A 104,368-nucleotide genomic window follows, 5' to 3' on the forward strand; every position below is an offset into this window, starting at 1 on the left:
TCCCTGTGTCATGCCGAATCCATGGATACCGATATCTGTCAGGATCGGACGAACCATCGGTCCGCCATTTTGAAATTTGCTATACATTGCAATATCTTTTAAACAATTTGACAAAAATCAACACAACATTTAGTAGGGATCATTGGCATTATGTCCTGAAGGTACCTGAGAAGTTTGAACACAGCGCCACCTAGTGTTCTAGAGATATGTTTTTTTGCTAAACATTTTATTACATTTGAAAACATTGTCCAAATATAGTTTTCTGTGTCATTACATTGGTTGGTTTGCCGCTTCCAACAATTTTGCCAATCTCATTTGTCATTTTCCATCATTTTGTTTGTTGAAGTCAATGAAAAACAGGTTTTTTTTTTGTTACTTCTCCAACATATTTTGTCAAATTTTGTCCAAAATCAGCTCAGATGATCTGCGGACTGAGCTGTACAGAAATGACTGAACGGATTCATATTTTTTAATAACCTTACTTTTATAAGTTTTCATTGATGAATAAAAAGTTAAAAAAGAAAAGCATTTATTTAAAATAGAAATCTTTAGTAACAATAGTATACACTTCCATTCAAAAGTATGGGGTCAGTAATTTTTTTATTTTTTTAAAAAGAAATAATACTTTTATACAGCAAGGATGCATTCATTTGAAAAAAAAAAGGTGATAGTAAAGACTTAATTGCCAAAAGTATTGGGATACTCCTCCAAATCACTGAATTCAGGTGTTCCAGACACTTCCATGGCCACAGGGGTATAAATCAAGCACTAGGCCTGCAGACGCTTCTACAAACATTTGTGAAAGAATGGGCCGCATGAAAGTCCATGTGTGAAATTTCCTCACTGCTAAATATTCCACGGTCAACTGTTAGTGGTATTATAACAAAGTGGAAGCAATTGGGAACAACAGCAACTCAGCCACAAAGTGGTAGACCACGTAAAATCACAGAGCGGGGTCAGCGCATGCTGAGGGTCACAGTGAGCAGAAGTCTCCAACTTTCTGCAGAGTCAATATATAGCTACAGACCTCCAAATTTTGTGTGGCCTTCATATTAGCTCAAGAACAGTGTGTAGAGCTTCGTGGAATGGGTTTCCATGGCGGAGCAGCTCATTCAAGCCGCACATCACCAAGTGTAAAGTGTGGGATGCAGTGGGGTAAAGCACGCCGCCACTGGACTCTAGAGCAGAGGAGACACGTTCTCTGGAGAAACTAATCACGCTTCTCTGTCTGGCAATCTGATGGACGAGTCTGGGTTTGGTGGTTGCCAGGAGAACGGGACTTGCCTGACTGCATTGTGCCAAGTGTAAAGTTTGGTGGCGGGGGGATTATGGTGTGGGGTTGCTTTTCAGGGGCTGTGCTTGGCCCCTTAGTTCCAGTGAAAGGAACTCTTAATGCTTCAGCACACCAAGACATTTTGGACAATTTCATGCTCCCAACTTTGTGGGAACAGTTTGGGGACGGCCCCTTCCTGTTCCAGCATGACTGCACACCAGTGCACAAAGCAAGGCCCATAAAGACATGGATGAGCAAGTTCAAGCCAGGCCTTCTTGTCCAACATCAGTGCCTGACCTCACAAATGCGCTTCTAGAAGAATGGTCAAATATTCCCATAAACACACTCCTAATCCTTGTGGAAAGCCTTCCCAGAAGAGCTGAAGCTGTTAGAGCTGCAAAGGGTGGGCCAACTCCATATCAAACCCTACGGATTAAGAATGGGATGTCATTAAAGTTCATGTGCATGTAAATGCAGGCGTCCCAAAACATTTGGCAATATAGTGTATATTGTTAGAAGATTTCTATTTTTTAACTTTTTATTCATCAATGAATCGTGAAAATAGGATCATAGGCTGCAAAAATATATGTTTCCAACATTGATAATAAATCAGGATCATGTGACACTGAAGACTGGAGTAATGGCTGATGAAAATCACAGGAATAAATTATATTTTAAAGTATATTAAAATAGAAAAACATTATTTTAAATTGTAATAATACTTCACAATATTACAGTTTTTTTTCTGTATTGATCAAATAAATGCAGGCTTGATGAGCATAAGAGACTTCTTTCAAAAACATTTCCAAACTTTTGACCGGTTCTGTATGTATGTATGTATGTGTCATCACAAGAATAAATAGCATTTTAAGATTTAAGAATACCATAGCCAATTTTGTTATACTGTCCCAAATGTATGAATAATTTTTATTTAAAATGAGCAAGTTGGGATTGTTAAAAATAAGTTGTCAACATTCAAACATTCTGTGAAAGACAACCAAACCCCACCATTACTAACAGAACAGCAGGGGAATGTTTCTGGTTTCGTTTTGACCGAGAAATGCATGACTGTTGCCAGAAGTGTCAGGCATCCAAGAACAGAGTGAGGAAGAGAGAAAGGAAGAACAGAATGTCACACAGTTGTCAATTTTCTGAAGCGTACCGCTGAACTGTGAGTTCAGAAATATATTGCGATGTAGTGAAATGTATTAAGGCAATCCAGTAAAGACACACGACAGATGAAGTGCTGCAGTTTCTAATGTTTATTTTGATAGTAAAATCAATAATAGTATTAGACTATCATGGTTACAAGCAGAATTGTGGTACCAACTCCGGGCTGATACGATGCAGTGACATAATTAAGGATAATACAAAAAAATCGAAATCAAATAATAAGAGGCACAATAACACAAACAGACACATTTTGAAGATCAATCACGACTGCTTTTAAGCCTACTTCACATCTGTACACTAACAAGGCTCGATAAACCAAGCTGTTCTCCAACTAGTTGTGCCGAAAGAAAAAAACGGAAAAAAGAAAGAAAAAGTCAAAACCCAGCACAACACTGAAACATAAATAGAACAACTGTCAAGATATTGAATTTGAACAGGCATATATGTGAACTACAAATATAGACATTGCTAATAGGATCAAGTAACTGTTAGTTTCAGTAGGATACACTTCTGCAAAGTTTTGCTTAAGAATATCACCAAGAGATCTATGACAGAGCACTTAGCAATGAAATACAGCCTTCCTACTGCGACTAGAACAAACAAAACAAAACAAACAAACAAAAAAATAAAATAAGAGAGAGATTTTACATTGGGGAGTACACACACAATACTAGCTACTTAAAGATCCCATGCTAAATTATCAAGTAGAATACCATACAACATTAGAAGCACAAGTTCACGTTATTGTGTTTTTTTTTCTCGTTCTTTCTCTAAGAGCTGACACTTCATGTCAGTCACTGTTAAATTGAATGTTGTATGGATTTTCAGAACTAAAGAAACGAAAGCAATCGAGAAAATAAAGATTTTTGCTGGCCCTGGTTAAAGGTTTTCGCAAACCCGCTTCCAATGTTGAAGGTCAATTTAGTAGCTCGATGCAAATTTGGCAAAGGGAATGTAGATCGTTGCAGCTTAATCGAATGCGGGCGTTCGTCGTCGACCTTTTTGGTAACGTTGGTTTTAGAGTCCATTAGTGATTCGGCGAACGAGATCTGGGCCCAACAGTCCAAGTGACCCTACTAGCTCTCCATGTCTTCCTCGACAGGGAAAAAACAGACAAACAAACAAACAAACAATCAAAATATGCTATCGCCGCTACATTAACACGGCCCTTGTCCCGCCCCGACCACTGGTTGGGTCCAAGTCCAATTTGAGCGCCCGTTGTGGGGTCAGGTCTTGGCACAGGTGTTGCAGTGGCTTGAGCAGATGTCCTAAGAGCAACTTGATTTCAGAACGGTTTCTAGCGTAAGATCGGGGAAGGGGGAAGAGTTCACCGACCTGACCACACATGCCAAGTCATAGCTCTTGAGGGGTGTTCAAGTACATATTTTGAAATTTAGCACCATGGGCGGTGAGACAGGACTCCTACCCAATGTCCAATGTCCATACGTTTTTGTTTTTTTTAACCCAATAAAACGAAGAGCTTCTTTCCCCCTTTTGCCACGAAGGGAGCCGTGCAGCGGAAACCACCAGAAGAAGACTCAACTTTTCTCTGAGGGAGTGACTGAGTGCAAGGAAAGCGTCCGAACGCAGAAGACTTCCCGCCCTCCACGACTTCGAATTCTAGGCCGAGCATTGCGCACCTCTGCTTGTGTCGTGGAAAACCTTGATTCTGTTCAATGGAGAACAACTGCTGAAGGCCATTTCTGTTGGGTTGGTGAATGACTCTGCTCCAGGTCACAGCCGGCCATCTGAGGAGCAGAAGATCCAGAAGAATCGGGAGGCACAATAATCTTGAGCATTGGTGAGGGGACACAACGATAAGGTTTGACATTGTCTTTGCAAAGCGTCTCTTCCGCTCCGAGGGCCTCCACCACTACGTGCGTCGAACGTATAAAAGTTACAATGTATCACGTACGACTGGATTAACCTGCTTCTACCAAATCAAGACGAGGTGAAAAACAAAGGCAGAGACCATTCAAACTTGCAACAGAACCTAAACAGAAGAAATCTCACATGGTGTGTGTGTATATATATATATATAATCGATGATATAAACAGTAAAAACAAAAAAACAACGAGTCTATGATTGCAGCACTCTTTGGATAGTCTCTCAACCAAGACATACGGGACAAAGTCTTTACGTTTCATCATATTGGACTCCACTAAAGGAAGACTACATTCATCTTTCAATGAAAACTGTAAGAGGGCAAAGCAGCAACAGTTCTCATCTGAAGCAAGCTCACTGCTCGACACAGCAGGAAAACAAACAAAAGAGAAATTTCAGAGGATTTCATTCTTGGCATAATGGGCAAAATCTCGTTGTTGGTTTTTTGTCTTTTTTTTTCTTCCGTACAAAAATGTCAATAGATCAAGTTTGGACTTTCATGTCTGAATAAGGCACCTGATTTTGCAGGCATCATTTTCGAAACAAACAAAAGAACATCGTAAATTCTGTAAAACCAAGTGCAATGTGGGTCTTTTTCGGCGCGTGGTGAGCGATGGAGGTGATCAAAGTGTCAAAGTTTCCCCATTTGTGCTCATCGGTTTGAACAAAGACCGTCTGTTGCGAAAGCTCCGTCAATATCGATTTAGCGAGGTTAGCATGCGCGGACAAACATACCCATGGTTTCAAACATCATATGTAAAGGGATCATACAATAGATTTGTTAAATGGAACATTTACGAGCAGCCGGAGTCATGATATGTAGGAATGCATGCTCGAGTTCTGCTGCTAAAATCAGTCTACTTTCAAAGTTGAACACAAGATACAGAGTAACAAAATGCACAGAATGGTAAAACGATTCATCAAGGTCCATTGAACAACAGCACAAAAGGAAAGCAAAAAAAGCAAAAACAAAACTACAACATTCAATAGGTTAAATACATTGGAAAGAGCATGTTTATTTAGCAACAATAAGACAGGCCGCCTTCCGTGAATTGCTATTTCTCAACTTAGTCACCATGTTGTTTACCATCGATAACTACTTTTACAATACCCATAAATCAGGTACAATTGTTTAAAAAAATACAAGTGCTGTAAACGAAAGCAACATCCTGTCTTTCTACAGAGGAAAACCTGCATAGTGCACCAATAGGAGTAATCTTTCGTTTCTATATATATAGCGAACGCATCTACACGAACCACTGAAAAGGAAAGGTGTAGATGCTTGTTTGAATGCTCTTGAGTATATACTGTAGCCATTTTAGAAGAGTTACCCAACTGCGCTCGATGAATCCGCGGTATAAAGATAGTGGCGTAGGATCCATCTCTTGATAAATAATTGTTTATCGTATAAAACTCATTGCTCGTAGCTTGAATGTAACAGGGAATGATCTTTGATTCTCTATACAATTTTACAACATGATTTAGCAGCTTTGCGTCCCAAATTATTGAATCATCAACAATGTGCAGACAATGAAAACAATCAATCAATCAAGCTATCAAATTGAAATAGCTAGCTTAGTCTCTTTTTTTCAGGATACATTAGCATATCACGGTACGAATGATTCATAATAAGATTGCGCCAAAAAAAACTAAAAAAGAAGCAAGCAAACCACGCAAATCGTTCAGAAACAGAAAGCTACATTAGTTCCCTTTGAAAAAAAGAAGAATATGATGCTAAATGTCGAACATGTTAAACTGCGAAACACATTAAATGCTGTATAAATAGTCAATTATATTTACTTTTTGTGAACTGTTTTTTTTTGTTGTTTTTTTTGTTTTTTAATGTATTCAATGCATATATCTGTGTTTTTGAAGGCAAATTTCCCCAAGATTACAAAATAAACATAATTAATTCTTATTATGAATGTTAATCACGCTATGAAACAAAACAAACACACATATACAAATGTGTGCGTGTATATGTGTATGTGTTCTTTAAATATCTTTCTTTATATAAAAAGCTCATCAGCCAAAAAAAACGAAAGAAAGAAAGATCAAATACTGGCTTTAAATAGCAACCTTTTCCTTAACTGTTTGAATGCCACAGAGTCCCCTGGTTCAAACACTAAACGGCACAGCTCGCGACATCATGTTGAACGCGAGAACTACGATAACCACCAAACGCTCTCAATACAGCAGGCCGTCGACAGAAGGACAACATGCATTTCCATCTCCATATGCTCATTGTCACTTGCCATCAAGCTTATTACACACAGGAGAATCGTTATCATTTCGAGCGGACGAATTTCCTGTAGATGGCACAAGAAAGGCCAGTTTTAGTCACCATAACAAACGGCTTCGCTGTTTTTTTGAGAATAGATGGGTCCTTAAAGACAACAAAAAAAACTCAAATGAAATAAAGACTAGTCCAATTGATTCCCCATGGCAAATGGAACTGCCTTACAGTACTGTGATTTATAGATTTATATTTATTTAACTGTAAAAAGTGATCAGTTGACTTAACTTAAAAAAGTTGTTAACTTAAAATTATTAAGTAAATAAACGTCACGCGTAACTAAATTTTTTCAATTACGCATAAAGTTTATCACTTAATCATTTTAAGGCTCTCTCACTTTCTCAAGTTGTCAACTGATCACTTTTTACAGTGATTGATATTATATATATATATATATATTGGTTTTTTTTATTTTTCTCTGAGCTACTTTCTCAAATACCTCAGATTTCCCTCAGTAAGTAAAAAACTACTTTAAAAAAATCAATGACAACAATACCCATCTCTGGCCAGAGAGAATGTGTCAACACTGTACATCGACCTGAAGAAAAATCCAAAGCAGAATTTGTATTTTTCCATAGGAAATGTCTACTGAAGGCAAATTAATATTGTGACGTCAGAGACCTCACTACTCAATGAGACGCATCCGAATGTCTGTCTCCACTTAAGACCTCTCTGTCACACTGCTCTGGTCAAGATGGCAAAAGTCAAGTACGCACCGCAGCATTCAAACGAGGTCGGTTTAGCAGCAAATGGGAGGGGGAAAGCTTCTTTTTTTTTGTCGTGGTTTTTTCGTTTTGTCTAGACAAAGTGCTTTTGCTTTCTTACATGTAATATAGAACTTATTATACATTTATAGATTTATAGATATATAATATAATATATATATATTCCACATTTAGAATAAATCTAAATTCCTTTCTATGTACAAAAAAAGGGGAAAACAAAGTTACAACACATTATGGACGGTATATAGATTCTTTACTATGCTACCAAAAGTAAATACAGAAAAATAGCTTTACAAAACTCTTTCTACTAGTTAAGATTTTAAAGGAAAAAATATTCTCCCTTCTTTGATCAAAACGATATTTGAGCAACACCCTTCGCCACAAGCTTCAGCATCAAGAATAAAGTCACTTTTAAAAGGCCTTTGGAAGAGTTTTTTTTCTTCTTCAGAATGGACAAATTTGCAGCAGCTTGAGATTAGAATTGACTTTAATAATTCAAATTTCATTCAAAGTAATTCTCATTTACTTAAGTTGTCGTGTTAACTTCTTGTAGTGAAGTAGTGAAGTTTTTCTTCTTCGATACTGGGACTTTTTATTATGAGATTCAGCCGGCAAAGTATATAATTGCGTTAAATACAATGTAAGTTGAAACAATTTGCTAAGGATCATCTGATTTTCCTTAGCAAGATAAGTGCTTTCAAAGAGGAAAGATAAAGGCAATCTCTACAAAAATATACGCAAGTGAATTTTTCTTTCAATATTTCAACAATAAGAGTAAGAAGACACAAGCATAGAAATGTTTCATGCTGAGAAACGTATCAATTCAGAAGGTGGTGCGCATGGTATACAAAAACTATGAACAACACAAGGACTTCATGTATTATTTTCGTGGACGCACTCTTCTCTACAACTATAGGAAGAATACTAGTAAACCTTTTGGTTTTGTGATCATGTCTTCTCGTGGGCAAGATAGAAACATCTCGGTTGGCTTTACAGCTCATCTTTTAAATACGCAACAAAACTTTGTGGAGGGAAACCAAACTGTGGTACAAACATTTCAAAAGAAGAGAGCAAAAAAAGAACAAGTACAAAATTCGATGAGGATGCAAATGAACGCTTCTTTCTGCAGAGAATTGGACCCAAGCAAATTTCACAGTTCATTAGAAATCCCTGACCCTACCATTTTCCTATACATTCAATACGGTGTCAGGAAAGCTGTGCAAAACCTTACTTAGACTGGCTAGTTGCCATTTTAAGTTGCATGTGTCTTTGGTACAAAAAACAAAACAATCAAAATATAGTGTGCAAACATCATTTTTGTATTTTATACGTGAATATTTCTTATAGTACGACACCGCCCACCCCCCGTCCCCTCTTAAACGAAGTACCGAAAAAAGACATTTGCCAGAGCCATCTTTTGATACAAAGCACAGACTCTGTGGCATATATATTTTCCATGTTCCTATGTACATTCAGAGTATCTTTAAAGAGCTGAATTACATCGCAAACCTTCCCCCTCGACTACTTGCTTTCTGCAAAATGGTCCATTTGCGCTCTCCATTGAGTTCTCTTTTTCCTCAACTCCGCGATTACAAGGCACAATGAATCTCACTTATATAAAGTACAAATATAAACAAAACCCAATCTGGGAATCAACTTTTTAAGCCCCTTTCGCTGAGAATTCGCAAAACAACATCAAGGGTGATTTGACGTGAGGGCACTTCAACCAAAGTGTAGAAAGGAAAAGGTTTCACCAGTGGATAATAATAATAATAATAATCATTCCGCCTATTTACAATAAGGGATTTAACTGACCATCTGCTCAGGTCAAAGAAAGAGGAAGAAAAATAAAAACCACCACACACACTCTCTTTCTCTTTCTCTCCAACCTGAGACGATCGCAAGTGTGTGGAAATGGACGTCTGAGGCCCGTTTCCTCGCCTCCTACTAACTTGACGCATCCCTATATCCTATATAAATACACCCAACTTCAGTAACGTTGAACTACTCTTGGTTGAACGGCAGTATCGGCGCTCTTCCGCACTTCATTGTTGTAGTTGGTGTATAAAGGTGTATCATCTCGAAGGCGAAATCGTACATGTCGCGCTCGAAAGCTCGGAAAGTCTGCATTTACACCATTTTGACGGCTAAATCAAAGGAGATAATGCCTTCGTAGCTTCTCTGCAGAGTTCGTCTCCGCTTTTCAAAAATCTTTATGGGCATTTGACACGATTTAGCTGGATGCAAGAGGAAAATGGCTACAGCAAAGACTGGTGCTCATTGTTTAGCTTTTTTTCTCTCTTTTTCTCATTTGTAGGAGGTATCTCATATATTGGCTTTTAATATTTGCAACATGGCGGCCTGTTGATTGATACCAGCCACATGCACACATGGTAGGAAACAGACTACTGAGTGCAAAGGTTAACTACTATAGTTTCATTTCCGTTGGTGCGCAAGAGGTGAATATATACATACGTATGCACAGACAGGCGGGTACCGTATGCATGTATTCACTTTAAATGTGAGGATGCGTCTCCAAGTGAAATGGACATGCAGAGTGTTGGGCCGATACAGTGTGGGACAAGAATGGAGCGGATGGCTTCATGTGTGCTCCGAGGTTTACACTTTCGATGTGGGCACACGCAACCCCACCAGCCCTCCGGTGGGATCTCCTTTCCCAGTGTTCTCCAGGATCTGATTCACGAAGTCTGAAGTCTGGCTGGCCACTGGTGGCTGCACTGCATGGACAAAGAGAAGCTATTACTTTTCCTCCCCAATAAGAGTTTGTAAACATATCATCTACTACTGAACTGTTAGGTAAGAATTTCCATTAAAACGAGCGCACAGAAATATTGCCACCTTAGTGATGAGTCTACATCTTCAAACCAGGATTTAAAAGTTGCGTTCACATTTACCGTTTTTCAGCAATTTTTCATGGGTGAAATCCAGCCATTTCAATAGGAATCCACGTGAAATCCATCGGAATGTCACGTGAGGGCGGAAGATTTCCCCACACAGATTTCGGTCAAGTTGGTCACGCGAATTTGCCACGTTGATAAACAGAAAGATGCTTGGTTTGAAAGTGGCTTGTATGTGAGCTGTGCTTCATACATCGCTACGCTAGTAATGGACAATTGACCTTTTCTGCCACGGGAAATTTCAATTTAATGGAAATGACAAGATTACCATTACTAAAAACTTTTCCAACGTTGCCGAAGACTTGGGCGACTAGTTCAAGAGCTTCCACCCTGTTTTGTTGTTCAGTTTGGCCCAGTTAAGAGAAACTATTTCAGTGATAATGACAAGAAGAGGCTTAAAAAACTGCTACAACAGTCAATTTTGTGGTGTTGTGATGTGCTCACTGTCCCAAACAAAAAGCGAACAGAGCAAAGCAAAGTGGAGGCTCTTAAAAGTCTTGAAGGCACAAGGAGCTGTTTGAGGGGATGCAGCTTGATCACGCTTGTAAAGCATGCAGATTTTTTAAAACTCAACTTGTACGATGCATCTAGTTGTTACTAGTGTGCTTGAGGAAAAACTCAAAAGGCGGATTGTGCAAGATCACACATAATTAGCATTTGCGAAGTTAATGCTAAATGCATGTTTACATGAATGCAATTCAGCACATTTTCTTACCTAGGGTATCATCAATGAGTTTATCCAACTTCTCCGTCATGCTTGTTTCTTTGTCATTTGAGATATCCTGAACTCTGTTGACTATCTCTTCTTTGATTGCATTGATCACAAACAGCAAACGATCTAAAAAAGAAGATTATCATATCTTTGTTTCATTCTTGGCATACATGGATGTATTTGCTTGCATGTAAGAATGCACAAAACAACTTAACAGCCCTATTTCAAAGGTAGGCAAGGTGGTTACACTCAATCTGGGGTGTGTTTCCCGTACAACAAGATAACTTGCTGCTTAACTACCATAGTACAGTGCAATGTTGAAGAAATCAACTAGCTAGTCACGTCGGTTTCTTGAAACCGTATCGTCGCAAATTTGTCGTTCAACCACGTTGGTTAATGATGTCACGCAGGCGGTGGTGTCATGACTTCTTTTAATCTGTTTGAGATTAATGCCAGTTTTTTCCAGTAACTCACGGACATGGCATCCGAGTGTTCCCTTTGCTAGTTTGTTTCCATTGTAATTCATTGAGTTTGGACGTGTTCCTTAGTTATTTTAATGATCAACTGTCTATATACGCCCTGAATTCTCTCTAGTTCTTCGTCCTGTTTCATCAGTGTTAGTTTGGTTGTTTTCTCCTGAGTTTCCTTTCGGATTAATCATTAAAGACTGTATATTCCTCTGAATATCCTGCGTCTTGCGATCTATACAGCCAACCCGTGACAGAATACAGGACCTTTATATTGAGTATATTTAAAATTTAAAACATGGACTTACCAGCAATGAACCTCCTCCTCCGCCCAGAACAATTGCAGTTGATGGAGTATTTGGGCTGGATGCTCCAGCACGGAGGGGTTTTGTTTAGAGCCGTTACCCAGAGAACAGCCAGCCACTATCCTGCAGCATGGAGCGTATGCCAGAGCCTGCCATGGCGGAAATTATTAAAACATTGCCCCGGAAGTTGAGCCTAAACGAACATCTGACCAGGTGTATGAGTCTGCAACACTCTGCGTCACCGTGGGAAAACTCATCAAGTTTGTGGGAATAGACAGGAGCCCCATCCACAGTCCCACCACAGAGGGTAAGCTGCTGGTGGACTCTGTGTTTTGTTGGTTTGAAAAGGATGTTTCTCTGTTTCTCCCACCCAGCCCTGAGTCTCCTGTTTCTCCACTGGTTCAGCCAAGCCCCATGTCGCCTGTGCTCTCGATGATCCCTCTCAGCTTCCCTCTTCAATCCAGTTCCTCTGTCAAGTCGCCGCGGTCTCCTGTCAGCTCTTGTTTTCTCCTCTTCTACCGCCCCTCTGTGGTGTGGATCCATGTCAGGCCTTACGACCCTGGACGAAGGGATCTTCCAGCTCTCTTCTCGCTCAGCCGCTGATCCAGTCACTCCACGTCGGCCTGTCTTCAAGACTCCTCCACCTTGGCTCCTCCCTCCCTCTGCACCAACTGGGCTCCATCTGGCTCTCTCAACCCTCCGGCTCCACCTCGGTCGGATGTCGCCTCACCTGCGCACCACAGACTTGCGAGCCGTCCACTGTGCTCCGTCTCTCCACCCCTACGGCTCCGTCTGGCTCCGCCCTCCTTCCCACAACACCTCAGTCCTAAGTTCCCCCCGCCCCACAGTCGCCCGACCATCTTCCGGTACGCTGGTTCCACCTGGGGGGTCTCTGAAGCCTGCAGTATTGCTCTGGTCCATCAGCTCTTCGCCTGCGCTCTGGGCTCCCTTCCCATCGGCTCCATCTCCATACATCGTCCCCATGGCATTGGGTTCTCCACCATGGCACCTCCCTCCTTCGGCTCCGCTGTAGGGCATCATCCTGCCTGGCCTCTGGTTCATCATCTGGCTCCTCCTGCTCCAGTCTCTGCCATGGATGCCACCATCTTCGCTACCCTGGTCTCATCCTCATCCTTCGTCCCTGGTTTCCTTTCCTCTGTCTGCTCTGCGCCCTCCTCCAGAGCCCACACCCTCCCTCCTCAGTTGGACCTTTTTACGGCACGAGGTCACGCCGTTCTGGGGGGGGGAGGGTGTAATGTTACATGTAGTTCTGTTTTGGTTTTGTTTTCTCTGTGGTCTGTTCCTATTTTGCCTGTGTTCCCTTTACTAGTTTGTTTCCATGGTAATTCATTGAGTTTGCACATGTTCCTAAGTTATGTCTATATAAGCGCTTGGTTCGCTCTAAGTTCTATGTCCTGTATCGTCAATGTTAGTCTGGTTGTTTTCTCCAGAGTTTCCCTTCGGATCTTCAAAAACGGCACTTTAAACCTCTTGACAAATTGAAAGTATTGTATATATTCTAAATAAAAGATACCGGATTGTACTGAACGTCAGCTTGCTTATTTTACTCAAGATAAGGATTTATTTATTTATTTGTTATGCAAACAAGAAACTATGGTTCAAATCACAGGTCAAGAGCTGTCGTTCAGGCCACACAACTTTGCGAATGTTCGTTGGAACTATGGTTTTGGGAAACTTTTTTCAGGAAGCTTTTGGGAAACGCACCCCTGGTTAACAGTATCTAGAGACATTCTATGATAAACAATGTCACACACGTCCTTTAATATTTGATTACCATATTCAGTTCCAAGTCCCCATAGCTTGACTTTGTTGGCTTCATATTGAGCTTTTTTCTTCAGCCTGCAGGCCCTGGTGGAAGAAACAACCAAAAAGAAGAATCAAGAAGTGCCGTTTCATCTGCATACTTATACAATATTTCCACAATACAATTTTAACAGTCTATCTATGCGATATTGAGTTGCATAAGAATAAATTCAAGAGAAATCATTGGGGTGTTGGCTTGAGAAGTGAAAGCAGTAGTAGTAGTTCAAATAGCAAGGCCTTACCTGGACGCAAGCTTGTTCTTCTCCTTACGAGACCGAGACCGAGCAGTTAGTGGTAATTCACTAACGGGCGTCAGGTCACTAATAACTTTATTGAGCTTCCGGAGTTCATTGCCAATCTGAAGCAGCTTTCGTGGGTTTGGAGTAAGATCTTCCACATCCGTACGCCGTGATTTCTTCAATGCGTATTTTCCTAAACAAGTCAGTCAAGCATTGGTAATTAATATATCAGGCTTGATGGGAGATATTGTAATATGTTCAAAATAATTGCTAGTACTTCCTACATTTTGTAGTACAAATGCTGCGATTATAATCTCTAGCATAAACGGAATAGCCACTTTTTTGTACAAAAATGTAAATAGCTCACCATGGTGCAGGCCATTCTTTTGGTACATGTTGCTGGGAAGGGTGTCTCTGTCCCATTCCGAGGGTTTCAGCATGCGCTCCTGTTTGGATGGGATGAGCTGTTCACTATACTCCCAAAAGTATCGACGCTTTCCCCTCTTCCTCGAAATCCCAGCTGTCAGGCCTTTGACATCATCAACCATATCAATGTCACATCCTGTTTAAAAGAGAGGATGGTAATGAGAGGAAGAAAGAAACAAACAATGACCTTTTCCTAACATGCATTTATAGAATCACTAAATCATTTTAATCTAGCAAAAGCATAATTCTCAATTTTTACGAAAAAATATGAGCACTGATACTTCTGGTACTTGCTGTTACGCATACCAGTATTTCAGCAAGGCTACAATTCTCGAATACAGTCCAGGGAGACTGATGATTTATATTTTCATTAAATATCAACTTCAACAGCAAATACAGGAGACTACAGTATCATTACGCAATAGGTGAAATTATCATGTTTACAAACAAAATGTTTGCAACACTTCCGTGTTGTTGAGAGCAACCTGGAAAGAAGCTTTTTTTAAATTCACACTTCATTTAATTTGAAGTGACAAGCTAACAAAACATTGGAAAATAGGTCCAGTGAGTGGCGTTTCAAATGATTTTTTCTGACAGGTGGAAATTTGGGTCTCTTCAGTTTCCAACAGGCTGGGTGGATGCGGACACATTTAGGATTTGACACAAATTATGATACGCCAACGATCCCTATCTGAAAGACTTCAGGCCTCTTAGCTAGTGTCACTATGTTTCGCCAAGGCATCATCCATCCCCTAAAATTGCAAACTGATGTAATTAATCATAGAACTTGGTCAAAAGTGAGCAGTGTTTATATGTGAATGAAAGCCTAAATTAAATCTGTTCATCATAAGGCGATCATATTCCTTCAGAAGACTTGCAATAAACCAATCAATTCAGATGGATTACTTTTGCAATTTTTTTATGAACAAAAGGTCCTATGGGTTTGGAACATCATGTGGGTGAATAAACGGAGGACAGAATTTTCCTTTTCGGGTGAACTATCCCTTTAAGTAGGTACACAGACACAGACACACACATTATTACAAAATGCTTAAATTATTAGCTCCATAATGTCGCTCAAAAAGAAAAATCACAAAAAGATTTGTGCCTGTAAGAACCTTTACGTGCATATGCGTGACACCAAGGTCATGGGTTCGATCCCCAGGGAAAGCAAGAACTGATCAAGTGTGTACCTTGAATGCAACGCAAGTCACTTTGAAAAGCATCTGTCCAAATGCATACATGTATTGGGTAAGATCAACTGTTACTTTCACTTCCCTTGGGTAATCTTCACACAGCTTTACAATGCACTTTCCAAGAAGCTAAGTCCTAAAATGAACTTCCCAATTCTAGTTGAGGGCGAAGACATTCTAGGAGAACTAACGCGGTACAGACTTAGACGTTAGACGCCATACAAAATTTAATGAAAACAAGGCTGTGAGGGATAGACTTACAGTCTTTACAATGACAAGCACTGTAAAAAAAAACACCTAGATGACTTCCTTTTCACAACTAACACCTTTCAAAATGGTTTTAGGGAGTTTTGTCTATTGAATTTGTTTTTGCTGTTAAACAACAGTACAATCCATTGAACGCACTGTATTTCTACCTCACAGCCTCGTTTTCATTCCTGTCAAAACTTAAATATGACACTACCCTGATTAAGGTCCCTTTTCCTGCTCACTTAGTTGTAGGTCTATGTATGCTGAATGTACTGTGTACTCGCTTGGCGGCCCTGAATATTGTACCTCTTGAAGTATGATGCTAAGGCCCAATCCCATTTCTACCCCTTCCCTTTCCCCTACCCGTTCGTTTTGCGCGTTCACGTGAAGGGGTAGGGGTGTCTCAATTCTCTTTTGGCTGGAGTGGAAGGGGTAAGGGGAAGGGCCAGATAGCCCTTCAAACGAAGATTTTTCGGGACCACACTTCGAATGAGGAATGAGTCATACAACAACTACTGTGCTGCTACAATGTGTGGTGATGTTGCAACTCGGGATCGATCACTTGTCTGGCTTCGAGTTTCTCCATAGCTTGCTAAACACGCTATTTGAGTGATGTGAACAAATTTATAATACAGTTAAAAGAAACTTCTGGTCATCCTTCATAACGCAGTTGCGGTTTACATCATGTATCGTCTGTAAACTCCAAGGCAACAACTTACTTGTTTGCATTACATTGAAAAGAGCTCCGTTATCGCAGCACCACAGTAGCAAACATCTTTTCTTAAGTCCAAATACAGCGCAAAACAACGTTGGGGGGTGAGAAATCTGTTAAACGTGCTTGGCACCTGATTTCTGTTAGATATGTGCACTTCACTGCTGTTCATACTGGTTAAATGTTGGGATTGGGCCTTAGTGTTCAGAATGTACAGGACATTGTATGTACAGAACATAAGCAACAGCATCAGATCTGTATCAATACCAGTAAGCAGTTTTTATGTTTTTATGCATTTGGCTATAACAGCATCAAGAAAAACATGTAGTTTCGCACCTTGCTCTGAGAATGCATCACTAACGTAGTCATCTTTGTCGCCTTCATAGTCCTCATCCTCCTCCTCCTCCTCTTCCTCTTCGTTCTCTGAGAGCTCGTGTTCACTGCCGAACCCTTCATCATGGTCTTCATCATCTAGGTCAATTCCCTCTGCCTCTTCCTCCTCCTCCTCCTCTTCACCTTCGCCTTCGGCTTCCTCCTCCTCCTCCTCTTCCTCCTCTTCTTCTTCCATGTCAGCAGTGGCCTTTCCTGCCAGTCTGGCCCTGGTTAAGAATAACGAGTAGTTGTGCTCTTCCTCCTTCTTTTTGTCAGCGGCGGAAGTGTCAGATCCAAGGGCACTGGTTTCACTGCTGGAAGCTGCAGGGAAGTGGAGTTTGTTTGGCACCGCCCTCAGGGTCGCGGCTTCTGGACCAGGAACGCTCGGTACCTCTCGTTTAGGAGTCTCAACACTCTTTTCACAGATAATGGAGGATGCCATGTTAGCGGCAATGGCTGTATCCTCGCAGACCATCGAAGCTGTCGACTCTTGCTCCTCGATATGAGGAGAGGCAGGAAGACTAACCTGCTGGGTAGAGCTCTCTACTAAAGGCTTGCGTGGTACGCTGATGCGCACCTTGGCTTTGCGAACGTAATCCATGTTGTCCAGAGTCCCAGGTGGGGCTTTGCTAGGGCCCTGAAACAGGGCCTTGGCCATTGCGTCAGTGCTGGTGGCAACAGGCCAGGTAGCTTTCTGGGATCCCTCTGCGAAGTCCGCCAGAGAGTTGCGACTCATTGAGGCGCTGGTTGCAGAGTTGCTGAGTCTGTTGGTGTTCTTTACCATGGCGGGTGGTGGAAACAAAAGCTGCTTTTGACCCACCAACAAGTCTGGATGGTAAAGAGTGTCGCAAACTGGCTGTGAGTCCTCACTGTTGAGCTGGGCAAGGGTAGGTGTCTGACCTATCACTTCCTCATCCTGGTAAGGGCTGGAAAAGTCATCAAGGCCCAAGAAATCTACTTCCTTGGTGCCCCAGATATCACAACTGGTGAGGCGGGTGTACTTGGTCAAGTCCTCCCAGTACGTGTCCCACTGCTCAAAGTTTGAGTTGTAAGCAGGGTCGTTGTCTGCCAGATCAGGTAGATGATCCATGCTGTCTGAGTCCTTGCAGTCCCCTACAGTGAAAATGTCTCCTCTAGGGCTCTGGCGGCAAGTCATGTCCCGATCCTGCGAACATTTAAAAATGTCACTTCTTTTATACGGCAGACTAAAGAAACTGGCGGGCTTTTTACACGTGAAATTAATAACCCAGTGTCATCATTTACATAACCCTTGGAAATCTTGTTGCATGTCAAAACTTTACCTTGGGTTTGTAATTAATGCAGGGCTGTCAGGTTTCAACATTTCACACTGTTCTTTTGTAAGCCCTGGGTTAACATTCTTGTTTGTATATTTACGAGATTAGGAACTTTTACTGCACAAGAACACGATGCAACCTGGTTTAATAACTGCTTGTCCATTTGTGGAAATGTCACTACTACTTCGGGCAGTTTTCTGAAACTCCATACAAAAATAATGCAGTCAATTTGTCACTCAATGTTCATGAATTCATGATTTCCATTGCATGACTTGTATTACCTTAAAGCTGTATATTACAGCCATATGGACATTACTTTTTGCCAGAGAATGAGCTCCCCCTGATGATTTTAGAGCCTCTCAAGGTATTTCTCCCATACCTATTTATTTTTTATTTTTGACACGGCCACCTCTGGCTTGTTGACTGTAATATTTGAAACAGGCTGGTTTGAAATTATTTGTATTGAGAAAAGCGCTATACAAATAAATGTGAATTGAAAAATGTAACTAAACAATGTTATCAAATCTACACAGTGCACAGGGCCAATTATAGAGTGGTGCAAGTATGACGTCACTTTGTAGGCCAATCAGCAGTTAGCATCACACTGGTTCCCTCAACAAAAACCCAATAGGATTTTTCCATAGTCTTTTGGATTATCGCAAAGAACAAGCTTACATCGCAATACTTACACGCATTGTCCATCAAGATAATTATCACAGTTAAACTTTGAAGCCTAAATGCAGTCGCCAGAAGTAAAAAGCTAAAGGTAAGCTATAAACGAACTACACCATGGACCTGGGTCCCACAACTTCAACGTCACCCTCACTAAGGGTCCCCACAACTCTTTCAGTCTTTGTCTAAAACATTTTCCCAGAAAGTTTGAGTTAGAATAGTCTATAAGAGCACAATTACAAGAATAACGAGGCTGTGAAAGCGGCCGGAGCTTACCTGTTCACCGTGATGACGTTAAATGTCCCCCGACAGCCTCTTGTAGTCCCATTTAGCCACTTTTTCAAGACATGTAAAAGCTTAAAAAAAAGTGTGGGGTAAAACTGATGTATTTTAGCTTGTTGAGCTTGTGTTCACCAGACCTTATTTCAGCCATTTAACCAAAATCCCATTCAAAAATCCCACTGACTTTGGGACAATGTAACCGGAAGTGCTAATGCTAATGTTTCCGCGTTTTGGCCTACAAAGTGATGTAACAGCACCACCCTATAGAGGACCTTGGCAATCTTCCAATGTCACAATATCTTTTTTTCTTGTTTTCCCACCCCTGCATGTCATGTGCAGGGACTATAATGTGAAAAGCTTTTAGGTATAAATAAAAACCGTGGGTACTGTGGGTTACTCACCAGTTCATACATGAAATCTGGGTCAGAACTGTTAGCCAACAGGTCTGTACTGGTCAGTGCCTGGTCAGCAAAAGAGCAGTTTTGAAATGCATCCCCAAAGGGAGGATCCATACCGCTAATGCTGGGCTATAGGATGAAAGCAAGAAGCAGAAACATACAATGAGACCTATTTCAAAACATCTCCATTTTAATTTTAATTTTGATACCATATTTGAACAACCTATACCTGAGGCATTGCCGAGCACAGATCTTCAGTTCCTTGATGGAAACTTTTCTGCCACCTCCCCCGTCTCAATCTCCCTATCTTTTCGTCAATCTCTGGAGGAAATGTGATTTTAAGCATAAAACAGGTTCTTGTTTTGAATATGGAGGCTTTAGCAGCACATTTAAGTATGGCTGGGTAGTCCTCCTCAGTTGACGGTTGTCTGTGGAAAGAAAACAGAACAGGAGAGAGATTAGCTAGCGTAAATGTTAGAATAATACGCATTATCTACACCAAAACACCACAAAACAGGACACTAAGCCTGCGAAGTCTGGTAAAGCGAGTCTATAAACAAAATGTCACTTACAAGCTGCAAACTGGCGCAGACTATGAAACACTGAGAGGAAAGAGCTGTCAGAAACAACTGTGTGCTGACATTAGGACAGCAACAGACAGGTATGTCTTTTGCATCAGCAAACATTTGCAGAAACGTTGGGGTTTTCTATGGTAAAGGTCTAAAAAGTTAGGGAGGTTGCCTGAGATCCGTGGAGGAAGAGGGGAGCCCTATATCGTATCAGTTTGGTGGGCAGCAATAGTGCAAGAGCATCGAACACCAGGGCTATTTTTAAAACAACATCTGCGGCACCCTTTCCCCTAGACTCACAGACAGCCATAGGCGGTGAGACCCGAAACGCTGGACACTCTTTGCATAACAAATCAACAGAAATATGTCGGAGCATGTGAGGCTTGTGCTGGCCAGCTTCAGCGCTGAGCAAAACAATCCTGTCTCTCTTGTGCTTGATGACATCATTTCCTCCTGGTGCACCGAGCAAGTCAAATAAGCGTCTTATCACCCTTTGGTTTTGTGCAGGGTTTGCATACAGCCACAGAAGCAGAGTGAGAAAGAAGAAAAAAAATGTCCCTTTAGCACTTCCACTATTCTACTGCTTATGCACTGTCACTGATTTACACTTTACGAAGAAAATGTGGTGCAAAACTTGCTTCCCTGATGCTAGCATGTTTTGACTGATTGCTAGTGTGTTCTGGTTGTATTTTTAGCACGTTGCTATGAGGTTGCTAGGGTGTACTGGGTGGTTTCTAGGGCATTGCTAGAATAGTTACGTACAACAAGCCACACAATTTGAGGTATCATTCCTTTTGTTAGCCCAAAAGCCGTATTTACAATGGCAGTGATCTGCAGCAACAAAGCGACCTGCAATCATTCATGTTCGATGAAAGCTATTCAATGACATGAGGGACTGTAACCACTGACAACACGATGTGGGAATTTACCTTTTAAATTTAACTTCATGCAAACAAATAGAAACTACCAAATGAAGTCAGTAGAGCTCAGATGCCCTTGTCTCCAACAAGATATTGTATTTGAAGTTCATTTTACTGTGATTACAATGTTTGTGCTTAAAAAATTAAGCACGAAAACACGTATAAAGTTTGAATCAACCATTGATAATTGTTCATCTTGTTCATGATATGAGATTAAGTACTGTTGTAATTTCAATATAAAAGTGTTTCTTTGCTGTCCCTCCATCCGAAAATGCCTGCTTCCGAAATATATAGTAAGCAAAAACAGTACATGAACGTAGTAGTATGTCCGAGTTCATAAGGGTGTGTTTGAATCATGTCAGAAAGATTGTATATAGTATATTGTATATTTCCAAAGTATTGCATAACGTGAGGATGAACCTCATTGGTTCTTGCTGAAGCTCAAACTTGCTGAGTCACACGAGAATGAACCTCATTGGTTCTTGCTGAAGCTCGAACGTGCTGCGTAAAAAAAGAATGAACCTCATTGGTTCTTGAGAAGCTCAAACTTGCTGAGTCACACGAGAATGAATCTCATTGGTTCTTGCTGAAGCTCAAACTTGCTGAGTCACACGAGAATGAATCTCATTGGTTCTTGCTGAAGCTCAAACTTGCTGAGTCACACGAGAATGAACCTCATTGGTTCTTGCTGAAGCTCAAACGTGCTGCGTAATAAGAGAATGAACCTCATTGGTTCTTGCTGAAGCTCAAACGTGCTGCGTAATAAGAGAATGAACCTCATTGGTTCTTGAGAAGCTCAAACTTGCTGAGTCACACGAGAATGAATCTCATTGGTTCTTGCTGAAGCTCAAACTTGCTGATTCACACGAGAATTAATCTCATTGGTTCTTGCTGAAGCTCAAACGTGCTGCGTAAAAAAAGAATTAACCTCATTGGTTCTTGCTGAAGCTCAAACTTGCTGAGTCACACGAGAATGAACCTCATTGGTTCTTGAGAAGCTCAAACGTGCTGCGTAAAAAAAGAATGAACCTCATTGGTTCTTGAGAAGCTCAAACTTGCTGAGTCACACGAGAATGAATCTCATTGGTTCTTGCTGAAGCTCAAACTTGCTGAGTCACACGAGAATGAACCTCATTGGTTCTTGCTGGAGCTCAAACGTGCTGCGTAACACAAGAATGAACCTCATTGGTTCTTGAGAAGCTCAAACTTGCTGAGTCACACTAGAATGAACCTCATTGGTTCTTGCTGAAGCTCAAACATGCTGCGTAAAAAAAGAATGAACCTCATTGGTTCTTGCTGAAGCTCAAACTTGCTGAGTCACATGAGAATGAACCTCATTGGTTCTTGCTGAAGCTCGAACGTGCTGAGTCACACGAGAATGAACCTCATTGGTTCTTGCTGAAGCTCAAACGCATTGCGTAACGTGAGGATGAACCTCATTGGTGACAGATTCAATAAAGAAACTTTACATTGCACAAAAGGTTCTTTAGATTTTTAAAATATTCTGTAACACTTTACTTGAAGCCTTTATTTATAATGCATTATAAAGGTATTCATAATGTATGTTATATGCATTATATATTTTTAAATAAATAATTGTAACCAAAGTTAAAATGCATTATAATATTTTCAGATAATTGGTTGTTTGTCATGGATTACTTTCTAAGGGTGTAACATAAGTATTATAATGTATTATAACTGAGGTTACACTTATTCATGAGACCATACGATGCATGAAGGTGCATTAATTAATTAATTAAAACTACTTTTTATAATGTATTATATATAAATGCTAAGTTGCTAACAAATGTAAAGAGCTAAGTCAAATTGTTAACAAATGTACTTGAAACATTTTTTTATTTTAAGAACTGTTCACTGAATGTTTTTTTTTCGGGGAGCCAATGGCATCAATGTGCAAACACCCATTTTGGAACCTTAATTGAGTGATAATAATAGTGATTTGCATTGAGCTCACCACAACAACCAACACATCTGTCAAAACTAGGGCTGGGCTGTTAATGAACATTATGGGGCACTTCAGTCTGGAAGAGTGATCAGACACCTGCCTTACGAAACTGAAACGAGGAAGAGACACTGCTCTCTGTATGAGCAATTCTGCCACAATATATCCACCTGTGGCTATACAACTCATCTCTGCACGATCACTATAAGTAAGGCAAAGTAGACTAACATCAAAAGTACAGTATCACTAAAGAAATCAACCTTCAAGTTATTAACCAAAAGTAATTTTGACTGCCAAGCCTCAAAGACTAATAGGACAGATGAAAAGACAGCAGCTGATAATCATTATCTTGTGTAGTGAACAAGCATTGTTCTCATGAAATCAGGTCTCTGAGCGGCTTTTTGCCTTTGCGTTTTACAGTCGGCAAGGTTGTCAAAACAATCCCTGTAGGATCCGCGAAAACGACTAAACGCTGTATTTTGGTGTCAGGCCAGTAGATGGCGATGTGACTTTGTAAATTAAAACTATGCGCCTTATAGACTGAACACGTAACACACATGCGCATGTCATTTTTTGTAGTTTACACGGAGACAATACTTTTCACTTTCAGTTTATGTTTTCAGGTCCCCAAAATTGCCATTGTCTTGTAAATGAACGGCAGTTTTTAGTTGAAAATGGTGTGTTATCGGCCCCTCATTTGGAAGAACATTTGACTACCCAAATCAAAGCAATGCCAACTTTTTTATTTTTATTTTACAAAATGCACCTGTAAATAAAACCATAATGGATCACTTTTGAGCCAGTGGAAGCATTTGTGGTACCACTAGATATAAAATCAACCATTTGGATGGACTATTTGCACTGAGCTTAATGACATACTTCCAATTTAAAATAATATGGGCCAAGTGTGTTTACAATCCGTAGTTGCCTAGTTCCAGAAAACCCAAACACAGTGGCTCGTAAACATACACTTCAAAGTGTAGGATGCATCACTGAAGGCCCTATTACCTGTGAAAACTACACTTCAAATACAACAATGCTCCAATGTGTGGACATCAAGTGGCGACCCAACATACTAAATCATCTTTAAAATGAAATACTGAAATGTATTAGTAATTAATTCACTGCACAAAGCGCACTGTGGTCAGCACAAACCATGTAAAACCTGTTTTCAATGCAGTCTGGTTTGTCCTTATGATAAAGGCTATGTCGATTAGCATTGAAGTATAAATATACTTTTTTATCATGAAAATACCAGAGGGCTTGAAAAACTCTGATAAACCATATATTATCGTAGTCGTGTGTTTATTAGTCAAATCAATCAAATAATTTCAATCTTCTGTTTATTCAGCTACAGCGATAGTATGATGCCCATAGGGATTTCCTAGAACAACGTGCATTATTGTACTTATGTGGGGCATATTTCTGCACGAGAGCGCCCTCTGGCTTTCAGATGGAGCAGCATTTACAACTGATCACAGAGCCGTGCTTCACTAAGAAGCTGCGTATAAAATAATCACAGCCTTTGCCAAATCTCATGCAGTTTAATTTCGATTAATCGTGCAGCCCTATTTCAAACCCGCAAATGATGATACTAATGATCCCTCATAATTTTTGTCCATTCATTGAAAGTCTATGTATTCCACATTTTCAAGCTTCAAAAAAATTCATGAAGACATCAAAATAACGAATCCATATGAATCAATTGGTTTAATCCATTTATTCAGAACAGACATGATCACTTTATAAGATGAACAATATCTGCAATATTCAAACTTTGCCTGGTTTTGGACTATTGTCTCTAAAGCGGTTACGCTCACCTGACATTGCTGTGCTATGCAGTCACAAAAGCCTATTGTTTGAATGAGAATCAGAATCAGAAAGAGCTTTATTGCCAAGAATGCTTACACATACAATACATTTGTCTTGGTGACAGAAGCTTCCAGTGTCCCAGAAAGAATTCAATAAGTTATTAAAAATAAATATATAAAAAATACACACTATACAAAATAGACAATATGTGTACAGGTATGTTATATAATGTTAATAAGACGTATGGTATGCTAAATAAATATACTTGTTCAGTGGGTGCATTGAATTGTTCATGAGGTAGATGGCCTGAGGAAAGAAACTTTTCTTGTGCCTGGCTGTTCTGTTGCGCCGACCAGACGGCAACAGTTCAAAGAGGAAGAGGCCTGGATGTTAGGGGTCCAGAGTGATTTTGCCAGCCTTTTTACTCACTCTGGATGAGTACAGTTCTTGGAGAATGGGAAGGGGTGTACAGATGATCCTCTCAGCAGTCCGGACAAGCCGCTGCAGTCAATCTGATTTGGTAGCCGAGGTAGGACTTCCTCAGCTGGCGAAGGCTGGGCCTTTTTAACAATAGAGGCTATGTAGGTGTCCTATTTCAGGTCCTGAGAGAAACCTGAATGACTCCGCTGATGCCTGTTCATTATGGTGAGTGCTGGGGTGTTCCTCCTGAAGTCCACAATCATCTCCACTGTTTTGAGTGTGTTCAGCTCCAGGTTGTTATGACTGCACCAGACAGCCAGCTCTTTAACCTCCTTTCTGTAAGCAAACTCTGAGGCCAATTAGTGTAGTGTAGTCCGCAAACAAAAAGCTTGACATCTTTTGCAGTGCAGTCGTTGGTGTCCAAGAAGAACAGAGGGGTGAGAACACACGCCAATGTTGATGGTGCAGGTGTTGGATGTGAATGTTCCCAGCCTCACTAGCTGCTCCATGTCTGTCAGAAACTTGATGTGTTGAAACCCAAGCTGAAGTCCAGAAAGAGGATCCTCAGGTAAGTCCCAGGTCTGTTGAGATGTTGCAGGATGTAGTGCAATCCCACGTTGAATGCATTATCCACAGACGTGTTTACCCGATAAGCAAACTGCAGGGAGTCCAGCAAGGTCCTTCAGGTGGGCCAGTACCAGTATTTGTTCGAATGACTTCATGACCACAGACGTTAAAAGTAACAGGTCTGTAAATATCTCGTAAAGGTAGGGGCCAGCTAGTCAGCACAGGTTTTTAGACAGGCTGATGAAAAGGCATCTGGGTCTGGTGCTTTCCTTGTTTAATGTTTCCAGAAGTCCTGGCACACGTCCTCTTCACAGATTGTAAGTGCAGGAGGGAGAGGGGGTGGCTGGAGGTGTTAATGAATGCATGGAGAGAAGGTCAGAACGGATGTGGGGCGTGAGACCGGGTTCTTCAATTCTGCAATAAAACTCATTCAGGTCATCGGCCAGTAGTTGATTCGATTGGTGTCTTGTCATTGGTGATGCAGCTTCAAAAACACTCCAATCAGTGCACTCAAAACAGGCTTTGCTACAGGTTTAGATGATACTGCCTGTAGGTCGGTATAAGATGAACCAGACAGTGATCAGAGAGCTCCAAAGCTGCACGTAGGACTGAGTGATATACATCCTTTATTGTGGTATAGCAGTGGTACAGTATATTCTGGTGGGACATACAACATGCCGTCTGTATTTTGGCAGTTCACAGGAGCCCCGACAATAATTATAACAGAGTCCGGGTGTTGTTGCTCCGTGATCTGATCATCCAGCTTTTGCAGTGCTGCGTTCACTGTACACTCACTTGCGAGAATCAATGAGGAAAACTGCGGCGAGTAGAAAGGCTTTCAGTTGATAAAGAGGGCTTCTCGATCAGTACAGCACATCTTCTTTCTGCATCGCGTCCGCTCTGAATAGCCGCACAAACAAACCAAAACACAACATAAAGTCCAGGCCTGGTCCTCACTCTCTCTTTTATCCTTCCGGAGCTCCTCCGTGAGACTCGAGACCGATGTGGCGCGCAGGTGGCGCTCATTAGCACGAGTGCTAATGAGGGTCACCTGCACGCCCCAGGGGTCTCGCATCATTCCCAAGGCTCTCAGCCCCGCCTTGCTTGCCACATACCACCACCACCCCTCGCAGGCCAGGGGGGTACGCTCGAGACTACGCTCTACTCCCCCTGTCACGGCGGCCGCAGCACCTGGGGGTAAGGACAGATGAGGCGAGAGAAAAGGAGACGGAAGGATGAGGAGGGATGAAAGAGGGGAGAGAGGGAAAACAATTCTGGTTCCCAAAAGGCACTGCCGCTCGGTCACCAACCACCCAGGAGAATTGCTTTGCGATGCCTCGCGTTGGCACTTGTTGTCCCAGGTGGACGGCCTTATTCTCCCCGTCCTCTGATTGCCGTTTGCCATTCCTGTGGTTCCTGCTCCTCCACATTGGCTGGTGGCTGAATTCAGGCCCAGACATCGGCAAACGGCACCGCTTTTGACCCCAAGGCCGCCGTCCCTCCATGCTTTGGTGGACAGAGGCGAGCATAACCGTCCTTTCTCCGAGCTGTCCAGCTCCACCACCTTGAGCATCCTTGCCGGCAGATTCTGCTCAATCCAACTCATGGCACCGCAACTTCCCCACAGCTGTGACAGTGCGACCCTCCTTCCTCCCGTGTCTTCGCACCAATGTAACAATGTTCAAAGTTCAGGGAAGAAGGAGGCGGGAACCGTTGAACATTCAACAAACTTGCATTAAGAAATAAACAAACAGCAAAATGGAAGTAAAGTGGCAGCTTCTCATAGACGACTGCCGCTTAAACTGATACAAAATATACAACATAAAGTCCAGGCCTGGTCCTCTCTTTTCTTGTCACTCCTTTTATCCTTCCGGAGTTCCGCCTTGAGACTTGAGATGGTTTGGCGCGCAGGTAACGCTGATTAGCACTCACGCCACCGGCCCCGCCCTGCTTTCCACAGTCCGACTACTCGAAAACTGGTGAAAGATTCTGGCGATGTGTACTGCCGAATGTTCAGTTCGTCCCTGGGTAAACTGATTGTAGATGGATAACTAAAGACAGGACAGACTAACAAAAACAGTATTACAACTGCTCCACACCGAGACGGCCAACCGCGACGCCATCATGATATAGGGCCCTATAATTTCCACAATCACGGAATTGCGGAATTGACCGTTCGCAAAGACCCGCCCCCTTTAGTTACTGTTACTATGTCCGACAAGCCATGGCGTTCTCACACCACACACACGTTCTCACGTAGAGAAAATACATTGCGGAGCAAAGAGGACACTGACAACACGCCGACAGACAGGACAGAGCAAGTTACTTTTGATATAAAAAAGTCTCACCTTTGAAATTGTCATTTTTTAAAGAAATGTAAACAATAAATAGCGTTTTGAGGCAGAGTCCTGCACAGGTCCGATTTTGTAAACCCGCACCCGCAGTGCTTAAAAACGGAACCGACCCGTTTTCCGACAACAGCACTAAATAAAATCCGCACCCGACCCGCTTAAAATAGAACCGACACCCGACCCGCACCCGCAATACAATCAGTTTAGCATATTACATTATAGACACACTTACAAAAATGTTTATTGCCAGCATACATAAGTTATTACACGACCATTAACTTAAGGACAACTTCGGGACATTCTAAAACGCTTAACGTGGCTTAATGTAGGTAAAACACTGTTATTAAGAGACCAAACTCAGTAAACATAATACTAATAACGTATACTATGTAAAAAAAATCAGATGAGCCCAAAATTTGAACGCAACGCGTTTAATTACACGTTAAGCGTTTTCCTCCCATAGAAAACCATTATAAGAAAACACTTAACGTGGCTTAATGTAGGCTACTAAGACAGTGTTATTAAGAGACTAAACTCAGGAACCATAACAAAAATACTGTTCGATTGAACTGCGTGTGCTTGGTTTTGTTACCACAGTTAGCTGCGTACTTCCTCAGCGATGAACTTCCACATTTGCGGCTATCTTTTCTTCAACTCCTCATGATCCATCTCGACGAGTGCAGGCAAAGCGCGCACGCGGTTGTGATTCTCCTGGGAGGGCGCGCGCCGCGCGGCCACAAATAAACTGATATGGATTTGAAATTATTTTATCAACTTGAAATACAGGCAAGGCATATTTTTGTATATGCATATTTTTAGGAACACATCTACAATATACATGCATATATTTTTAGGCCTATATTCGTTTGCACGTGACTGTTTAAAACCCGTGTTTAGACCCGTGTTCTCCCTTGTCCGACCCGACCCGCACCCGACACAGTAGGATGTTTTTCACCCGTTTCAGCAATATTCGCGGGTCACCCGTCTTTTTGTGGCTCTTTAATGTGTCGTGATCGCTGTAGCGCCTCAGTTAAAGCAGCTCGTGAACCGATTATCTCTTCCTTCTAGTTCATTGATAAGCATGACATAAATATGAATTAATACTAAAAGAAATGTTGTTTCCGTGGAAAGACGTCGTCAGTACACACCGTTTTTCAAGTTCAAGTCCACTGACGTTAATCTACTTAATCTCCTGACAGCTTTGTCGGACAAAACGGCAGATTCGGCGATGTGATTGGTCAGATCGCCTGTCAATCAAACTTGCGGCGAAGGATGAATTGGCATATTAACGTGGAATCTAGTGTTAACGCAGAATTTCCCGGAATTTTACATATTTGGAATGAAATGCTGTTTTGTGTGGGAGAAGAACGTGTGTCTGGGGAAAATGCAGACATTTATTATAATGGGTTTGTGTAAAGATTGTTTTAAGTTCACTTAAATTAAAAGTTGTTATTTTTTAAAGCCTAATAATAATAGCTTTCCTTTATACGGTAATGTAACGTCATTAATGTTTCATAGAGACATTAGTATCAGTGTATACTGGCCATCATTCATAAAAACATGCCATTACAACACATATTTAAAATTTGCTGTCTTTAAATTGTTTCTTCATTAATTTGGAGAGTAACTGAAATTACTACAAAATTATTACAATATCAAAATATTAAACTCCAATGTTTTTTAATTGCAATTAATCATGATTAATTACAGAAAAACGCCATTAATTTTAACTCTTTTTACGACTAAAATAACAGTTAAGGGTAAAAAAAACTGAATTCCCAAAAATTAAAGCGGAAAAAAATAAATTAGCAAAAATTTAAACGGAAAAAACGGAAATTGGGAAAATATTTCATGGAAATTGGGGGGAAAAAAAACGGAATTTGGGACAAAATAAAACGGAATTTACAGGGCCCTAATGATACATGCGTTTTTAAGTACTTCAGTTTAAAAAAAAAGTGTTTTTTAACACTTTTGTAACAAGTGTTTTTTAAACCGTTGAAGTGCAGTAAGCAGCGAAAGACAACTCATTTCACTATATGCGCGTGCTGTCAGAGACGCGCACATGAAGCGAGTGCTTTTTTTGTTGCCTAATTGGGCTTGAATGGTTAAATACACATACTTATGTGTCAACGTGACCATGTCTTTGCAAGTAAACAAATGTTTTTATGTCTTAAGTGGACATAAACAGTTGAGAAAGAAAATGCACAAGTATATTGGATTAATGCAGCCGGTCTTAAAGTGACAGCACCCAAATTAACCTGTGGTTGTTATCAATGTTACTCAAACAACAAAAAAGAGAAAATCTCAGACTGTTCTTGACTGAATCACTTTTGTAACTTTAATAAGAATGTATATTTAATTTACGCAATGAAGACTAGGCATTGTTTTCATATACATTTGATTAATTAATGTATTATTTTTAGAGCTTGTTTTTCAGGTTGGTCTATTTCATTTGTGTCTTTGTTCTATTGTAGTTTGTTTTCCTTTATGCTTGTAATTTCCTTCTTTATCCCTGTCCTTCTTTATCACTGTTTACTTTTCCTCAGTAAGCTTGTTAGTATTTTTTTTTTGTGAGTCTGAAAGTGGTGACAAGAATTATGACATTTCAATGGTTTGAAAAAAATTATATATCATAAAACCCTAATTTAAATAAAAAATATGTCACTTTGCTAGTTTTTTGCAGTGTGCACTTGCAGGTTGACGCTTTGTTGAAGAATCTCATGCGTAGGCGTGCTGTGATCAAGCTGGTGGCCTTTGCGCTAAAGCTACAGACACACTGTGGCTAATACACAGGAAGTATGACAGGAGACATTCTAGTGCTTATAAAAACTTGTTTGACGTTTAGTCATGTCTAATTAGCCCCAATGTCTGTCTGCACCTTAAAAGGACAGTCTGAGCTAATTACAAACAAGCTTGTATTTTGCAGTCCAGGCTTCAAATGCACAGACTACTCTGCAAATGTCAGAGGTCTCCGCTCGCTGAGACGGCAACAGCACACTCCTTACAGAGGCAAATGTCTGCTTCTCAGTTTTGCACTCAAGGACAACTGAAGCGCTCCGAAAGACATTAGGCTGTGGATTATCGCTTTAACTTTTTAACTGACTATTCATATTTTTAAAAATCATTTACTCCATCACATTCATACTAAACACGTATAAAATGTCATGTGAAATGAAACAGGAGAATTTTTGAATAATAGACATGATGCACCTAAATTATTTTTTTTAAATTAATGTTTATTTAACAGTCAACATAACATTTAAATTGCATATAATGCAACATGGCTCGACATTAAGCCTTTTACATGTGATCGGTAAATTCGTAAGTAAATCGGTCATTCACTTGTCCGAAAAAAAAAAATTGCTTGTCCAGAAAAAACTTTCTATTTAATCTTATAATTTATTATGAAGCATGTGTTCAGTCAGCTTTGACATATTTAAATCTGCATATTTATGATATTTTTTTACCTTTATAAAAAGGTATAATAAAAATAAATTAAATATAAAAATATATATTTTTGAAATATATACTTTATCTTTCATTTTAAATTCTTAAATGTGATCATTACATGTAATTAGAATAATAAGACACTATAGGGCTGTTACCAATCAAATTAAATAACTTACACTGAAAAATTACAACTGCATTAAAAAAGAACATTTTTTTTAGGGCTGTGCGATATTGAAGAAAATGCAATAAGCGATTTCCTTGTTAAATAATGCGATACTATATTGTTTTAAGTGTGTAAAATCTATTTCTTTCCCCAACTGATATCTTTCACTTAAAGCATAACCGACTGTGTTTGCATGAATACTCAAGACAGCCATTTTGACATAACTGTGTGTGTATTTGACAGTTCGAGTGTGTAACGACACGAAAAAAAGAACGGCTTGTGCGCACGTTTCAGTGTGCGTGTCAGACAGCGCGAGACTGCAAGTTGTTGTTTTTCGCAAGTTATTGCATTTAATTAGGGCTGCTCGATTATGGAAAAAATCATAATCACGATTATTTTAGTCAATATTGAAATCACGATTATGTAACACAATTATTTCACATGACTTTGGGAATGTGTTGTATTTATTAAAAATACACCTTTCAACAATTCAATTGAAATTGTAACATTTGTTGTACTTTTTGAACTATTAAAATAAATAATATAACATATATTCGAATCAAAGTATAAAAGTATTCACGTAAAAATGATAACCACAAATAAATAAGATCAACAATATGGTTCGGCTATGCTTTTCATGTACGTCTAACATTAGTTTTCAGGTACAGAAATGTATCAAATGTAAAATAACATTGCATATTTGAGTGCATAAATTAAAGATTAATCCTATTAAACTTACAAAAGCTATTCAATCAAGAGCGGTGAGTGATGCCCTTGTCTTTTGTTGTTTGACATTAAACAGACAGCAGTAAAGGCTACTGCCCCTTTAAGACCTCGCGTCTTCTTTATCGACTGTATAAAGTTCACTTAAGGCATATACAGACTATGTCTGCTAAGATACTCATCAAGATGGACATGTTGACATACGTTTTGTGTGAGTTTGTCCGTTTAAGAGCAAGACTTGAAAGAGAACTCAATATTTGCGCGCTGAGAGACGTGTGCGCGCTCTCGGATGACACAGAGACACATTTTCTCACAGCGCGCGCGGCTTCTCATTCTAAACCTAAACCCTAAAGCACTAAACCCGGGTGATGACGGTGAAAACGACTGGTCATATTCGAAAATATGGCAGCACTCGCAATCTCGCATGCATTGAACAAAGTTTACAAAGAGAGAATTATTTGAAAAATATGAAGGAAAAAAAGGACGTTTACACGGCACCCCTGCTCTCGTCAGTTTTTGTTTCTTTATTAGATTGTCATAGGTCACTCTGTGTTTAATTTTCAAGTGGTTAAACTAATTCGTGATGTTCGCTTGCATTACAGCCACTACCATGTAGCAAATCTTAGCATGTTTCTGCTCGTCGTCTGATTCCTCGAAGCCAAACTGTTCCCAGACAACGGAGTTGGTTTTGCCTTTTTTGCTCACCAAACGCTGCTGTAACTGCCCTCCTTCTGCCATCTTTACTCGCGCCGAGTTTTTAAATTCCAGCGGATGATATGCACACGAGTCACTAGACTGAGCTAAGACGACCTGAGAGAGATTTGTGGGTTCGGGAGGGGCGGATGTGCGCGTGCGCGTTTCATTCAGAACGCAAGGCAAAATAATCGTTTTTTCTCGATTGTACTATTTTGGTGATCGTTGGGAGGCAAAATCGAAATCGAAATCGAAATTCGATTAATTGCACAGCCCTACATTTAATAACTCTTTTTAACGTCAAGCAGTTAATTAACAGTCGTGTGCTCAGTCTATTCTCTGCTATATGCGTCGACCTAAAACGTACACTTTTCACAATGTTGAAGTAGCCTATTAAAATCATTCAGATATTGCGTGCCATTGCGATATGCATATTGCGATATGTACATTTGCGATATTTCGATATATTGCGCAGCCCTCATTTTTTTTATGAATATTTTTTGAATATACAAATAGGAAATGTTGGAAAGAACAGATACTTTTAAGCATGAAACTAAACCGCCAGTAGGTGATAGCAGGTGACCGTCTTAATGAGTGAGTCGTTCATTCAAACGATGAAATAAAATCCGTTTCACATGTTCAATAGTGATGGTATTCAGCACTCTTGGTCGTGTGATGTTGCTTAACTGTATCATATGTTATAAATATAAAAACGCCACATTTTGTATATTAACTGAGCTTCTTTGAGCTGCGCTCATTTGTTTTGATTTCTCCTCGAGAGGCTCCGTCAATACATTATATATTATATTATTATTCAATATCGATCGCCACTTACACTAATTGAATGCAGAATCATTCTCGCGTTTTGGTGATTCCCTGGTTATTTTTTGTTATTGACGGTTGGGCAACCAAAATTCTCTTTCACTTGCCCCTTCAAAAAATCCACCAATCCGGACCAGCGAACAAGCGTTAATGTCGAGCCCTGATGCAGTTTTTATATCATATGTTATTATAATGATACCCAAGTTTTTACTCCATTTCAAGTGGAATTTGAATAAAAACTGTTTAATGTTAGCCTGACAAGCCACATCAAGATGTTGGGTTTGGAACATAGACCGTAAAAAAATATGGACGACGCGACTTCATTGACTTCCGCTGACCAAAAGTTGAAGCTTTCATAGGCCCGCTCACGGCGCTGACATCTTGGGACCGAGTCTGCGCAGTAGCGATCTCGGGACCGGAGTTGCGCAGTAGAGAACAGGAAGTAGGGGCGCGATTATCAAAAGCCCGCCCACACTCTCGCAGATGCAGAACAATTCATTATGTTGGTGTGAAATAAACAGTTATGGAAGTGTAGAAATTAAAGCTAAAGCTACAATCTCCTCCCAAAAATCCAGAAAAAAGTCCGTTAGTGCCTCAGTGACAAGTTCACTCAGAGAAGCCGTCAATCATGACGTCACACCCCCCGTTTTTATAGCATCAAATAACTCACTAAAACTAAACTTATTTAAAAAACGAACATTTGAAATGAAATTATTGTAATAAAAACTGCCTAAAATGACAGTAACCATCTTTAGGAAACAATTATTTGAAGTGTAATTAAATTGTTTAGTGTGTCTCGCGCCCATTCAAATACATGGAGAGGCGGGGTTTAGGAGCTATACTGGGACCGGCCACCGGGGGGCGATCGAGGCGCGAAAGCTTCAATTTCTGACTGGAGCACTACAGGCTTGGTTTGGAAACTCACCATTGGCAGGGCTCAATCCGAGGGGCGGGATAAACGGTTGTCTTTCAAATTCCCTCTGCACGCAAAAGGATAGCGCTACAACCAACCAGAGCAACGAAGAAGGTGAAGCGGAGCTAGTTGATAGATTAAACTTTCGCTGTATCCGGTCGCCAAAACTTTGAACACATCTTCTTTTCTTAAGAATGACTTCAGTGCCGTTCTTTGTTCTTTCCTCAAAGAAAAGCTTAACTCCAAGTCTTCCAGAGTCGCGGCCAAAGCCGATTCGAAAGACTGCTGTTCGCCAGCTTCTTTGTTTACGAGTAGCGCAACTCTACCGTCTTTATGTTAAGCCCGCCCACCGACTCTATACACGATGTGATTGGCCTAGAGTTTGTTTTTTCCATCTCGCAAGCCAACTGAGAGTGGCTAGACGCCCTAGCTGCAAATTACATTTTCTGCCGCTAGGATGCGTCTAGATTTCTAGGCTAGTTTTATGCTGCTAAGCGGACCAACATCCATGTACACGCTTCAATTTGTCAGGATTCATACTCAAAATTATAATGGACAGGACAAAAATGTGTCAAACTAGAGCGAGATAATTCATTATAATTTACAAAATTGAGTTGGGTAAAGCTTACTGTACATTAATAATAATCTCACAACAGAGATATTCCCCTCAGGTTTATAGGTCTTATGTTTCGTGTCATGATTTTATTCACCTTGAATGGTCAAAATGATTCCGTCGCATGCTTTTCTAAATGAATGTGTGCAACAAGCAAAGACTTTTCTCTGCAAACCCTACCGGATGCCTTCAGAAAACCTTTGACGATATGCATGGGATAATTTTATGACATAAAAGATTGAAGGTCACAATTCACTGCCATTAAATGGACAAGTTGCAAGTGTTTTCTTGTTGAAATTTCTTTTGTGATTTGAAAAAATAGGGTCATACAGATTTAGAATAACATCAGGCTGACTAATTATTCTGAATTTGGCTTCACCATCCCTTAGACAAGTTGTGAAGGGGTAAATAAACTACAAAATATGAGAGAGAGAGAGAGAGAGAGAGAGAGAGAGAGAGAGAGAGAGAGAGAGAGAGAGAGAGAGAGAGAGAGAGAGAGAGAGAGAGAGAGAGAGAGAGAGAGAGAGAGAGAGAGAGAGAGAGAGAGAGAGAGAGAGAGAGAGAGAGAGAGAGAGAGAGAGAGAGAGCAAAATAAGGCTTACAAAGGAAAAAGAAAAAAGTTGAGGCCCCATACCTGGAATATGTCCACCCCTGCATAAATAATACATTTGTTTTGAATTCATTTTGAACTGAAATAATCTAATGATTTGAGAAATTGAAACCTTAGGTTGGGTAAAAAACGTATACATGTTGACTTATTCAAACTAGGACGAGCACAGACTTTAGAGGACATAGCTCAATTCCATAACTTTTAGCACTTTAATATTTCATGGCATAGAAAAGTCAAAAGCCAGATTTATTGTAGCCGTTCATCAGGCTAACACAAGTGTCTGTAATTATAAACCTGAACACATAGCAAGATAAAAGCAATGCTGATGTAATGCCATCCCTCCCATAGGTGACCACCTCTGCAGTGTTTACATGAAGACAGAATGTCCTACTAAACTGCTCACATTATACACTTCTGAGATTAAACACATCCGCAGAAACTGCATTAGACCAAAGGAATTCTGCTTTTAACGATTTGCGTAATTCGCACATTGTGGGCGAGTCCCTACTTTATTCTGACCTAGTAACACTGAACTCAACATGGCACCTTTACGAAAACAAATAGCGTCAACCTAACCCGCTGCGACACTGCGCCAACGCCCACGCTTTGGCGTTGTCTGATTGGCTGCTTGGAGCCTCAAAACCCGCCTCCGCGTAGAAGCGATTGGACCAATTCGCAGTCAATCAAGACCCGCCCCATAAAGCTCGGTTGAGCGGTCGAGCAACAAACAATATCGCAGGCCTACACACGTTACGTAAACAGATGGAATGCAAAGCATTATTTCCGCAAACTTTTACTTCACAGACAAGCGCTTCATTTCAAAGCCATTACAAGACAGCTGGCAAATGAACTTGAGATTAAACGACTCGTTCCAACTGACCACAAATTGCATTTTAAAGCGATTTTTTTTTGGTTGGTGCACCATTCAAACGCATTCAAATCAGTTCTGATAGTTACCAATGTCCCAAAGGTATTCAAGCAACCGTCGTGTTGTCTCATTTCACTTTGCATCGTGCAGATGGGGGGCGTGTACCCTTACATACTTCACATATGAATACAAAAAAGACCCCAAAAATCACTGAATAACTATATCAAATCAAGTTTTTTGATCAATACATGGCTAGACTCAGACAAGTGGGTTTATAAAACTAACAAAAAAACAGCCTAATCGTTAATAAATGTCAATTTCACCCAAAAATATCGATCCTGCAGTAGTTCTCAAGCTTTATTTAATGCGTCTAATGCATATTAGCAGCGTATTAGTCGAGATCTGGACTGGGTTGGTCCACTCCTGCAGGACCAGGCTCGAGTAGAAATGTTCTAGAAGTTCTTGTGTAACTGAAAGCGAGCGACCAATGTCTCCTGCCCTTACTCAGCAGCAATAACTGGCCAGCGGGGGGGATATTGATCTGAAAGGACACCTCAAGCTGCGACACTACAGAAAACATCGGCCTGGCAAGTGAGATAAACACACGAGAACGGGTTAGGGTTTAAAGCGGAACCAGAGCGCTCTTGCACACTATGGCCTCCGCGTCCCTCCCCTCTGCTAGCGCGACTGTTAGCCTCAGAGCTAACTACAAGACACAATGTTTTTATCACCCTTAAACGGCTATCCTTGCACACTTCACCGCGCTGGCATAGTAAAAGAAGATGACTCACCTTTAAGCAACCCATTTACAAGTAAAAATGGTTGTAGCTCCAAATTTTATTCGTCTTTAGGAAAACTTAATGTCATTTCTTCTCAATCCACGCCGTCTTCCTCTCTCTGGTTTGTTTTGTTTATCTTCTTCCTGACGGGTTCCCGGAAAGCGCGTGACTCCCTCGTCACGTGGTTCTCCACCGACCAATCAAGACGAGCGCTCGCTCCGGCCCTAAAACAAGATATTTACATATTTTAGCCTGAGTTTTCATATCTTTATATGATATGATATAGGATATGATGTGATATTAATTATTTTATTATTATATAATATAATACTAGTAAAAGATTGTATTATATTCATTATTTTATTATTATATAATATAATACTAGTAAAATATTATATTGTATTCATTATTTTATTATATCATATTATTATATAACGCTAGAACTATATTCATTTTAAAATGTTTAAAATGTAAAAATGTTTTATTATATTGTATTATATTATATTATGTTATTATTATTATATAATGCTAGAACTATATTAATTGTACTATTATATAATACTAGTAAAAAAGTTTTATAATATTATTTTATAATACTAGTAAAAAATGTTTAATTTTCTTATTTTACTTTATATTATATTATATTATATTATTATACTATATTATATTATACTATATTATATTATAATATATTACATTATGTTATAGTAAATAGTTTATTATTGTATACTAGTAAAAAAAAAAATATATATATATATATATATATATATATATATATATTATATTATGCTATAACTATATTAATTTTATCATTATATTATTTATTTTATTATTATATAATGCTATAACTATATTAATTGCATTATTATTTAATATAATACTAGTAAAATATTATATTATTTTCATTATTTTATTATTATATAATATAATACTAGTAAAATATTATATTATATTGTATTATATTATATTATGTTGTTATGTTATGTTATGTTATATTAGATTAGATTAGCGCTAGAACTATATACATTTTTATTATTATATAATATACTACTAGTCAAATGTTTTATTATATTGTATTATATTATATTATGATATTATTATATAATGCTAGAACTATATTAATTGTACTATTATAAAATATAATACTAGTAAAAAAGTTTTATAATATTATTTTATAATAAGTAAAACAATGTTTTATTATGTTACTTTATATTATATTATACTATATGATATGATATTATAATATAATACATTATGTTATAGTGATTATTTTATTATTGTATACTAGTAAAAAAATATTATATTATATAATGCTATAACTATATTCATTTGATCATTATATTATTTATTTTATTATTATATAATGCTTTAACTATATTCATTGTATTATTATATAATATAATACTAGTAAAAAAGTTGTATTATATTATTTTATAATACAAGCAAAAATGTTTTATTATATTACTTTATATATTATAATACTGTATTATATTATAATATATTACATTATGTTATATAATAATAAAATAATGAATATAATACTAGTAAAAAAATGTACTAATATAATTATATAGGCGATATTAATTATATTATTATATTATATGATCATATTATCCAACAAATGTTTGGTAACACTTTAGTTTAGGGTCCAGTTCTCACTATTAACTAGTTGCTTATTATCATGCATATTACTAGGATATTGGCTGTTTATTAGTACTTATAAAGCACATATTAATGCCTTATTCTGCACGACCATATTCTACATACCCTAATCCTACCCAATACCTCAACTTAACAACGAGGCAAAAGGCACAGTTAAGTTAGTAGTGAGAAATGGATCCTAAACTAAAGTGTGACCAAATGTGATATAATACAATATAATGTATAATATTAAATAATATTATTAGTTTTGATGGCTTTGTTGTGCCATTGTATGAATTTCTTTACCTTTTTTGACCTGACTGTGAAGGAAAAGCAGCCAGCAAGTGCTCAGCACACGTGGGAACTCCTTCAGGAATGTTGGAGCAGTGTCTCAGGATGTGTCTCACGTTGTTTGAGTGAATGCCCAGAGTGTTTAGAATAGGAATCTAGGTTAGAAGTGACTGTTTTTGTGATCCAATTTTTATTCGGTTTTAAATGTATACACATCAACCTTGGTATGCAGCATACAAGTAATAGTAACATTATGCATATAATACATACACAAATATAATCACAAAAGTGGAGTGTGAAGGCCTGTTTGCCAGGTGATTTGCAAAATATGCAAAAACATATGGTTTCAAACGTTCACCAATATACCCAAGCCTATGAAGGCTTATGCTTTATGGGTCACAGCAGTCTCTCTATGTGGTACGGCAAAATACAAATGAGTTCCCATATTTCATAAATACATTTACTGGTACTTTTATATGTTTTATGTATTGTTGAGCTGTACAATATAGAGACCAAATGAGGCAATAAAAGTCCTCTGCACAGGTTTTGCCAGTATTATGGCCTCCTCCCCACCATATGCTGGCTTGATGTATCCCAATCTTCAAGCAGAAGGAGCTGCATGAAATATTCTGAATGATATCAATCCACAATCTGACTTGTGATGCAGCCTGGAATCATAATCACATAACATTGTGTTCATTCGTTGGCCAGAGGAGAACCGGCCCCCCAACTGAGCCTGTTTTTTTGGGAGCCTTGCCACCGTTGCCTCTGACTTGCTTAGTTAGTGACACTTAATATTCTGCAATATTATTGATTTGACTGTACTGAGACTATTGGATGAGAGCTGAACTGATCTGGACTGATACATACTGCTCAGAGACTTGGGTTGAAGATCCAAATGCAGCTTTATTGGGATAATCCAGAATCGTAATCCATATAACAGGCAGAAGTTAAAACACACAGGGAAACAATCCATGTATACAACAACACAGGCAAACAGGGTAATCCACAATAACAGGCAGAGAATCAAAAACCAATACACAGGAAACCAGGATATCGCTCAGAATTTAACACAAAATCAAGATTTATGCATGACTGAAAACACTGGGTTTATATACAGGGTTAAGTGTACAATTAAATCCCAAGACTTTCAAGGACTTTTCAAGCACTACTTTTTTGGTTTTCAAGGACTACAATCAGAGATCTCACTTATTAAACAATATCTGTATTATCTTTCAAATCTAAAAAAAGTTAGATAATCAAAAATAAACTAACAAATAAAAAAACGAATGAACTTTTACTATTGAAATATACTATGACAAAGATTTTTTTCTCATGAATATATGATTGACCTGAAGAATGAAAGCTGTATCATATACATATGTCTTTCTTAATTTATGAACTTTTCAAGTACCTTTTCATGAATATGGCTGTTTTTAGGGGTTTTCCAGGACTTACATTTCCAAAAGTCTTCCACCACTTTAAGCTCCTTGTACGAACCCTGTATATAGTTATGCTGCGTTCCAGGCAGGTTTTTGAGCCCGTAAATTACAACTTCAAACCATGACTCACGACTTTGTAGTGTTCCAGGCAAAGTCACGCCAAACTGCCTGAGCGCAAGGAATTGTGTGGTAGTTTGATGTAAACAAAGCATGGCGGACCGTATGGGGTGTATGCTCATTTACAATCATTTCTATCGCCAAAGGTGCTTACTCCTTGCTTATTTGAGGGAAACGGAGGAGAAAAACGGCGCAGATGGCAAGAAAAGCTGTTATACCTTTTATTTTACGTTATTTGTATATTTGTTTCATAAACACTGCATCCGTAGGGGGCTGCCATTGTTGCTTCGCGGGCTATGTGACGTCAAAACTCGTAACTGGGAGTACATCCATCTAGTACGAGTTCACGGGTGGGAAGTCACGGGTTTGGCTGCCGTTCCAGTCCACTTTCACGGGTAGAAGGTTGGAAAAACACGGGTTACGGGTTGCCTGGAACGCGGCATTAGAGCTAACCAGATAATGACATACAGCTGAATGTAATCACACATAAAGAGAACAAGCAATGGATACTGGGAAGTGGAGTTCATGATGAGAAAGCACAGGAGACGAAGGTGTGCCCTCTGGTGGTGTTCATGGGCCATCTTCTCTGCTATGGGGATCTTCAGTCCTGTCTGCTCTTCTATGGATCCCCAAGGCTGAGCAGAAGACCACCAAAGCAGAGCAGACAAGACTAAAGATCCCCAAGGCGGAGCTGAAGACAGGACAGGCAGGTAGTTGACAGATGGCCACTGAAGTAGAGAGTTCATCAGTGGTCTCCTTGACCATATCAGGACAAAGAACAGTAGCCGCCGCCTCAGATAAAACTGGGTCAGGTGCCACTGCCTCGGGAGAAACCGAAGAACCGCACGTGGCCCTGACACACAGAATGACCATCACCATAACTGGGAGTGTAATCGACAGTGAGAACCTCTGTGACCCGACTCCATACCACCGGATTCGGATGCATTGGACTCAAAGACGATATCAAGACCACGGAGATGCCAAAACGTCTTAAACGCCTAAGGACCGCCTTTGTAGCTTCAGGTGCAGCGGCCATGGTGGCTGGAGACTCTGGCGTGGCGGCCATGATGGCTGGTTTGGGTATGGACAGGAGTGAACCCAGCTCCATGGCCATTGGAGCTAGTGGTGAGTAGCCCCCCACCAAAATATCTAGCGGGGATTTACCTGGCCCTCTACCTCTCATACTGTGAAAGAGGAGCCACTAGTCCACACAGTAATAATAATAAGAATTTTCTAGGCACTCAAAGCGCTTTACATAGAAGGAGGGAATCTCCCCAACCACCACCAATGTGCAGCACCATCTGGATGATGCGACGGCAGCCATATTGCGCCAGAACACCCACCACACACCAGCTGATTGGTGGAGAGGAGACTGAGGGATGATACCAATCGTATATATATGTGGGGGTGATTAGGAGGCCATGATGGACAGGGGCCAATGGGCAAATTTGGCCAGGATGCCGGGGTTACACCCCAACTCTTTATCGAAGGACATTCTGGGATTTTTAATGACCACAGAGTGTCAGGACCTTGGTTTAACGTCTCATCTGAAGGACAGTGCTTGTTACAGTATAGTGTCCCCATCAGCACCCCCTGCTGGCCTCACTAACACCTCTCCCAGCAGCAACCTAGTTTTCCCAGTTGGTCTCCCATCCAGGTATAAACAAGGCTCAGCCCTGCTTAGCTTCAGTAGGAAACCAGTCTTGGGCTACAGGGTGATATGGCTGCTGGTTATAAGTAGTCCATATAGTTACAGACTAAAATGAATCTCCCCTCCAGGGAGCCATGATTTAATGGTTTCAATGAGTCCATAATGGAAAATGTCTTTCAGCTCAATTTCATCAAAAGGCACTCGATATGACAATTTACAGAATTGGTGTAAATATTCCTCGATTTACAGGTTTTTCTGATGAAGAGCAGACGGGACTGTGTAACTGATCGACTGGGTCTATAATAGGTCTGGGTCTCATTCGGCTACTGGATCTGATCCATCAGAGAGGACAAGAGAGGACATCGCCCCAGAGCCTGAGCCCCTAACAGTGTCTGGCCAGGTGCGCAAGCCGGCAACACTGCGGATCGTCGATGGAGTTTTAGAGAAACTCGAAGGAGAAACTTTTGGAGGATAGACCCGCCCACACTCCCGCCGCTGTGGGTGAGTACGAGTTGGCCTCTGGAAGTTACTTTGAGGAGTTGAAAGACATTGATGAAGATGATTTAAGTTACTTTTGTGGAGGAATTATTCCCAGTCCCCCTGTATCTCCAGCATCCCCGGGATCTCCAGTCCGGCCATACAGCTCCACCGGGCTCCCTCGTCCCTCCGGATCCGCCTTGTGTCAGACATCGTCCTGCCTGCGCCTTCAGTTCTGTCTGGCTCCGCCCACCTGATGGCTCTGCCTTCGTCCTCTGTCCCACCGTCTCCACCTCTGTCCTCTGGTTATTCGGCTCCACCTCGGATGCTAGTTGCCTCGGCTCCAATTCGGTCTCCAGTACCATGAGTACTCCACCAGTGTCTCCATCTTCGGTCGTCCCCAGGGTGTTTCCCATCAAGTCATCTCCACCCTGGCTCCTCCCTCCTTTGACTCTATCCTGGCTGGTCCCTGGCTCTACATCCGGCTCCTCCTGCTCCTGGCTTCCCTTTGGCTCCTCCCACCATCCACCTTGGACTAAGTTGTTTTTCCTGGACTTTGCCCTCCCTCCTCAGTTGGACTGTTTATGGCACAAGTATACGCCTTCCTGGGAGACATGTATATCTTGTTTTGCCCTGTTAGTTCTGCCCTGTGACCTAGTTTTCCCCAGTCGGTTTAATTAGTCATGTCATTCATTGTCCTATTAATTATCTTATCAAGCTCTTTTGTTTGCTCCATGTATTTAGTCCCTTTGTTCTCCCTCAGTCTTCGTCCAATCTTGTCAATGTAAATGTGTTTTTCCCCTGCATTAATCCTGTTTCACGTTACGTGACATCAGTATAATATGTTTGAGATTTCAGTGAATCCAAGTGGAACGAGCACAGGATTCCATGAGAGGGAAGGGCCGGTTTGCTTGTGCATAGCCTTGGGTTCAACAGCAGGAACCTTCCCAAGGCACTGGGCAGCACGCCAAACCTTTTAGTAAATAACAGCATCTATTACTCCCAAGAAGGAAACAAAACTTAAACTTACAAGACGATGAAAGAGGCTTTGTGTTGCCTGTGCTTGCTGCCAGTGTAACCTATCGGTTAAAAGAAACAGGACGTTCTATGGGCCATACACGGTTTAAAACTTACAGGACAAATTTGACGTCACCTGACCTCGAAATGTTCTGAAGAGTGCGGATGCTGTATTTAATATCTTAGCAAGGTGGTTTTGCACTTCTAGAACTACAGGTACATAATGGTGCCATTGCTCTGTGCCGGTCCAAATAAGGGGATCAGCTGGGCCAGCTGTGAAAGAACAAGAACAGTGATGTCAGAATAAATCAAAAAGCTCTTTTTTTTGTGCCAAACTCTGCATTCTTTAGGATTCTCAGAGAGTGAATGGTCCACTTCGCCATGGTAACATATTGTACACAAACAAAAATGAAAGTACAAGATGTACAATGTGATTAGTATTGAGTTTCAATGCATAAACAAAAAGCAATTCCTCTGGGAATTTTAGACATTCACAGAGAAAGCACATATTTCTAAATAATACATTTAAAAAAAAAATCAGGTGTAAACTGCAAATAAACTGAAATAACTTGTGGAAAGTTTCAAATATATCTATTTTGGAAGATCACCACAGTACTGACACACTCTAAACCCTGTTTATGTTCAGAATGTGTTATTTAACCCCATAGTGCACTCCAAAATATCGAAAAGAACCATTTATAGTTTTTACATTGTGACATTATTTCCTTAGTGTCAGCTGTCAGTACAATAATGCATTTGGACATGATTTTGTGATTCCTTCTCCTTCCGTACAATATTTTTTTAATCAAATCAGCAGTACATAAAACTATAAATGTGTGTGTATATTAGTGGTGGGCATAGATTAATTTTTAAAATCTAGATTAATCTCACTGTAATCTTGGAATTAATCTAGATTAAAATGGCTCATTTGAATTCTGCCGAAGGCATTCAGAATATGTGTGCTCGTAAGTGATCGTTTGTCTTTTTGTAGTTTGAATAATAAATAACTTCTGTCCCTTTAAGACCTGACGCACACATGGATCCCAAACACTGTTCCTGTGAGCTGGTTAAGACCGAGATTAAACTCACCAAGATGGGCATTGAGACATTTTGGAGTGTATTTGACCATTAATAAGATGGAAAAAGGAGCTAATTTTTGCACTTGTATGTCAGAGCTTTATTACGGTATGTGTGTGTGCACTTCAGATGCGAGCGCAAAATCTGCGGGAACTAGTAGAATTAACGTTATGTGCAACCCCGCACGAAATTCAGACTGGTCACACCAATACTAACACGCTGTCATGAGGAAAAATCCAGCAGAACAAGCGTTCGCAATGTTCAGAGGGTTAACCGGACTGAATGAGGGGAGGCGGGTGCGTGTCAACTCGCTGTCGGAGGAGAGCGCAGCTGATATCCATACTGTAGAAAATGAGTATCGTATCGTTTCAGATATTTCAGTATCGATAGCGAAATATGGATATTTTTGACAACACTAGTAGGCCTACACAGGTTCGAAGACTCGTTCTCTCGCCCCTACAGTGCAATTCGGCTAGGTATACATTCGCGCTAAAATATCAAGGTGAAAGTCATCATAGCTTGCGTAGTATAGACCCAGCTCCCAACCTTACTTTGAGAATAGATTAACGGCGATATTTTTTTTATCGCCCGATAAGAGTTTCACGTTAACGCAGCACATTAACGCCGATAATGGCCCACCACTAATATATATATATAGAGCATATTTTACAGATTTTTTTATTTCAGGTTTTTTATGTTTCAAAAAAGTCCCTCATTTACACACACACACACACACACACACACACACACACACACACACACACACACACACACACACACACACACACACACACACACACACACACACACACACACACACACACACACACACACACACACACAAATGTTGGATTTTCATGTTTTATGGGGGCTTTCCATAAGCGTAATGGTTTTTATACCATACAAACCGTATTTTCTATCCCCTTACACTGCCCCTGCCCTAAACCTACCCATCACAGGAGACATTCTGCATTTTTACATTGTCAAAAAACATCACTTAGTCTGATTTATAAGATGTTTTCCTCATGGGGACCAAAAAATGTCCCCACAAGGATGAGGATTTTGGATATTGCCATCTTTGTGGGGACATTTTGTCCCCATAACGTAGGGATTACCAGTCCCCACACACACACACACACACACACACACACACACACACACACACACACACACACACACACACACACACACACACACACACACACACACACACACACACACACACACACACACACACACACACACACACACACACACACACACACACCTTTTATGGGAACTTTCCATACACATAATGATTTTAATACTGTACTAACTGTATATTCTCTCCCATTACACTAACCCTACCCCTAAACCTACTCATCAAAAAAACATCACTTAGTCTGATTTATAAGCCGTTTTCCTCATGATGACTAAAAATGTCCCCACAAGGATTTCGGATATTGCCATCTTTGTGGGGACATTTTGTTCCCATAATGTAGGGTTTACCTGAACACCACACACACACACACACACACACACACACACACACACACACACACACACACACACACACACACACACACACACACACACACACACACACACACACACACACACACACACACACACACACACGCACGCTTAGCTATCTAAATGGAGACATTGCATAGACTATCACTAAACCTACCAGAACACACATAAAAATATATTTATATTAAATAATACTATATAACTACATTATGTGACCCTGGACCACAAAACCAGTCATTAGGGTCAGTTTTTGGAAATTGAGATGTATACATCATCTGAAAGCTGAATAAATAAGCTTTCCATTGGTGTATGGTTTTTTAGGATTGGACCGAATATTTGTCTGAGATACAACTATTTGAAAATCTGGAATCTGAGGGTGCAACAAAAAAAATCTAAATATTGAGAAAATGGCCTTTAAAGCTGTCCAAATGAAGTCCTTAGCAACGCATATTACTACTAATAATACTTTTTTGATATATTTACAGTAGGAAATGTACAAAATATCTTCATGGAACATGATCTTAATATCCTAATGATTTTTGGCATAAAAGAAAAATCGATCATTTTGACCCATACAATGATTTGTTGGCAATTGCCACAAATATACCCGTGCGACTCATGACTGGTTTTGTGCTCCAGGGTCACATATACATAGACTATTTATAGGATAGATTTGTCTCCTGCGAGCATAAGCATCATTCCTCTGTCTTCATGGCCTTTAGTCCATCAGAGACCTGAATGTACACGGCTTTGGGTTTCAGACGGTGTGGCTTGCGGCTCTGTGGACACAATAGCACAGTGACACGCAGATATGGTTTTGCAATGAGCTCAATATTCATGAGCGGGTTACTATGTAAATAGATTCAGCAAACTATTGAAGAGGAAAGAAGGGTTTAGTGTTTGTCCGTGCCGTTTCCTGGATGCTCTTGTGCTAGATGGACTGTTCTCTGATCAGTTCAGCTGTTTGGAGTTGGCAAGATGATGTGACTTTGATGCATGGGTATGTCCAATATTACAGTAGGAATTCTGCCACCATGACAGTGTGCATGTATTCTACAACACCAAATTAGGTTATTAACATCATAAACCCCTTTCCTTTACTAATCTAGCCACTCCAAATTTTCCTTTTAACTTTCCCCTAAAAAACACAAGCACTGTGTGGCATCCAAACGGAGGCATTGCTCAATGTCTTTCTTAAAATCCCCACATCGGCAGACAAAGCTTAAATTGTTACTGCTGCTGAGAATCACTGTAGTTTCTGACACACACTAGGCCTTTTTGTTTTCCACAAGCTTACAGCGGAGACTCTATTATATCTATTATATAAATATTCACTTCTTGAAACAGCGCCCTCTTCTGTCAGTTCTGATATTAAACAGTAATTATTAAACAGATATTAAACAGAGGAAATATATTGTCGTAAAAAAAAAAAAAAAAAAGAAATGTTAGTTTCCTGATTATAATTACTAATCTGTAGCAGATGTATGAACATTTAATTCATTTTGAGACTCAATTTTTTGGTTTGTTTGTTTTTTCAGCAAAGACGGGTTACATTTTATGTTTAAACTGAATATTCATCAAATAATACTGAAAAAAACTTGATGTGACCCCTAAAATTCAGCTTCAGCCATCACAGAAATTAATTATATTTTAAAACATAATAGAAAAAATGGTTAGAGTCTGGCAACCTTTCATAGATTACTTTAAGGACATTAATTCTTCTGGTGATAGTTAGATTTGATCCCATAAATGCAAATAAACAATCTAAGAATAGGGATAAATTAATGCTGGAGGCATCTTTTAGTCCAATGTATCCCCCAATTTATTTATATTTTTTATTATTATTATTATAATACATTTTTTCCTCCCCTTCAGATACACAATGTATTATTTGGGTGTACTGTAATATCTGGTCTCAACAAGTGATAGTGAATGTTTAAAATGATTGAATCTGCAACGTTACACTTTTTCTGTTAAATTTTGGAATATACAGACCACACAGAAAGGAAGAATATAAACAGTTTCTGTTTAATATATATTTTCAGTATATTTTTTTCAGTATATATATATATACACTTTTTTTTCAGTATTTTTCAGTATATATATATACTTTTTTTCAGTATTTTTCAGTATATATATATACTTTTTTTCAGTATTTTTCAGTATATATATATATAGAAAAAGAGACATTGAAAATTATTTGAACAAGGAGGACCTATTTTATTATTTATTTATTTTTAATTATTATTATTTAAGTATGTATGTGCAATTGTTAGTTGTAGTTGAATTATATGTGTTGTGTGGTTTTGATGTGTCTAACAAAAATCCAATAAATAAAGTATGAAAAAAAAAAAAAAATGGTTTGAAATCGCAATAATATTTCAAAATATTGCGCTTTTTACTATATTTTTAAATAAACGCAGTCTTGGTGAACGGAAGACTTTTTTGAAAAACATAAATCGTTGTGATTTAATAAAATTATAATATGAAAGCAAGTCTAAAATGTTTGCAATTGTAAGGACATTCTACCAGATGTATAAATAAAAAAAACATTACAAGACCGGTTATGCACCTGTGATGTCCGTTTAGTTTAGTTTATGTTTTCACGCCTTTTATTTAGTAAAATTTTCATATAGTCATGTTTCCTGTTTGTCATGCGTATCCCTTGCCCTCATGTGATCATGTCATGTGCTTTCCTTTGCCCTGCCCCAAATGGCCCACTTCGGCTGGATCCCAAATAACCCCATAAACCCTAACGGTTTTCCTCTGAGTCGGCACTTTCGTGACGTAATGCCGCTTTGACTGTTGGGTAAAGTCCTCTGTGTAGCTCGCAAACTTGCGGGCTCAGCTGAAGTGCACATCGAGGGCGCATGACGGCCTCAAAGGGAACCCTTCTGAAAGCTAAAATGAAGAATGGCACACCCTACAGTCTCGTGGACTTAACGGACACGTGTACGCGGCAGCCATTTTAAGTCCACAAGACCAAAAGTGCATAGAAGTGTGCCATTTGGGATCCAGCCTTCATGTGCACTGTCGGTCTTGTGGACTTAAAATGGCTGCCGCGTACGCGTGTCCGTTAAGTCCACGAGACTGCAGGGTGTCCAATTTGTCATTTTTAGCTTTAAAACGGGAGTTCGCAATCGCAAGCACACCCTTTGTGGTCGATTATGCGCCCTCGATGCAGACTCTTGCCGAGCCTGTACTGATGTGAGCTCCACATTACACTTCTTCCTCACAGTCAAATTGCCGTTATGAAAGTGTGAACTCGTAGGAAGACCGCGAGGGTTTAGGGTGCCATTTGGGACAGGGCCCTTGTCTATGGCAGTGTCTGAAATCACATACTCTCTTGAGTAGCTACTTATTTTCAATAAGTAATTACTTCACGACTGCTAAAAAGTATATTCTATATAGTATCAGTATGTGTGTAGTATGAATGTATTCTGGGCGTACTACAGTCGCCATGTTGTCATTATCATGTGACCTACCAGCCTCAGTTGCGTCACTTCACTGTCATTCATAAATCCTAAAAACCCTAACAAAAAATTCCTTAAACCCTATTCGCACGGGATTAGTTTTATCTGGGGACCTCGTGTGATTTCGAAATGACTCCCCCACATCTGAATTTTGCGTGGCGCATTCGCACGGGATAAGCAAGCCTGTGATTTTACTCGAATTTACTGACTTATCTCCCGGATATGATGTCAAGACTTGTAAATATTTTTTAGATATAGCTGTATGAAATTATAAACAGTCGTATCGATATCCTTTTGATTGTTTTATAGTAATAAAATAATTTAGTTCAGTTGGAGAACAGACGCTACAATTAAAAACTTAACCGAGCAATCAACGGTGGAAGATTCAGTTTCAAAGCTAAATGTAAAAGCGCCCATTTAAGCGAGTTTGTCATTGTACTGTTCTGTTTTTGTGTTTTTCATTATAATATTAAACACACCATTCAAGCAATTTACTCCCAAATTGCTCATTCTAAAGTGAAAGTAATCCGCGCGGCCGCATGGTGCGCATTATATGCAGCCTAGCGCCATTCTTCGTGAAAGATAAAGATAAAAATACGCAAATTTGCAAAAATTATATATGATCCGCCTAATCCCAGAGATGCCGATTCGCACGGGACTAATATTATCACAGGACCTCGATGTTCGACGAAATATGGAAGGTAATTAGCGGGGTAATTTTTACTTTACAAATTACAGACATGGCCGATTCGCACGGGATTAAGATCACAGACATTCTCTGCAATTACTACAAATCACCAGAGGTCCTCAGATAATACTAATCCCGTGCAAATAGGGCTATAGTCGGGTACTTTTTGCCTCTTTTATGAGTATTGTGAAATCAGACATACTTCCTTTGTCACGTGCTGTTTTTCGCCTACTATATAGGGAAGTATGTGATTTTGAAGTGTCATGTTCTGATTGGTTGCTTTGGTCATGTGTTTGGTCATTGGTTCATTGTGTTCAGGTGGTTCTTGTAAGTCTTTGTGTATCATGTTCCCATTGTCTTTTGTTTATCTTTGTTGGCGAGTTTTTTTAAGTAAGGTCTATGTTCAAGTCTCAGGCCTCGTCCACAAGGAGACGTGTTTAGCTGTATACATAAAAATATTGTAGCATTTCGGCGTTTCGTCCAGACCGGTGTTTTGGGTGCCTGAAACTGCTAGTCTTTGAAACCCAGAGTGGATAAATATGAAAATGACACCCTTGCATCTTCGTGCGTACAGTCATTATACACATTTGTGTCCTGATATTGTGTCCTGGTACATCACCCCATGACTCGACCATAGACTGTAAAAAAAAAGTATGGGCGTAGTGTCCGTGACGTCACCCATAGGATTCTGAAGAGCAGTTTTGAAGCAGTAAAGTCAGCCTTTGCCATCTTGGCAGCGCGTCATCATGCGTCACTCCCGGATAACAGAAAATGGGCGGGATGTGGGCGGAGCTGAGGTGACGACTAACAGACAGCAGACAAACGGCTATCCACCTGTCACTCAAAGTGCCCATGCTCTTAATTATGCATAGCTTTAAGGCTTTAATGTAAATGAAAAAAATTCAGCCCCCTCACAGTTGGGCAATGTTTTTATCTGCTGTAAAGTTGGGCATTTTGAAGGGTTACTTCACCGATTAGCATTAACCTTTGTATTAGTATAAACCCGGTAGTATATTCGAATGATCGTGCTTTCCCCACCTCATATCCCCCTGAGATTGGAGAATTAAGTATTAAGTATTTTTTGTCTGGAAAAAAAACAGCAAAAATCGTCATTTAGCGTCATCGGAGGATTTTTTTGGCCAGAGGCTAAAGACTACAGCCACTAGGAGGAGCTAGTTCAGCATGTTTTCGATCTCACTCACATAATGTAAATAAGCACGGACGCTCTGGCATTCATAACGGAGCGCTGCGGAGCAATGCGAGTGTTTTCAATGAATTCAATGAAAGTTAAGCTTCCATAGGCATGAACTGAAAACACGCCAGACTGGACACGCGCTGTGAATGAATGAAGGACAATGCGGCCATGAATGACTGAGACTGTGAATGAATGCCGTGCTCAGCTCTGCTCAGCTCTTCGGTCTCGTGATGAATGAGATCTGACTCCTGCTGCGTTTGTGCTGCGACTCTCGTTCGGCTTGTCCTGTATTGAGCAGACATGCTCAGTTTTTAATTGTAGTGTCTGTTCTCTAACTGAACTAAATTATTTTATTACTATGAATATCAAAACGACAGTGGGGCGGTGCCGCGGTGGGCAAGAGATGTAACCGGTGGGAGTGGCCTTGTAGGGCAGCGAAGCAAGTGCATTCTGGGAGTTGTTGTCTTTCATCCACTTGAGCCAAAAATACAGTTTCTGGCTTTTCTCAGTCTAGAAGGCACCAACTTTTAAAATAATTTCACATTTCTACTACATAAATGACCCAGTTTAAATACACATTCATCTTTCCAGAGGTGAAGTGCCCCTTTAACATGAGGCTCAATGAGATTCTGCTCCTTCTGGAGTCTGTCTCTAGTGGCCAGTCGATGAATTGCAGCTCAAGTCACTTCCATATTGGCTTCAAGAAAAAACTGGGGAAGGTTACCGATTGGTCTCGACCATAGACTGTAAAAAAATATGGACGTAGTGTCCGTGATTTCACCCATAGGATTCTGAAGAGCAGTTTTGAAGCGCAAAGTAGGGACGAGCTGGCCGTCGCCATCTTGGCAGCGCGTCACTCCCGGATAACAGAACATGGGCAAAAAGGCGGGACGTGGGCGGAGCTGAGGTGATGCGATGACTAACAGACAGCAGATAAATGGCAATCCACCTGTCACTCAAAGTGGCCACGCCCCTAATTATGCAGAACTTTAAGGCTTTATATACTGTAAACGAATGAGTTATAAAAAAAAAATTACCCCCTCACAGTTGAAGGGCAAAATTAGCCGTATAGACCAAAAGCACAATTTGTCCCAGACTGTAAACATGTGTTATTCTGCTATAAAGTTGGGCATTTTAACATGCGGCTCAATGAGATTCTGCTCCTTCTGGAGACTGTCTCTAGCGGCCAGTCGATGAATTGCAGTTTAAGTCACTTCCGTATTGGCTTCAAGAGAAACTGCGGGAGGTTGCCACTTGGTCTCGACGCATGCTCCAACTCTTCTCCTCAGTTTTTAGTGTATTTCTGTGGCAGAATTACAGCGCCACATACTGGTCTGGCATGTATACTACATCGTTTTGAGTCGGTTTCGTGTGTGCAGATATTTCTAGAAAAGAGGAAAAAAAAAAAAAAAGATAGGGAAAGCTCTGGCTTCGTGTGGATGTGGCCTAAGTCAAGTGCTTTAGTTCATGTCATGGTTTAGTTTAGTATTCTGTTTTAATAAACCACACATGGGTTCACATTCAACTCGCCTTCAGCACCATGGATGTACGCAACGCAGAATCCTTTTTCACATGGGATGACCATAAGCCATCGTTTATTGAAATTAGAAAGCCAAGCTATCATTATAAATCGTTTTTAAAGACTTTTCCTAGCCCAGTGACATTACACATACATAGCATGTAAAGCACAAAATAAGACTTCTTCAGCCAACTTTAAAAAAAAAAAAAAATCACATTAGCTGATGAAAAGTGAGCTAGCAGAGCCCGTAATGCAGACGTCCCACACATTAAAGATCAAGCGTTTAGCCTGCGACTGCACTGCTGTTCGCGTTCGCCAAACATCCGGCAGGCTAGCAGACATGCAACCGTGTTTGCATCAAAAAGACATCAGCCGTGCTGTGTGGAATCGAAAACAGGCTCCCTCTTATATTCCATAGTGTCCTTATAAATGTGGAATAGGTCACAATTCTGTCTTCACTTTGTGCATGAGGTCTTTCTGGTCGATCATTTCCAGTTGCCTATTCCAGCGGTGGTAGGCCAGCAGTGCGATATTCTTAGCTGCCACCGAGCTCATTTCCATCGCACTCCCAGCCCATTCGATTCCATTGAGGAAGTACAGGTTGTCGTGCAGCACCACCGGTGGCAAAGCCTGGGTGCTTCCGTAATGAGGGTACGCCAACCAATCTGTGACCTGCACCGAATAGTAGGACTTAAAAAGTGTCTTCAGCTCATTCTTCCCCAGAGGTTGTGGGGAAAAGACCTTGTAAACGCCGGCCTCCTGAGGCTGTTTTCGGCGGAAGCCGGAGGTTATGTTGACGGGACAGACGCTGGCGGCGCTGTTGAAGAAGAGTCCGGGAGTGTCTGTTGTAAGGATGCTTGAAAACGGGAAGAGCTTTGGGTCGGGGAAGCCGAAGTAGGTGCAATTTAGGTAGCCGTGGATGATGGAGGCTACAGTTTGGTGGTAGGAGCCCGCCATTTCTGGGAGCTGTGGCTCAAAGCCCTGGAATGAGATTCCGGAGTTGACGTTTTGTTGGAGAGGCGTCGCTATTACTACGATATCATAGAGCTCCGATGTCTTTTCATTTTGGGAGTCGTAGGTGAGCTCATACTGGTGGTCGTCTCCTGAGGACAAATAAAAAACGGGAGTTTAATTTATTATTCGATTATTCATATTTTGAAGTTGTTCAGATGTTCAATGACAAAGCAGCACAAAGTCTAACTCTTTTCCCGCTGGCTTTTACTAAACAAAGTTGCCAGTCAGAGCAAACATTTTTGATCATAATGTGCGTTCACGCCATGTCGTAATTACCGCAATTACGCGAATTTAACTTGTAAAAAGTGATCATGTCTTTGAAGAGCTCGTAATTACAGCAGTTTTCGGAGAGCTCCTACTTTGTAGATTGATTTAGGGCAGTGGTCGGGAACCTATGGCTCGTGAGCCACACCTGGCTCTTTGACAAAAATAAATGTGGCTCGGGTCTCGCACCCTTTACCAACAAATGATCGATAAAAAAAATTTGACACATCAACAGAGCTCTCCACTCTCTGCAGACAATTACAATTCCCTTGTTGTACAGCCTACCGAAGTTAATGAAACGTATGATAATAACTAAGCACGTTCAGTGCTGTTCACGAGAGTCGCGACAGCAATCAATACCCACTTACGCTTCTGTGGCAACAGCTTCTGCTCTGGGATTCAAGCAGCTGTGGCTTGTTAAAGGTAACTGATAACCGTTTTTAGAACAGCAGCGAAAATGTTAAAGTAGGCTATATAAACATTAATATATCCTTTTATTGAAACTGGTGGTCTGCTGTGGAAAGAGACATTTCGAAACATTTCACCCGCGGGTACTTTCGCTTTTGCCGCAGAGACCCTTGTGATAAATAAATGTGTATTTATGATAATCCATGCAGATTTCAGTTGACGAAAATTATGTTGTGATAAGTGCGATAAGTCGCGAAAGACAATTGAATTACTGACAGGATGCTGTGCCCGTACAAGCACAGCTTTGTCCTCGGCTGCACGTCAAATTAATAGGCTACAGAAATATATCAAAATGCCAAGTCGAGTATTCACGTTAACACAAACATGAAGAGGATTTATAACTCAACCTCACAAAGCCCTGCACAATTAATTCCATATTGCAACTTATTTATTGTTTGCTGCATATGTGTTTGTTTTTAGTTATGGACCTAATTATTACTATTGTTGACATTTTATTGGAAAAAAAGCATGTTTTTTAATAATAATTTAATATTATTTTTTCTGTGGCTCTTTTGGAAAAATACATTAACCAAAAATGAAAAAATGGCTCTTTGGTCAAAAAAGGTTCCAGACCCCTGATTTAGGCGCTGATAGTGGTGCTATAGACCTTTTACGAAGTCTTGATTTTATTTTTGGGGTGTACTACAGGTCCGGAATGGCCATCGGGAGAACCGTGTGAATTCCTGGTGGCCTGGCAACTGATTTGGCCACTTTTTTTTATAAATTATTTTAATTATAGCATTATTGCCCAATTATATATGATTGCCCCAATGCACTAAAGTGATTCGGCATTCGAAAAATAAATCAATAATAAATAGGGCTGGGCAAATTAACGCGTTAACGCGGGCGATTAATTTTTTCAGCTTAACGCATTAAAAATATTTAACGCAAATAACGCAGCGTCCGTTTTTATATCCATTTTTGCTTAGCGTTACATGATCATCACGCTCCTATTCATGTAAATGCTTCCAAGCGTGACAAGACACAAGCGAACGCGCTGTATGCCAATGTCCTGTGTGTGTGTGTGTGTGTCAGTGTCCTGTCTGTGTGGATGCGTCTCATGTCAGCTAATCAAGGGACACACACACACACTCGACGCATAGATAGACTCGCGTCAGTTTCCTGCTCACAACGAGTTCTCTTTTGCTCTTGAACAAACAATAACACAGAGGATTTTGAGTATTCTCATATTAGGAGTCATAAATTAGTTAAATAACGTCTTAAATGAACTTAAAGAGTTGTGAGGAAATGAGATGCGCGGGACAGCGAGTGAGATCCGCGGCTGTTCTTAAAGTGACAGGAGCACTGATGATGCCTGTCATTAATGTTCATCAAAGAACAACGGGAACAGAGAAAATGTTTGCTTTAATGAGGATTCATCTATATTTAATTTATTATTTATGCAGTTAAGAAAGATAACTATTACATTTCTGTATATGTATAACAGGGAAGGCCATGGGTAAATATAACATTTATTATTTTGGGTTTATGTAAAGATTGTTTTAAGTTCACTTAAATTAAAAGTTGTTTTTTTTAAAGCCTAATAAATGTTGAAATTGGGAGCTTTCAGTTATACTGTAACGTCATTAATGTTTCATAGACACTTTAGTATCAGTGATACTGGCCTTCATTCATAAAAAGATGACAATACAACACATATTTAAAATATGCTGTCTTTAAATTGTTTATACATTCATTTGGAGAGTAACTGAAATTATTACAATATCAAAATATTAAAAACGTAAAATATTAAAAACTTGCGATTAATCGCGATTAATTACACAAAAAAAGTGCAATTAATTAGTTACTTTTTTTTAATCGATGCCCAGCACTAATAATAAATCATGAACAAGGTTAGTCTTGACTGACAACTCTACGACTCCGCTCACGTGAGCTCTGCGTGTCCGCCAAACCACTTCGAACAGAGTAATAATAATCAGTGCGACGGACTCGAGGAAGCGGCAGCATTGAGGGAAAGCTCTCAAAGAAGAAGGAGCGAAATAAAGCAAAATTACTGACCTCAGGGCTTCAAATGCAGGTCAGTTTCACCTGTAAAAGGCTACTGTGGTTTTGTCTTCTTTAGCGTAGCTAAGAATTCAATTGCTAGCAAATGTTAGCAGTAGCACCCCATTACTATCGTCATTCCACAAACTGTATGCTAAATTACATCATTAATATCTATTGTGAAGTTACAGTAGTGATTTAGCAGACAGATATTCACATAGATTTATACGATTTATACATGCAATAACATGTTCAGTATTGTGATTTTTCTATAAAGATATTGTCATGATGTATTTATTATTGTACTAATTTTGCCATTTAAGCTATTTAGAATTTTATATTTTTTATATATATATATATATATTATATTATATTATATTATATTATATTATATTATATTATATTATATTATATATATATATATATATATATATATATATATATATATATATATATATATATTGCATTAAATAATTTTGTTAAATGTTGGATATTTAAGACATCTTAAGATAAAACAACAGCACATTGTCCTAATGTGATACTTTGAATTTACCTAAAATAAATATTTATTCTGTGCAAACAAATTAAGGTTGTTTTTTTTTTTGCAACGTCTTCCTTACAGTAGACCTGCTGAAGAAGAAGTGACAGGTACAAGAAAAGTAGAAAAAAAAGAAAACACGGGAGAGATTCGAGACAGAGATATCAGGGTCATGAAAAGGAAAAGGGAAGTGGAAGGTGCAGTTCAAGAGATAATCTTTAATAATTTTTGCACAGCCTCAGTTTAAGGATTTAAACCATTTTTATGTGATGAAAATAGGGTTCTCCATGGTTCCAAAAAATTGTTGTGGGTGTATGGGATGGCCTGGATGGGTGTGACATTTCCCGGCCTGAAATTTTGTCCCAGTCCGGGCCTGGTGTGCTAGAATATGTTATTCATGCGTAAAAGGTGCAACAGGTGATCTGGGAAATGCTAACTTTAGCCTGCTAGCATTCTCTCTGGCTGCACAGCGTATGTGAACGCACTGGTGACATATGATGTCTACGTGAACAGGCTGCGCAGTGTTCACGTAGACGTAGTGAACACTTAACAATTATCTCTTAAAGGGTTAGTTCACCCAAAAATGAAAATTATGTCATTAATTACTCACCCTCATGTCTTTCGACACCCGTAAGACCTCCGTTCATATTCGGAACACAAATGAAGATATTTTAGTGTAAAGCTGATGGCTGAGAAAGGCTTCAGATAGGCCTCCATTGGCATTCAGTACATTTACACTCACAAGACCCATAAAAGGCACTTAAAACGTCGTTACAAAGTCCATCTCACCACAGTGACTCTACAATAATTGTACGATGCGACGACAATAGTTTTTGTGCGCAAAAAAAAAATCAAAATAACACCTTTATCCAACTTGTTCTTGTCTTCCGTGTGTGCCTCCACGACGCATGCGCGAGAATATGACGCAGATCCGGCGTTCGGACACATGACCCAGAAGCTATTTGTTTACAAGCAGAGGAAGACGCGCGTATCTAAGCTGTTGAATTCTACATTGATCGTGCTTTAGGTCTCTGCGTAGTGCTCAAAATGGGGCTAAAGTGTGCATTCCATGGATTCCCGAACCCCGGCGCTACGTCATATTCTCGCGCATGCGTCGTGGAGGCACACACGGAAGACAAGAACAAGTTGGATAAAGGTGTTATTTAGATTTTTTTTGCGCACAAACTATTGTCATCGCATCGTAAAATTATTGTAGAGTCACTGTGGTGAGATGGACTTTGTAACAACGTTTTAAGTGCCTTTCATGGGTCTTGGGAGTGTAAATGTACTGAATGCCAATGGAGGCCTATCTGAAGCCTTTCTCAGCATCAGCTTTACACTAAAATATCTTCATTTGTGTTCCGAATATGAACGGAGGTCTGACGGGTGTCGAACGACATGAGGGTGAGTAATTAATGACAGAATTTTCATTTTTGGGTGAAATAACCCTTAACATTAAGGTGCAGTGCCTCCGTTATTTCTTTGTAACTGGTACCATTTAGATGCTTTGTTATAAGGCACTGAGGCAGAGTAACATTACCTCTCCATGTAGTTTCAAAGGCTGAATCCGAAATCGCCCCCTATACCCTTAAATAGGGCAGTATTTGAGGGGACAGCCATTTGTAGTGGTGTCCGAAACCATAGTGGACGTTATTGAGTGCACTCATTCTATCCCATTTTGCACCGCAATAACAAGTGTACAGCCGATGAACACACAGCGCCTGTCCGAATTCGCCAGCCCTAATGGAAACGCACCTAATTCGCATTTGTATATAAACCTTTTTTGCTTCAGGTTTGGATGGAAACACAGCTAGTATGAACACACCTCTAGGAATACGACCATAGGTTTTCAGATTTGTTTTTAAATTGACTGTTGAGTGGAATACCTGTTGATTGGAGGCTAATGGTTGTAACTGGACTCTGGATGAGATTAGCTTTTGCTAGTTTAAGCAGTCCCGAGCAAACCAGCTTGTTTCCTCCCTCCACAGCCCAGAGATTGGCCTGAGCTCCAGCGAGAGACACGGCACCTGTACAGAGAAGCGCACACATCAGAACAGACCTGAAACCAGGTGGCAAGGAGACGGCTAACATGGCCTGATGATTTTATGACCAATATTGCTCTTCTGCTGTTGATATGACACAAAAAGTCATGAAAACTTTGATGTAAAACAGTCTGACCATATACACTTACAGAACTCTGTCCAAAACCTATGCATTTAAACAGATTAGCCGGGACATTTCTTAATATAACTCTGATTGTATTCGTCTGAAAGAAGAATGTCATATACACCTAGGATGACTTGAGGGTGAGTAAATCATGGGGTCATATTCATTTTGGGGTGAACTAACCCTTTAACTCTAAAACCACCAATCTCGGGTCAGACCTTCAGACTGTTCTGACTTCATGTGCAATATCTTTTCTAAATGATCTGACTTATGGTTGATAAAAATTCATATTTAATATCATAAAATTCCATAGACTTAGAGGCTGGCAGGCTCTGTAAGAACATACCTCGCAATGGGGAATAAGTGGTACCCCTGGGTCGTGCCCAAATTTGCCCCATAGACATACTATATGAAACGCATACACATTTTACCTACTATGGTAACTTGCATAGGGATTTTGTATTGAACATAACTCTGGATTACAATGTCATAGAGACATGGGGGTGGGCTCATTTTACAAGCACCCAATCAGTCTCTCAGGATAATCGTGAAGCCATTAAGCCACGCCCTGGCAACCATTTAGCCATTATAAAAGATCTAGAAGGATTTCTTTTTACAAAGAATTGTTAGAAATATTTTTGTAGGCTTTATTTGTTACCTGATCAAAACTTTTTTTTATTTTTAAAAACACATTAGTTACAGTGCTCTTTATTTTTTGGCACTCTTTCAGACTCTAGTATAAAGTGTGTGTTTTGTATTCAAGGAAGGAGAGGAATTACAGAAATTACAGTATGAAAAATTTGTAAATTAACCGGATAAATATTGGTTCTGTATATCGGTAATCGGGCACATAAACATGCAAATAATCGGTATCGGTTATGAAAAATCAATATTGGTTTCTCTCTAGTTTTAAGTCCTTATTGTCAATGTTAAAAACAGTTGCTTAATAACTGCTTAATATTTTAATAAAAAGTTAATTTGAAATATAAATCTTTTGTGACATCATACATTTTTACTTTACTTTAATCTTTACAGCTACATTTGACAAATTTAATGCATTAAATAGTAATTACTTTTTCAACAACAACAAAAAAAATAATACTGAACCCAAACTTTTTAAAAGTATGCTTAGGTTTTTTATGCAAAAACCTATTACAATATTACAAGACACCTTTAGATTTTTAATAAGAAATTCTCGTTGCCCTTTAATGTTTGAGGTTTATTATATACACTATATAGCTAGCTAAATAAACACTTCATGCTTCAGATATGTATTATGTGAATATTCATCACTTCTAGAGTTAAAAGAATGTGAAAATAAGAGTTTAATGTGTGTAAAAATGTGAGAAGCTAAGTGTATAAAGAAAGTGCTGTGCATACCGACAAATGCAGGGATGCTGATGTTCTGGCCGTAGTTGACCCTCATGATCGGGGCGATGACTTCGTCAATGAAGCGCTGGGAGACGCCCAATTCTAACAGAGATTCGGAAAGAGAGCGGCGGGTCATGTTGATAAATCCTGAACCCCCCAGAGAATGCAGCAGCTCTTCTACTGAACTGAAGGCATAGCCATGGGCCTGATATTTATAGATCCTAACAAGAGAAGGAGAGCAAAAGAGAGGAAGGAGAGGATGATGATGAAACAGTACATTTGTTAAATTCACTTATAACCATAAATATGTGTCGGGAGTGTGTCCACAACTACCCTATAAATGTTAAAAATCCACCCGCTCCTATTTTTTTTAATCCCCATTATTCATGAACAGTGTCTCAGAACAAGCCGCTTGCAGATTCTAGCTTTTGTGACGTCACATTGGAACTGGCCCCGCCCACGACTGCTGACAACTTCCACCCTGTTAGCATAGCTCCGCCCCTCAGTCAGCTGTACACAGTCCGCCATGTTGATCGCCTTGCCAGAGCATTTAACAGCAGCATTCAAGTAAGAAATGTGTTCTTATTAAAGCTACTAAAGTTATTCAGTCAAAAGTGATTTTCAGTTTTGTTGTTTGATTTATATTAACTGCAGATATAGCATTAGGTACTGAATATTACTCTGCTGTCACTTTAATACTCAGATCTAATATACACATGTGATTTCTTTCCCTGCTGTTTACGTTCACAGACATAACCGACTGTGTTTATGTGAACTATGTGTGTTTTTGACATACCCTTGTGTGTATCTGTATCTGATGTACAACAAGCAGAAATCTGCCCCATAGACAATAACTGCTGAAAGTGAACCGTTTCCTTCAAGTATTTTAAAGGGTTAGTTCACCCAAAAAGGAAAATTCTGTCATTAATTACTTACCCTCATATCGTTCGACACCCGTAAGACCTCCGTTCATCTTCAGAACACAAATGAAGATATTTTAGTTGAAATCCGATGGCTCAGAAAGGCCTCCATTGGCACAATACACGGTTCACTCTCAAGACCCTTAAAAGTTACTAAAGACGTCGTTACAAAGTCCATCTCACTACAGTGGTTCTAAAATAACTTTATGAATCTGCGAAAATAGTTTTGTGCGCAAAAAACCCTAAATAACGACTTATATAGTGATGACCGATTTCAAAACACGGCATCATGAAGCTTTGAAGCGTTATGAATCGGTGAGTCGATTCAGCGGTTTGGATCGCCAAATTTCAGCAGTTTGGCGGTTTGACACGCGATCCGAATCATGATCATGATAAAGTTATTTTACGACGCGAGAATATGACACCGATCCGGCGTTCGGACACATGACCCAGAAGCGATTTGTTTACAAGCAGAGGAAGACGTGCGTATCTAAGCTGATGAATTCTACATTGATCGTGCTTTAGGTCTCGGCGTAGTTCTCAAAATGGGGCTTAAGTGTGCATTTCATGGATTCCCGAACGCTGGCGCTACGTCATATTCTCGCGCATGCGTCGTGGAGGCACACACGGAAGACAAGAACAAGTTGGATAAAGGTGTTATTTAGATTTTTTTTTGGCGCACAAAAACTATTGTCGTCGCTTCGTAAAATGATTGTAGAGCCACTGTGGTGAGATGGACTTTGTAACGACGTTTTAAGTGCCTTTTATGGATCTTGGGAGTGTAAATGTACTGAATGCCAATGGAGGCCTATCTGAAGCCTTTCTCAGCATCAGCTTTACACTAAAATATCTTCATTTGTGTTCCGAATATGAACGGAGGTCTGACGGGTGTCGAACGACATGAGGGTGAGTAATTAATGACAGAATTTTCATTTTTGGGTGAACTAACCCTTTAAAACGAAATCGGAATTGAGAGGAAGAGAAACTAAAATTAACTGGATGGTCATATACCTTTTCACCGCTAGATGGGGGAAAATACCCCCAAAAAGTCAAAAAGTTTTTTAGTCAAAAACACCATAGACAAATTTTAGTCAAATTTTTATTGGCATATTTTGCAAAAATTAACATTTGGCAATATGGCTCTGTTCTAAATTCCCCATCCTTTTCATGAGCTCCATGAAAAGCCAAAACAGGGAACAGCAGCAGATTCTGGGGAAAACCTCCCATTTTTTTAACTGGGAGAGCAGCGAAATCCCCCATTTAATCACAGAGTATGCACCAATGACAACAGAATGACATTGATTAAGTTAAACACAGTTTAAGGAGGAGCTGGGTTGCAAAGCAGTTTGCAGCAGAAGCGTCCAAGCAGGCAGATTGAACTGAAGCTACGCTTAAGTAAGGCTTCTTGTTTGAGAGTTGCCAGTTGAGTGCATAATAATCGAATCAGCTGATATAGGCTGGGTTAGAATTTTTCTAATCAGCTGATAGTGGAGCTTGACTATGTGGCCTGCCTGAACTAACACAGAATGCTTGATTTTTGACGTTTTCAAGTAACAGTCGGTTATGTATTTCTTAAATTCTCAATTAATGCATTACAATTGAACTAAACTCAATAGATTTTAGTCGACTAAATCCACTGTACTCTAGTGCTCTAAACATGAATCAGCACGTGCACATATTAAATCACGTCTTCTTCAAATGAAAAATGTGCAAATAAGGACACTGATACAGCTGTACGTCTGATCATGAATGCGATGACAAGATGGATTATTTTGATACACAGATAATGTAGACTGACAATTCAAAGAATAATGGGCAAAAAAGTCCATTACTTTGTCTTTGTTCTTTCTGTTAAACGTAGTGTTCGTAAAAGTAGTGAAAATATTATTAAATCTTTTAAATGTTCTTCCGTGTTTCTCCCTCGTTTCTTGTCATAGGATTACATTTTCAAAACACATCAAGGTGCCCTCTGTGTTTTCTCCCCTCCGCTCATATTTTAATATTCACAGGGCTCTACACTAACATTTTTTCTTGAGGAGCACTTGTGCTCATAATTTAAAAACAATTAGGAGCACAGTTTAAATTTAGGAGCACTTTATGATCAATAACACGCATTCCAATTATAACTTTCCCATTACAGGACGATCTTTGTCCCTTTAAATTAATGTACGGGGGCATTTTTACCATTAAAAGAGCAATGTTTTCTGATCTTATTAAATGTATGCATCATCTTTCGTCAATTTCTTCAATTAAAATAGAAAAGCTGTTTTTAAAATGTTAATTTAAACAATAAATTCAGTTAGAGCAATAAGACACAACCAGACTGTTACCAATCTAATTAAATCAGCATCAAAAGATCAATCTTTGCACTGTAAATGGCACAGCAGCTCTATCTGAAGTGGCATTATACACATTTACATTGACTGTTTAATGCAGCTCATGGGTAAATAATGTTGTATGAATGTTTTATATATAAGTTTTTGAATTTAAAATAGGCTATGTACAAGTTAAACTTAAACTTAGTTAAAAGATTCATATTTTAAATCAAATAAAACAGCCAGTAGGGGGCGTCAAGTATATGTGCGAGTCGTTCATTCAATCGTTCAAACGCTGATTCATTCGATTAACTCGCGCAACAGTTCTGGTGTAGTTTTGATTTTGATGAAATAGACAGTATTGTGGCTAAAACGACGTTCCTTAAAGGGTAACTTCAGTGATTTAGCATTAAGCTTTGAATTTAAACTGGGTCATTTATGTAGTAGAAATGTGAAATTATTTTTGAATTTGGTGCCTTCTAGATCGAGAAAAGACTAAGTGTATTTTTGTCTCATGTGGATGAAAGACAACAACTCCCAGAATGCACTTGCTTCGCTACCCTACGAGGCCACTCCATACACCGTCGTTTTGATCTTCATAGTAATACAATCATTTTGTTCAGTTAGAGAATAAACACTACAATTAAAAACTGAGCGCGTGTTTTCAATAAAGTGTGAGTGAGCCGAGCGAAAGTCACGGCACAAACACAGCTGTCAGATTTCATTCCTCACGAAGAGCTGAGCAGAGCTGAGGTAACGTTAAGCGGCAGTCTGGCACGTTTTCAGATCGCATATGGAAGACAAACTATCACAGGAATTCATTGAAAAGTTGAAACACTCACTTTACTCTGCACCGCTCCGTTATTATGAATGTCCGTGCGGCCGCCTGTGTCTTACATTCTGTGCGTGAGATCTCTCCCCTATGGGCGGTTGATAACATGCGGAACAGCTCCATCTAGTGACTGTAGTCTTTAGCCTCTGGCCAAAAAATTCTCAGATGACGCAAAATGGCAATATTTGCGTCATCGGAGGAATTTTTCCAGAAATAAAATGCATAATTCTCTTGTCTCAGGTGGATATGAGGGGGGAAAGTACCATCATTTGAATATACTACCGGGTTCTACTGATACAAAGCCTAATGCTAAACCCAGGGCTCGACATTAAGCCGGTTCACACGCTTGTCCTTCGGACAAGTCAATCGGTCATTCACTTGTCCGAGTAAAACATTTGCTTGTCCGGATTTTTTTGTAAATATAATCTATTCTGAAGCAATATTCTCACCAGTGTTCAATCAGCTTTGACATATTTAAATATGCCTATTTGTCATATTTGTACCTTTTATAAAGGGCATTTTTCCATAATCTTATTAAATATAGGATATGCTTCAGCTTTCCTTTTATATTCTTAAATTTGATCTATAAATTAAATTAGAATAAGACACTATAGGGCTGTTACCAATCAAATTAAATCATTTACACTGAAAAATTACAACTGCATTAAATAATGTTATGAGATTATTTTAAGTATTTTTGAATATACAAATAAGAAATGTTGGAAAGATGAAACTAAACCACCAGTAGGTGGCAGCAGGTGACCGTCTGAATGAGCGATTCATTGAGTCGATTTGTTCAAACGACTGATTCATTCAAGAATTTGGCGGTCGCTTACGAATATGTAATTGAATCTTTGATTCAACCGATTCATTCAAACGCTGAATCATTCACTAACACACACTGTTACTGTGAGATGCGTTACGGTTCTGCTGTGATATTTGTTTAGAACTATTTTCGCTGCTGAAATAGAACAAAAACAGTCCATATTGCATCTAAAATGTAAGTGACTTAATGTTAAATAATTGTTTATGGAACTGGCGTATGAAATCAGTGTCATTTTCAGTCGTGATGTTATTCAGGAAAACAACACTCTTGTTAGTGTAATGTTGCTTAACAGTATCATATGTTATAAATATAAAAACTGCACAATTTTAACCGTGTATGTTAACTGAGTTTCTGTGTGTGAGCGGCGCTCATTTGTTTTCGATTTTCTCCTCGAGAGGCTGCGCGAGCCTCAACAGCTCAACCTTGTCAGTTCGTTTCATATTATCCACTTTCGATCTCCACTTACACTGAATGCAGAATCATTATTGCACTTTGGTGATTCCCTAGTTATTTTTTGCTTTGACGTTTTAACCAGGATACTTGTCCGTCGGGCAAGTAAAATTATTTTTCACTTGCCCCTTCAAAAAATCCACTTGTCCCGGACAAGCGTTAATGTCGAGCCCTGCTAAACCACTGAAGTGACCCTTTAATATTAGCTTGTCTATTGGACTTATGTACAAGATTAGTATCACATTTGCAATCATGCCAATACTCTGAGCAATAGCAGTCCGTAACTTTAGGAGCTCTGGCACAGAACTGCGTGCGTCTTGCGGAAGAACATTGCAGCCGGATCTACTTCTCTCTGTTTGTGTCTATGGCGAGTCACGCAGGGACTGTGCTCCTCCGCAGCGCTGTGACCCGAGCTGGATAGTCAGAATATAAACACTTATTATATGTGTACCGTAGTGATTCAGGGTAAGATAAAAACACGGTTTGGAAAATGGATTCATTATGTACTCACTCATATATACATCTAGTCATTTTTAAACACAATAAAAGTTATGGACTGCAGCTGATAAAGATTAAATCAAGAACTGATACAGGGGCGTTTTTAAATGATTTTTTATTAATACATTTTTGGTGGCATTTTTGCCCCAATCCCCCAAATTAAAGCTACACTGTGTGATATTTTCCCCCATCTAGTGGTGAAAAGGTATATGACCATCCGGTGAATATTAGTTTCTCTTCCTCTCAATTCCGATTTCGTTTGAACTCCTATGGTGGCCGATTTAGTCCAAGATTAATATGGCTTCCAGTTCGACCTCGTCCACATTCGACACGGTGCCATCGAGTGTTAAACGCGAAAGGCAAAGCTTGAATTCACGGGTATGTCCCTCTTTGGCTGATGTACTTTCAAGATGGAGGGGCAACATGGCGACCCGCATTCGAACCCCTTACCCGTATGTATTTTCAATGACATATTATAAACTTACGAGAATACTTAATTTCTTGAAAGAAGTAAATATACATTAATGAGCACATATAATTTTGAAAGAACTAAGTGTTTTTAGCAAAGAATAAACTAAAAAAGTTACACAGTGTAGCTTTAACAAGTATTTCTAGTTAATTTTAACTTGGCTGCAAAGAAACATCAGCGCGAGGCGTCTGGTAAGTGTGTGTGGCTGCGTCACACCCGTTTCACCTGGTAAACAATCTGTGAAGTGTAGTCCGTCGCACACACTTGCACTTGACAGAAGGCATGAAAAGCAGTTGATTGCAGCACGAAACGTAACAATTGCTCAGTCAGTGTTGATGCACTTTGGCAGTTGTAGTTTTTTTCCCCGATTGTATTATACATTTATTCATGAGAATGGATCGGGTTACTCGCACCTGTGCGCCTAAATATTTTTTCGCAGTCGCATGCAGTAATTTTCAGGCGCAAATGCGCCCGAAATGGTCGCTATGTAGAGCCCTGATTCATGTCTGTATAATGAATGTGTTGTAGGCAGGGCCTGAAATTAACACCCGACCACATGCCAAATTTGAATGAATTTTGCAATTGGCGGGTAACACTGTCAACCTACCTGCCACATTGGCAGGACGCGACTACGTTCATGCCTTCGGAAAGAAGAGGAGGCCCTTCTCTGACTACGTTTGGATGTGCAAGTATTAAACTGTTGGTGAGATGGGACGAGATAATGCAACGCTGACGTAGGCTACAGTACAATGGCAGTTGCACAGATGTGTGTGCGTCGTGTGCGTGTTAGGAATTGGGAAGCGGTGAGAAAATGTCCGGTGCGCGGTAACTTTACCAGTAATAATAGTATTAATTCGGTTCTGTTTAACCGTTCCTGAACGTGACTAAATCAGCCATCAACACAGCCGTATACGAGCTGCGGTAGGTCTATAGGGAGGACATCAATGAATAAAAAGATTTTAAAAAATATATATTATAAGAGTTATTATTACTTATATTGATTTCGCTAATAACTTGACAGCACTCAAATGTGTATTCTTACAACAATGTTTGTTCAAAGGGGGTTTTTGAACGGGCAAGTGAAAGAGTTTTACTAACAAAAAACTAGGGAATCAACAAAATGCAAGAATGATTCTGCATTAATTTAGCGTAAGTGGCGATCGATAGTGGATAATAATATATACCCTAATGTTTAATAAACTGACGGCAACAATGTTGCGCTGTAGATGCTCGCACAGCCTCTCGGGGAGAAATCAATGTTACTGAATGATTCAGCGATTTGAATGAATCGTTGAATCAGCCGTTTGAACGAATCAACTCAGTGACTCACCCATTAAAACGGTCACCTGCTGCCACCTACTGGTGGTTTACTTTCATGTTTAAACATTCTTTCCAACTTTTCTTATTTGTATATTCAAAAATATTTAAAACAATCTCATAAAATGTTTTAATACAGTTGTAATTTATCAGTGTAAATGATTTACTTTGATTGGTAACAGCCCTACAGTGTCTTATTATTCTAATTAAATTTATAGATCAAATTTAAGAATATAAACTGAAAGCTGAAGCATAGCCTATATTTAATAAGATTATGGGAAAAAATGCCCTTTATAAAAGGTAAAAATATCAAAGATATGCATATTTAAATATGTCAAAGCTGATTGAACACTGTTGAGAATATTTCTTCAGAATAAATTATATTTACAACACACACACACACACACACACACACACAAATCCAGACAAGCTTAATGAATAGGCTTAATGTCAATGAGAAAAAAAAATTGGCAGGTAAAAAGTCACTGTGGCAGGTGGTCAAAAAAGTTAATTTCAGGCCGTGGTTGTAGGTCTGTGTTTATTGGTTGTTGTCTCCGCCTTTTCAGCTCTGAGGTGTGAATGGCCAGGCTAAAACAGAGGGGGTTTCATGACTCTTTGAAATGCATCAGCCCACCAAAACCCCATACCGCTATTCAGTGGCAGGTGGTATTTATAATATAAGGGCATGGGACCTTCTCACTCTAAAAGGCATGAATTGGGGGAAAAATACTATGGGAATCAATGGGTGCTTGGTTAGAGACATTCTTCAAAATATCTTCTTTTGTGTTCAGCAGAAGAAAGAAACTCAGAGTTTGAAACAACTTGAGGGTGAGTACGTGATGACAGAATTTCAATTTTTGGGTGAACTATCCCTTTAAATTGTGTACTTAAAGGGTTAGTTCACCCAAAAATGAAAATTCTGTCATTAATTACTCACCCTCATGCCGTTCGACACCCGTAAGACCTCCGTTCATATTCGGAACACAAATGAAGATATTTTTGTTGAAAGCTGATGCTGAGAAAGGCTTCAGATAGGCCTCCATTGGCATTCAGTACATTTACACTCCCAAGATCCATAAAAGGCACTTAAAACGTTGTTACAAAGTCCATCTCACCACAGTGACTCTACAATAATTGTACGATGCGACGACAATAGTTTTTGTGCGCAAAAAAAAAATCTAAATAACACCTTTATCCAACTTGTTCTTGTCTTCCGTGTGTGCCTCCACGACGCATGCGCGAGAATATGACGTAGCGCTGGGGTTTGGGAATCCATGAAATACACACTTAAGCCCCATTTTGAGAACTACGCCGAGACCTAAAGCACGATCAATGTAGAATTCAACAGCTTAGATACGCACGTCTTCCTCTGCTTGTAAACAAATCGCTTCTGGGTCATGTGTCCGAACGCCGGATCTGCGTCATATTCTCGTGCATGCGTCGTGGAGGCACACGCGGAAGACAAGAACAAGTTGGATAAAGGCGTTATTTAGATTTTTTTTTTGGGCACAAAAACTATTGTCGTCGCATCTTAAAATTATTGTGGACCCACTGTGGTGAGATTGACTTTGTAACGACGTTTTAAGTGCCTTTTATGGATCTTGTGAGTGTAAATGTACTGAATGCCAATGGAGGCCTATCTGAAGCCTTTCTCAGCATCAGCTTTACACTAAAATATCTTCATTTGTGTTCCGAATATGAACGGAGGTCTGACGGGTGTCGAACGACATGAGGGTGAGTAATTAATGACAGAATTTTCATTTTTGGGTGAACTAACCCTTTAATTATAAGCGTCAGCTAATTTAAAAGATTATAAAGTGATGTCTGAATTGGTTTCGATTGTCCTCACCTCATAAACTTCTCCATGATCTCCTCCACCCACATCTGCAGGCGGATGAAGCTGATCCCATAGCGCCACCACAAGCGAAACAAATCCAGCAGGTACCAGTCAGTCTCCTCCAGAATGAACTCCTCTCCACTGAACACTGCCGTTTTCCCAGCCACACTCTTACGGTACTTCAGCCCTGTGGAGGGGGAACATGAGAAGAACAGGCTCACACTTTATATAATGCGTCTTTAATTGTACTTACATAAAAAAGGTTAAGTGCAGAGTGTACTTATTGGGTCACTCATTTATAAAACGAACGTATGACAGAAAACTGTGTACGGCCGTTTTCACGCAGAACTTGGCATTTATCAATATAGACGCGAGCAGCGGCTATGATCAAACCTCATGTCAGGTGTCACATGTACCAAGTTTTTGAGTTAGCGTGCAGAATAGCAAATCAGGCGGAGAATTGTAATGAGATCATTGAGATTATTTTCCTGACTGACAACCAAAGCTCATTAGTCGACCGTTAGCCATTAAGATTAGAATGTCAGATTAAATTAGCTTTACATAGCAGCATAAACAACAGAACATGAGGATTCACACACATCGCTTCTGTGAATGGAGAAAAACAGAATGAAATTAACTATATAAAGGATTAAAATGACGTAGTGCCACAATTGGAGTAGAGTTTGAAGCCCAAACAAAGGCTGCGTTCACACTGCAGGCTGAAACGACCCAATTCCGATTTTTTTGCCCTTATGCGACCTGTATCTGATCTTTTCATGACAGTCTGAACGACACAGATCCGATCTTTTCAAATGCGACCCAGGCCACTTGGGTATGTGGTCCAAATCCGATACAGATCCGATCTTTTCAAATGCGACCCAGGCCACTTGGGTATGTGGTCCAAATCCGATACATATCCGATCTTTTGAAATGCGTCTTCAGTCTGAACTGCCAGGTCACATGTATCCGACCCGCACGTCGTTGATACGCGACAAACGTCATCATTGTAACTCCCGTTCCTTACTCCAGTCCAGTGGTGGCGGTAATGCACAAGAAATAGTTGCTAACCGCCAATAAAAGAAGAAGTACGCACCTGTTGCTAGCCAATACACTCCAACTCCAACGCGTTTCTGCACTGTTATGGGCCGCCGCAGACGTGTCTCTTCCCGTGACAAAGTTAGTTGAAGGCGCTCGCAAACATAATTGACGGTGGATCTGGTCATTCTGAAGTTACTGACGAATTGGGTATCAGTAAAGCCACTCACATCAGTCTCCCACCATATTTCTACCCCATATTTCTCTGTACCGACGTTGCTACCACTGCTCCACAAAACGCCATGGCCAAAAACCTTGCTCTCCTCCTCTTTTTTAATTTTCTTCTTAACATGAGAAGGTTGTAATGGTGCTGGCTCCGTTGCGAAAATAACTTTAATAAAGCTAAACGAACTCCAATGCTGACACCCATATTTGGCTACTTCCGTAAACAACAAGTGACGTCGTTGACCGTTGAGTACTCTTCTGCGCATGCGGGTCACTTCTGGGTCATTTCACGTTCACACAGGAGATCACAAAAGGTCGCATTTAATTGGAAATGTGAACGGCCTTGCAAAAAAATCGCATTTTTTCAAAAAATCGGAATTGAGCATTAAGCCCTGCAGTGTGAACGCAGCCAAAGTGCATCCATCCATCATAAAAGCAATCCATACGACTCCAGTGGGTTAATAAAGGCCTTGTGAAGCGAAGTAACGCGTTTTTGTGAGAAAAATATCCATATATATATATATATAAAACTTTATAAACTTTATTCACTGGCTTCCAGTTACATCCGTACACAAGTCTAGTTCTGGCAGAAGAGTGACCTCTGACCCGACGCATGATGTAGGATGTAGGAGTAGCGTAAACTCAGGTGAGAGTAGACGCCTCTCGCGGTTCAAACAAATAGGGCTGGGAAATAAACTCAAGCTCCTCCAACATTTCTCTTGAAAACTTCTCGTTTTATTCATGACAGGTGTTTTGTTTTGCTCTATACTCTGTGCTTCAGCGTTCATCAACTCATCATGCGTCGGGTCAGAGGTCACTCTTCCACCGGAACTAGACTCGTGTACGGACGTTACTGTAAAACAGTGGTTATAATATATATATATGGATATTTTCTTTTACAAAAACTACAAAAAGCCGTGTGGAGCACTTTTATGATGTGGTTCAATGGGGGTATGATTTTTGGACTTCAAAATCTCAGGCATCATTCACTGCCATTATAAAGCTCGGACGAGCCAGGATATTTTTTTATATAACCGATTGTGTTTGGCAGAAAGAAGAAACTAATATATACACCTAGGATGGCTTGAGGGTGAGTAAATTATGGGATAATTTTCATTTTTGGGTGAACTATTCCTTTAAGACAAAACAAATAATTTAAATACATTAAAATAAATAATTTAAAAGTGGGACAGAATTTATAAAAACAAACCCTTTGCTCAGAGTATGAGCAACTGATGTAGTGTTTTACATGAGTGGATGGATGGATAGACGGATGATGATAGATAGATATCTCAGGAGGACTAATTCAGTCACTAATTCTGGAGGATAGATAGATAGATAGATAGATAGATAGATAGATAGATAGATAGATAGATAGATAGATAGATAGATAGATAGATAGATAGATAGATAGATAGATAGATAGATAGATAGATAGATAGATAGATAGATAGATAGATGGATGATAGATAGACGGATGATAGATAGATAGATAGATAGATAGATAGATAGATAGATAGATAGATAGATAGATAGATAGATAGATAGATAGATGGATAGATGGATAGATGGATAGATAGATATCTCAGGAGGACCAATTCAGTCAGTAATTCTGGAAGACTAATTTGATGGATGGATGGATAGATAGACAGAAGAACAGACAGACAGACAGACAGACAGACAGACAGACAGACAGACAGACAGACAGACAGACAGATAGATAGATAGATAGATAGATAGATAGATAGATAGATAGATAGATAGATAGATAGATAGATAGATAGATAGATAGATAGATAGATATAGATAGATAGATAGATAGATAGATAGATAGATAGATAGATAGATAGATAGATAGATAGATAGATAGACAGACAGACAGACATCTCAATAGGACCAATTCAGTCACTAATTCTGGAAGACTAATTTGATGGATGGATAGACAGACAGACAGACAGACAGATAGATAGATATCTCAGGAGGACCAATTCAGTCAGTAATTCTGGAAGACTAATTTGATGGATAGATAGATAGATAGATAGATAGATAGACAGAAGAACAGACAGACAGACAGACAGACAGACAGACAGACAGACAGACAGACAGACAGACAGACAGACAGATATCTCAGTAGGACCAATTCAGTCACTAATTCTGGAAGACTAATTTGATGGATGGACGGACGGACGGACGAACGGACGGACGGACGGACAGACAGACAGACAGACAGACAGACAGATAGATCTCAGGAGGACTAACTCAGTCACTAATTCTGCGTTTCAGGAATATGTCTATAACTAACCCAGTTGCTGGACAAAGTCCTGCATGTGCAGGTTGAGGGAGTGAATGATGGATCCACCGGACTCGTAGTCTTGGTTGTTGACGGTGACCGTAGCCAGACGGCCACCGACTGAGCCCTTCTCAAACACATCAATCCTCACCTCAGGCCCGAAGTGTTGCCTGAGGAAATGAGCGGTGGCGGTCCCTCCGATCCCGGCTCCGACAACAGCTGCGAACACAACACGAGCGGCGCGTCATCGCTTATTTACAATGCCCTTATTATTCATTTCATTCACTTTTGGCCTACCTATTTTAGAGGGCGGGGCACCATCGAGTTTTGTGAAATCCGAATCCGCCAAAACATGCACAAAAGAAAGAAGAAAAAACAGACACTGATTCATGTTTGTTTATACCCGAGACTGTTCAATGAACAGAGGATGCACGTGCACTCAAGCTAAATGAGCACGAGCCTTTATCCATTTCTCCTCAGCTCTCGCCGATTGTAATAGAAAGGAAAACAACGGAATCGACGCGCAAAATATCTGATAATTGTGATAAATGTTGCTTAAAAGCTATATGAATTTCATATCTGCTCGCAGGCAGCGGCTGTCTGTCAGATACTGTCCGCCGGTAGCAACAAGAGCGCGTGACCTTTCATGCGCACGCTTCTGGCCAATCAGAGCAAGAGATGCTCTCATCTGACCAATCAGAGCGATTGAAATGTTGGAGTAGGAGAAACCTTCCTTCTTCCGGCATGCGTTGAAGAATAAATATGGAACGACTTCTTCTTGATTTATTTATTAGGGCCCAAGCCCTGAAAGGGCGCAGAGCCCTATTGTTCTTCCTCTGTTTCTTATTATTATTATTATTATTATTATTATTATTATTATTATTTTATCGACTTCTCGGGCACTTTTGGGGCCCTTACCATGCTCAAAAACTCTTGAAACTTTGCACACACATCGGAATGCGCGGCCATCAGAGCCGGGCTGAAGCTGGTACCCGGGCGTGGCAGGGGGGCTCGACAGCGCCCCCTAAAGTGGGGTCTGAAAACTTGGTCTATATATCAAACACACTTGCACGTACATGTATGAAACTCGGTACACATATAGACCTCATCGGGCCAAACAACTTTCGTGCTCTAAGTTACGTGTCAGCCCAACAGGAAGTGAGCTAATATGGGTTGTTCTGAAAACACATGCTCTGGAATTTAATATACTCCTCCGAGGCCATTGTTTCAATCAGTGCCAAACTCGGTCAGCATGAAGTCAAGACACAGAGGATGCTAAATTGCGAACGGATTTTTGATATCTTAAACAGTTTGGCCGTGGCGAAGCAACGAATTTATGGCGAGAAAAGGTAAACAGGAAGTGTGTAATAACTTGTGCAAACATTGACTGGTTTGGATGAAACTTCAGCTGTGTGTTCGTTGTAAGAGGCCGATCACATGGATATGACTTTTGTGAGTCAAAGTTATAGCGCCACCAACTGGCAGCAGGAAGTGTGTCACTTTCAAAAATGCTTTGAATCACCATCTTATTTTCACACGATTGACTTCAAACTTCATCAGTATAATGTGAAAACATGACAGATAGAGACATATGAATGAATTCCTGATATTTCAAATAATGTTGCCGTGGCCACATGTCAAAGTTTAATAATGTTTTTGGCTGTTTGTGTGCCCTCCCCTCTATCACCAAAAGGGGGCAGTGTTGTATTATTTTTGAAACTCCCTTTCTCTCTCTCTCTCTCTCTCTGTGCTTGCTTATGTGATTTATGAGGACACAAATGTGTATGATGACATGGGTATTGGTATTACAACGTAGTGGTTAATGTGGACATGAACTATGACACTATATCACTACAGGACTCATTTTCTAAATCACATTTGAGTTACAATTCTTATCATCTGACAGCCGTGATTTCATGTACTCATTCAGACAGAACTCTTTTTTTAAAACAGAGGAGTGTGAGTGTGTTTTCTATACATGTGCTTTACAGAAGGTCATGTGCTGTGTTTGCAAAGATCACTTTTGACACATTTGTCTTTAAATTCATTATTTACTGACATAGTTCAAATTTATTTTTAAAAAAAATTCACATTATTTTCTACAAGTGTCTGTTTATAAGTGTCTTTTTTTCACAGAAAGTTTTTGTTTGAACGTGAATATTTGTATAATTCAGGGTCTGAGTTTTTACGTTCTCCTCGTAGGTGATTTATTCAATCTCCACCAAACTCGGTCAACGTGAAACGGAAGCTTAACGCATTAAAAATATTTAACGCAAATAACACAGCGTCCGTTTTTATATCCATTTTTGCTTAGCGTTACATGATCACGCTCCTATTCATGTACATGCTTCCAAGCGCGACAAGACACAAGAGAGCGCGCTGTATGCCAGTGTCCTGTCTGTGTGTGTGTTAGTGTCCTGTCTGTGTGTGTGTGTGTGTGTGTGTGTGTGTGTGTGTGTGTGTGTGTGTGTGTGTGTGTGTGTCCTGTCTGTGTGTGTGTGTATGTGTATGTGTGTGTGTCAGTGTCCTGTCTGTGTGGATGCGTCTCATGTCAGCTATTCAAGGGACACTGACACACACACACACACACACACACACACACACACACACACACACACACACACACTCGATGCATAGATAGACTCGCGTCAGTTTCATGCTCACATCGAGTTCTCTTTTGCCTAGGGTTGCCAACTCTCACGCATTTGGCGTGACACTCACGCTTTAAGGCTCTGTCTCACGCTCTCACGCTGCCCAACTTAATCTCACGCCAAATTGCCAAACCTGCTTTTGATATTAAACAATGTCTAAGCTTTTACATTTTTTTAAAGTTTTAATGCGAAATTCAAACAATAAATAGCGTTTTGGCGCTAATATGGCATAACAGTTAAAGCCAGAGTGTTGAAAAACCATTCGGAGTTGCGACATGCTCTATCATCTCCCGGCGGCGCGCGCAGTCGTGCTTCACAGAAATCTCAATACTTCTAGCGCTGTGTCAATACATTTGAATGGCTTGATACACAACAGCTCCACTTTACAGGGGTTTGCAGCAAGTTTTGGTAAACAGTACAGCATAGTGTGCATTGATTATTACATCAACCATACAGGATCGTTTTATAATGGAGAGTAATGCAACAATGTTAACATTAATGTTAATGTTTTTTATTGTACTTAGCCTTCAGGTATTCCATACTAATTGGTCATACTCATACTAATTGATGGTCAAATGTGACCATACACCTTAACTATTTTTCAATTAAATAAATGTTCTATATTTTAGTTCAATAATATTTATTGAATATTTTGAGGAGATCTTTTGGTACTAATACTAGTTGTGCAATATTTATTGTCAATAATGACCACTTAAAATATTTTTCTTCTAATATTTGTATTATTTATATTACAATTAGTATAGTAATAAGGTTAAATTAGAGAATTATTTTTCAAAGAGGCAAATTAGAGTCATTTTGTGGAGTCAGCCTGTCATTAATGTTCATCAAAGAACAACGGGAACAGAGAAAATTGTAGCTTTAATGATGATTCATCTATATTTCATTTATTATTTATACAGTTAAGGAAGGTTTGATAACTATTACATTTCTGTATAACAGGGAAGGCCATGGGTAAATATAACATTTATTATTTTCATTTATTATTTATTTATTCCATTTATTATCATTTATTATTACTATACTCTCCTTGAAGTTTACTTCCCGCTACTTTTTCCCTCTTCCTCCCAACCGCGCGGCTGCAACTGTCTTCTTCTTCTTCGATAGTAGCCTAAGCCAGTGTTTCCCAACCTTTTTTCAGTCATTTTATCATACGTTACGCTAGGGGTGTAACGGTACAGATTGCTCACGGTTCGGTTTGTATCACGGTTTAAGGTTCACCGTTTCGGTACGGTTCAGTATTTGCTATGTTCAGGGAAAAAAGGACTAAATAAAACAAAAGAAAATAATAAGAACAAATCATTTAAATACAAGCAGCAGCACAAATAAATACTATTGAGCAAAGATACTAATAAAATAAACTATGCTTTTCAGGTTTTTCAGGTACGTCTAACATTAGTTTTCAGGTAGGCCTACAGAAATTGATCAAATGTAAAATAACATTGCATATATGACTGTATAAATTAAAGATTAATCCTATTAAACTTACAAAAGTTATTCAATCAAGAGCAGTGAGTGATGCCCTTGTCTTTTGTTTGACATTAAACAGACAGCAGTAAAGGCTACTGCCCCTTTAAGACCTCGGATATGCGTTGTCTTTTCTGGACTGTATAAAGCTTACTTAAGCCATATACAGACTATGTCTGCTAGAATACTCATCAATATGTTGACATACTTTTTGCGTGAGTTTGTCCATTCAAGAGCAAGACTTGAAAGAGAACTCAATATTTGCGCGCTGAGAGACGTGTGCGCGCTCTCGGATGAGTGCACGGAAAATTTTCTCACAGTGCGCGCGACTTCTCATTCGCGTCTTCTGGCACTAAACCAGATAGTTGCGTGTTCTGAGTTAACACAATCAGAACGTAAAAATACGGGATATTTTACGGGAAAATACTAAAACGGGAAGACAGCGGGAAAAGAGCTAAAATACGTGAGAAACCCGGAAAAAACGGGAGGGTTGACAGCTATGGTGTGTGTGTGTGTGTGTGTGTGTGCGATATGTAGGCTTAGGGGTAGTGTAGGGGGATAGAATGTACAGTTTGTACAGTATACAAACCATTAAGTCTATGGAATGCCATCTGCCTGTCTTTCCCCTTCCCCCTCTCTATCTGTGTGTGTGTGTGTGGGGGGGGGGGTCTCTCTCTCACCCTGTGAGTTTGTGTGTGCCTTTCTCTCAGTCCTTCCCCTCCCCCTCACTCTCACTCTATCATTGTGTGTGTGTGTGTGTGTGTGTGTGTGTGTGTGTGTGTGTGTGTGTGTGTGTGTGTGTGTGTGTGTGTGTGTGTGTGTGTGTGTGTGTGTGACTTTCTCTCTTGATCATAATTTAACCCTTTCATATAGGCTATCACAAATAACTATCACTTGAAATAAAAACGTCATGTGATGTGTTTGCCAAGATCACGTATGATGATGCACATGTCTTTAAATTAATTATTTACTGATATAATATAAATGTATTAAAACATAAATTTCACATGATTTTATAAAAGTGGCTATTTATAATAAACTTCCATAAAATGTAGACACGCATCTTACTCTTACCTGACACTGATATTAAAATCATCTTTGCAGTTTCTGTGATTTGGCTCCATTTATACATTTTTTATTAAAAAATTTTTATTGGACCACCCATATTGAAATTAAAGCATGTTTTATGGTGCATAAGATTGGTGCACAAATGGTAGCTAAGGTAGCTCAAAAACACATGAAGAGAAGTGTTAGAATAAAACAACATCAGCATTCGAATGGTATTCTGAACTCATTCCAATTTGACCTTTGACATAATCTGACATGAAATTCATATAAATTTAATTGATCTCATAGATGTGGCTGTTGTGGTTTGTGGTCATAGCAGCACCAACAGCTGCAGTTAATGTGGTGAATTCAGATGACTTTGACATAGTCCTTTTATGTTTTCCCATTTTAAATGCCTATTGCCTGCCGTGCACAGTTAAACTGATGCCACCGGGGTGGCGGTGCCACCGGCTTGGGCCCGTCATCGCTGCTCGCAGCTTTAATTTTATTTAATTTTAATGTTTTTATTGCAATATTAACAAACAGAAAAAGTCGATACATACAATAAATATAAAAAAATCTTTCAAAACAAAATGGAAATTAATCTATTGTACAATAATCATAAAAAAGAAAAAAAAGAAAAAAGATTAGTTTTTTGTTGAAAGTTAAAAGATGCCATAAGCGACGGAGAGACCGTCCAGATATATTTATATGTTTATGTTTATATCCAGATATATAAACAAATACAATACACAAGTTATAACAAAAAACTACAGAATACGAACAAAAAACGAAAACAACAACAAAAAACAACTGCGTGAAATAATATAAATTAAACATATTGATAGATTATGAGAATTACATGACACTGAAAAAAGGAAAATAATTGTAAACAGATAATTTTTTATGACTTTTTTTGTTCTCAGATAATTTATTTTAAAGAAGGTATTTTTTCAAGTTCTTTCACAAAAATAAGAAAGAGAGGCTTAGCATTAGACACTTAGATTTATGAATTTGGAATTTAGCGAATAACAAGATCAGAATAATTACAACAACAAAAAAAATACCTTTTTTAGATCATAATCAACAAAGCCCAGTATCACATCCTTCCAATACAACACACATTCTTTATAAATTGAATTCCTAATAAATCCTAATACATCTCGCCAAAACATTTTAGTAAAGGGAAAATGACAAAAAAAGATGAACTTCAGTTTCCTCAGAGTTGTCACAGAAAGAGCAACTGGAGGGAATCTCCTTTTTGAACTTGTTTAGGTAGTGACTGGCAGGGTAACACTTGAGTAATTTAAAAAAGAAATCTCTATTACTTTATTTGTAAAAAAAAAAAAAAAGCATCCACACTTTTTTCTAACAGATATCAGCAACTGTATTATTCCAGTAAGCGGTCACAGGTAATGAAATAGTGAATTATTATCATTTTTATTGGGTGAAGCAAAACACAATTTGCCAACAGGAGCACTGACCAAACTCAGAGAAGCTGGAAATAGAGATTATATTGGCGATATTGGACACCGCTGCAGTCATGCCATGTCGTAATTACGGGATTTCCACTTGTAAAAAGTGTTCAAGTCCTCGAAAGACACATATCTGGGAATTTTCTGAGAGCTCCGACTTTATATAAATGATGCACTTCAAAAATATTTAATATTTTACCTGCAGTATAATGCCTTAAAAATGGAAAGCACAAGAGAACTACATTTTAAAATAAAAACAATGAGTTTTATTAAAATTATATTATAAATTGAATATAATTTTAATAAAACTCAATGTTTTTATTTTTAAATGTAGTTCTCTTGTGCTTTCATATATATATATAGGGCTGTCAAAAGATTAATCGCGATTAATCACATCCAAAATAAAAGTTTACATAATATATGTGTGTGTACTCTGTTAATTATTATTTATATATAAATACACACACATTCATGTATATATTTAAGAAACATTTGCATGTATATACATTTATATAATCTATAATATATATAAATATAAATGTTTTATATATGAAAATAATTTTTTTTCCTTAAATATATACATGAATGTGTGTGTATTTATATATAAATAATAATTAACAGAGTACACACACATATATTATGTAAACACAAACTTTTATTTTGGATGCGATTAATCGCAATTAATCTTTTGACAGCCCTAATATATATATATTGTGTATAACATATTAAACATTAAATAATTAAATTAAACACATACAATTCTGGTAGAGAAATTATTGTTATTATTATTATTATTATTATTATTATTATTATTATTATTATTATTATTATTATTATTATTATTATTATTATTATTTAAAATTAACTATTTTTCTAAAGTGCCGTCAGCTGGAGTGTTTGTTATTAGATAATTCTGGGTCAGAGAGAAATTCCCTTTTTGCCACTTGGTTTGTTTGGAGGATATGTGTTTTTTTTCTTGGCTGATTCCCCAAACAATATTTATGCTCAAAATTAAGAGGGATTTTCTTAGAAAATCACAACGACCAGTGCCAGGAACTTGATACAGGATTTCATTTGACTTGATAGATGACCAGGAAATGTCCCTTATGATGTGGACACACAGTCGGCCTACCCCGAAAGGTTACAATAGATTTCAATATACAGTTTATTTGATATTCATACAGTTATTGATTTGTACTATTTGTGACATTTCAAAGATTTCTCAAAATACTACAATACATACAGACGAAATATTGGCTATACTCATTCCAGTCATTCACTGGGAAAAATTACTCTTTGGGGTTGTAATTGTAACAACAAAAAAATCTACATTTTCAACACATACATTTATGTTTGATACTTTACTTAATAGAGTAACTTAATTAACATAATGTTGTAGTAAACACATGTTTTTTTTTTTTTACAATTAAATGGTGTGTGTATTATCTTGAGTATAGGCTTTTTAGATGTGTGCCTTTTCAAGATACTTTTTAAGTAAAATTTATTTAAAAGACTAAACAATTGGATTTGGCTGTTACAAAAACACAAATGTTCATGACAGACGCCATTTTGATGGGTGACAGGACTGGATTTGCACTGCTGGCAACCCAACGACACTAAAAAAGGTAAGAATGACATTAAATATGAACTGTTTAATGGTTTGATGCTTTAAATATAGATAGATATGCAATGATAAAGCTAAATGTTTGTATTATTGACTTAAAATTGCCTTGAATTACATGGCTTGGCTAACGATTTCTCTGACTGGAGCTAAAACGAAACTGTTGAATAAAGTTGTTATTTTTGTTTGTTTTTGCACATAAAGTGTGTTCTCATTGCTTCATAAAATTAACGTTGAACCACTGAGTCACATGGACTATTTTGACAACGTATATATATATATATATATATATATATATATATATATATATATATATTTTTTTTTTTTTTTTAAGTTTTTTTTTTTTTTTTTTTTACTTTGTCAGCTTTATGTAAAGGTACAAAAAATAAGTACTGTGTTTTGCACTGTTGCATTGTAATTTTAAAGTGAATAAATGTTTTATATTGAGATGCTGGTTTACTGTTTCATGGTAAAAATGCAGAAAATAATTGATAGAAAATGCATTAAAAAATAAAAGTAGCTTGGAAAAAAAGCAACTTAATGTGTGGCTTACAAGGAGACATTTGTAAACATTACTTAAAAGATTATGTTGGATAAACTCTAAACTGATAAAACTGAGTTGCCATTACTTAAGAGTCCAAGTTGAAAACATGCAAAGTCTAATAGGATAAACGCAAATAAAATGAGTTTAAAATACTCAAAAAGAGTTGCCTCAATTTTATTGAGTAAAACGGGCACAGTTTTTTTTTTACAGTGTTGATATTTTCACCCAAAATACAACAAATACTTGCTTATTTCACAGACGAGGCCTAGTCTAGTCCCAGATTAAAATGCATGTCTGAGCGGTTTTAACATATCTCAAAATATGTCACTGCCATTTTTTTTTTCTAAGGCACATTTATAAAAGCTGCTTCAATGTCCTAATTGAACTAAGCCCATGGTGTGTGTTAATTTGGATGAACATTAAGATGAGCAGAGCAGTTCGTATCTCCTAAACTGTGCCATTAATCCTCACTGTTGGCTTTCACACGTTTGCACTTTTAAAGGTCAGTGTTTATTTATACGCTGTGTTCTCGTCATGAGTGGCCTGTGACTTCAGGTCATCTGCAGCCTGTGATATTCTGACTCATTTCCTCTGTCATGTGAGGAGAGAGAAACTGTGTGGCGCAAGATGGAGAAAGTCATGATGACCGAAGTCACCAGTGCAGCTCGTCCCCGATGTGACTGCAGGACCTTCAGAGAGTGTGTGTGACCTTTACAGACGCGTTCTGCTGTCGTAATGCTGGAGACACGCTGGCCCTGCTTCAGTGGAAATGTTTTTCATTCTTTGGTGTTTGGAAAAAAAAAAAGTGTTAACCTAAAAACGGTCAAATCTACATTAACTGTTTTTATTCAACGCTGCAAAACATTTTTTTTTTTGTTTCAACTTAAAAAAGTTTGTTTTATTTTAAAGTTTAGTCAACTTGAGATGTGGAGTTTTACTAAACTTGGATATTTGAGTTGAGTTTACAGTGAAGTCAACTATTATTTAACACAACTAAACCAATATACATGAATTCATACAGAGCCTACTGACAAATACTTTGGGTTAAATCAGCTAGAAATCTCACTTGACTATGAATATGTTCGTCTTACGGTTATCTGTGAGCTAGTGTGCTCCAAAACAATGACAAAACTCACATTTAGTGAATTAAAACATTTACGTGTTCAAAATGTACAATCTCTCACTTCCACCAATGTGGATCAATGGTTTGATGACATCACTCTGCACTTCAGCTTCTCATCAGATTTTCTGTCCAATCAAATGCTCTCTAGAATCTGAAGCCCCGCCCCCTACATTATAAACAGACGCTGAAGTTGCGGCTGAAATCGGCCACTTGTTCACAGTTACTGTTTACTACATGGTGAATGGCACATAGTGCACTATATAGGGGATGATCAGACAGTGCACTATATAGGGGATAGGGAATGATCAGACAGTGCACTATATAGGGGATGATCAGACAGTGCACTATAAAGGGGATAGGGAATGATCAGACAGTGCACTATATAGGGGATAGGGAATGATTCAGACAGTACACTATATAGGGGATAGGGAATGATTCAGACAGTGCACTATATAGGGGATAGGGAACGATCAGACAGTGCACTATATAGGGGATAGGGTACGATCAGACTGTGCACTATATAGGGGATAGGGAATGATTCAGACAGTGCACTATATAGGGGATAGGGAACGATCAGACTGTGCACTATATAGGGGATAGGGAATGATCAGACAGTGCACTATATAGGGGATAGGCAACGAACAGACTGTGCACTATATAGGGGATAGGGAATGATCAGACTGTGCACTATATAGGGGATAGGCAACGAACAGACTGTACACTATATAGGGGATAGGGAATGATCAGACAGTGCACAATATAGGGGATAGGGAACGATCAGACAGTGCACTATATAGGGGATAGGGAACGATTAGACTGTGCACTATATAGGGGATAGGGAACTATCAGACTGTGCACTATATAGGGGATAGGGAACTATCAGACTGTGCACTATATAGGGGATAGGGAACGATTCAGACAGTGCACTATATAGGGGATAGGGAACGATTAGACTGTGCACTATATAGGGGATAGGGAACTATCAGACTGTGCACTATATAGGGGATAGTGAACGATCAGACTGTGCACTATATAGGGGATAGGGAAAAATTCAGACTGTGCACTATATAGGGGATAGGGAACTATCAGACTGTGCACTATATAGGGGATAGGGAACGATTCAGACAGTGCACTATATAGGGGATAGGGAAAAATTCAGACTGTGCACTATATAGGGGATAAGGAACGATCAGACAGTGCACTATATAGGGGATAGGGAAAAATTCAGACTGTGCACTATATAGGGGATAGGGAACTATCAGACTGTGCACTATATAGGGGATAGGGAACGATTCAGACAGTGCACTATATAGGGGATAGGGAAAAATTCAGACTGTGCACTATATAGGGGATAAGGAACGATCAGACAGTGCACTATATAGGGGATAGGGAACGATCAGACTGTGCACTATATAGGGGATAGGGAAAAATTCAGACTGTGCACTATATAGGGGATAAGGAACGATCAGACAGTGCACTATATAGGGGATAGGGAAAGATTCAGACTGTGCACTATATAGGGGATAAGGAACGATCAGACAGTGCACTATATAGGGGACAGGGAACTATCCGACTGTGCACTATATAGGGGATAGGGAACTATCAGACAGTGCACTATATAGGGGATAGGGAATGATCAGACAGTGCACTATATAGGGGATAGGGAACAATTCAGACAGTGCACTATATAGGGGATAAGGAACGATCAGACAGTGCACTATATAGGGGATAGGGAACAATTCAGACAGTGCACTATATAGGGGATAAGGAACGATCAGACAGTGCACTATATAGGGGACAGGGAACTATCCGACTGTGCACTATATAGGGGATAGGGAACGATCAGACAGTGCACTATATAGGGGATAGGGAAAGATTCAGACTGTGCACTATATAGGGGATAAGGAACGATCAGACAGTGCACTATATAGGGGACAGGGAACTATCCGACTGTGCACTATATAGGGGATAGGGAACAATCAGACTGTGCACCATATAGGGGATAGGGAACGATCAGACAGTGCACTATATAGGGGATAGGGAACGATCAGACAGTGCACTATATAGGGGATAGGGAACGATCAGACAGTGCACTATATAGGGCATAGGGAAAACCACGGGTTTATCGAGCTTGCGCTAGGATATAAACAAAACGCTATTGGCTATTTTCAAAAAGGGGAGGAGCTGATCGATATGCCCCGCCCTGTCTTCCTGTCTCAGTTAATATATGAATAATGCTGTGTTTCGAGGCACTTCGGTTGGCTTTTAATGTAACAATTGCAGGTTACCACGTTTTACAGTGTATTAGCTGTAAAAAGGCCATTCTCATTTATGGGCAAAAAAATGTAGTGAAAGAATGAAAACCAGAGTGACCTCCAAAACAGGAGGTCTAATATTTCGCATTGTTTTGGTAGCATACTCTTGGAAACTGGGATGAAAAAAAAAGACAGTATACTCTCGTATGAATCAGGAAAGTGAAAAAGTTAATCTAATAACAGCCATGTGACAGTTAGACAGGACGAGATATCGCACTCTTGATTGGCAAACCGAACAGGGTTAGGATTTCCCCGTCTCAACCCACGGACTTTACAGAGCGGAAATGGTGCATTAAATACTTAACCAACATTTCCTCCTGCTCTGGCGGTTGGGGTTTTCTCAACACCAACGTCGCTAACACGTAGCCTAGTCTGCAATAACAGGCCACCGATGGAAAAACAATGTTATTCGATCAACCTTTATCCATTAAACATGATTGCAACAACGTGTTGTCGCTGGTGTGACGCGTGTCTATTATCACAGGCTTACGTGTGTTGTGCAATTACGGCTATCTTTGCACTTTGAGCAAAATGGATAGCAGTGGGACTTTCCCATGACTATGTGTGTAGTGTGGAACAAACGCCCATGCAAATGACAGTGCTAATCGATCGGTTTATATAGGGATGCTGCAGCGAGCGAGTAGGCGGCAGAAGAGCTTATCGTTCGTGCAGGTGCAGGACTGACATGATTCAGCATCCTCAATATGGTACTGGTACCGAAATGACTCAGCGACAACAGATGATGTGGACCTGTCATCAAAAGAGGCCAAAACTAAAGGTAGGATTAAAGAGGTGAGTGATAAAAAGCAGATAAACGACACGTGGGTTCAGTCAATGGAGTTGAAGAGGTAAAAAAAAAAAAAAGTGTCTCATAATTTAATGGCAAACGCAATTCATGTTTCAGAGCGCTCTTAAAATACACACTTATCAACGGATAATTTATGATGACAAAAAAAAAAAACCCAACATAACTCGAAACCATTTGTGAGGCATTTTTGTAATAGCTCTCGAGAGCTGTAAACAATGCGTTTACAGTTCAAAAGTTTAGGGCAAGACTTTTTTGAAGAGTGAAGACATTTATAATGTTACAAAAAATGTATATTAATCAAAAAATCCTGAAAAAAACTCACGGTTTCCCCTCCAAAACTAATTTTGGTAACACTTTATTATCATTACAGTGTGCTAGTTATGCTACTTACCATAGTAATAACAGTACATTATGCATAATTACATGCAGCCCTATAGTAAGCACATGTATTTAATTATTATTACTCAGTACTTAAATGCGTAATTACACTACAACACGGACACCTTAAAATAAAGTGTAACCCACTTTAGTTTACAGTGTTCTTGTTACACAAGTTACTGTAGTAATAACTATAAATTATGCATAATTACATGCAACTAACCCTAAACCAAAATAAGTAAACATAGTTAATTAGTATTAGTCCGTACTTAGATGTATAATTACACTGTAACAAGGACACCTTAAAATAAAGTGTAACTGACATTTCTGAAGGATCATGTGATACTGAAAACTGCATCACAGGAATAAATTACATTAAAATTGTATTCATATTTCACAATATTACTGTTTTTGACCAAATAAACTTAGTGAGTATAATAATACAAACTTTTTTCAACCTCAAACTGTGATAAAAGGTCTAGTGCATGTTTAGTGAAATCATGCACTAAAAGGAAAGTCAATAGTAAAGAACAACAATGGAAATAATAATACGGTTCATATTGCTATTATGGTTATTTTTGTTTGTAGTTGGTGAAATTATTTTGTTGAGAAGTTCTAATGATAACGTACACATAATTAACATCATTCGAATGAAATCGACTGGTAATAACACTTTACCATAAGGTTTAATTTCTTAACATGGTAACACTATTAACTACGACTTTTGCCTCAATAAACTCCTAATTACTGCTTATTAATAGTTAGTAAGGTAGTAGTTATGTTTAGGTATTGGTAGGATTAAGGTATGTAGAATAAACAGCCAATATCATATAATAAGCATGATAATAAGCGACTAGTGTGTGTGAGTCTGTGTGTGTGTTTAATTGTGAGAACTGAACCCTAAAATAAAGTGTTACCGTTAACATTATTAATAACCAACATGAGCAATCGTCGTTAATGTTAGTTAATGAAAATCCAGTTCGTGTTACTTCGCAGTGCACTAACTCATTTGAACAACTTTTGATTTTAATAATGTATTAGTAAATGTTGAAATTAACATTAACAGAGATGATTAAATACTGTAGAAAGTGCAGTTTGTTAGTAGTTCCTGTTAACTAATGTTACCAACACATAATTTAAATGATCCTTGATCATTGGAATCTTAGTTTAATTCATATTTCGTTTTATTTGATTCTTGCAAGGAAGTTAAGTGAACCGTGCCAATATTAGTTAGATCAATGTATGCATGATGTACTTGCTCTTGAATCATAAAGAGACAAAAATCCTCACGTGACACATTTTACTAACTAAATCTCTCTTTTTGTTGACATTTCACCAATGATGTTTCATTTTGTTTCATTTTTTGCTTATAGGTCAAATAAAACGACCCTCTTGACAGATTTGCGTGTCTTCTGGATGTTAAATGAGCTCTTGGCTTTGAGAACTGAATTCCAAGGGTGTCTGCACTATATTCAGCCCACGGAGTTCAGTTCTTAAGTTTGGATGCTCTCTGCATCTGCTCTGACCTGCGACCTGAACACAAATGCCAGCTACTGGACTGGAAGGTGATGCCGTTCATGCGTAATTCTTCAGTCCCAGTCCTCTTATAATGGCTTTTAGATGAGAGATGATTGCTTTTTTTTAACCATAATGCACTAGTTCAGTGAATTCTGTCAGGTTGTGGATCATCATTTCTCTATTGCGTAGAATTAAAATGGAAAACTATTGCTAGTTTTGTATGGTGAACACTTTATTCCACACGTGAAGATAAGATTTCTTGCAATAAATAAGGGTCATTCATTGTTTACCAGCAATGTTCTTTTAAATGTAATCTATAATGTATGTATAATATAAAATTTTACTTGTCATATATTATACTTTGACATGAAACAATAGCATTATGATGAATAGCATGTTGTGAATAATGGGAAATATGTCTGTTGTTAAAGAAAGGCATTGTTTCTGTACTGTTTTTGCAGCACAATTACAGTTTATTATTCACAAAAACATTCTAAATGTGGGCTTATAAATATATATTTTTAATAGGGCTGTCAAAAGATGAATCGCGATTAATCGCATCCAAAATAAACGTTTGTGTTTACATAATATATGTGTGTGTGTACTCTGTTAATTATTATTTATATATAAATACACACACATTCATGTATATATTTAAGAAATATTTGCATGTATATACATTTATATAATCTATAATATATATAAATATAAATGTTTTATATATAAAAATATTTTTTTTTCTTAAATATATACATGCTTGTGTGTGTATTTATATATAAATAATAATTAACAGAGTACACACACATATATATTATGTAAAGACAAACTTTTATTTTGGATGCGATTAATCGCGATTAATCTTTTGACAGCCCTAATTTTTAAATGTTACTATTTTATTGCTAAAATATTGTGATAATAAAAAAATATTTTAATTGTGATATACATTTTCTTTGTGCAATTCAAAGTGAAAATTACAATAAGGTCATTGTCCTTTTAAAGGTTAAAATTCACTCCGTGCTCACCCGCTATAAATTATTTTATTCCCCACCCGACCGATCCCGCTAAATTTAGATTTTGCTTCCAGAATCTCTCTTTTAAATTTCCCATACAGAAAGAGGATAACTGTATTTCCCATACAGTTATCGTCGCTGGGGATAACAAATGTAAAATGTTGGCCATGCAATCATTTTATTTATTTTTCTTATCATACTGTCAACACCGTAGCTAAAAAATGTCACAGAGAAAAATAGGCTAAATCAAATCAGTCCTTCCAGAAAAATCAAAAATCCTTGATTATGCGGCACGTTTTCTTAAAAAATGCGATGGAAAATGCGGGATATTTATGCAATTTTATGCGATAAAATTGCGGGAACTTGCAAAAACTGCGGTTTGATGAAAAAGAGAAAAAAGCACTACATCACAGAAAGTGCTGACAATATTTAAGTTCTCACCTTAATAAACACACGGCTCAAATTTACAAAACATTGAGTCAAACAAGTTCTGTAGCTTTACAAAAGGAATATGCTACAACTTCTGAAAAAATGAATAAATAACTTCCTGTTTTACTGAGGTAGCTTTACAAAACAGACATTTGAGTGCTTCCAATGCACAAAGTGCAATCTCTTAAAGGGTTAGTTCACCCAAAAATGAAAATTCTGTCATTAATGGTTTCCCCTCATGTCGTTCGACACCCGTCAGGCCTTCGTTCATCTTCAGAACACAAATGAAGATATTTTAGTTGAAATCTGATGGCTCTGAAAGGCCTCCATTGGCACAATGCACTTTACACTCTCAAGACCCTTAAAAGGTACTAAAGATGTCGTTACAAAGTCGATATCACTACAGTGGTTCTACAATAACTTTATGAATCGACGAGAATAGTTTTTGTGCGCAAAAAAAAACTAAATAACGACTTATATAGTGATGACGATTTCAAAAAACAGCATCATGAAGCTTCGAAGCGTTCTGAATCAGTGAGTCGAATCATGATTCGGATCGCGTGTCAAACTGCTGAAATGCGTGACTTTGGCGATCCAAACCTCTGAATCGACTCACTGCTTCATAACGCTTCAAACCGCTGAATCGACTCACTGATTCATAACGCTTCAAACCGCTGAATCGACTCACTGATTCATAACGCTTCAAACCGCTGAATCGACTCACTGATTCATAACGCTTCAAACCGCTGAATCGACTCACTGATTCATAACGCTTCAAACCGCTGAATCGACTCACTGATTCATAACGCTTCGAAGCTTCATGATGCTGTGTTTTGAAATCGGTCAACATGGGGTTTGCAGCTTTTCGATGACGTTTACGTCGGGTAATTACGTCACTTCAACACGTTCCCATGGCAATAGGGGGAAATGGCGGCTCTTGAGTGAAGTAAACAAACGATTTTTCAACTTTCTGCTAATATATATGACTTTTTTGCAACGAAAATGCAGGGATTATGAAATCATGCTAGCCCCGCATATTTTGCACGCGGAAATAGGCAATTTACGCGGCGAAAGTGCGGCGTATTTGAAAAAATGCGGCCCCTGCATAAATATGCAGACTTTGGCTGATTATGCATTAAATCATGCGATCGCATAATCGCGTTTTTCTGGAGGGACTGTCAAATGCGACATCTGTCACTCAAAATTATAAGCCAAAATACAAATAAACGAAAACTGTTGACTTTACTAGCTGTAATGCAAAATAAAGTCTTTTATATGAATGAATGAATAAGTGTGTGTATGTAGGCCTATAGGTGTTGCCAAGTCTGGAAATAGGCTGCATTTACTGTTGCTGTGGGTTGTTTGTAACCTAGTCCACAGGTTTATGTTGTCTTTACTTTAGCAATATTTCTACCACCCGCCCCCCGCGTTTTGCCGCATTTTGGCCGTGATTCCGCTACTTTTGATTAGCAATTGGAGGGGTTTTGTTGTGCATACCTGGCAACCCTGTCCCTCAGTTCGGCCTTCGTGCACTTCGAAGGCCTGGCCTGGCCCATAGACTGTAAAAGAAATGGACACAGCGACCCCATAGACTTCACGGAGAAAAAGTGAAGTCACGTAGAAGCACTCACTTCCTGATGACTGAGTTTGACGACGTAGGTGTGACGTGAACAACCTGTCTGACAATGGCAAGTCTTCTAGTAGTAGTGCAAAGTGAAATCTGAATCACGTTGTTGAAATATTTTGTGCTTTTGGCTTTCTATGGGCTTCTCCACATGCTTCACCCTTGACTTTATCGGACTTTATGCCTCCACGTCCCCCCGATTGCCTCATAGACAGTAAAAGATTGCCTGTGAGCTTCTCCTTGGGTCTATACGGTAATTTCTCTACTGCACGCCGAGAGTCGCGCGGTTATGACGCAATCGTTAGCCTATTTTTTACAAAAACGGCTTCAAGGTAATGGAGCCTTTTATACATTGTCGTGTTTCTCCTCAGATGCAAAGTTATTCGCTGTCAAAGTGACGCCAAAATGAATGGGAGTCAATGGGATGCTAACAGCAGGTGATGGCTTGGTTAGCAATGGCTGCCCCTATGGAAGGTACGCTTTCCGGGTGCTGGATTACCCCCTTGACCTGGCCTGGTACGGCCTTCGAAGTGCGCACCCTTCACTTTGAGACACAGCTACAGTATAGACCGTAAAAAAATAAGTAATATAAGCTACGGTGGCCGAAACAGGACAAAAATAGTCGTCGGAGAGAGAGGAGTGACTAGAGAAGTCTGTCCGTTTAGGACTACTGTTTAGGACTAAACATGACGCCGCAAAATGGCGACTTCACTGTAAGGGAACCCGCGGTGTGTGTAGATAGAAATGTCTCATTCTAAGGTAATAAAAACATAACGGTTCATTATGTAAGGTCTTTATACACCACTAACAACATAGTATATTATATTGCATTTCTGTCAATAGATCCTCAAAAATACTACACACTGAACCTGATGCAAATTGTATTCTAAGAGATTCTGTGGACAGGTTTTTTGGTCCAATAACTAATACCTTAATAGGAGCAAATTACAGGTCATCCAATATTTTATCTTTAACACACTCTGTTAACTTGGATAATTTAAAGATTCAACTGGTTGTATAGAGCAGAATATCATCGGCATAACAGTAGAAACTAATTCTCTGTTTTCTAATATCACCAATTGGCAGCTTATATATTGAGAATAACAGAGGGCCTAAAACAGACCTTTGAGGCACTCCATAATTTTCTGACTTTAACTTGGATAATTCCCCCTTTCAATAAACAAAATGGTAACAGTTAGATAGGTACGATCTAAAACACCCGAATGCCTGTCCCTGAATACCAGTGTAATTTTGTAATCGATCTAAGCGTATGTCATGATCTATAGTAGGGTGTCACGTCACAGACAAGGAAACTGGTGCGAGGACTCAAGTGCAGAGAAAAGAATATTTATTTACCAAAATAAAACAAACACAAAACAAAACCCACAATGGGGCAAAACACCTAATCAGAAAACACAAACTCAAAACACACCAAATATGGGGGAACCAGGAATCACGGGGAAACAGAATACGTAGACATACATGGCAACGATACGACCAAGACTGAACACACAAAGGAACTATTTAAAGGGGACAAATCAAGCAGGGAACGAGGGCACAGGTGGGACAAATGAAACCAATAACGAGATAACAAGGAGGGTGGGATCAAGACAAAGACAGAACACATGCCCAAAATAACAAAACACCACAAGTGCACACGAGACAGGACAGGCATGTGACATTACCCCCTCCTTAAGGAGCAGCTTCCAGATGCTCCACTAGGGACACACCAGGGTGGGACCGGAGGGACAGACCAGGGCGGGACGGGAGGGACAGACCAGGGCGGGACGGGAGGGACGGTCCAGGGCGGGATGGGAGGGATGGTCCAGGGCGGGATGGGAGGGATGGTCCAGGGCAGGACGGTCCAGGGCGGGACTGGAGGGACCAACCAAGGAGGAACGGGAGGGACAGACCAGGGAAGGACAGACCAGGGAGGGACGGGGAAAACAAAAAGTCCCACCTGCAGAGTTCAGGCGGCCAGGGCGGCGCGCAGAGCTCAGGCGGCCAGGGCGGAGCGCAGAGTTCAGGCGGCCAGGGCGGAGCGCAGAGTTCAGGCGGCCAGGGCGGAGCGCAGAGTTCAGGCGGCCAGGGCGGAGCGCAGAGTTCAGGCGGCCAGGGCAGCGCGCAGAGTTCAGGCGGCCAGGGCGGAGCGCAGAGTTCAGGCGGCCAGGGCCGAGCCGGACGCCAGGGCAGCGCCGTCAGAGCAGGGCGCCTGGGCGGCGCAGTCAGAGCAGGGAGCCTGGGCGGCGCAGTCAGAGCAGGGCGCCTGGGCGGCGCAGTCAGAGCAGGGAGCCTGGGCGGCGCAGTCAGAGCAGGGAGCCTGGGCGGCGCAGTCAGAGCAGGGCGCCTGGGCGGCGCAGTCAGAGCAGGGCGCCTGGGCGGCGCAGTCAGAGCAGGGAGCCTGGGCGGCGCAGTCAGAGCAGGGAGCCTGGGCGGCGCAGTCAGAGCAGGGAGCCTGGGCGGCGCAGTCAGAGCAGGGAGCCTGGGCGGCGCAGTCAGAGCAGGGCGCCTGGGCGGCGCAGTCAGAGCAGGGCGCCTGGGCGGCGCAGTCAGAGCAGGGCGCCTGGGCTGCTCGGACAGAGCAGGGCGCCGGGTCGGTGCGGGCAGAGCAGGGTCCACCGGAACACGGTCCACCGTAACACGGTCCACCGGAACAGGGCCCACCGGATCAGGGCCCACCGGATCAGGAAGCACCGGAACACGATCCACCGGAACAGGGCCCACCGGATCAGGAAGCACCGGAACACGATCCACCGGAACAGGGCCCACCGGAACACGATCCACCACCGGAATTGGGACCACCGGAACACGATCCACCGGAACAGGGACCACCGGAACAGGGACCACCACCGGAATTGGGACCACCGGAACACGATCCACCGGGACTGGGACCACCGGAGCACAATCCACCACCGGAATTGGGACCACCGGAACACGATCCACCGGAACACGATCCACCGGAACTGGGATCACCGGAACACGATCCACCGGAACTGGGACCACCGGAACACGATCCACCGGAACTGGGATCACCGGAACACGATCCACCGGAACTGGGACCACCGGCTCTCCTACCCCCGAAGTAGGATCCTCTCCAGTGGAGGTGTCTGACAAGGTAGGCCTGCTCTTCCTGCTCCTTCTCCGTTTCCGGGTCATCGGAGGACTGGGGCCTCCACTGACTGTCGATGGAAGGGAACTCTCAGTGGACTGGGATTCTGTTAGCCGCAGATGTTCCGACTCACCAAGATGGTAGATGTGGTGGACAAAGTCCCAGAATCCCAGATGCCCCAGCTTTTCCATCTCCCCCGGGCTGAGAGGCATGTCCAAACAAATGTTCAATACCTCCTTAATCTCAGCCTCAGTGTAAGTCATGTGGTCTACTTTAATGAGGAGACTGCAGGCGAAGTCCCTCACGTCAGCCCCCTGCTGACGGATGTAGTTAAAACTCACATACTTGGCAATTTGCAGGTAGTTGGAGGGAGATGAAAAAAGGAAGCTACCCATCTTCTGCTGAGTCCTCTAGTGGTCGTATCGTTCTGTCACGTCACAGACAAGGAAACTGGTGCGAGGACTCAAGTGCAGAGAAAAGAATATTTATTTAACAAAATAAAACATAAACACAAAACAAAACCCACAATGGGGCAAAACACCTAATCAGAAAACACATAAACTCAAAACATACCAAATATGGGGGAACCAGGAATCACGGGGAAACAGAATACGTAGACATACATGGCAACGATACGACCAAGACTGAACACACAAAGGAACTATTTAAAGGGGACAAATCAAGCAGGGAACGAGGGCACACAGGTGGGACAAATGAAACCAATAACGAGATAACAAGGGGGGTGGGATCAAGACAAAGACAGAGCACATGCCCAAAATAACAAAACACCACAAGTGCACACGAGACAGGACAGGCATGTGACATAGGGGTGACGAACGTCAGTCCTGGAGAGCCACAGGCCGTTTCTCAATACCAAGTACACGAACATCTGACTTGCGTCCTTGGTAGTTCAGACTTGCCAAGTTCGACATGGGAGAACGAACTCCCGAGGACGGGAGGACACAAGTCCAGTACTCTGCTAATGGAACAGCAGTGTTCTTGATAGAGTCACTCGCTCTCACTCCTGTATCCACATTTTAGGCTACAATAAAACAAAATATGTCATAAAACACCACTCTGCCTCTTTTCATTTTCATTAAAAAAATATTAAACATATTATAGCCACACAAATGTGGTTCAGGCAACGCACTTCACTGCATGTTTATTTATAACAAAACGATATATAAAACACAACCCTGCCTCTTTTCGTTTACATAAAAAAAAAAGATTAAACATTAATATGTGGTTCAGACAATAAGTGTGCATATATATATGATTATCACTGTAATAAAATTAGATATGAAATAAAACACAACCCAGTATCTTTTTGTTAAATGTCAGTTTATGTGTGATCAATAATAGCCATAATAAAAGTATAAGTAAAAGATAAGAAGCAATACAATAAATAATCAGTAAAACAAAGTCAGTGCTAGTAACGTTAGGCTACAACGGTAAAGTTAAATAGCATAAATATATAAAGTTATGAAACTTAACTTTGCCCTCAGCCAAAACGATTTGCCAGAGAACAAGTAATAGATCAATGAGACCAAAGACCGCCAGTTAGATCAACACAAGATGAATCATATCTCATGTTTAATCACTACAGAGACATCAGAGCCAGCAGCAAACGTCAGAACACAAGTACAGACAAGAATGCATATTGAGAAACGGCCACAGTCCGGCAGAGTTTTGCTTCAACCCTAATCAAACACACCTATGCAAGCTAATCAAGGTCTGAAGGGTTACTAGAAAGCTGCAGGCAGGTGAGTTTTATCAGGGTTGGAGCTGAACTCTGCAGGACTGGAGTTTGCCACCCCTGATCTATATTGTAAAACGTAGCACTAACATCAAGTAAAACTAGTAGTGAGATGCAGCCTTCATCAGAAGAACTAGAAGTCAGTCATATGGCTGGATGCCATTTCCAATAGCTATATCCGCAAATGGCTTGGGCTGCCTTTCTGATGCAGCATTGTTCGTAAGAAATGCTCTTCAGTTTCCATCAAAGAGCATCTCACTTGGGTACAGGCTGGAGAAGACAATCAAGTAACCATTTTGTCCCCATTTTGTCCGAAATGCTGGTGCCAAGGTTGAGACTGGCAGGAAGTGGAAGGCAGATGACTGTGCCGACAACGCCATTGCCAACCTAAAGCACAAAGAGTATGTTGGAAGAACCCAGAAGGGAAGACAGAGTCTTCGCTGGGGAGAACCCCGCAAGTTCTGGTCAAAAGCATCTAGAAAACAACGGAAAAAGCTAGTGGTTACAGAAGTGCCAAGATTGGAAGAGGAAAGACTTCTTGTTAAATCTGTTGGCCAAGGTCAACAAGGCCACTGGACAAACTTGGCCGACATCCTTCCAAGATCAGTCAGTTGGAGCGACCTTTGGAGAATACCCCAAGCCAGGTTAAGTTTCATTATTAGAGCCACTTATGATACACTTCTTAGACCAGTCAACCTGGCACAGTGGTTTGGGGCTGAAGAAATCTGCAGTTTGTGCGAAGCGTGTGGTTGCAAAACTGCTTTAGCTCAGGGTTTCTACAGGTGGAGCCATGACCAGGTGCTAAGGAAGTTGGCAGAATCCACAAGGGTGATGGCAAGGGTGATGTGACAAAGTCCCCTTTGCAGAGAATTTGTCCATCATGTCAGTATAAAAAGAATGAGGCATCAGTTTACTGTCGAAGATTTACCTCTCGCATCAGTGTTGACAACATCACTGATTATAATGGGTTCTATTGCCTTTTGTAGCGTCGCATTGCGCCACTCGCATCTGGTGTAGACACGGTGTGAATCCAGCATCCCTAGGAAGGCCGAAAAAGAGGACCTGCAATTGGGGTGAAAATTACAGTGTTTTGACGGCCCACACTACTATATAACTCTTCCACTTCTCTAACACAGCCCAACATGGCCTCACCCCCTTTGTTGCGTGTTCCCGGGGGCAGGATGTATGTAAATTGTAGGGTTAGTAATGTCACAATTTTAGGTACCTGATGAGATGGGTGATGTTGCTTTTCAGCTGTTAAGGATTTGATGTCTGGCTGAATTGACGTCAATTTAAGATGGAGATCAGATTCCACACTCAACGCGTTCCTGTACTTTGTCTTTAAGGCCACAAGCACCGAAAACCCCACTTCACACATACAGTATATGTTGTGGTAAATGGCATCAAAAACATCATTGCCTTGTTGGCGAGTTCAGGGTATTCGTCTGACAATTGTAACCAGAACTGAGTCAAATTTTTTTCAGAAAAAATCAGTTTCAAGGAGCTGTCACAGGATAGATCGATGAGGCTGTCCTGTTCCTTGTAGGTGAGTCCTGCAATGACATCCTCAGTGTGGTTGGCAAAGGGATACTGTATCCAGCTCTGCTGTTTGCTGATGTCAGGGAAGTAGTCCTGCATCTGACTGAGACTTTAAACCCTGCAGGTGCTCTGTCATAGCAATTGCTGCAGTGATGGGAAGTGGCCTCTCCTCCTTAGACAAAAAGTCGGAAACGTTTTTGAAGGACTCATAGTTGGCTCGGGCGATTCTTTCCCCCCACAGACACATTTTCTTTATGGTTGCCTCTATTTTGTTTTGCACGTGAAACATTGTTATTGCTGTCCCCTGTTGGGCTAGATTGAGTCCATTCAAGTGGCCGAAAATGTCTGCCAAGTAGGCCAATTTACAAAGCCAGTTGAAATCACAGAGGCAGTCTGCAAGTTCAAATTTGGAATCAATGAAAAATGTTCTGACCTCGTCATGTAACTGGAAGAGCCGGGTGAGCACTCTGCCGCTTGAGAGCCAGCGGACCACGGTATGTAGTAAAAGCTGGCGGTGTTCACTACCCATCTCTTCGCACAAAAGGGAAAACAAATGTGCTTACAGTGGACGTCTTTTAATGTAATTTATCATTCTGACAGCATCTGACAGCCTGGGGCGCAATGAATTCTGGGGTAGGCTAGGCCGCGAAGGATCTGTTGTATCCTTCATTGCCCAGGAAATGAAGGACGCATTTCAAGGCCGCATTTCAAGAAACAAACTGGGACAGCATTTGTCGTGCCGCTGTGATGCAATCGGCCTTCGAATGCGGCCTTTGAAGGATGCAGCCTCTGAATTGGGATGCAGCAAATTACTGGTGGTATGTATGTGTGCTATATATTGCTGGTGATGAGGGCTGATAAGTGACAGGTGTGCGTGATCAGTACTCAGATGAAAGCTGAGAGCCTGGCGTGATCATGACACATTTATTAATATTAAGCCGAAGGTCAGAAGCATTTGACAAGAATAAAAGGGAGTTTAATGCAATTGGGATTTGAGAGGCATCTTTATGGAACAACGCTGTATCATTTGCCAGTTTACTAATTATATAAAAAAAAAAACAGTTATGGGGAGATGGGGCAACCTTGTCGGACTCCACGCTTTAAAGGAACACGCCGACCTTTTGGGACTTTAGCTGGACCGATGGAAAATGAAATGTTGTGAATTTCTAGGCCGATATGACATGGGACTATACTCTCATTCTTGCGTAATGATCAAGGAACTTTGCTGCTGTACAATGGGTGCAGCGGCGCAATGATATTATACAGCGCCTGAAAATAGGGTAACTTCCATCAACATGGAAGCGCTGCTTGCACAGGGAGCGCTGGGGACTATTTTCAGGCGCTGTGTAATATCATTGCACCACTGCACTCATGGTACGGCAGCAAAGTTACTTGATTATTACGCAGGAATGAGAGTTTAGTTCCTAGCCATATCGGTCTAGAAAATCACAACTTTTCATTTTCCATCAGTCTTAGTAGACGATGTAACTATACACATCACAACATGTAAATAGAAAAATGTTGCCGTTATTTTGTCACTTATTGAGCAGTAGGCTAGCTGAAGTCATTTACCTCTAGTCTTTGTGCTAAGCTAGGCTAGCGGTGAGTGCGTCAGACAGAGTTATGGAACGGAGATGAAAATGGTATGTATGGACTTATCTAACTCTGGGGGATACGGTGAATAAGCTAAAGTCACAAAAAGTCGGCGTGTTCCTTTAAAGCAAACTTTGGAGAAGTGCCATTACTGATTTGAATAGAGCTATTCCCAGTACAGTAAAGCATTTGAACACATCTGTGCCGGCCCTGTAACATAAATTCACATTCTAAACAATCAAACGCTTTATAGTAAATGAAAGAGGATAAAACTATAAGTGGAAATAACATTTGAATAATCTAACATATCTAAAACCAAGCATATATTATTAGAAATATGTCTCTGATCGATAAAACCTGACTGGCATTTTTAAAATCAGTGTTCAATAAGGAAATAGCATTTTAGGGGATCTTTATTGGGCTTGGGATTTATTGCTATTAGCCCCTGACATAAAGGAGGAGGAAGTGTTGTTTTCTCAATACTCTCTATAAACATTAAAAAGAGGAAATTTGCATGAGACATTCAATCTTTATGAGATGTAAAGCAAAAACATTTGTTTGATTTAAAAACATGTTCCAGGATTTGAAAGATAACACTTACCGTAAGGTTAAAAAGAGAATTTGTGAAGTAAAACTAACTTCTTGCGGTAACACTTTAGAATACTGATCCATCATTATTGAATAACTACACTGGAACAAATATTAACGAATTATTAACCCTAAATAACGACTTATATAGTGATGACGATTTCAAAACACGGCATCATGAAGCTTCGAAGCGTTATGAATCAGTGAGTCGAATCAGCAGTTTGGATCGCCAAAGTCAGCAGTTTGACGGTTTGGCGCGATCCGAATCATGATTCGACTCACTGATTCATAACGCTTCGAAGCTTCATGATGCCGGGTTTTGAAATCGTCATCACTATATAAGTCGTTATTTAGGGTTTTTTTTGCGCACAAAAACTATTCTCGCCTATTCATAAAGTTATTGTAGAACCACTGTAGTGAGATGGACTTTGTAACAACGTCTTTAGTACCTTTTAAGGGTCTTGAGAGTGAACCGTGCCATTGTGCCAATGGAGGCCTTTCAGAGCCATCAGATTTCAACAAAAATATCTTCATTTCTCTTCCGAAGATGAACGGAGGTCTTACGGGTGTCGAATGACATGAGGGTGAGTAATTAATGACAGAATTTTCATTTTTGGGTGAACTAACCCTTTAACTAACAAGACACTCTGAATTATACATTTGATATTACTTACTGATTAGTTAAGCTTGTTTCTATATCAGTTAGTAGTAGTAGCTGAAGTGTTAATGTAGTACTACTCATTAGTCCTGCATTACTTCCTGCATAGTTACCTATCAATGATGGACTATTATTCTAAAGTGTTACCTCAGTTAGTAATAATGATTAGGCGAATGTGGTAGTTCACTATTAGTTAATCAATAACTACAATTATTTTCATACCTCCCAGAGGACTACTAAGAACTACTACATACACACTCTAAAAAAATGCTGTATTAAAAATAACCCAAGTTGGGTTGAAAATGGACTAACCCAGTGATTGGGTTGTTTTAACTCAGCGATTAGGTTGTTTTAAGCAAACATTTAACCCAACTGCTGGGTTAAAACAACCCAATTGCTGGGTTAGTCAATTTTCAACCCAACTTATTATTTTTAATACTGCATTTTTTAGAGTGCAGGTTCATAATTAATGTGAATAATGCATAATGTATAATTAATTCTAAAGTGAAGGTCATGTAACCCACTAGTAATGACTCAAGTGTTACTAAATCCTTCAGAAGGAATTACTAATGATTCGGATCAGTATACTAAAGTGAAAAACATGATAGCTCTCTAGTAATTACTGACGTCATTGTAAACTTTTGACGTTTTTTGTAAGGTTTTGGATAGTAATGACTCAAGTGTTACTACATACTTCTATAGGAATTACTAGTTATTTGGATAAGTATTCTAAAGTGAAGATCATGATAACACACCAGTAATTACTTAAAGGGGGGGTGAAATGCTGTTTCATGCATACTGATCTTTTGGCACTGTTAAAGACTTGGATTCCCATGCTAAACATGGACACCGTTTCATAAGCTAAGGTGGACGTTTGATGGGAGTATTTCTTTGCCAAAATTAGTACTTCCTGTTAGTCATAAGTTTCGGAAAGTTTTTTTCGATCATGGGTCCGCTTGACGTCAACAGGGCGGAATTTCCTTATATGGGCCGTACGGACAATTCTACCGGAAGAGCGCGCGCACGCGCGCGCGAGAGAGAGCGCGTGAAAGCAATAGGCTACGCCCATCAAAGCGCTGGCTCGTACAGATGGAATTTGCTTTTCCGGATCAACAACTGAGTTGCGCAAATATTTATGTCTGTTCCCTGCATTTCGGTGCCGATTGTTTTATAAACAAGGCCCAGTTCGACGCCGGATTTTCAGATCGCCTAATACTGAAGGATGGAGCGGTCCAAACGATAAAGGTCCCAACGTTGGAACCGCAGGTTTGACTGCTTCAAATGTCTGTTTTTGCCTATGCCCATCAAGTAACGTTAGCCCAAACATGATCACGTATTGATCAATGGAGCATGCGATGTATATTGTGTACATTTGTTTAGCTGGCCACTATATGTGTATGTTTGTGTATTGTAAAAGCACTCCAAACAACAATACACAAAGAATGGGGAAATATGTTGAACTAAATAAGCGCGGTTCTTCATTCAAATGCGCTACTATTCCATGTCTTTCTATGTAAACACTAGCCTGACGCGCAAAACCAGTCCGCTTACTACAAATCATGTCTTCACAAACCACGCGTAAACACACACACACACACACACACACATTGTAACACTCGCGCTTGACATGGTGTTCTAAATAACACAAGCCGCTAAACATATTATATAGTTAGTGTAACTTATACCACATAGTCGACGTCCTGCTCTAGTCGTTTTTGCTGCTGCTCCTGTTCAACTTCAGCCTCTGGGTCTGATTCCGGATCATAGATGTATGGCTGTATCTGATTAAAAGCCATTTTTTATGTTGAATAAAGTTTTTTTCCGCTTTTAGGGATGACGCAGCTCTCAGACGCACGCAACACAGTAACAGCGGCGCGCGCTCGACATTCTTTAGCTCCGCCCACACGATACGCCCCCAGCCGCACGGCTTTTTCCGGAAAGACTCGGAACAGCGCATCTTTCTTTTATAATTATAATAAAAATAAAGACTTTTCGGAGATATGCAGGATGCAGTGCTACTCTATAGGTACTCAAGATTGACATGAGACTGACTGAAACTGAGTGTTTCCCCCCCCCTTTAAGTGTTACTATCCAAAACCTGACCAAAAACTCAACTCAAGAGTTATCGTGTTTTTCATTCGACTGAGCACTATTACTTACTAATTTGTTAATCAGAGTTTCTTATTAGTTAATAGTAGTTACTAGAGTGTTAATATTGCACAGTAATATTTGATAGGTCTAGCATCATTGCGCATACTTGGTATTAGTGTTTTGAGAAAACCCCAACAACGAACACTAAACGTCTTATCCCAAGTGTGCAGCTTGTTGAGGAGAGCAGAAATTGTAAAACTCTAGTTCAAGAAACGGCATCAACTGAAGTGAATGATTAAGAACTTGTTGACAAGAAATTGTCAAGGAAATATTTAAACCCATGAATCAACAGATTCTGTTAAGCAAATCTTATGAAAAGTAAAACACACGATTTGTGGCATGTGCTGGCCTGTGT

At 39.7% G+C, this 104,368-nt stretch overlaps 2 protein-coding genes across 2 annotated transcripts; both read right to left on the reverse strand.

Annotated features, from left to right (window-relative positions):
* Positions 1 to 7,954: 7,954 nt before the first annotated feature.
* On the reverse strand, positions 7,955 to 37,797 carry crebrf (creb3 regulatory factor). The gene is made up of 9 exons (XM_079835943.1): positions 37,665 to 37,797; positions 19,646 to 19,844; positions 19,420 to 19,545; positions 16,734 to 17,934; positions 14,185 to 14,379; positions 13,821 to 14,010; positions 13,550 to 13,623; positions 10,986 to 11,108; positions 7,955 to 10,090 (listed from the first exon to the last, which is right to left on the reverse strand). Exons 2-9 carry the CDS (start codon positions 19,760 to 19,762, stop codon positions 9,972 to 9,974), a joined length of 2,145 nt encoding a protein of 714 aa, XP_079692069.1. The 5' UTR covers positions 19,763 to 19,844; positions 37,665 to 37,797; the 3' UTR covers positions 7,955 to 9,971.
* A 15,998-nt stretch (positions 37,798 to 53,795) lies between these two features.
* Positions 53,796 to 75,259, reverse strand: pcyox1l (prenylcysteine oxidase 1 like). Its single transcript, XM_079834034.1, has 6 exons — positions 74,889 to 75,259; positions 74,604 to 74,810; positions 71,054 to 71,228; positions 61,587 to 61,798; positions 59,927 to 60,067; positions 53,796 to 54,855 (listed from the first exon to the last, which is right to left on the reverse strand). Exons 1-6 carry the CDS (start codon positions 74,980 to 74,982, stop codon positions 54,194 to 54,196), a joined length of 1,491 nt encoding a protein of 496 aa, XP_079690160.1. The 5' UTR covers positions 74,983 to 75,259; the 3' UTR covers positions 53,796 to 54,193.
* Between the last annotated feature and the right edge of the window lie 29,109 nt (positions 75,260 to 104,368).

The sequence above is a fragment of the Gobio gobio genome (genome assembly GCF_949357685.1).
Source record: "Gobio gobio genome assembly, chromosome: 14".
Classification (NCBI taxonomy): domain Eukaryota; kingdom Metazoa; phylum Chordata; class Actinopteri; order Cypriniformes; family Gobionidae; genus Gobio; species Gobio gobio.

Bases quoted from the DNA above. Each gene is read 5' to 3' on its own strand.
- crebrf (XM_079835943.1), bottom strand. From the start codon at position 19,762: ATGCTTAAAATCACATTTCCTCCAGAGATTGACGAAAAGATAGGGAGA. The intron at 17,935-19,419 runs GTGAGTAACCCA...AAATGTTCGCAG, and splicing joins CAGATTTCATGTATGAACTG to GATCGGGACATGACTTGCCG. The intron at 10,091-10,985 runs GTAAGAAAATGT...TTGTCCATGCAG, and splicing joins ACTCATTGATGATACCCTAG to TGCAGCCACCAGTGGCCAGC.
- pcyox1l (XM_079834034.1), bottom strand. From the start codon at position 74,982: ATGAATCAGTGTCTGTTTTTTCTTCTTTCTTTTGTGCATGTTTTGGCG. The intron at 71,229-74,603 runs GTTAGTTATAGA...CCCCCTCCACAG, and splicing joins GGACTTTGTCCAGCAACTGG to GGCTGAAGTACCGTAAGAGT. The intron at 61,799-71,053 runs GTGAGGACAATC...TTCTCTTGTTAG, and splicing joins ATCATGGAGAAGTTTATGAG to GATCTATAAATATCAGGCCC.